The 139919-nt window shown below is 50.4% G+C and overlaps 7 protein-coding genes across 31 annotated transcripts in view; 3 read left to right on the top strand and 4 right to left on the bottom strand.

The window, feature by feature from the left end:
- Positions 1-38228, bottom strand: part of PEBP4 (phosphatidylethanolamine binding protein 4) — a 60001-nt gene extending 21773 nt beyond the window's left edge. For 3 of the 9 annotated variants that reach the window (XM_015883002.3, XM_085510466.1, XM_085510465.1), the window contains exons 1-4: positions 37308-37361; positions 32008-32144; positions 31069-31201; positions 10007-10105 (exon numbers count right to left, since the gene is read on the bottom strand). In XM_015883002.3, coding sequence (XP_015738488.3) covers positions 10007-10105; positions 31069-31201; positions 32008-32138 — 363 coding nt within the window. In that variant the 5' untranslated portion in view covers positions 32139-32144; positions 37308-37361. Of the gene's footprint in view, positions 1-10006; positions 10106-31068; positions 31202-32007; positions 32145-32452; positions 32505-35692; positions 35733-37307; positions 37362-37647 lie in introns of those variants that run through there. The other 6 variants (XM_085510463.1, XM_085510467.1, XM_085510461.1 and 3 more) reach the window with 5 other exon arrangements.
- An 85-nt stretch (positions 38229-38313) lies between these two features.
- On the top strand, positions 38314-54273 carry RHOBTB2 (Rho related BTB domain containing 2). Of its 4 annotated transcripts, none has more exons than XM_015882998.3 (11): positions 38314-38426; positions 40667-40744; positions 48155-48356; positions 49335-49438; positions 49517-49702; positions 49940-50964; positions 51502-51620; positions 51837-51987; positions 52072-52160; positions 52306-52411; positions 52495-54273. In XM_015882998.3, exons 2-11 carry the CDS (start codon positions 40686-40688, stop codon positions 52722-52724), a joined length of 2271 nt encoding a protein of 756 aa, XP_015738484.2. In that variant the 5' UTR covers positions 38314-38426; positions 40667-40685; the 3' UTR covers positions 52725-54273. The 4 variants fall into 4 exon arrangements, with proteins under 4 accessions (XP_015738484.2, XP_015738483.2, XP_015738485.2 ...); XM_015882997.3 differs by lacking the exon at positions 38314-38426 and adding an exon at positions 40416-40529; XM_015882999.3 differs by lacking the exons at positions 38314-38426; positions 40667-40744 and adding an exon at positions 41892-42009.
- On the bottom strand, positions 54206-62957 carry LOC107323583 (tumor necrosis factor receptor superfamily member 10B-like). 4 transcript variants are annotated; one of them, XM_085510457.1, is made up of 10 exons: positions 62283-62932; positions 59519-59585; positions 59285-59395; positions 58160-58274; positions 57988-58079; positions 57807-57899; positions 57125-57165; positions 56832-56963; positions 55697-55778; positions 54206-55585 (listed from the first exon to the last, which is right to left on the bottom strand). In XM_085510457.1, exons 1-10 carry the CDS (start codon positions 62328-62330, stop codon positions 55293-55295), a joined length of 1074 nt encoding a protein of 357 aa, XP_085366583.1. In that variant the 5' UTR covers positions 62331-62932; the 3' UTR covers positions 54206-55292. The 4 variants fall into 4 exon arrangements, with proteins under 4 accessions (XP_085366583.1, XP_085366582.1, XP_085366584.1 ...); XM_085510456.1 differs by having other exon boundaries at positions 57807-57902; positions 62283-62881; XM_085510458.1 differs by lacking the exon at positions 56832-56963 and having other exon boundaries at positions 57807-57902; positions 62283-62957.
- Positions 62958-67446: 4489 nt separating this feature from the next.
- CHMP7 (charged multivesicular body protein 7) lies at positions 67447-76354 on the top strand. Its single transcript, XM_015882912.3, has 10 exons — positions 67447-67787; positions 70494-70668; positions 71561-71746; positions 72132-72265; positions 72649-72697; positions 72970-73089; positions 73347-73445; positions 74143-74203; positions 74385-74558; positions 74702-76354. Exons 1-10 carry the CDS (start codon positions 67498-67500, stop codon positions 74764-74766), a joined length of 1353 nt encoding a protein of 450 aa, XP_015738398.2. The 5' UTR covers positions 67447-67497; the 3' UTR covers positions 74767-76354.
- Positions 76355-77668: 1314 nt separating this feature from the next.
- Positions 77669-87916, top strand: R3HCC1 (R3H domain and coiled-coil containing 1). 4 transcript variants are annotated; one of them, XM_085510453.1, is made up of 8 exons: positions 77669-77693; positions 79500-79639; positions 80310-80447; positions 81115-82216; positions 82593-82765; positions 83830-83900; positions 84642-84737; positions 86412-87916. In XM_085510453.1, the coding sequence occupies exons 2-8, from the start codon at positions 79545-79547 to the stop codon at positions 86561-86563; spliced, it is 1827 nt and encodes a 608-aa protein (XP_085366579.1). In that variant the 5' UTR covers positions 77669-77693; positions 79500-79544; the 3' UTR covers positions 86564-87916. The 4 variants fall into 4 exon arrangements, with proteins under 4 accessions (XP_085366579.1, XP_085366578.1, XP_015738332.2 ...); XM_085510452.1 differs by lacking the exon at positions 77669-77693 and adding an exon at positions 77736-77790; XM_015882846.2 differs by lacking the exon at positions 77669-77693 and adding an exon at positions 77736-77805.
- Positions 85058-127332, bottom strand: LOXL2 (lysyl oxidase like 2). 5 transcript variants are annotated; one of them, XR_001559310.3, is made up of 15 exons: positions 122146-122301; positions 115985-116415; positions 113891-114066; positions 105724-105935; positions 100475-100697; positions 98391-98574; positions 96150-96301; positions 95856-96023; positions 93184-93349; positions 92278-92521; positions 90473-90588; positions 89982-90118; positions 89260-89371; positions 88298-88501; positions 85058-88143 (listed from the first exon to the last, which is right to left on the bottom strand). XR_001559310.3 is itself a non-coding variant. In XM_085510447.1 (14 exons), the coding sequence occupies exons 2-14, from the start codon at positions 116334-116336 to the stop codon at positions 88422-88424; spliced, it is 2322 nt and encodes a 773-aa protein (XP_085366573.1). In that variant the 5' UTR covers positions 116337-116415; positions 127193-127332; the 3' UTR covers positions 85058-88421. The 5 variants fall into 5 exon arrangements, 4 of the variants coding, with proteins under 4 accessions (XP_085366573.1, XP_015738390.2, XP_085366575.1 ...); XM_085510447.1 differs by lacking the exon at positions 122146-122301 and adding an exon at positions 127193-127332 and having other exon boundaries at positions 85058-88501; XM_015882904.3 differs by having other exon boundaries at positions 85058-88501.
- A 7-nt stretch (positions 127333-127339) lies between these two features.
- ENTPD4 (ectonucleoside triphosphate diphosphohydrolase 4) lies at positions 127340-135996 on the bottom strand. 4 transcript variants are annotated; one of them, XR_014932351.1, is made up of 14 exons: positions 135939-135996; positions 134779-134889; positions 134306-134503; positions 133796-134001; positions 132800-132950; positions 132610-132713; positions 131995-132054; positions 131635-131765; positions 131480-131513; positions 130259-130425; positions 129727-130051; positions 129094-129179; positions 128709-128870; positions 127340-128441 (listed from the first exon to the last, which is right to left on the bottom strand). XR_014932351.1 is itself a non-coding variant. In XM_015882909.3 (13 exons), the coding sequence occupies exons 2-13, from the start codon at positions 134784-134786 to the stop codon at positions 128213-128215; spliced, it is 1851 nt and encodes a 616-aa protein (XP_015738395.2). In that variant the 5' UTR covers positions 134787-134889; positions 135939-135996; the 3' UTR covers positions 127340-128212. The 4 variants fall into 4 exon arrangements, 3 of the variants coding, with proteins under 3 accessions (XP_015738395.2, XP_015738396.2, XP_085366576.1); XM_015882909.3 differs by lacking the exon at positions 131480-131513 and having other exon boundaries at positions 131611-131765; XM_015882910.3 differs by lacking the exon at positions 131480-131513.
- Between the last annotated feature and the right edge of the window lie 3923 nt (positions 135997-139919).

The raw sequence follows: 139919 nt of genomic DNA, 5'->3' as shown, positions 1-139919 counted from the left end.
CGATAGGGGGAGGACAGGGAGGGATTTCTTTTTGGGAGATCAGGTGGGAGGCGTGCGGGGATGCCAGCTGGCGATGGGCTCTATTTCTACTGACAAGGCTTTACCCTGTAGGTGTGAGGAATTCCAATTAAATATTCAGCCTATTTGTCTGTGTGTGGGAGAGGGTTTGCTGTGCAGGAGGAAAGCCTCACATTCAGCTCCGTAGTGAACCATTAAGAGAGAAATTAGCTCAGTTCATCAAGGGAAGCCAGCGGAGGGTTTTCCTCTCTCCTACCTTGTTCCGGCTCTCGTTTGGAAGCAGAGGGGAGAAAACACGGCTGTGGTTTACAGAAGGAGGGGAAAAAAACTCCTTTTTTAGGCTGTATTTCCAGCTCGTCCCAATGAGTGATCGATGCACTGGGAGAGGGGTCGGAGGGGCAGCGTGCTCGATGGTTTTAATTGCTCTCACATTTAGCGGCCACCTCCTTAACGAGTCATTTGTAAGGCTCTAATTAATCGCCTCCAACCAAAAGCCTTTGCCTTCGGGATGATCTTTTGAAGCCAACCCTGTAAAAGTTCAGGTTTTATTGATTGAGGGCCCTTTTGGCATTCGCGCCAGGAATCGATGGGGCAGCACCTGCCCACGCGTGGTCACCTGGGGATGGGCTCAGTGCTCCCCCCAATGCTCCACATCTGGCATCGTCCCATTGGCCCCAGTGTCCCATTGGGATGATTTTGGGGCTGTTTCCAAACAAAACTCCAACCAAACATGGAAGGAACCACCAGTTCCGAACCACCAATCTCATCATTCACTGGAACCCATCGCCCTTCTGCCCGCGTGGAACCATTTTCCAACTCAGAATACCCACATTTTAAATAGATCCCAAAGAAACAAAATTAATATTAAAGCCTCCCCCCCCTCCAAAAAATAAAGGACAACTTTAGTTCACAAAGCCACAAACAATCCCCTCGTTTCCCTCATGCACAGCGCCTGCGTTCCGTGGAAGGACAAGTTCCTTGCAATGGGAACCAAGCTGTAATTTCACTCTCTGAATGACGGGCATGGCTCGTAGGAAGGATCCCAGTTGGGAGCTGCTGAGAGCTGCCTTTAATCAGCCCCAAATCCCCACTGTAAATTCCAGGTGAGAAATTAATCCCTTCTGCCAACTCCTCCCATCCCACTGTGGGAACGGCCTCCCCTATAGGGACAGTTGGTTCTTCATCTGTGTCACATCCAGAACGAGCCCATCACCTCCCTACACACTGACCCCATCTCCAGCAAGGTGTAAAGGCTCACCCCATCCTCTTTATGGGATGCTCTTTGGCTTTGCCTATGCGTGATGTGGCAGCCACCTCTATTGGCTTTGGCCATCCCCATCCCGCTCTGTGTGTTCGGACCCAAAGATTTTGTCCTCTGGGGCAGCACCTGCAGATTCAGGATCAGGTTTAGTTTTCTATCTCTCTTCATACACTTTTTTTCTCCCCCCCTCTCCCTTCCTTCCTTTCAAAACCCGAAGCCAACGACTCCATAGCAACCCCGCAGCTCCCAGGGTCTGACTGCAGCGCTTTGATCGCGCTGTCGCTTCGTTTAAGGCGATACCCCTGTAGGTGTGAGGAACTCCAATTAAGCATTCCGCTGGCTTGCCGTGTGGGGGGACAGGCTCTGCTGTGGAGGAGGGAAGCCTCGGTGACTAATCGCTCAGACACCGCGTCTGTGGCACCAGGGGAGGGCAGGCAGAGGGTTTTCCTCCACCGTGCAGCTGCCTCTGCATTCCCTTTTCGGGTCTGCGAGGCTTCCAGGCGGAAGCTGGAAGGATCCCAAAGCATCTCCAAGCATGGCCGGGATCCTCCTGCGGACGGATGCTGTTGCAAAGAGGAAGCAGATACGGGAGGTTTGGGATGGTTTTGTGTGTTGCTCCGTGGGATGTTGGGATCTTCTTATTGCAGGGAGGATTTAGGGTTCACCGTCGTGTCAGCCGTGGGGTGAGCAGCCCTGATTGAAGGGGAACTCCCCCAGGCTTGGAAGGGCATCCCCAAATTTGAATGGACATCCCTGAATGTGGATGAGCAGCCTTAAGTTTGAATGAGCAGCCCTCAGTTCTGAATTGCTACCCTGCCTTTGGATGAGCAGCCCCAAATCTGGATGAGCATCAGTAAATGCAGATGCGCTGCCCCAGATTTGACTGAGCATCCCCAAATTCTGATAAGTGAGCCTAACTTTGGATGAGTAGCTCCAAATTTGGATGAGCAGCCCCAAATCTAGATGAGCATCAATTAATGCTGATGTGCTGCCCCAGATTTGACTGGGTATCCCCAAATTCTGATAAGCAACCCTAACTTTGGATGAGCAGCTCCAAATTTGGATGAGCGGCCCCAAATTCAGGCTGGTTTCACCAAACTTGGATGAGTATCGCTAACTTTGGACGAGCATCCCCAAATTTGGATGGTGGCCCCAAATTCAGACTCATTTCCCTAAATCTCAAAAAGCATCCCTGAATTCTCACCAGTAATCCTAACTTTGAAGGGCCAGCTCTGGGTGAGCATCCCAAACGTGCACACGGAACCCTGACTTCGGGTGAGCATCCCCAAATTCAGATAAGTATCCCCAAATTCAGATGAGCAACCCTGATTTAGTATGAACAACCCTGATTTCGGATGAGCATCCCCAGGTTTGGATGAGCACCCCCAGATTCAAATGAGCACAGACAGCTTTGCCTGAGCATCCCTAAATCCCAACCATCACCACTCAAGGAAGACACGCATCGCTATACATTGACACCCAACCCCTCTCCCCAAACCCTCTCCCCCCTCCACCACTCCTTTCCATCCCCATCCACACAGGGATCCAGCCCCACAGACTCACAGCACCCCATAAACCACCCCACACCCCATTGCCCTCAGTCAGAGCATCCCCCATTGCCACCACCCCCGTTGCAGGGGGAGGCGGGGAAGGGTACGGCCGTGGGCAGCGCAGGACGTGCTGTCCCTCCCCTTCACTTCCCCATGGTGCTTTACATAACTTCTGCTGCTTAGTCACAGCTTCGCCTCTTTTTTTCCCCCTCCTTTTTTTTGCCTTTTTGGAGCGATTTTCTCCGCCGCATCATTTCGGCAGGGAAGTCCCTTCCTTTCTCTGTTCCCGTGGTAACGGCACCGATTCGCCTTCCCGGTGATTCATGGCGGGGTGCAGTAGGAGTTCCCTCCTCCATCCCCGCACTCCCACACACGGCCCCATTAATCACCACTCTGCACCATGGAGGGGGGACGGGACCGTGGGAATCCCACTGTGCACATCCCATAGATCTCCGTGTGCTTCCTATGGATCTCCATGTTCATCCTGTGTAACCTCCGTATTCTTCCCATAGATCCCCAGGTGCATCCTACAAACCTCCATGTCCACCCTACACATCTCCTATATACATCTATATCCGTTCTATGTGCATCCTATAGATCTCTATGTGCATCCCATCCATCTCCATATACCCCATCAATCTCCATAGGCATCCTATACATCTCCATGTACATCCTGCACACCTCCATATACATCCTACATGCTATCACGCACATCTTACACATCTCCATGTGCATCCTATTTATGTCTGTGTACAACATATACATCTCCATACCCACCTTTGAAATCTCCCTTATCCCATACACCTCCTTTATAGATCCTATATATCTTCATGCACATCTCATACCTCCCCATATACATCTTATACATCTCCATACACATCCTATACATCCAATGCAAAGTATGTCCTTGCACATCCCATGGGCTCCATATAAAACTTCCATACACGTTCCATCCCCTATATACATAGATATCCATCTGCAACCCATCCCCTATGTGCACAGGGTCTCCATATACATCTTATAGCCTGTATGTATATGGGGTATCTATGCCCCTTCCATCCCCTATAGACATAGATCTCCATATACAACCCACCCCCTATATACACAGGGTCTCCCTACACTTCGTTGTCTGTGGGATCTCCATAGAGGGCTCATGACTAGAAAATAAAACCACTCTGCAAACCCTCCCCGTGCCATCCTGGTATGTTTTATCTGATTTATTCCCTCCTCGTTAAGAGGAGCTAATTAACAAACAGCCGTTTGGATAAACAGCAAGTGAGAGTGTTTGCAGCCTCGGCGTTATTGGATGGTGACGAAATGATTGGCCTTGGTGAGCTGAATGAAAGAGAAGCAAGCAGGAAATCCCTAAATCCACTTCTACCTGGTGGGAAATGGGAACACACGTTGGGGTTCCCTGTCCATGGGGTTGCCCCCAAGCCATACAGCTCCAATGGGAACACCCGGCACCCCAAGGTCACCCAAAACACCCCAACCAACCCAACATCTCCACTCTGGGATCACAATGAACCATGTCCACCAGGAGCATCTGGAACACGCAGATTGATCAGGACACTAACAACCCCAGATCTCTCTGGGGCAGCTTCAGACCAACAGCCCCTGGGAGAAAAGAAAGATTCCAACCATTAAAGGAAGAGAGAAGCTGCGGGATGCAGCCCCGATGACAGAAACCTCTTTGTCGCCGTCATAATCGTCTCTCCCTCCGCGGATCCTTGGCAATATAATGATCATAATCATAGAGTGCGTGTCTGTCTGCCTGAAAGCATCGCGGTTCTGGGGCTGGGAGCTCCTAGGTAGGGCTGGGACAAGGTTAGTGGGGCTGGGAGCTGGTGTGTAGGGTTGGGAGACGATGTGTAGGGTTGGGAACTGATGTGTGGGGTGGGCAATGATGTGTAGGGTTGGGAGAAGATTCATAGGGCTGAGAGAATATTCATAGGGTTGGGAGAAGATGTGTAGGGTTGGGAGCTAATGTGTAGGTTTGGGAGCTGATGTGTAGGGTTGGGAGAAGATGTGTAGGGTTGGGAGATGATATATAGGGCTGGGAGAAGATTCATAGTGCTGAGAGCTGATGTGTAGGGCTGCCAGAAGATGTGTAGGGTTGGGAGATGATATGTTTGGCCATGAGCTGATGTTTAGGGTTGGTAGGTGATACACAGGTCTGGGAGAAGATTCATAGGGCTGGGAGCTGATGTTTAGGGTTGGGAGAAGATGTGTAGGGTTGGACACTAATACATAGGGCTGGGAGCAGAAATGTGGGGCTGGGAGCTGATGTGTGGGGCTGGGAGCAGACATGCCCCCATGTTTTCCCCCTTGTCTCAGCCCCAGAATGTTTGCAAGCCTTACAAATGCCACATCCCAGTGTCGGTGTTCCCCAGGGTGCACCAAGAGCCACCCTTTACACTTCCTCATTTTAGTGGTGGCTTAGTGGGCAGGTTGGAATTGCAATTAAGTGAGAACGTTAATTACAAGGCAGGAGGGCAGGAGCCTGAGCTGCAGCTCTGGGAGAGTCCAGCAGTTGCTCACTCAAGGATAAACCTGTTGCATGCAAGGAGGCTCTGAGCAAACACGCATCCTCGTGCAAAGAGGCATCTGTGCAAACACATCCTTGTGCAAAGGCATGCAAGTGAAAACGTGCTTGTGCAAATAGCTGAACACACAAAGGCATGTTCAAGTTCAAGCACAGGCACTTGTGCAAACCCGCATTCCCCTGCAGGCAGCCCTGCAGGCGCTGTTTTTTCCCACAGCAACGGGAAGGCAGCACTTTGCCCTAACGGTGCCCAGGAAATTACACAGATTAGAAGCTCCATTCTTTGGCACTTCAGGCCAATCATGTTCTGGTGCTGTTTTTCCATCAGCACTGAGTTGCTGCTGTCGCATTGTTCCGGCCTGGCGGACCCTCGGGCGGCATTGTGCCTTACAGTCACTCACGCTGTTGACTAAAGCCTATGTTTAAAGGTAATATAAACAGTTCAAGCTTTAAAATAAGGCGGATCTATAATTCCTATACGGACCTGCTGAAGCTGGATTTGCCACCAATGAGCCCCAAAGCCATTTTCTCCTCGATATTTGCTGACAGTGGCAGCAATTAAAGCCCATCTACCTGCAGAGCGACGATGAGCAGCAGTTGACGCTCAACTTTGCAGCTGTTGAACACCCAACCTCACCCCCAAAATGAGGGAGAAAACCCAACAGAGAAACCATCCCCTAACAGCAAACCTGCCGTGTGGGTTTCTTTTCCTTTCGTTTTTGTTGTTCTTTTCTTTTCTTAATAATTATTAATAAAGCTTTCATTAAAAGGCAGCGACGCAAACTCGCACCGGGGAACCGAATATTCCAAGTCATCAATTAAAACAGCTTTGCTTTCTGTTCTTTCCCTTTCAGTCGCTCAGTGCCAAAAAGTAGAGGAGAATGAGCCCCGGAGAGACGGAACAACACCCCAACAATTGCACCATTGCTCTGCAAGTCCCCATTGCTGCAATGGGGACCAATGGGGGAACAACGCCGAGTCCCCAATAATTGCATTGCTGCTCTGAAATTCCCCATCATGGAGACCAACGATTTTGGCTGTTTCCCCATCAATTGCATTGCTGCCCATTGAATCCCCATTGCTGCAATAGGGATCGATGGGGACAGGGATGCTGATGGTGTCGGGGTAGGGATTGGATCCTCCCTGTCCCTGCAGCTCCAAGTCCTGATGCTCTGCTTCTCCCCAAAGGAGCATTCCACTGCTGGCAGCTCCCTGGGGCAGCTTTCCCACACCCACCTCTTCCCGCAGGCAGAGCTCGCATACCCAAAACCTGATTTCGTTTATATATATATATAGACTTTTTCTTGCTAGAACCCAACCAAAAAGCATCTCCTTCCATTATTATATTTAGAACCATGGAATCATCTCATAGAATACCCTTAGGAAAGGACCCCTAGGGATCACTGACTCCCCAGTTCACCTCCATGCTGACTGCACCCCCGGCACACCCCAATCACCGCAGCCCTTTGGTTTCCCCAGCAAAACCATGGTTACATCCACGGCACTTCGGATCAGCTCAGCTCTGGCACTGCACAAAGAGAGAAGTTTCCTTCTGGGTTCTTGCACTGCTCTCCCTTTGGGTTGGGGACAGGACTGGGGACAGGGTTGGGAACCCCATTGGGGTGCAGGGATGTGAGAACCCACCGCAGCTCCTCCTCAGCTTCTTGTCATGTGAAAAAATAAAGCCCTCAAATTTTAAGGTTAATAAAGCCCTTGTTTGCTTAAGATAGCACCTGTTTCTATGGTGACACTTGCAACCCAGAACCTGTTTATCAGCGTGGTGACAAACGCAGGCGCAGGAAGAGACCGATGGTGGCATTGGGACATTCAGCACCGAGGACAGCGCATTGACCCCAATGCCGACCCTCAACCCATCCTACCAACCCAACCCAAACCATTTCCAAAGGGAGGAACCAACTCTAAGTGTTGAGCTGAGGGCTCCTATTGGCACTTTCTCAACCCATTGGCTTATGATTCAGCCCCATCCCCTGTTGGGTGCCCACTTCCACACCGCTCCGTGCCTCAGTTTCCCCACAATCCCCCCACCAGGAGGTGGGTGCGGGTATGACCGAGGCAGCGCCGAGCCCCGCTCCGCCCCATCTCAACGCAGGGTTTGGTGGCTGCCAGAACTCGTTTCCATAACGACTTTCAGCTACAAACATATTTGGATAAAAATAAAGTTCAAGCGGCGACGCTGCGGCGGAGCACAAATCTGCAGCTCCCGAGGAGGGGGATAACTCTGGAACGCTCTCCTTCCCCTGGGCAGGATTTTCTCCCTTCCTTTGCTGCATATGAAATGGGAATCCATGTTTACTGGGTGGTTTTGCCATCCGGCCCCAGCTCTGCATTGCTACCTGATGCTGCGCGGTGTACGCGGGATAATGTGATAAATTCATTTCCAATTCGCTGCATTATCCTTTGAATATTTTAATGACTCATTGAATGGAGTTTAAAAAAAAAAAGAGAGAAAGAGAGAGAGAGGAAAAAAAAAGGCGATTTCAAATGAACAATTATGCTGCATTAGAGTAAAGGCTGATTATATTTAAACACTGCTTGCACGGATAACGGGACATATCGACCTCCGCCTATAAGAGCTAATTTGGCTCTTATCTCTAAATAATTTTACACTGCAAATTACCATGAAAACCTAAAGGGCTTTAAAAACATTCATCAAAAGATATTATTCCACTTTGTAGCAACGTTTTTATTTAAATTATTTTGAATGGGAGCGAAAGCATCTCGCTGGAGCCTGACAAGTGGAGCAGCGGTGCTGCTGTTGACAATAAGGAACAGTGAATGGGACACATTGGGGATGGGGTGCTCCAACCCCAATTTTACCCTTTGGGACACCGACCCTAAGTGGGCCCTGTTGTGGTTTTATGGTTTTTTGTTGGTATTTTACATCAGAATAGGTCCCCAACCTTGGTGGTGTGTTGGGGTGTTGTAGTTTTAATGGAGCGCTGACAGATTTAGGTTTTAGGATGGTCACCCCTTGCCTACAAGATGCCTTCAAGGAGCAGTGCCCAATGGTGAGCTCATATACATAGGCGCAGAGATGCCATATGTATGTATGGGTATCCTTATATGCATCTTTATATATAAGGAGATCTATGTACCCGTTGCATAAGGATGGAGCACGCTGAATAACTGCAGTTGAGGCCAATCATAGAATCATAGAGTCACTCAGGTTGGAAAAGACCTCAAAGATAATCAAGTCCAACCTCAGCCTGACCGTAATATCCCAACTCTAACAACCCTCTGCTAAACCACATCTCCGACCACCACATCCAAAGGGTTAAATGGAGACGCAGCTTTCGGCGGTGCCAAAACCATCCCCCAAATTCACCTTTTCCTCCCTCAAATCCATTCCGCTGCTCAAACAGCTCCCTCCTCCCACCCCGCAAAGGAGATTTCCAGCCTCAGAGCTGATTCGCTCGAGGAAAACGCAGCGCCTCCCAACCATTCGTGCTGCCTGTAATCCCCCATCTCTGCTCAATAAAGTTATAAAAAAAAAGAAAACACAAGAAAGACAAGAGAACCACAATAATTAGCAATAACGAACGCCTCGGAAGGAGCCGCGTGCAGAAGGGAAAACAAGAGCTCGAGTTTTTTTTCCCCCTTGCGTTTAGTAAATATTAAAATTAATGAGAGACTTCCAAGACCCTGTTGTTAGAAATGCAGAAGGGCTTCTGTGGAGGATTATATATATATAAAATAAGGAAAAAAAAACAGAAAGAAAGGCCTCATACTCAAATCTCTGCAATCATTCCCAATGTTTTATGGTTGAGGTTTTGTTTTTGTTGTGTGTTTTTTTTTTTCTCTCCTGTATTTTTTGTTTTTTCCATCCAATTATGAAAGTATTAATATCTAATTTTAATTTGCTCAATATTCCCATTAACCATAAAGAAAAAGAAAGCAAAAAAGCCTAATTAAGGTATCTGTACAAAAAGCCCTCAGCAGTAATTTCGGAGAATAATAGCGGAGAATGACGAGATATTTCTTGTTAAATGCGCACTGCAAATTAATTGATATCTTAATTAGGCTTCAGATTATTAGTTAGATTGATTCAGAGCTGAAACGTTGCATCTTTCAGGAGATAAGAGGAGTGGAGAGCACGGATTCACCCAAATCTCTCCCATAGCAAAGATGGAAGGGTCCCCATCCATTGCCCCAATGAAAGATATGGGATTTGGCACCCAAAACTGGGGAAGATATGGGATTTTTGCACCAAAACTGCTGTTTTTTCCCCCCTTCCCTTCAAGATTTTGAACAAAATTGATGTTTTTTCCCCCATTCCTCTCCCAAAATAAGCCAAAGACTCTTGTGAAAGAGAGCAGATAGAGCTGTGGGTGAGGAGTCTGCAAGGTGCAATTATTTTTTGCAGTGTTTCATCAGGAAAGGGTAAAAAACCATAAAAATGGGGAAAGAGTGGGGTGGGGGGTGAGGGGGGAAGAAAGAAAAAAGCAGCAATATTTTAATCCCAGCCTCACTCAGTTCAGTCTCAATAAGGTCTCCCCTACCCACACATCAAGAGCCATTTGTGTTCCTCCCCTTTGGGATCTGACCCATGGATGGTGCCCCATAGGGTGCAGCTGTGGGGGTGTCACTGCCCTCCCACTTGGGGACACTCACAGGGACGTCGGTGAGCAGCCAGTGCCTCCAGAAACGGTTCCGGGGGTTGGCTCTGCTGGGAGCATCGGGGTCCACCAGCATCACCACGTACTTCTTGTTCTGCAAGAGAAGAGAGCATTGAAGCAATGGGGGGGCAGGGGGTTGTGTGAGCAAGGAGCAGCCTGCATTGCTGCTTTACACCCTTTCCCATGCATGCACGAGCAAGGAGAATGCGAGGCATGGGGAACAAGCAAGGAGGGGAACGCGAGGCAAAAGGGCTTTGAGGAAGGAGAAGGGTGTTTTGGTGCACATCCAAATAAGTGCACTCAGGATTTCCCCCCCCCCCCCCCGACCCTGTAACACAGCACAGGGCTTTCTGTTCTTCTACAATAGGATGCCTGGATATATCCTGAAAGCAATGCCCAGCTATGGGCACCCATGGGTGTCCTGGATGCTGTATAAGAGCACCCAGCTCCTTACAGTGCCACCAGCGCAGGGATTTGGGTCCCTGCAGGTTTGAAGTGACCTCTGGAGGTTTGTGGGAGGTTAAATCTGATCTGCAAGGATTTGGCACGACCTCAGGAGATGGATTATCCTGCGAGCAGACGGATCAAAGGACCTCTCCTAACCAGACCTCCAGGTGCAACCTCCAGGGGCTGAGATTTCAGGGAACCACTGCAGGATTGAGTCACAAGTTCTCATTCACGGAGCCAGAGCTCCCTATCTAAATCCCCCCCCCAGTGCCTTGGGAAAGCAGGCAGGGATTGCACAGTGGGATCACAGCACCTCTGCTCCATTCCTAAACCACGCTCTCAGTGCCCTCCAACTCACCGTGCCCCCAAAGCCAGGCACGGCTCAGCCCTCAGTGCAAACCGCAAAGCGCCACCTCCACCAAAAGAACCATTTTTAGCAGCAAAACTTGGCCTGAAACCCACCGAGCCCAAAAGCTTGCAATCCTGTACTGATGCAACCTGCCCCAGAGCAAGGTGCCGTGCCTTAATCCCAGCTCGGTTCACTGCAATCCCTTTGCAACGGGCTCACGCCAAGCTTGCAGATGTGCACCCCCCCAACCCCATAAGATAAATGGGTCACTATGGGATGGAGATGGGAACATCACAGCTGCAGCATCACCCGAAGCATGGCAGAGGAGAGGAAATATCTTCATGTCGCTGCCGAAAATGGGAAGGAGGAGGGATTGAGAGGGGGGGAGAGAGGAAAAAAAAAAGCCCAACAACCCCAAAACCCCGCTCGGCAAGTGTGAAGGAATTTGAGCTCTAACTTTAGGGAGGGTGCAGCGCTGAGCGCGGCGCTTCTGAAGCTCTCGTTTCTCCTTCGGAGCCCAGCTGGTGGGAACAGAACGTGTAGTCATGGGACTGTCATCGTGTGCTGTCCAGGTTAACATGTAGCATTTCTATTACTATTAACAGACTTTCTGCTCCTCGCTCCATCTGTTCTTCGAAATAATTGCAGTTGTACAGACCATGCCTTCGCTGCAGGCAGGCTCTGGGGAGAGGGTAGCGCTTTTATGCACAAAAAAAAAAAAAAAAAAAAAAAGAGAGAAAAAAATAAATAAAAAAAAAAAGAGGAAAAAAATAAAACAAGTGTTAAAAAATAACAGCAAACACGAGAATAGAGTGCAAGCGGAGTTAGCAGCAGGCTCGCAATTGGGTACAGATTGTGGCCTAGAAAGGTGCTGTGCACGCGGCGCAGGGCAGACCCCCACGGGGATGGGCGCTGGGTCGGTCCCAAGCACGGATCCTACTTGGTGCACCAGGGCTGTAAGGATAAAGGAGGGGTTCTTGCACTGGGGAGCAGCACCCTGTGCAGCCCCAGAGATGGGGTTTTGCTGCTGCAGCCCCACTGCGGAGCAGAGGGGTTGGTTTCCTAATCATGCAATGCTTCCCGCTATGGGCTCACGGCGCTGGGTGACACTGTGCAGCGTTGCTGCTCCGGGGGTTTTGGGGAGGTGGGAAGGAGATCTCCACCCCAAATCCTCTTTTAGAACATGCCACACTTTGCTCAGTTTTGCCAAGGCAACCGAAAACCGTTTGGGGTTCCAACAGAAGAAATAACTCCTTGCAATGCGCTTCCTATTCAACTGCCCCTCCCAGCCCTGCAGCAAGAGGCCGGCTAAAAACCCAAAGCACTGTCCCATCCCCAAACCCCAAAGCATGTCCCAAAGGGAGCAGGGAGCAGCACCGTGCATTGCTGCAGCAAAGCATGCAGCTCCCGTTGCGCATCCAATCCTCTGCCATCATCCACAGGTTGGGAAACACAGGGAGTGGGATGAGAGTGGGAGAGGGGGATTTGTGTAGCGGGATTATGGGGAACAGAGCAGGAATTAAGGATTTATCCAAAGGAGAGCATGCAGGGTGCTAAGCCACACACATGTACAGCAAGCAGTTTCCTTGGAAACGAGCACACATGGAAGCGGCACACATGCAGATCCAAGCGGGCGACGACATTTCCCCAGCAGCCAAAGTGGGGTTTTGGGGTTGGGGATGTGGGATATGATGTGAGATGCAATGGGATCCATGCTTTGCTGGCCTGGATGCAGGGAAATTTGGTCTTGAAGGGAAGAAGCCAAGCGATGAGCAAAGCCACGTTGCAACATGTGCTGCTTGGAACAAATAAAGGGTCTGCTGGGCTCAGGAGCAACCCAGTTGGGGCTGACTTTGAGCAACCTACAGCACATGGGATGTGGTCCATGGCACAGCGAGCAGCACAGAGCTCACTGCATGCAACTGAAGCGCGAGAGGGGAAATGCATCCCATGGCAGCTCACAGATGGAAAAAGAGCTGCAAGGGTGTGGGATGCAGGACGCAGGGTTGCAAGGTGTGGGATACAGAATGTGAGATGGGAGATGCAGGATGCAGGGTTGCAGGGTGTGGGATGCAGAATGCAGGGCTGCAGGGTTGCAGCGTGCAGGATGCAGGGTGTGGGATGCAGGGTGCAGGATGCAAGATGGGCAATGCAGAATATGGGCTATGAGATGGGCGATGCAGGATGTGAGATGTAAGACATGAGATGCAGGGTGTGGGATGCAAGGTGCAGGATGTGCGATACGGGATGACAGATACACGATGAAGGGTGCAGGATATGGGACGTGGGGTGCAGGGTGCGGGATGTGGAATGACGGATATAGGATACTGGGTGCAGGATGCTGCCTGCAAACCATGCAGAAGCCAAAGCTGCCGCTCCCCCTGCGTGGTGGAAGCACCACAAGCGCCAGCTGAGAGCTCAGAGTCAATCTGGGCTTTTTTCTTGGCTCGTCCCCAGTACTAAAAAGTTTCTATAACGGGCACGTAGTTAGCAATTCTGCTGCTGATGCTTCGCCAAAGAGAGATTCTAGCTCCTTCTCCCGTGGTTAACAGGGGGGGTGAGGCAGGCGAAAAAAAACCCTGTTTGCAGCCGAGTTGGGTGTTGTGGGAGCAATGTTTCGAGGTGGTTTTTTACCTTTCTAATTGAAACCAGAGCCTCGCTGCTTTCCCCGTGCAAAATAGGTCAGCAATATTAACCCTCCTCAGCAGGACTTGCCCAAGGGGACATGTGGCACAATCTCAGTGCTTGACCCAAAGCATCTCACCCCCCCCCACCTCACCCTGCACTGCCCAAGGGAACTTCATTGACTTTCTAACAGGCTTTGCCCCCCCTGCTCCCTGGGGAGCTGAGGCAGCCAAATATTTATGCAGCCCAATGTCCGGATAATAAGGGATTAATGCGGGGTCGTTCCGGTGAGCGCGTCGATTTGTAAGGCTTATTCCCCAATGGAGGCCCTTTGGGATGGTTTGGGAAATGGGTTATTTGCTCCGAAAGGAGTGCAGCTTGCTTTCCCATGCAAACATCCCGCATTCAAGGTGCAGCAGTTCAACAAACAGGGTGAGCTTCCACTGGGTGCATACTCTATAAGAACAGATTTATTTGCAGCAGAGCCAAGAGGTGCCCATGCAGGCAGTGCACACTTTTAGGAGGCAGGGGGGCATTGTGTTGTACCCCTTGTTCACAGACCCCATAGCAATGGCTTCCCCAAAACTGGGCTCCATTCACACCACCATCACCATGGGACGCAACCCCAAAGCAAGGACCCAGCAATGGGGACATTGCAAACCCCATTGCTACCACCATCACCATGGGACGCAACCCCAAAGCAAGAACCCAGCGACGGGGACATTGCAAACCCCATTGCTGCCGGGGAGATAAATCCACCACCAAAACAAGAAACACAAACTAAAGTACACTGTGCCACCCATTCCCTGCATGCTCCGTCCCCACTTCTCCCACATCTATTTATTCACATGGGAAGGCAAGATAATGAGCTCTTTGCTAACGAGCATCCCCATCTCGGAGCCGGGACGTTGGCCATTGCTCGGGACCGGCCGTGCTGGGATCACCACGCAAGGAGGAGGTGGCAGAGCACAGCTGTCCATCCCAATTACCATCACACGTGGGGACACATGGGCTGGTGGCGTTTGACATTTGCTGCACAATATTTTGATGCAAAATGGCACCTCCGTCACAAATTATTTTGCAAATCTTGGCTTGGGTCTGGGTGGGTTTTTATATGCACTCTGTGTGTGTGTGTGTGTGTGTGTGTATGGATTGTTTTGCTGGGGAGCGTTGCACAGGGGGGTGACATCTGATGAGCCAAAGGGAAGGTCCGTCGCTTCGCTGTTGCATGCATGCCATTGGGTTGGCCAAAAAAGCAAACAGCCTCATCTCGGCAGACCCCACAATAGCATTTTCCCCTTTCTCCATGCTTATTTTTGTGCAAAGGGATAGAGCTGAAGCATTGCCATCCCCATCCTCCCCCCACCCCAGCATTGAGGTCAGGGTCGCGGGTCTGGGAACCGCTGCACCCGATGCCATCAGACACCTCGGGAAGCTGAAATGACTTTAAATGCCTAAACATTTTAAAACAAACCCCGGAATAATTCAGCTCCAACTCCTCACCCTCTTTCTCTCCCTCTCCCTCCCTCTCTCCCATTTTTACGGTTTCCAGAGCTGTTTTACGCCTCATTACCTGCACACTGTGAGTGATGTCTGTCGGTCCTAGAGCTGTAAATACCTTAAATCATGCTTCATTAAGAATATCTATGGTGCTATTAAAGAGCTATAATAGACAACGAGTTAACAGATGATTAAATATGAACTCCATTTGTGTCACTCACCAGCGTGCAAGGAAGAGGCTTTAAGTTTCTAAACTCGCTCTCATTATCTGGCAAAGTGCGACTGGGGGGAGCGCACTGGGATGCTGGCACGGGCACACGAGCATCCCACGGAGGCTCTGAGATGACAGTGAGGAGAGCCCTTGGCCGGGCAAATAGAACTCGATGACAAAAGTGACAGATTGGGTTCTGGTGCTGGGAAGGCAGGAATTGGAAAAAGAAACAAAATAGAGAATGGAGGAGGATGAGGATGGGATGGGATGGGGGTGAAGTGGGATGAGATTGGGTGGTGTGGGATGGGATGGGGATGGGATGTTGGGATGAGATGGGATGAGCTGGGATGAGATAGAGTAGTATGGTGTGTAATGGGATGCGGATGAGGATGGGATGGGATGAGATGAGATGAGCTGGGATGAGATGGAGTGGTGTGGTGTGGGATGGGATGGGGATGGGGTTGGGGATGGGATGGGATAGGATGGATGAGATGGGATGGGGTGGGATATGGTGGGATGAGATATGAGATGCAAAGAACTGCTGCCTTTCCCAATAAACTAACACCACGTTGCAAAGGAAATGAATAATAATAATAAAAAGCACAAATCCAACAATAATTAATAGCATTAAAATCCCACAAGCACACAAAATACCGGGGGGAAATTAAACAACGAGCGCTGCGTTATTTTCTGGATTGAATTCTGAGTCTTCTAAATGGAAAGCGCCTGGTGCTCCGCCAGCTACTCACTTCTCATTCCCCTGCACACCTCGACCCCCAGCCCTGACCCCCACGGACCCCCACCGCCCCCGGGGCCGTGCGGGAGGATGGGGGTGCTGGGGGCCGCGGGGGCTGGTAATTGAATCTCAGCGTTTCTCTGCGACCGGGCGATTAAGCGAGCTGGAAATGCCATTTCCGAGGCGTCGCGGCACCGATGCGCCCGCAGCTCCTTATCATTTGCTGCTGTCCTCTCTGCTCCCCGCTGCCTGACCTCGCCTCGCCACCAGCCCTGGGGTCAAGGGAAGAAATTAATGCCGGAGCCCCTGGGGAGAGATGGGAGATTGCAGGAGGATGAAGGATGAGAGCAGAGCATCCAGCACAGGAGCGTCTTTGGGAATGCACTCGTGGTGTCCTGAAGCGCTGCAAGAGCCTTGAAGTGACGCGGTTTGGTGGCACGGTGGGGATGGGTTGGTGGCTGGATGTGGTGATCTTTGAGGTCTTTCCAACCTCATCAATCCTATGGGCATGGATAGGGTGGGTTGGGGTCTTGGTGGTCTTAGCTCTTTTCCATTCTGTGGCTATATGGGCACAGTGGTGGTGGACCTGATGATCTCAGTGGTCTTTTCCAACCTCAATGATCCCACGGTCCTCTGAAAACCCACCCCGGTGTTCCACCACCTCCTGCTGAGCCAACGCAATGAGCTGCTTTGGCAAAAAGGGCTTGGAAACAACTCCATGCCAGAAACAGGAGAGAAGAGCTGCTCAGCTCAGAACTTCCCTCCCTAGTAAAATATTTAATAATAAACTCACAACAGAAGCCAACTGTCTCTTGGATATGGTTTTCTTTTGGAAGTTAATAGGATTTTTATTCCAATCCAAACTCTTCCCCCCCCCCACTTAATGTATGTTTTGTCCTAATATCTCCATCTTGTCATGCCAAATCAAACACAAACCCTATGGATGCAGCCTGGCCAGGAGCGACGAGCGCCCGTGTCACAGCGCATCCATCTCCAGCACGAAGACACCAGCCCCGATCGCTTCGTTAATCAATACCCCAAAGCCTTAAATAATATTTTAAGTGATAAAAAAACGTCCGCCTTAACGTGTTAATCTCCACGCTGCCTTCTTGCTTTGAAATCCCCCCCAAAAATAATAATAATAAAAAGGGAAGCTTAAATGAATCCTATGAAAAGGAACAGTGCATCATTAACGCAGCCAGATCCGTATCGCAGCCTGCAGCAATTACCGGCCGGTGAAACACTGCAAGCTGTGAAGAGCTTTCATTACTGGGGGTGCTGCAGGTCGCTCACCTCTGTCCAATCTCATGCTAAAACAAGCGTTTTCTGCACCACGGATTCCAGCTTCATTTAAATCCGTAATTGCTTTGATTTGGGTACATATGGAGTGCGGGGACTTCATGACTGGGAAATCTATTAGGCAATAAGTTGGTGACTTTTAGGGAGAGGCAGCGTCGCTGTGTGGCCTGCATCCACCCCAAGTCAGCGGGGGGGGGGGGGGGGGGGTGCGTGGAAAAAGGCATTTTTCCAAACCTAGAACAAATAGATTCCTCCTTTTTACCCCCTTATTTCCCAGGGGCAAGGATGCTCACTCCTAAGGCAGGGTGCTCACATTGCAGTTCTCCCCTCTGCCATCCTGCAGGTGGGATGGAAGCACTTTGGGTGCAGTTTTCCCCTCTTTACATACCAGGATGCACAGGGGTTTCCCCTACCCTTGCTTCAATTCAATTTCTTATGTGTATTCCAGCAATGGGCAGATCCACCCCGCCAGCATCCCCAATCAATCAATCAGCTATTGATCAAGCTGCGGCTGATAGAGCTGTGATCAATCAAGCTGCAATTAACACCTTTGCACAATTCCTAGGGCGCATCCCAACGCTGTGCATTGCACCGAGGATGCGTTGCAGGAGCAGAAACAAAAGCCCCTGGGTTGGTACCCATCCCTGCACATCCTGCCTTCCAGGAGAGCATTAAACGATGCGATTAACATCTGTCACGTGTGCTCCACTCTCTATATCAGTCTCTCCCGGGGGAAAGAGCCGCACGTGCCGAGGAAGGGTTTGTTTTGGTGGGGTTGCATTAAGGTTCTTTTCCAAGCGCACAGTTGTGGGGGTGAGGATTCATCCTGTGTGCAAAGCACCCCGGTATAGGGATATAGGGATGGGGATGGGAGCTGCAGCCAAACCCTTATTCCTCCCTTCCCAATAGCTCTGCGTGTTTCCATCCATGCCCTCTCCACCCTGCTGCCATTGAGCAACTGCTGATGGCCAAGCATGGCCCAGCCCTATTTGAGCCCCAAAAAACAGCCCCAAATTCCAGCACAGAGCCGGTGCAGGTGTGGCGGGGCTGCTCCCATTCCTGGCAACACTCAGCATGGATTTCAACACCGGGTGGGGATGATGCAGTTGGGAAGCCAACAGCGATGCCGTAACCCGTGTTTGTAGGAGAAAGGGGGACAGAGTGAAGCAGGACAGTTCAGGGCTGATTGCATTTCAACCAGGAATGGATGCTGGAGGTGAGAGTAAAGCAGGAAAGGCAAGGAGCGCATGGAGGTGCTCCATGCTTGGCTCCCAAAACACTCCCCAATGGGATGTTGGCTCTGCAATGCAACAGCCACCAAGTTTTGGGTGTCCACCGATGTTGGGTGGGATGCAGAGTGCTACCACAAAGCCAGGACCCTTCTAATTGATTTCTCTATTTATATCCCTGGCTCTAATTGCAATACAAACACTTGGTGATGCGATTATTGTGCACACAAAGTGAAGGCAGCGGAGGGTTGGATTTCTTCATATCTTGTGGTGTGTGAAGGAAAGGGAGAAGAGCACAGATTGCAGGTGATAAAGCCCCGTTCAAGGTGGGCTTCTTTGTGGTGCTGCTTTTTTTCCCTTCAGCTCAATATACTGAAAGCAAAATCCTGCCTTAAAGCAGCTCATCTGGGGGTGAAATAATCCACTCAACATTAGATTATCAACCAGCGCGCATTTGCATTAGAATAGGACAGCGGAGCTCCCGGGATAGAGAAAGATCCACCCTGGGAGTTTGAGCTATAAAACACGCAAAATCAGCAGAAATAGGGGGTAAAAAAAAGGAAATTGGAAAAGAAAAGCAGTGCTAAGATGCAAAGCATCACAGCCCGTGTCCCCAAGAGGGGTGACACCGTCCCAGAGCCACCCAGTGGGACACAGGGCGGGCGCAGCTCCGTGCTGCTCACCTTTCCTACAGCTGTCAAAATGAAGCCATTGAGGCGCTGCAAATGTGACGGTGTCCTCAGGCTACAACGGGAGACATGGGCAAATTAATGAGGATGTGACAGAGTTTATGGGTCGGATTAGACTCCTCTCCCATGTCCGTGCTCAGCGCGAGGCTGGAAATTGATGGAGAAGAAGGAGAAGTGGATGGTGAGAGACCGTGAGGGTTTTCGGGAGTGTGTGCGCTCACCAAAGGAGCAATCCTGTCCTTGTCACAAGCCATCAGCGCGCGGCGGACAAGCACGGAGCGCTTGGTCGCTGCGGGAAGAGAGGGGATGGATCCTTGCCTCCCTGCAGAGCTGCAAGCAGCCTCGTGGCTCTCCTGCTCCATTTCCCCAGTTGGGAATAAAGGAATACAATTCCCTATGATTCTACCACTTTCTGTTCTTTTTTTCCCCATTGGGGAGCAACTCGTCTTGCTGTGGTTGGGTGGGGGGCACCATGCATGTGCTACAGCAAAGGGTTCATTCTGCTTCTTGCAAGTAGCTCAGACACTGAGCATCATCCAAGCAACACAGTAGACCACCACTTTTGGAAATACCCCAAAGCAGCCACTTCTGAAAATGCCCTTATATCAGCCCCTATATGACCCCATGGCCAATACCCCTACATCAGCCCCTGTATGAACCCATAGCCAATACCCCTACATTGGCCCCTGTATGATATGACCCCATAGCCACTACACCTTGTCCTGTATGACCACATAGCCAATACCCCTACATCAGCTCCTGTATGACCCCATAGCCAATAACCCTACATCAGCCCCTGTATGATATGACCCCATAGCCACTACCCCTTGTCCTTTATGACCCCATAGCCAATACCCCTACATCAGCTCCTGTATGACCCCATAGCCAATAACCCTACATCAGCCCCTGTATGATATGACCCCATAGCCACTACCCCTTGTCCTGTATGACCCCATAGCCAATACCCCTACATCAGCTCCTGTATGACCCCATAGTCAATAACCCTACATCAGCTCCTGTATGATCCCATAGCCAATAACCCTACATCAGCCCCTGTATGATATGACCACATAGCCAATACCCCCAAATCAGCCCCTATATGAACCCACAACCTGTTCCCAAGCAGTGCCAGGCCATCGGAGCAGCCCTTGGGATATGTGTGGCTTTGGGGAGCCCAGCAGGGGCAGAACCCCACACTCACACCAAAACTGAGCTCAAAGCAATCCCAAAGCCTCCCCTGGAGCCCAAACAGCGGCGCATTTTTGGGAGCAGCTCCAAGCTCCGCCGCTCAGGGCCCATCTCCAAATATCTCCCGACGAGTTTATTTATGGAAAAGCAAATGAGTCCAAGGCGTTTGTGGCTCAGGAATATTTCATGCCGACCGGGTGAGGGCGGATTTCTCCCTGACGTTGAGGACCCGCTTGGCATGGGAGCCCCAAACTGGTTGGACTGGCTCTTTAATTTAGCTCCTACCCGTTCTGCTTAATGAATTGGGGCTGCGCTCTGATGTGAGCAGTAGAAATGCGTTGGAGGAGGAGGAGAAGGAGAAGAGGAGATGCTCAGGGCTCCCCCGGCCACCCCCATGGCACTCTACCCGGCATCACAGACAGGGGTAGGAGCCCCACTAATAGACACCTGCCACCCAACGGGGGCATTAACGCGTCCCCCTGTCACCTCACCGGGCACGGCCGGGCCGTTACAAACAGCTTCACATCCCTGGAAGATGTCTCCGAGTCATGCACCGGGTTGGAAATGTCTCCCATTATAATTATGACTCATTCGTGACTCAGTGACATTTCTGAAATTAAAAAGCTTTCGCTCGCCCGGCCCTTTGCTGCCCCACTTGGCCGCCGTGTAAGAACAGACAACTTATTTTTTTATGCCATTTTCCCATACAAACAATCCCTGTCCCCATCACCCCCCCCTGGCTGCCAGGGGTTCCGCTTCACACCCCAGATCAGGATCTGAATCCAACGTGGGCTCCTTTGAGCTGAAGACATGGAGCTGGCGCACTTCTAATCTACAAAGGGCCAAATCCAGGGCAGGGAATGCCTCACGTCGCAACCCCCAGTGGCACAATTATCCCTCCCCATCCCTCTTCACAGCTCTGTTATTAAAGCACTAGATTTTACCGGCGGGGAGGCAGCACCAAAACCCCAACAAATCCCATAGGAAACCCAAAGCTCTGCATGAAGAGCTCAGAAACGTACTGGGATGGAAGCAGACCCGGAGCCACCCCCCTCTTTCTTCACTATTATGTCTGAGAAGCTCCGTCTCTCCTTTTTGATGATGATTTAATCGCTCGGCGTTGAGGGCTGCCTGGCTGGGATACAGCGAGCTCTGGGCAGCGCCAACAGAACCGCGGGATCTGAAACAGGGAGGAAGCATCGGTAGCGGCGGCTCTGATTGACAGTGAATGAAATGAAGCGGCCAAATTTCATTGGCGTGGTTTGAAATCCCAGGACGATGCGTCGAGCTGATGGATCCTTTCCTAAGGTTGTGCCAGAGCTGGCGTTTGCCTTTCATCTTGATTCCATGTGCTGTTTGGAGGCTGTCACTTTTCGCACGTGTCGGTGGGGTTTTAATTGCACCGTTCCCTCCTGGTGTGTCCCAGGGCTGAGATGGACGTGCAAAGCACAACAGCAGCGTGTTGCACCAGGAAATATCCCAGCATTGCTCTTCTAAACTCTGGATCTTTGCTGGAGAAACCACAGCTGCAGGGATGCAACCATCACTATAGGGGTCCCTATAGCTGCATGGGGCCCCATCACCACGTGGGGCTCCACCACTGTATGGGTCCCCTTCACCCTATGGGTTCTCGTTGCTGTATGGGTCCCCACAACCATATGGGTACCTACAATCATATGGGTCCTCATCACCATGTGGGTCTCCATCGCCATATGGGTCACCATTGCCATCCAGATGCCCATCACCGTATGGGTTACTATCATCATACAGATCCCCATCACCATATGGATTCCTATAACCATTCGGACCCACATTGCCATATGGGTCCGTATCATTATATGGGTCTCCATCACCATATGGGTTTCCATCACCATATGGGGATCACTATATGGGTGCCCATCACCATATGGGTCCCCATGGCCATAAGTGTCCCAAATGTGTCCTGAAAACAGCAGCTGGGTCCATGTAGCACAAGTTAAAGGGTGGACAGGTGAGGAGAAGCTTTTAAGAACATTAACCCCACTAAATATTATATATATAAGATACAACATTTGATGTACGATTTGGGTGAAGAAAGCCGCACTTCGCTCCACTGCCAGCACCAAAACCTCCACTTCTTTTGGGGAAAAAAATAATTTCCAGGGCAGGAATGGGGGAAGGAGAGCTTTAGAACCCAAAATAAAGGGGGGTGGAAAAAAGAAAAGAGGGAGCAGAAAATTATTATTTCAATTACAATGAAAATGTGTTTTATTAGAAGATGCGGATTCATCTTTGATACTTGATACCAAGAAAAGCAATATCCAGGACTGCAATAGCCCATCTCCGTGCTGGGAGAGTGAGTTATTAAATCAGGAGATGAATGGCTCGCGCCGCAGCTAACTGCTCCAGTTAAGAGAAAAATAGTTATAAACTTACTCTTTGCCCCAAAACGCATTCCTCCCCCTCATCCTCTCCCCCCTCACCAACACGCCTCATTTCTATGGCTTAGAAACATCCAGGAGGGAATTCTTAATGGAAGTTTCTTTTTTCTTGTTTTCCTTTAAAAAAGTGCATTTAGAGGTGCGGGTTTTGTTGGTTTTTTTTCCCAACCCACCCCAAAATTCTTCCCCCACCTTTAAGGAAACACACAGAAGGAATAAAAATAACCCAGCTGCACACAGTTCAATTGTGGGGAAGTAGGGAGGATGTAAATGAAGGTGCATTCTTATGTATAGCAGCGCATCCCTCAGCCCCGCGGCAGGGCGACGCGCTCGGCGTCTCTGTTCTGCATGAATAAATATGTATAAAAATGGAACACTTGCAAAGGACTAAAACCCGATCACTGAGATAGCATTTCTCAGAGGCTGCGAGCAAACGCCAGCCACCGGCTTTTCTTCTTTTTCACTATTTATGTAAAGAAGCATTGAAATGATAATGCGGCGTTCCCCACCCTGTGCAAGAGGATCGAGGGCCTTTCGGCAGCGGGTGTTGCAAGAAAAGTGGATTTCAACGGCCTTGGTGGCACAGATGTGGGAGGTGGCAGCGGTGGGCATGGTGGCATCCGCTGGAGCAGGTGATGTGAGATGAGGTTGTGTTGGCTTGTTGGATTTGGGGCAAAAACGGCATGAAGTGGGGGCACATTGGTGTGGTGTGGAGCCAACCAAGATCAGGACACTGGGCTTATCCCAATGAACTCAGAACGTGGTGTTGCTTGGAGCACAAGGGTCCCAACATATAGGGCTGGTGTGGATGAGTAGTGTTGGGATGGATGTGTAGGGTTGGGATGGACATGTAGGGTTGGTATAGATGTGTAGGGTTGGGATGGATGCATAGGGCTGAGATGGATGTGTAGGGTTGGGATGGATGAGTAGGGTTGGGATGGATGTGTAGGGTTGGGATGGATGAGTAGGGTTGGGATGGACATGTAGGGTTGGCAATGGACATATAAGCTAGGGATAGATGTGTAGGGGTGACAATGGACATGAAGGGTTGAGATGGATGTGTCAGGTTGGGAATGGATGCATAAGATTGGGATGGATGTGTAGCGTTGGGAATGGACATGCAGGGTTGGGATGGATGTGTAGGGTTGGGAATGGACACATAATGTTGAGACAGATGTATAGGGTTGGAATGGACATATAGGGCTAGGGTAGACATGTAGAGTTGGGAATGGACACATAAAGTTGGGACAGAAGTATAGGGTTGGGATGGACACATAGGGCTGGGATAGATATGTAGGGTTGAGAACGGACATTTAATATTGGGATGGATGTGTAGGGTTGGGAATGGACACATAGGGCTGGGATGGATGCATAGGTTTGGGACGGACACCTAGGGATGGGATGGACACACAGGACTGGGAATGGCCACACAGGGTTGGGAAAGTCCTTCCAGGGCTGATTGTCAGAGCACACACTGCAGGTTGCTTTGGGATGCTGCAACCACCCCCATCCAACCTGTGCAGACCTTGCTGCCTCAAGTCCAGCACAGCCTACCAGGAAAGCACTCTTGGCTTTGAAAACCACATGAATCACACATGCTTTAAGCCTCCTTCTGACTCGATTACCCCAAACATGCCATCACCCAAAATGTGCAATTTACACAGGTCCATCCCACGATCCCCAACCACAGCTCAGGAAGGGCAGCAGAGAGCAGGGAACGGCCACATCCCCTCCCCATAGGAATCCATCCCACCTCCCACCACCCCATGCAGCTTTCCCCTCCTTCACCCCCAGGTATGGGGGCTCTGATCCCTCTCGGCTCAGCTCTGGCTACGTTACACAACCCTGCTTGGGAGATCCTACGTGGGCAGACGTGGGCTTTCCTCTGAATTGACAACAGCTCTCGCTGCAGCTCAGCAGAACATGAGCAGCTTACATAAACAGCTTCAGAGTTACCCTGCGTGTGGGCTGCACACTGAGGAGGGGGGGAGGGAGGGGAGCAGGAAGCCGGCTTCCCCCCCCAGCCCCCCCTTTTCTTTCCCCTCTAAAACAAACCAAACCCGAACAGCTCCTTGTGGGGGAACGGCAGCGCGCGAGAGAAATGACTCAAGTGTTTTGTAACTTGTCACATTCGAAGCTGCAATTTGGAGGCAGGAAGGAACAATCCAAAATAGTCTCCCCAAACCCAGCTTGTATAACCCAGATCCTCCATCCCATCCCCTCTGTTGGGGTGAGGGGGGATATTGCTGCTGCAGATTGGAGGCTGGATACAGGAGGGTGGGCTCGGGGGATGCTGCAGGGTGGGGAGTGCAGGAAGAACCCCGGAATTGGGAAGAATTACTCATCTGTGAGGATGGTTCCTGTGCTGGCAGGGAGGCACTGGGGAAGTTGTGCAGGGGAGGATGGGGAGGAGATGCTTTGGGGATTGGGGAGGAGATGTTCCAGAGATTGGGGAGGAGATGATCCAGGGGTTGGGGAGGATGCTCTGGGATTGGGGAGGATGCTCTGGGATTGGGGAGGAGATGCTCCAAGGATTGGGGTGGAGATGCTCCAGGACTGGGGAGGGAATGCTCTGGGGAATGGGGAGGGGATGCTCCAGGGACTGGGGACGGGATGCTTCAGGGATGGGGAGGAGATGCTCAGGGTAGGGAAGGAGAAGCTCCAAAGACTGAGTAGGACGCTGATGCTCAGAGCCCCACAGGAAGGCAGCACGTCCCACCTCATGCTGGAGATGATGCTCAGGTAGTGCATCCAGAGTGGCACAGCAGCAAAGAGCACAATGAGGCATCCCGATGGCTGCACAAAGGCACCAAGAGCCTCAGGTGCCAAAACTGCACCAAGAGAAAGCACAGTGCATATGTACACATTTGTGCCCAAAGTTACCCAAAGCAGCCAGAGATCAGCCCTTGATTAAGCATCATTTCAGGCCCCTATAAATCCCATTTCCAAGGCACGAGTGTCCGCAGGAGCCTGCCTCATGCTATAAACCCTCCCACCCACCCAAAGCACCGCTAATTGCTTTTGAAAAAGCCAAGGCGGGTCCTGCGGGTGGCAGAAGGCTCAATAAAAGTGACACTGCTCCTTGGGGCTCATTGATCTGCCATTGATGGGGGTGACGTGCAGCCCCAGATGGGCTTTGGCACTCAGCTCTGTGTGTTTGGGGCTCTGCTTCCCGAGAGGCTCCTCAAAAATTAAATGGGTGGGAAGATGAAGGGAGGGGGGAGCATTGCTGCCCCTCTGCTCATGTCACCCCGCTGCCCCCGCAATGAAGGGAAAAGCAGGAGATGTTATTTGACCTGGGTTTGCCTTCTATCAAAATGCATTGCTGTTGACTTTGCCATCCCCCAAAACACTCCCACGGACCCGACGCATCCCTGTAGCTTTCAGATTAGCAAGCTGGAAAACCAAAGGTTCCCTGCAACAGCGGGGTCATGGCCATGCAACAGATGAACTCCTGACTCCTTAATACTGATAGGGATGTGCCCATCCCAAACCCCACATCCAACCTTGACACCAACCTGAAAGATCCAACACAAAGCAACACAACCAATCTCCTGGAGCTGAGCACTGATGGGTAGAAGTTTTAATCACCAAACCTTTCCATCCTCCCCCACGCACGCAAAAAAAAAAGTGTATTTTCTGGCATGTTTATTTAATAATAAAACACGACAAAATGATACGTTGAGCGGGATAAGAGCGCACAGAGTGAGGAAAGCACACGAGGAGACCAAGTGGGTTTTGTCACCAGAGCTGAAAACACACAGGCTGATCTCTGTGTGCTGTTTGGACATGGGATGTGGTGACATTTCTTCCCTTTGCAGATTGACGTGCACATGTCCCCATCACTCGAGTCGCCCAAAGAGAAGAGCGGGAGCCTTAATGACCATGGACAGGGCCAAAGGGTGCCCCTGTCACCCATCAGTATCATTTAGGACTTGGGAAGAGCCCAACTCCTATAGGGGATGCCAATCAGTGCTCCGTGCTCATATCAGCCTTCATTTCATCCAGTCCCCAACACCGTTGTCTCCTCCGTGCACCCACGCTGTGCTGTAACACCATCTGATGGAGCCGGGTCCCCAAAGCCGGACTGAGCTCAACACCATCACACAGCCCCAAAATCAGAGCAGAGCTCAGTAGGGACACACGACAGCCCCACACGTCACACCCAACCCCTACACCATCACCTCGAGCCCCCTCCTCCCTACAACCAACAGCGTAACACTGCAGTGGGAGCCTTCCCCCCTTGGAAATTTCGCAGCCAACCTGCTAATGAGTCTTTGTGAACCTTGTGCCTTCTTACCTCTAATTGTACAGCCTGCTAGGATTTGAGCTCTGTGGACAGCCTCACATTTGGTTTAGAATTATAGGCTGAGTGGCTGTTCTCTCCTATTATTGTGCTGTCAATCTTGTATTAGCACATTATAATATGGTACACTGAATGCATCTGTTCTGTATATCACAAGTCCTAATTGTCATTTGTTGAATCACTTTGTCTTATATGATTGTTAAGCAATTATTTCATCCAAAGCGGCTTAAACTTTGATTACTGTATAGTGTTTACGGGGATCAAAGTAAAACCGTCGGCTGCTTCAAACATTTTGCAGCTGAAACAGGCACAAGTGTCTGTCCTAGACACACACGGATGCCAATACATAAGCAATGAGGAACGTGGATTTGATGACCTGGAGGTTCTTGCCATCGCTATTTGTCCGGGGCCGTTAAACGTCCAGCAAACGTGTAGGTAATGAACCAGATGCAAAGCGACGTTTCTGCCAGGATCACTCATGGAGAGACACTCTCATAGCGTGGCACCAGCTGTCCCCTATGGTGGGGCCGGGCGCTGAACACCAACCCACCCATTGCCCCCATGTTGAAGAGCCCTACAAAACACAGAAGAAGCAGAGTGGCGGTTCACACTGCAGGGGCTGCATCCTAAACCCCAAATATATAGCTTGGGTCAACAGAGTGTGTGTGGAGCAATGCAGTCCTGCTTTTCCTCCAGTTTAGAGAGGCTCCCTGCTTGCTCGCAGGCTTTGTCCCATTGCAGCACAGCCCTCTGAAGTCAGGGCAATGGGATGCCCAGCCACTTTAACAGGGCATGGGAACCCAAAGCAAGGCAAGAGGGAGGGGTTGGCACCGAGGTCTTGGGTAATCCCATAATATCTGTCTGACAGCGTGGGGAAGGAATGCGAGTCCATTGTGGGTTGTGTTTTTTTTAAGTAGCCCGGACAGGATTGAGTGAAAAACGCTGGTGGCTCCTCAGTCCCAGATGGTGCCACGAGCCAGAGAGGATGCACAAACTGTCAAGAAAAATTCTGCTTAAAAACGTCTTCTTTAATGAGAGTTGAACCGAACCTGAGTGCCACCCCGACGCCCCTTGCCCAGCCAGCTGCAAATCACTGCTTGACACAACTAGAGCATGGCCCCACCGGGAGATGAAGCAGATCCTCTCCTCCCTTTGTTAAAGGCTAATGAATTTACCCATAGAAGTAATTGTCTCAAATAATGGGCTGCGGACCCTAGAGCACATATAAATCAGAGCTGTCTCCAGATGTTCACAAAAGGAGGAGGGGGACAGAAAGGGACGTGGCTGCGGCTCCGGTCCCAGAGCAGCACACAGCTCTATGCAAGTTCTGCTGTGTGTAGCTTTGAGCACGTCACGACTTCCAACTCATTCTGTTACGGAAGGGGGTTTTAAAGAATTAGATATGATAGAAGTGCACAGTTCCAAGAGGTGGAGTTCTCTTGGGTTGCAGCTTTGCCTGCAGAAAGTTTGCAGATGCACCAGGCTGATGGGACAAGCCTGGGTGGAAGAGGGTCATAGCAAAAAACTCAAGTTTCAGAAGTTCTGTTGGAGGAGAAACCATGAGAAAAAGGCTTTATTACTAAGATGGCCCAAAGAGGCGATGCTGAGAACCTTCAGCATCCAACACAGTGGATTTGTTTGACCTCAGACCAACAGGGGAATTGTTCATAGGGTTACCAAGGTTGGAAAAGACCTCCAAGATCCCAAGCTTAACCCCAACCCATCCCCATTAACAAAGTCCCTCAGTGCCACATCCCACAGCTCTCAATGCTGATCCCACCAACCTCCCTGGTCACCCCACCACCAACATCCCACCACTCTTCCATAGAAGATCTTCCCTACATCCAACCTGGGCTAACCCAGATGAGCGCTCCCAACAGTGCAGCTGTACCCAGCTCCATTCCCATCACCACTCCTCTAGAAGGATGCTGCCCTGCCCTTCCCCTCACCCAGTCCCAAATAAACCTGAGGAAGTCATCAACCACCTCAACAAGCACAGATCAGGACAAGCAGGTAAAAGGTAGCGCAGTGAAAACGCAACTTACGAGCGTCGCCGCGGGTAAATTGCTTTTTAACAAGCAGACAACTTCTATCAATAGCACCTACCGTATGTTTTTATAAAGTGCAGAAATATGTTTTTAAAAGGCCAGTAAATAAAGTTCCCATCGATTTGATCTCAAGTGTAATCTGTTTTTCTGTCTGCCACCAACAGTGGTAATAAAAGAGAATCATGTAATATGGCGTTGTGGTTAATGCGGCCATACATCACGGCCGGGACCACGCGCTCCACAGCGATCTATCATCTTCTATTGGGATTGCTTAGCTGCAGAATTTATAAACTTGCCCCCAAATTGGTGCGACGTCCAATTTTCTTTTCCAATTTATTTTTGGTTGAGCAAAGCAATATCGAGGCGGGACGACAAGTTTCCCATCTCTACAGATGTTGGGCTTTTTGGGGTGCATCGTCCCCAACACTCCCCCCCCCCAAACCAGCTTCTCAACCACAGCCAGCACTCAGTCACTGCATGGGATGGAGCAATGAGGCTGATGCTCTCTGCTTGGTTCATTGTATTAGGTGAGCACCCTCAGTGCCCACCTGCAGCTCAGAACAAGCGAACGAGCTCAGCCACCCCATTACGCCCATCCAGCGCCCATCGGGTGCTGAGCAGCACAACATGCAAAGCGAGGTTTCCCTTCCTTATAACTGAAAAGCAAACAGACAAAAAACCAAATAAATCAAGTTTTCTGGCCTTGGGAATCCCATCATTGGCACAAAAAGCAAAACCCTCCTGTGCGTGCCTTGGATTCGCTGTTATGCCTAGGTTTTGCCCATTTCTGAGTGAAGATTTTGGGGGGGAAAAGGTGAACTCTGGAGGTGCTTTGAGGGAAAGAGCATCCTCACAGCTCCACGAGCACGGAAAACGTTCAGGTGGTCAATCTGTGTGTTCTCCTATTGAAACACCAAAGCATTTCACCCAAAGCATTTCAGCACCGATGCGTGCGGGATGACACAACACCACCCAACCCCTCTCCCTAAATCAACCCCCATTAAATTAATTGCACCTCCATGGTCCAAAACACACCGAGCTGGGGCTGACGTTGGGCTGGGGGAAGGCAGAATGAAAGCAAAGCAAAGGAAGAAGCAGGGGCTGTGTCCTCAGATGACACCCGAACGCAACGCAATTGGAAGGGATTGAGCTCCAAACTCAACGCAGCACACAGGTGGTGGGTGGCTCCATGAGCAGCATCCTCTGCCAGTTCTGGGCCTTTTTTTTCCCATTTTCTTCCTTTCTTTCTTTCTTTTTTCCCCTTTTTAATCTCTTTGACCAATCAGGCATCCTTAAGTAAAAGTTACGCTCCGTTCCGTGCCATCAACTTTGGGAAGAGACTTTTCGGATGCCAACGAAGCAGATGGAAGAATTGATTCCTGCTGCTTGGAGACGCGCAGCTCCGCATCCCCTGCAGCTGTTGGAGCAGCTGCCAGGATGCCGACAGAGCGCGCTGGGACACCAACTTGGGGACGAACCTCAGCAAGAAGATGCCACCAACCCTCAGGTTACCACCCCATTGGGGTCCCCAAGCGGGTGAACCCAAGAAGATAAGCCTATATTAGCAAACAGAGTTGGGCAGAGATCTCCAATGAGGGGTGCAGAACCCAGGGGTGCCTGCCTGAATAGAGCTCAGCTTGAAGTTCAATGGTGCCATCTGCTGGCATCGCTATAATGCAACCGCTCCCCATCAACACCAGCATCGGCCCCAACTCATTGCGTTCCCTAACCCGGGTGTGTGGGAATGGAAACACCCAACCAGAGCCTTCCTTGTGTTCAAAAAGCTCGAGGATATTCATATATTTACTGCTATTTCTATGCTGCCGTCAACAAAATAGAGCGGGTTTGCCAACGCCTCAACCTCAAACCCAAACAGCAAAGCAACGGAGTGGGAATAAGCATAAAAATCATCCAGATTTCATGCAAAATGTCAATGATAAGAACCAGCAACACAACCTGAGCAGTGGTAGCATCATAAGAGAGCAATGAAGGGACCCAAATGACGCTCACCTTCTTGGCCTGTGGGTAACGGACCTGGGGGCTGCCCCATTCCCTGCTGATGCGCCAACGAGACTGATGGCAGCTGGGGATGTAGGTGCAGCCCACGTCGCCCAGCTCCGGGTAAATGACTTCTACGTTGCCTCTGGGGAGAGAAAAAGGGGGAAGGATGGGTCAGGTGGGAGCAGGTTGTGCATTAGTGGGGTCTGGTGTGGGGCAGGAGGTGTAGGGTGCAACCTGCACAGCACGCTGTGCAGCCTCCCATGCTCTAAGCACAGGGTTTGCCTCTTTTCCTCATCCCCCCCACCACCAAAGCAGCACTGAGACAGCTCTGAACGCTCACAATAGCCCAGGTTGTTCCCAGCAGCTTCCAAAGCCTTAAAATCACGACTCACATGGCTGAGGTCAAAGACAGGGAGTAAAGCCATCCCTTGTTCCCCATTGGGCTCTGAGCTGCTTCTCCTGCCCTAATATATAAGCAGAGCTGAGCTTCAGATGGGTTCGGGCCACAGACAGTGCAATAACGGGTCAGATGTCCCCAGCTTAGACTTGGAGCAATTTCCCCTTCCCACGCAGCTCAGGAACAAACTGCCTTAAGGCCCTGCCAGGAGGGGGCTCTTAAATCTGCATCCCCAAGGGCTGCCAAGCAGCATGGGCTGACCCCACAGAGGCCAGGGGTCCAAAGCAAGGCGCATCCACCTGGCTTGCACTCATCCACAACCTTCTATAGCAGTCACATCCCATCCCAGGAGCATTTTGGAGGCAGCAAAAATGAAGTTCATAACTCAGAAACCCCCAAAGGAAGGGATACACACAGCACTCCTCCCTGCCCTCCCATCTCATGCAACCAGTGATGGGAAGACAGCATTGATAGCATGGGGGGTGGAGGGGGGAAGATGGAAATGGCCCTCCCATGGGCTGGGGGAGTTGATTTGGAAGGGGACTGCTCACCTGCAGAACTTGCTGTCCTTGCCACTGAGGCTGTGGAAGGTGCAGATGTGGGAGTGTTCATCCGGCCACAGCCCCTGTGCAGCCACCCCAGGCAGGAGAGCAGCCAGCACCACAACCAGCAGCAGCCCCATATTGCCCTGAGCAAACAAAGGATGCGGTCAGACCCACCAGGACCCGGCACCACGTTGTGGTTCAGCTCAGTCCCCCATGAGCACCAATCCCACATCAATGATGCCCAATGAAGACTGAACCCACCGCCACCCCTACCTGGATGCTGCCACCACTGTGTCACAGGGAAGGGATAGAGTTCACAATGCCCCTCCTATAATGAGGCTTGGCCATGGCCCAGCCCTGAGCTTGGGGAGGGCCATGTTAGGGGATCTGTACCCCCACAGCATCCCCATGGCCCCACAGCATCCCCAAGGACCCCCAGCCCAGCACTCACCCGTGGGCACCAGGGATGGAGCAACAGCTCTGTGGTTACCGTGGAGATGGGAAGGATGCAGGGGTTGGAATTGGGGGTGGGACAGCATAGGAAGGGGGCAGCTCATCCCATAAAGACCCTCAAAGCAGCACAGAAAACAGCAGCTTATTCCAACCCTGACCCCATGATAACCATACACACATCGCCTCACCTGGCCTGGAATCCTTAAGCCCAGTGATGTGACCACAAGTGCAGCACCACTATCGTTACATAGAGATCAAAAGCACTGGGTTCAACTAATCAGAAGCAATAATGGATGGGGATGGTCTGCAGGTTTAGGGGCTGCTGGCTGCAAGAGGGAAGCAGAACAAACATCTGCTCTGCAGCTCTGTCCTGGATTGCTGCATGCACGGACATGGGGTGCAAAGGGCTTGGGTTGCAAGGAAGACTTGCAATGGCAAAGCATCAGATTTTGGTATTTCATCTGGAGAAGCATAAAGCCAGCACCATTGCAGCTCAGGGCATGAGGAGCAGTGCTGCTTTGTTGCAAACTGGTTGGTCCTGCATTGCTCTGCAGCTCAGGGCATGAGGAGCAGTGCTGCTTCATTGCAAACTGGTTGGTCCTGCATCGCTCTGCAGCTCAGGGCATAAGGAGCAGTGCTGCTTTGTTGCAAACTGGTTGGTCCTGCATTGCTCTGCAGCTCAGGGCATGAGGAGCAGTGCTGCTTTGTTGCAAACTGGTCGGTCCTGCATTGCTCTGCAGCAGTTCCATAGGGAACATTGGCACAAGTCAGTTGGGATGCAACCCGAGCAACCCAGATAGGGGCATCCATTCATCAGCCAGGGGTGCAGAGAGCCCTTCCGCGGAGCCTCAGTGCAAAGCAGCATCAGCAGAAAAGGATTTGCTGATTGCTGAGGAGCAGAGAGCTCTCCAGGGATGCTCTGCAAGAACACCCCAGGGGAGCAGCAACCTCTCGCAGCAGATAAACTCTGCTTTCTCTCCACGAAGCCATTTGCAGAGTAATTACACAGCTCCTATTTCTCCAACTCGGGAGAGCTGCAAAACCAGAACCCCCCTATGGAACAGCCCTATGTTAGCAAGCAATAAAACACACAGGGACACCGCGAAGACAGAGCAGCTCCCACGAGACCTCAGGGCCAGCAGAATGCATGCAACGCCATCGGCACGCGCCGGGCCCTGGCAGCAAGGAACCAACACGTGCCAGCAGTTTGCACCACTCAACCAACCCCTGTGAGCATCCTCCTCCGTGGGAAAGCACGCGCCGGGTCAGGCCCTGAGCACAGCAGCAGGATGTGTGCGTGGTGCACGTTGCAGCTCCTGACTCAGCAGCTTAAGGTGCCAGGAATGCTGCCCTTCCTGCTGGTGGGAAGCTGCCTGCACGCGGCTCTATGGGCTGCACCCATTGCTTGCAACCCATGGGGCTGCTTGTTCCCATGCAATTGCATTGATGGAATCCCCTTCTTGCTGAGGCTGGGTGTATGTGCAAAGGTGGTGCACCCATTGCTTGCTTGGGCCCTTGCAATTGCATTGATGGAACCCCCTTCTTGCTGAGCTGGGTGCATGTGCAAAGGTAGTGCTCCCATTGCCTGCACAACACAGGGCTGCTTGTTCCCATGCAATTGCATTGATGAACCCCCTTCTTGCTGAGGCCACATGCATGTGCAAAGGTGGTGCACCCATTGCTTGCACAACATGGGGCTGCTTGTTCCCATGCAATGGTGTTGATGGAACCCCCTTCTTGCTGAGGCTGGGTGCATGTGCAGAAGTGGTGCACACATTGCTTGCACAAAACAGGGCTGCTTGTTCCCATGCAATGGTGATGGAACCCCCTTCTTGCTGGGGCCACGTGCATGTGCAAAGGTGGTGCACCCATTGCTTGCACCCCAAGGGGCCGCTTGGGCCCTTGCAATTGCATTGATGGAACCCCCTTCTTGCTTTGCATATGCAAAGGTTTCTGTGTGGTGTGAGCAAAATCTTGCTTGTGCAATGCATGGTGCTCCTTCCATGCCCAGCAAGGCCTTGCAAAGCACCTCAATGGATGCAGCTCAGCCCTTCTGCCTCAGTTTCCCCACTCATTTAGTGCTGTCCTGGGGGCAGCTCTAGTTCCTATTGGTCAGAAGCACAGCAGAGGTGCTGCTCATGGAGCTGCATGGAGCAAAAGCTGTGGCACAACAGGGTAAATCCCCTCCATTGTGCAGGAAGATCCTTTTTCAGCCCTTTTCATGGCAAATAGAGGAAGCAAAAAGCCACATCCTGACCCCTCTGTGCACCTCAACCGTGCCTTGCACACACTGCCTTATGCCTTATCTCTACCCACAGCCAACAGCCCCACTTCCAGCCCCACTTCCAGCCCCACTTTGCTCCCACTGACCCCCCTGCAGTGCTTTATGTGCAGCACAAAGGCTCCATGTAAGGGTTGGGGGGGAGGGCTTAGGGTTTGTAATGGTAGAACAACCCCCCTGTGCAATCCCAACAGCCGAACACGCAGCTTGGTTCAATGCAGCCTTCACAGCAACCTTGATGGGATCATGGGGTGGATGCACGACGCTGCGAGGTTGCACGATGCTCTGAAGCTGCAAGCAGTTTGCTGTGCTCTGTGAGGGCACATTGCAGTGCAAACCGAGCAGCAGAGCAGCTCTGCAGCAACGCTTCTGCTTTAGCAGAGCATCACAGGAGCACAGACTGGCATCAGCCCATGGAGCTGCAGCACTGCTCCCATTGCACGGCCTCAGCTCAGCAGCACCCCTGCAGCACCCCTTGCAGCTCCAAGCCCATGCATGGCTGCTCATCCTGGCCCACTTGCACAACGCACAAGCCAGCATTGCTTTCACATTTTGCAAGCAAGATGCACGGCTTGAGGAAGGGCTCACCCACCTCTGCACCCCATCCATTGCACAAGCGTGCTCACCCCTCCTCCAGCAGCCAAAGCACCTGGTGGGGAGGATGCACCATGCACAGCTCTGTTTGCAATAGGAGGTGACCTTGGTGGCAGCAGCTTGCACACCAGCTCCCTTTGCAGCACCTGGCAGAGCCCTTGTGACTGCAGCGAGCTGCAGCTCTACCCAGCAAAGAGGGCTTCTATTTCGGGAAGAACGTTTGCATTTGACCTATATTAAGTGCATGCATTTGGCAGCCTCGTTCCCTTGCACCAGCAGCTCTGCAGCTGCACCAGCAGCGTGGATCCTCATGCAACCAGCTTGCACCACCCTTTGCACGCTCCACGTTCTGCTGCAACCCACCTGGCGCAGCAGCTCTGCGCTTCAGGCTCAGCCTTTTGCACTGGGGATGAAGGGAAAAGTGCTGCTTTAAGCAACACGCCAGCAATATATAGACATATATATTGTGCAACCCTCAGGTGTGGCTCCCACCCACACTCCATAGGGACTTTGCGTGGGCCATTGAGGTGTCATCTGTCCCCAGCTGAGTGTTTTCACCCCTCCTGGGCTCTGCACACCTTTGCAGGAAGGATGGGGGGGGGGGGGGGGAAGGAGGAGGAGGTGTGTGCCCTAATGGTGATTACAGCCCTAAAGGGATGACTGTGAACCCAAACACGAGGAGCTGAGCTGGGTGATGCTCGTGGGAAAGCCCTGAGGCTGAGGGGGGAATGGGGTGAGGAAGGAGCAGCCCTGAGTCAGCCAATGGGGGGGGGGGAGGGGAACCCTCTTAATGGCTCAGGGATGTGGGGGATGGAGGTTGCAGGGGGGGGATGGGGGGGATGAGGAGATGGGGGGGGGAGGGGAACCCTCAAATGGCTCATGGATGGGGGGCGATGGGGGGTAATGGGGGAGGGGGGGAGGGGAACCCTCCTAATGGCACAGGGATGGGGAGAATGGGGGGAATGGGGGGAATGGGGGGGACAAGGGGATGGGGGGAAGGGGAACCCTCAAATGGCTCAGGGATGGGGGGCGATGGGGTGTGATGGGGGGGGGGGGGAGGGGATGGGGAACCCTCCAAATGGCTCAGGGATGGGAGGGATGGAGATTGGGCGGGATGGAGGGGAGATGGCAGAGGGACCCTCCTAATGGCTCAGGGATGGGGGGGATGGAGATGGGGGGGGGATGGAGGGGGGATGGGAGGGGGACCCTCCTAATGGCTCAGGGATGGGGGGGGAGTGGAAGGAAGGGGATGGAGGGGAGAGGGAGGGAGGGGGGAGGCCTCTGCTCCCCATGCACAGGGCCCTGCATGGAATTTAGGGCAGCCAGGCAGGGATGGCTATAAATATCCCCATTTCAGATTCAGCAGCGTGCAGCCCTTCGGCCCCACAGCTCTGTTTGCTGCCTGTGGCCTAAAGACAAGGGAAGCACAGCCTGGATGCCGGGGTTTGAGACCATCCCCTCGTCTGTGAGAGGATCAGTTATGGGGGTCCCAACCCCCAGCAGAGCCGTGATGAACCTCTGCATCAATAGACTCAAACTGCACCAAATTGGCTCAATCTCACCTCAGACAGCTTTAACCTGGCTGCCACTGGGGTTCACGTTGGTTTGATGGGCACAGCTATGGGTCTTGCCTAGGGAAATGCTCCAGGGTGCCCCCAAAACCAGTGTTGGGGACCCACAATCCTACTGGGATCTCCCCAGCTCTTCCCATCTCCCCCCATCCCAACTGTTTGCTCCTATCTCAGCAGGCAGCTCCCAAACCCGCTGCTATCCCCACTCAAATCCACATTACTGGACCCAATGGGTGCTGCCATGAACCCACCCCAACTCCTTCCAGCACAGCAGCGGGCACCCAGTGCCATTACCCCACAGTGACCCCAACTTAGAGCTATCAGGGGACACAGAGCCCCCATGTCTGCCCCCCAACACACAAAGGAAAGCTGCTTGGTGCCCCAAACCCCCCTGTCCTCCCACCTACCGCTCCGTGTCCTGCTGTGTTTCTATTCCCAGAGCCTGGCACAGCCCCAGCCCCACTGCCCGGCCCCTTGGCAGCGCTGACCCCAGAGCTGTGCCAACACAGCACCGCATGGGGCAGCTTACAGAGGCTGGAACCCCACAGAACCAACCCCAGAACAGCTGGGCCACGAGCAAACCCTATAGATCACACATTATCCAGCCCTATGGCAGGGTTCAGTGACCCAGCAGCACTCCAGGAGTGTAACCTCCATGCTGGATCACCCCTATACCCTCCTCCTGTGCACCCCACAAACACCTACAGCCCATCGCTCCATTAGCTCCCTGCTTTCCCATTGACTCACCAGCTGGTCCCACTGACTCAGCCCTGCAGGCTGTGCTCATTTCCCTGCTCCTGTGGTTCCCATTGACTCACCAGCACTTCTCCCAAGCTCACCCTTTCCATTCCCATCCTGTCACCCTTAGGCATTTATCACATCCATGCCTTCCTTCTGCCCAGCACCATCAACAACACCAAGTGCATCCCCTCCATCACCCCCATGGGTGCAAGAGGTTGCAGGGAGAGTTTGGGGGAGCAAAGAGTTACCCTTATCTCTCACTCTGAGCACCATCTGCTGTGTTATCTTTGCAGATATTGCATGTACTTTGCAGAAGGAGCATGCACTTGGCAGAAATAACATGCATGGTGCACAACTTGCATCTACCCAATGTCTCCAATGCATTCCCCCATGCATTTCTCCATCTCTGCTCTCCACCTCCAACGTGGAAACTTAAAGATGAGGTCAAACGACCATTCAAAGCATCTGGAAATGGGAAAGTTTGCATTTTTCCCTTTGCTTTTTCCCTTTAGGAGCCGTATAAAGCACGTCTCGACGTGCATCGTGCAGCGGCGCACCCAGAGAGTGGAAAATTCCTGCCCGGGTGCTGAGCGCGGATTGTGGTCCAACAGGTTTTGTTTGAGCTCCGGCCCCTCCGGTTGTGTCAGTGCATGAAAAAAAAACCTCATCCCTGGGGCATTAGTTGGGATCACATGGGTGAGCGTATAAAAATGATCCCTATCGGGACGGGGAAACTCGCTGCTGGAAGAGCCGGGGCACAACCGCCAGCGCCCGGACACACACAGGTAACCGCTGTCTGTCTGTCTGTCCATCCATCTATCTGCTCATTTATCCATCTGTCTGCCCTCCCATCCGTCTCTCTGTCTGTCCAGCTGTCTGTCTGCCTGTCCATCCAATTTAGCTCCAATAGAGTCTTGGCCAACTCAATGGGTTTTCACCTTTCTTTAGGGACGGCGCAGTAGGGTTGGAGATGGGTGGGTGGGCTGTGCTGGGTGGGTTCGGAGTCTCCCCACTGTCCTGCATTGCTGCTGTGGGGTTCTGTGATCCCAGGAGTTTGCTCCAATGCTTTGTAGCACCTCATCCTATGGTCTCCATTTTATGGTCTCCAACTCGTGGTCTTCATTTTATGGTATCTGTCTCGTGGTCTCCATAAGATGGTCTCCAATTTATGGTCTCCATCTCGTGGTCTCTATTTTATGGTCTCCATCTCATGGTCTCCATGTTATGACCTCCATCTCATGGTCTCTATTTTATGACCTCCATCTCATGGTCTCTATTTTATGCCCTTCACCTTTTGGTGTCCATCTCAGAGTCTCCATTTTATGGTCTCCATCTTGTGGTATCCATCTCTTGGTCTCCATTTTATGGTCTCCATCTCCTGGTTTCCATTTTATGATCTCCATCTCAGGGTCTCCATTTTATGGTCTCCACCTTGTGGTGTCCATCTCAGGGTCTCCACTTTATGGCCTCCATTTTATGGTCTCCATCTCATTATCTCCATTTTATGGCCTTCACCTTTCTGTGTCCATCTCATGGTCTCCATTCTATGCCCTCCATCTCATGGTCTCCATTCTATGCCCTCCATCTCATGATCTCCATTTTATGGCCTTCACCTTTCTGTGTCCATCTCATGGTCTCCATTCTATGCCCTCCATCTCACGGTCTCCATTCTATGGTCTCCATCTCACAGTCTCCACCTCATGGTCTCCATCTCTACCAGAGGCTGTTGCTTAGGAACAGGCTCCTTCCTTTCTGATTTTCTCCTATCTGTTTTTAATGCAGAAGCGTGCGGCCCCCCCGTGCCCTTAGCCACGCTCTTGGGGGTGCATTTAGGATGTAACCAACCCGTGTTGGTGCAGCAGATTTGGGATGTGGGAACCCTTCTTGTGGGGTTTCACCCCATTGCAAGCTGCATCAACATCCCCAAATACACCTCAAGAACAGACTCCCTGAGGTTGTTCCCTGGGTTGGGGGGGGTTTGTTTGGTGATGTTATGGGTTTATTTTGCACTGTGTGAGGAGGAATGGGAAGCAGAGAAGCCACAGGACCCAAATAGAAGCTCTTAACAGCTTCTGAATGAGGCGTCAGTGGCTCTCAATGCTGGAGGGGATGGGGAGGGCTCTATAATAAACCTGTGCCTATAAATGCCCCCAAATGTGGGGCAGGGGGAGGCAGCAGGACGGGCACATCAACAACACCTCAAAGCTATGGGATGCATTATCCACACAGCAGCACTTTGACCTGTCAGACAACGCCCCACCGCTGTAGGGTGCAAATATCCTTCAGCAGGACCTTGCACGTTGCTTTGCTTTGCTTCCTGGTTGCAAAAGATGCACCCGGAGAGCACCACCAGCTGCAGGCTGGGGTGAAGGGGGAGGTTTATGGGTTGCATAAGGCTTTCCCTGGAGGGCAGCGATCCTTTTGGGTTTAAATGCTTATAAACCATGTGGTGAAGGGCTGATATCCTGCAGCACAGCGATGGGATGAGCTCCAAGCCACAGGTTATTGGTGGGGCTGGGAGATGGGATCCAGATGGGCCATTTACAGTCTGGATATGGAGAATTGATTCCTGGGAACCCTCAGCTTGGAAGGACAGAGGATGCAATTTGCAGAAAGGCTCTTTTTGCTCATTTTAAACCCTAGAAACAAGGGGTTGGAAATCCTTGTGGCATTCCCTTTGGGCAAGCAGAGCCCTGTAGCCACAAGCTGCATGATTGGGGCTGATTCCAAACAGTGATTCCAATCTGGCAACGCAGCAGCATTTCCTGCTCCCTGTGCCAAGAGCAAAGCTCAGCCTCACCCCCAGCTCTGCCCTCTTGCAATCCTCACTCACAGCTCGGCTTTGCTCCGGGTGTTGGGATGTAGGGGCAGCAGGGGAGATGCTTTAGGTGAGAGACCCCCCCTCCATCCCCACAGCACCCTTGTATCACCATGCCATGGCTTCAGGCTTTGTGCTGAGGGTGAATGGATTCCAGCGTGCTGGTGGTGAATGGATTCACTTACCCCTCCTCTCCTCCCATTGCAGGCACTGCTGAGAGCACGACATGGACCCCAAAGGGAAGGGCAGCCCCACGGTGACAATGACAGCCTTGGCACGCAGCCTGTAAGTACTGTGCCCCCCTTCCAACCCCCCCATTGCCTGCACAGCCATGCTTTGCTCTTTGCTCCCGTGCAACTTGTGCCACCCTGCTGCAGGAGGGCACAGCACAGCTGGGTGCTGCCTGCAGCAAAGGGAAATGGTTGGGACCTTTTGCAATGCGGTGCAAATAAGGGTGCAGATCTCCAGCCCTACAGAGCACATAGGGTCATAGGGGTGCTGATTTCCAGCCCCATGGGGTCATAGGGGTGATGATCCCCAGCCCTACAGAGCCCATAAGGTTGTAGGGTTGCTGATCTCCGGACCTACAATACCTACGGGGTTATGGGGGTGAGGATCTCCAGCCCTACATCTCCGTCTGTGGGGTTCCATCCGTGGGGCTCCATCTATAGGGCTCCATCCATAGGGCTCAATCCATAGGGCTCCATCCATGTGGCTCCATCCACAGGGCTCCATCTATAGGAATCCATCCATGGGGCTCCATCTGTGGGGCTCCATCTATAGGGCTCCATCCATAGGGCTCCATCCGTGGGGCTCCATCTGTAGGGCTCCATCCATAGGGCTCCATCTATAGGGCTCCATCCATAGGGCTCCATCCATAGGGCTCCATCCCTAGGGCTCCATCCATAGGGCTCCATCTGTAGGGCTCCGTCCATGGGGCTCCATCCATGTGGCTCCATCTATAGGGCTCCATCTGTGGGGCTCCATCCATAGGGCTCCATCTATAGGGCTCCATCCATAGGGCTCCATCCATGGGCCCTCCCAGCCCTGCTGGCCCCATTCAGTGCCTCTACCAGGGAGGAGGTTGGGAGCTCCTGGCTGCTTGTTTTGCCTGGAAGTCACAATTGTGCTTTTGTTTTTGCACAGGACCTTGTTGTAGGGGGGGGGTATGAAGGGGGAGTGAAGGGATGTGGGGGGGTGAGGGGGGGGTCGTTAAGGAATTTCTGACCTTAACGCCGCCAGGAACTTTTAATGTCACAATTAAGCACCTGCTCCAGCGGAGCAAATAAAGCCAAATCATGTGGCTGGTAATAGGGCTGCACGTTTCCTTCCCACCCCCCCTCCTCCCTCCTCCCCTTTTTCCCCGTGACCCACTCGAAAGGAGAAGCAAAGCAAAACACAGATCCCATTAGTAGGGACAAACCCTCAGCGGTGGCTGCATATGCCCCTAATAAAACCCCAAAGGGGACCCACCCCCCTCCCCCCTTCCCCAGATAAGAAATCCCATCTCCTTCTGCTATGGAGAGAGAGATCCCAGTGCTGCGAGTTAGGTGAGCGTGGGGTGAAGGTGGGCAGTGGGGGTTGGGTGCTGGTGATGTGACAGAGGTGCCAACCCTATGGGTGAACCCAGCCCTATATGTGACCCCAACCCTATATGTGACTCCAACCCTATATGAGACCCCAACCCTATGGGTGACCCCAACCCTATGGGTGACCCCAACCCTATATGTGACTCCAACCCTATATGAGACCCCAACCCTATATGTGACCTCACCCCTTTGTGTGAACCCAACCCTATGGGAGACCCCAACCCTATATGTGACCCCAACCCTATATGTGACCCAACCCCTATGGGTGGCCTCAACCTTATGGGTAACCCTAACCCTATGGGTGAACCCAACACTATGGGTGACCACAGCCCTATATGTGACTCCAACCCTATGAGACCCCACCCCTTTGTGTGACCCCAACCCTATATGTGACCCCAGCCCTATATGAGACCCCACCCCTTTGTGTGACCCCAACCCTATGTGTGACCCCAACCCTATGTGTGACCCCAACCCTATATGTGACCCCAACCCTATATGAGACCTCACCCCTTTGTGTGAACCCAACCCTTTGGGTGACCCCAACCCTATATGTGACCCCACCCCTTTGGGTGACCCCTCTTCCTTTGGGTGAACCCAACTCTATATGAGACCCCACCCCTATGGGTGGCCCCAACCTTATGGGTAACCCTAACCCAATGGGTGACCTCAACCCTATAGGCAACCCCAACTAAATGGGTGACCCCAACCTTATGTGACCCCAACCCTATGGGTAACCTCAACCCAATGGGTGACCCCAACCCTACGGTTGAGCCCAACCCTATATGAGACCCCAACCCTATATGTGACCCAAACACTATGGGTGACCCCAACCCAACGGGTAACCCCACCCCTATGGATGACCCAAACCCTATGGGTGTCCCCAACCCTATATGAGACCCCACCCTTTTGTGTGACCCCAACCCTATATGAGACCCCAACCCTATGTGTGACCCCAACCCTATATGAGACCCCAACCTTATATATGACCCCAACCCTATGCAACATTTCTGTTTCTGCGCCGTTCCATGCAGTAAAAAGGGGATGAAGAGGAGGAAGAGGAGGGGGCAGAGATGGGGGGATTTGAGGGGGTGAAGGCGTCGTTGTAGTGTTTTATGGGGGGGAGATGGGGCTGTGAGCCCCCCTGGTTCTGCTCCCCCCACCCTCATAGTATATGGCGACCCCCCCAGTTCTGTCCCTGCTGTGTAGTAATGGGACTGGGGGCAATGGTGGGGTCCAATGGAGGGGGGTTAGGGGCAATATGGGGCCCTTTGGGGGGGTTATTGGTAGGGGGGGTCCTATAGGAGGGGGGTTAGGGGCAGGATGAGGTGCTGTGGAGGGGGATTAAGGGCAGGATGGGGTCCTATGGAGGGTTAGGAGCCAGGCAGGACCCCATAGAGTGGAGGTTTAACCCCTATGAAGGGCTGAGGGGTGGGATAGTGGGATAGAACCAAGTGGAGGATTAGGGGGGTGGTCCTATAGGAGGGGGTTAGGGGCAGGATGAGGTGCTGTGGAGGGGGATTAAGGGCAGGATGGGGTCCTATGGAGGGGGGTTAGGGGCAATATGGGGCCCTATGGGGGGGTTATTGGTAGGGGGGTCCTATAGGAAGAGGTTTAGGGGCAGGATGAGGTGCCGTGGAGGGGGATTAAGGGCAGGATGGGGTTCTATGGAGGGTTAGGAGCCAGACTGGACCCCATAGAGTGGGGGTTTCAGACCCCTATATAGGGGTGAGGGGTGGGATAGAACCAAGTGGAGGATTGGGGGGGGGGGGGTCCTATAAGAGGAGGTTTAGGGGCAGGATGGGGTCCTATGGAAGGTTAGGAGCCAGACGGGACCCCATAGAGTGGGGGCTTAACCCCTATGAAGGGGTGAGGGGTGGGATAGAACCAAGTGGAGGATTAGGAGGGGGGTCCTATAGGAAGAGGTTTAGGGGTAGGATGAGGTGTCGTGGATGGGGATTAAGGGCAGGATGGGGTCCTATGGAGGGTTAGGAGCCAGACGGGACCCCATAGAGGGGGTGTTTCAGACCCCTATATAGGGGGTGGGATAGAACCAAGTGGAGGATTAGGGGGGGTCCTATACGAGGGGTCTGTGCAGGCATAGCATCCTATGGGGGTCACAGGGACACAGGGCTATGGGTTCACGGCTATTTGAGGAGGGGGGGGGGGGGGTGAGGGTCAGGATGGGACCCCACCCCCATTAGCCCCCCTCGGGGCTCGCTCTCAGCCAATGAGAGACCGCTGGGGGGGGTGGGGGTGGGGAGGGGGCGGTGCTTTTTAGGGCCGCTTGTTTTTGTGAATGAGAGGCGGAGCGGCCCCGACCGCAGCGCGCAGCGCAACGCCCGATCCGCGCAAAAGGGGGGGAATCCGCGCAAACGAGATCCGCGCAGCGCTGTCGTATCGCGGATGCGGAGCTCGGAGCGGCCTCTGCGCCGCCATGGGCCTTAAAACGCGCAACTCAGCACAAGAATTGCGCGCAATTTTCATCCGCGTAAATTACGCCGTCATCATCATGTCCGGGGGGGTTCAACCGGCTCCGGCCCCTGGGAGCCGCCGCTTCGTCTGTGTTGGTGTAAGTACGGACCTCCCCATCCTTCTGCTGGGGGGGGGACACACAGCCAGGGCCCTATAGCCCTATATTGCCCTATATTGCCCTATATTGCCCTATAGCCCTATTGCAGTGCCCCCCTAATCCGGTTGCTCCGAGTCCCCCCCCCCCGTTTCCCCTTTGCGATGCCCCACGCTGCTCCCTACCCCTTCGTTCCCATTGCGATGCTCTCAGTCCTCCGAACACCCCCCCCCGGCCATAAAGCAACGCTCCGGGCCCCGCTGCTCCCCCCGGCCCTATTGCAGTGTCCATCCGGATGCTTTGAGCACGCCCTGGCCCTTTTCCCCTTTGCAATTCCTTGCATCCCTATCCTGGGTGCTCTGAGCAGCCCCGGCCTTATTGCAGTGCCCCGGGCCTGCTGCTCCCCGGCCCTATTGCAGTGCTTATATGGATGTCCTGGCCCTATTGCAACGCCTCACACCCGTTTACAATAATCCCTTCTGCAATGCCCCATAACCTCTAATCCGTGTGCTCTGAGCACCCCCGGCCCTATTGCGATGCCTCAACCCTAATGCTTTGAGCCCCCCCAGCCCTATTGCAATGCCCCCAGTATCTGTGCTCCAAGCATCCCCAGCCCTATTACAATGCCTCAATCCCAATGCTCTGAGCACCCCTGGCCCTATTGCAATGCCTCAATCCCAATGCTCTGAGCACCCCCAGCCCTATTACAATGCTTCAATCCCAATGTTCTGTGCCCCCCCAGCTCTATTGCAATGCCCCCAGTGTCTGTGCTCCAAGCACCCCCAGCCCTATTGCAATGCCCCCAGTATCTGTGCTCCAAGCATCCCCAGCCCTATTACAATGCCTCAATCCCAATGCTCTGAGCACCCCCAGCCCTATTGCAATGCCCTAATCCCAATGCTCCAAGCACCCCCAGCCCTATTGCAATGCCCTAATCCCAATGCTGTAAGCACCCCCAGCCCTATTGCAATGCTTCAGTCCCAATGCTCTGAGCACCCCCAGCCCTATTGCAATGCCTCAATCCCAATGCTGTGAGCACCCCCAGCCCAATTCCAATGCCCCCACTGTCTGTGCTCCAAGCATCCCCAGCCCTATTACAATGCCTCAATCCCAATGCTGTGAGCACCCCCAGCCCTATTGCAATGCCTCAATCCTAATGCTCTGAGCCCCCCCAGCCCTATTGCAATGCCTCAATCCCAATGCTTTGAGCACCCCCAGCCCTATTGCAATGCCTCAATCCTAATGCTCTGAGCATCCCCAGCCCTATTGCAATGCCTCAATCCCAATGCTCTGAGCACTCCCATCCCTATTACAATGCCTCAACCCTAATGCTTTGAGCACCCCCAGCCCTATTGCAATGCCCCCAGTGTCTGTGCTCCAAGCACCCCCAGCCCTATTACAAAGCCCCAATCCCAATGCTCTGAGCACCCCCAGCCCTATTGCAATGCCCCAATCCTAATGCTCTGAGCACCCCCAGCCCTATTACAATGCCCTAATCTCAATGCTCTGAGCACCCCCAGCCCTATTACAATGCCCTAATCCCAATGCTCTGAGCACCCCCAGCCCCATTGCAATGCCCCCACTCTGTTTTAGGGTCTCCCCTCCCTTCGTTGGGTGGGATGGAGGATTTTTGTTGTTGCAAGGCAACGGCTCCCGGGGGTGATGGTGCAGTTGCTGTAGCAACTGCAGGTTGGGCAGCATGGAAAAAGCAGTTTGGGGTGTTGTGTTTTATAGGAGGGGGTGGATTAGGGGCCCACAGTTTTGGATATGGGGCAGATGAAGCATTGGGGATGAAGTTTGCAAGGGGCTGCTGGCTAGATTTGGGAACCCTATTAATAACTGCTGCAGAGCAACGTGAGTCCTGACAACCCATTGGGGACCTCCTGACCCTATAGGGGACCTCCTGACCCTATAGGGGACCTCCTGACCCTATAGAGCAAAGCTCTGCTTCAAGGGAACAATATGGGAACTGATCTCCAGGATCTATAGGGGCAGCAACTGCATCCTGCCCCTATTTGCCATGCCCCCAAGGGAGCATCCCAGCTCCCTACAAGCAGGAAGGAATGGGGCTGATGGTGGCAAGTTTTGCTTTGAGATCAACCCCGGGTGCGATGCTTTGGGTTCCTGCTGCATCCCTGCACAGCCAGGTGTGTGTGTGCAGGAGGGAGCTGCTCACATTGCAAAGTCCTTGCCATGCTGCTCCGCTCGGAGCTCCCCGCGTGCAAGCGCCGGTTGCCATCGTTACGGGGTATTTTTGCTCCAAGGTTTTGTGCTGGTGGTTTATTTTAGCATCTCAGGAGGGGGTGATGGATGAGGGGGGGGGGGAAGAGAATGGGGCTGATTTGCGAAGTTTGAAGAAATTGGGATTTTTTTTATCCCCCCCCCCTCACCCATCCATTTGTTTCCTCTGTGAGTATCTCCTTAATCCCAATCCTTGTGCTCCGAGCACCCCCAGCCCCATTGCAATGCCCATCCAGACACATAGAGCACCCCCAGCCCTATTGCAATGCCCATCCAGATGCATGGAGCTCCCCCAGCCCTATTGCAATGCCCATCCAGACACATAGAGCACCCCCAGCCCTATTGCAATGCCCATCCAGACACATAGAGCACCCCCAGCCCTATTGCAATGCCCATCCAGATGCATGGAGCTCCCCCAGCCCTATTGCAATGCCCCCAGTCCCAGTGATCCAGGCACCCCCTACACTATTATAATGCTCCCAATATCCTTGGCCCTATTGCAGTGCCCCCAGTCCCAGTGATCTGGGCACCCCATACACTATTACAATGCCCCCAATGCTCCTGATTTCCTTGGCCCCATTGCAGTGCTCATCCAGCACTACCTGGCCCTACTGCAGCATCCCACACCCATTCCCAATACTCCTTCCCCTATTGCAATGCCCCCACCCCCATTGCAATGCCCATCCAGATGCATGGAGCACCCCTTGGCCCCATTGCAATGCCCCACACCCGTCCCCATGCTGCAAGGAGTTAATTCTTGCAGATTTGAGCTCTGAACGCTGCTGCTGTGCACATGGGCCTGCAGGATGTGCTCGCTTTGCATTGGGCTCACAGCTCCTCGGGGGAGGTTTCACGTTGCACCTGGTGCAGGGGAAGAAATGCAACGAGCATCTTTGCTGCTCTGGGTCAGAAGCTGGAGCAAACAGGGTGGGAGATTTGGGGGGAGGTTGGTGCAAGGGGGTGTGCAGAGCCCCGTGCAATAGAAGCAATAGGGGTTGGCGGTGCTGCTGTGCGTGCTCCCATCTGGAAGCTTCGTTTGCAAATGCTGGAAAGGGAGAAAGGGGAAAGAGGAGGAAAAAAAAAAAAAAAAAAAAGCCTCATCTCACATGAACAAGCATGAGAGAGGGAGGGAGGGGAGGAGGGAGGGAGGGCATGTGTCTGACGCGCGGCACAGCAACGCACGCAGCCACGAGGATATTAAATTTTAAAGGGGACGGGCTGGGATGCGTGCAGGGAGGAAGGAGGCAGCCGTGTTTGCTGAGAGCTGGGAGCATCCTCTCGTCTCTTCTTACCCTTCAGGTCCCAATTAATGGATTCTGACATGGATTATGAGAGGCCAAACGTAGAAACTATCAAGTGCGTCGTGGTCGGGGACAACGCGGTGGGCAAGACCCGGCTCATCTGCGCCCGCGCCTGCAACGCCACGCTCACCCAGTACCAGCTCCTCGCCACCCACGTGCCCACGGTGTGGGCCATCGACCAGTACCGCGTGTGCCAGGAGGTGAGGGACCAACCCCATAGGGATGGGGTTGGGGATGGGGCTTCCTCGTGGGATTTACTTCTCCATGTCTTGAGCTTGGTGGTGGTGGTCATCTTGATGATGGGGATGGGGTTGGAGCTGCGGCTTCCTTATGGGATTTATACCTCTGTGTCCTGAGTTCGGTGGCGGTTGTCCCCTTGGTGGGATGGGTAGGAGTTGAGGGAGTGAACCCATAGGGATGGGTATGGGGCTTCCCCATGGGATTTACTTCTCTGTGTTCTGAGCTTGGTGATGGTGGTCATCTTGGTGATGGGGATGGGGTTGGAGCTGGGGCTTCCTCGTGAGATTTACACCTCTGTGTCCTGAGTTCGGTGGCTGTCATTCCCTTGCTGGGCTCATCCCCTTGGTGGGATGGTTAGGAGTTGAGGGAGTGAACCCATAGGGATGGGTATGGGGCTTCCCCATGGGATTTACTTCTCTGTGTTCTGAGCTTGGTGGTGGTGGTCATCTTGGTGATGGGGATGGGGTTGTGGATGGGGCTTCCTCATGGGATTTACTCTTCTTGTGTCCTGAGCTTGATGGTTGGCCAAGATGATGAGTCCTACCTTGGTGGGATGGTCATCCTGGTGGTGATGGTCCCTTTGCTGGTATGGGAAGGAGGTGAGGGTCCAGCCCCATGGGGATGGGGGATAGATCTGGGGTTTCCCCATGGGATTTACATCTCTGTGTCCTGAGCTTGGTGCAGTAGTCCCCTTCGTGGGATGGTTATCTTAGGGACCATTGTCACCTTGCTAGGATAGTAAGGAGGTGAGACCAACCCCATGCAGGTGGGGATGGAGTTGGAGGAGTAAATTCCACAGGGAAGACTCATGTCATCCCCTTGGTGGCAATGGTCCCCTTGGTGGCAATGGTCCCCTTGGTGGGACTGTCCCATTGGGAGGATGTGGGGGCTTTTCCTGGTGCAGAGCTCCAGGATTCACAGTGTTTTTATTGCCACAGGTGCTGGAGCGCTCGCGAGATGTGGTAGATGATGTTAGCGTGTCCTTGCGACTCTGGGACACCTTTGGAGACCACCACAAAGACCGGCGCTTTGCATATGGCAGGTAAGGAAGAGGAGAACCCCATGCTGAGGTGGGAGGTTCTATTGCCCAGATGGATCTTGACCCTTTTCCCCCTCTCAGATCCGACGTCGTGGTTTTGTGCTTCTCCATCGCCAACCCCAACTCCCTGCACCATGTGAAGACCATGTGGTACCCGGAGATCAAACACTTCTGTCCCCGTGCGCCCGTCATCCTGGTGGGCTGCCAGCTGGACCTGCGCTACGCCGACTTGGAGGCCGTCAACCGGGCACGGCGTCCCTTGGCCAGGTGGGAGACATCCATGCCCCCAAATCCCTTCTCCTTGCCGTGCATGTAGAGAGGTCGTAGAATCATAGAGTTGTTTGAGTTGGAAAGGATCTTCTAGTCTGACTCCCCTATAATGAACAGGGAAACCTGCAGCTCAGTCATCACCCATCTGGCCTGACCTTGGGCTGGGACATCTCTTCGTTATCTTTATGATATGAGGTTTCTAAATCACCTTCATTATTTTTTCTTCTTCTCCAGGCCAATCAAACCCAATGAGATACTTCCCCCGGAGAAGGGAAGGGAGGTGGCCAAAGAACTGGGGATCCCTTATTATGAGACGAGTGTGGTGGCCCAGTTTGGCATCAAGGATGTCTTTGACAACGCCATCCGTGCCGCCCTCATCTCCCGCCGTCACCTGCAGTTCTGGAAGTCCCATCTACGCAACGTGCAGCGGCCCCTCCTCCAAGCCCCCTTCCTACCCCCCAGGCCCCCTCCTCCCATCATCGTGGTGCCGGATCCCCCATCCAACAATGAGGAGCACCCGGCCCACCTCTTGGAGGACCCCCTGTGCGCAGATGTCATCCTGGTGCTGCAAGAGAAGATCAAAATCTACGCACACAAGATCTACCTCTCCACCTCCTCCTCCAAGTTTTACGACCTGTTCCTCATGGACCTGAGTGAGGAGGACCAGCAGAGCAGTGCAGGGCATGGTTTTGGGGTTGCTGTCACCGCAGCTGCTGAGAGGATGCTGCACCAAGAGGAGAGGCACCACGGACGGGATTTCCTCCTCCGGGCTGCGAGCTTTGATATCTGTGAAAGCACCGAGGAGGGCGGCTCCGGCCAGAGAAAACCGTGCCTTAGAGCCTCCACCAGTGATGGGATCCTACGGGGGAACCGCTATGAGAACGGGGAACGTGGGCTGCGACGAGGACGGGACCTCTCCTCTTGGAGCCGGGCCTTCATCAGCATCCAGGAGGAGATGGCGGAAGACCCATTGACCTACAAATCCAAGCTGATGGTGGTGGTGAAAATGGATGCTTCCATCCAACCGGGTCCTTTCCGGGCCGTGCTGAAGTATTTGTACACGGGGGAGCTGGATGAGAAGGAGCGGGATCTCATGCACATCGCTCACATCGCGGAGCTGCTGGAGGTGTTTGACCTCCGCATGATGGTGGCCAACATCCTCAACAATGAGGCGTTCATGAACCAGGAGATCACCAAAGCCTTCCACGTCCGGAGGACGAACCGGGTGAAGGAATGCCTGGCCAAGGGGACTTTCTCGGGTACGACCCCGTCCCCTTCTCTCTTGCCCATATTAGTACTCTGAGATGCCGTGTGCTCTTCCTTCCTTGGGATTTTGGATGTGCTCACACACAACCTTTGTGTTTCTGGGTTTTTCACCTCCAAGTGCCATCCCAGGCCTGAAAGCACCACGTTCTTCCTCTAGCTGGATTGGTTTCACGTGGACACACCAAATGGGGCTGTGGGAGCCCAGGGTAGAGCAGAGCAAGGGACGCTTGTCCTTGGGAGGAACAGGGAGGAGGATGGGGACATGCTTTGCAGTGTGTGGGTGAGGCTTTTCTCCCCAAGTTGCCCTTTGCTTTCCAACACGTCACTGTTCACCTTGGTAAAGCCCTGAGGCAGGGCTGTGTGTGGATGACGTAGCCTTTCCCTGAGCTCCTTGGAGGATGCTGGAAAACAAACACGTCCTTAGGGCAAAGTACAAGGCCATACGTTTATCCTGTCCCCTTCCCTTTGGTGTCTTGTGGTGGGGATGGCTGAGCCTTGTGTGACGGGGCCATTCCTCTGTTCATTTGCAGATGTCACCTTCGTGCTGGATGACGGTGCTATCAGTGCCCACAAGCCCCTGCTCATCTCCAGCTGCGACTGGATGGCCGCCATGTTCGGTGGTCCCTTCGTGGAGAGCTCTACTAACGAGGTGAGGATGCGCTCAGGGAGGGTTTGGGACAGACATGGGGTGATGATTGGAATCATAGAAAGATTAAGGTTGGAAGAGACCTCTATGATCATCAGGTCCAACCATTAACCCATCCCCACCGTGCCCATAGAATCATAGAGCCATAAAGGTTGGAAAAGGCCTCCAAGCTCAAGTCCAACTGTTGACCCATCACCACTGTGGGTGTTACTCTTGTAGGTGGCACTTCCTTACACCAGCAAGAGCTGCATGCGGGCCGTGCTGGAGTATCTTTACACTGGGCAGTTCAGCTCCAGCCCTGACCTCGATGACATGAAGCTCATCATCTTGGCCAACCGCCTCTGCCTGCCCCACCTGGTGGCTCTTACCGGTGAGTTGGTGTCTCCAAAGCTTAATGGCAGCTCTGTGTCCACCCCATCCCAACTACCCCCTTAAGTCCTTCTGTGTCCCACAGAGCAGTACACCGTCACCGGGCTGATGGAAGCTGCACAGATGATGGTGGACATCGATGGGGACGTGCTCGTGTTCCTGGAGCTGGCACAGGTAGGTGGGGCCTTGGGATGAGTGAGGTGGGGGTGACACCGCCATGGCACAGAGGACAGCAGGATCTGGCCCTTGATGGGGATTGGGGGCCTTGGGATGGATGAGGTCCCCACGGTGGCTCTGACACGTGCTCCATCTCCTGCAGTTCCACTGTGCCTACCAGCTCGCCGACTGGTGCCTCCACCACATCTGCACCAACTACAACAACGTCTGCCGCAAGTTTCCCCGCGACATGAAGGCCATGTCGGGAGGTGAGCGCTATGGGGGTCGGTGTGGGGCTGTTGGGGGGCATTGGGGGCACCTGGCACTGTGCTCACCCCTGATATCCCCACAGAGAACCAGGAGTACTTTGAGAAGCACCGCTGGCCGCCGGTGTGGTACCTGAAAGAGGAGGACCATTACCAGCGGGCGAAGAAGGAGCGGGAGAAGGAAGACTACCTCCACCTCAAACGGCAGCCCAAGAGGCGGTGGCTCTTCTGGAACTCCCCTTCCTCCTCTCCTTCGTCGTCGGCAGCCACAGCCTCCTCTTCTTCTTCTTCCTCCTCCTCCTCAGCTGTGGTTTGAGAGCCCATCCTTGCTGTGGCTCCAGGAGGTGAGGAGGAGGAAGGCCACCCAGCGCCGGATGGGTGCCACCAATGGGTGCCCCGAGGAGATGGAGGGAGTGCATCCCCACAACGAGGGCTCTGCTGTCCCCATGCCAGCGCCGGGACTGGCACAAAGCAGCAGCAGAAGAGGTGACAGGAGCACGAGGGCTGTCTGGTTTTGTTTTCATTCATTCTTTCTTTCCAACATAAAACGCATGAGGATGGAGAAGAGAAGCATCCCGCTTCCACCTACAGGAGCTGCAGGGTATAGGGTTGGGCTTTGCAGGATGCCATCCTGCTACCCCTTGGACTTGCAGTAGGGTGAGGAGGGAGCCTGGTCCCCAAAGGACCAAGGAGAGGATCCTACTTGGCTGCAAGAGCCACGCACCGCGGCTCCATCCACTTCCATGGAGGGCTGTCCCCACTTTGGGGAGCTGCTGGGGGGAAAAGGAGCCCCTCTCCTCCACCTCTCCCCCATGGAAAGTTTGGGCCTGAGCAATGCAAGAGCCCAGAGTGCACACGTTTCACCAAAAAAAAAGAAATTTAAAGCAAAAAAACCCACCCAAATAGATATAGAGATATAAGACCACCAAAAGAAAGCCAAAAGAAACCACCAACCCCCACCTCCCCCAGCACTCAACCCCCACGCTCCCAGCTTGGGAGCTGAGCCTGGAAGGCTCCGTTGTAATAAATGCTATTTGAAAAGCCCAGCGTAGTCCCTGTGTGTTTGGGAGGAGTGGAGAAGCACCGCAAACCCAAATCCATTGGGAGTTGATGCACCTGGGTGATGCTTCGTGTCACCGCTTGTTTTGGATGCGGGAGCAAAAGGAGCAGGTGCAGCGGGTGCAATGCTTTGCAGCAGGTAGGATGAGGTTTTGTTCCCTTTGGAAAGCATTTCCAACATGCATGTCCTGCAGGAGCTACACCCTGCTGGGTTTGCATGCAGAGCAAAGCACCGGGCTGCTGTATCCTATCCCTGTGCTGGCAGCTCCTGCTTTGGGTGCTTGCAATGAGAAATGCCCTGCATGTGATCCAGCAGGATGGCTGGGGGGCAGCCTCTGTTTTATTTGCAAGCACAGCATGGATTTGCAATGCAGCTCCAGCAGCACATGGCCTCTGTTTCGAGCTTGCAACCTCCTGCTTCTACAGGCAACTAAAGAGCATGGGACCTGGAGCAAAAGCAGCGCAAGTTTGCAGCTGAGGACCTGCAGCAGCATCGCTGGTGGGGATGCAGAGCTCTACCCATGGCGTGCAAAGCTAAAATGGAGCAATGTCAACGTGATGGCAAAGCAAAGGGGGAAAAGGGGCGAGGAATCGGGAGGATTGATGTTGTTTTTAAGTTTATTCTTCATAAAGCCAAAACACAAAAGAATCCTGGATAAAAACTAACTGGCTGGGCCAGAGCTCTGTATAAAAACCACACCGTCACGCAGAGTTAAAAAAAGGAGAAAAAAAAACGGCTATTTTTATATTATATTTTAAGTTAACGTATGTACGCGTTTACAAACAATAAATACATAAATACAAAAGTCCCGCTGGTATTTGGCACAGGGGTGGAAAGGACGGAATGGGTTGCAGAGGGGGCTGTCCACAACCCTGTGCCTGCACAGGGGGAGCTCCTGGTGTTGGGCTGCAGCCCCCATTGCCCAGCCAAGGGGTGCATTAAGGCTGCAGCACCTCATCCCTGAGCTGTGTGTTATCCCTGGAGGTGGAGGTGCAACCCAGCCAGCTGGGTGCTCCCATAGCTCTGGTAATGGGAACGAACCCAACCAGGCTCTACAACCTTATATCAGCAGCCTCGGTGCCAATGGATCAAGCCCACATCTCTTTACAGTCATAGAATCATGGGCTTGGGTTGGAAGGGACCTTGAGGATCATCCAGTTCCAACCCCACTGCTATATAGTCTTGTGTCTACTCCTAAGGGCAAGCAGAACTAGCTACGAATGCAACTCTAAACAGACTGCAGAGGGAAACCCAAGAGCCCCAGAGATGCTCACCCACCAAGCATGCAGTATAAGCACGACGGTTGACTTAGAGATGTTCTACAAGCAAAAATAACACTAAAAATATACATTAAAAAAAACATTAAAAAATGGATCCAGTTAGAAACAGCGAGTGCCTGCACCGAGCTGAGGTCTGTATAAAAATCAGTGCTTGCAAATGAGATGATCTCAAAGGCAGCTTGGAAGAGCTGTTGGCTCGTTGCATTGGCCAAGTGAAATCAAGGCACTCGCTTGGCTTCCATAAGGCAGCACCAATGCTGAGTGTGGCAGAGAAGACCCCAAATGCTTCCCAATGGGATCAACTCCTCCAGGCTCAGCTGAACTGTGCGACGGCTCCGGGTGAAAGGAGCCAGGATAAAATACTATCACCGAGGTCAAGGGAAGGGTTCTCAGAGCAATTCACATAGAATCATAGAATTACCCAGGTTGGAAAAGACCTTGAAGATCATCGGGTCCAACCGTAGCCTATCCAGAACCCTAACTCTAAAATCCCTACACTAAATCATCTTCAATTCCATATGGGGAGACATAGGGCTGGCTGTTCTCAGCTCACTTCATACTGGAAATAACCCTCCTTAATGAGTTCGGAGGCAATTCTGACCGCCACACCATTAAGGCCAATGCGAGGTAGGGTCTCCAGCAGTGTATTCACAGAGGCTTTGTCGCCTTGTTTGTTGAGCCACGTGTTGAGCATCTGATAGAAGGGCTCCCGTGAGCCTCTGTCGTGCTGCTCTGCCAAATAAAGGTCGTTTTCCAGCAGATCGAGGGCTCGGCCGAATCTCTTCCATTCTGGGAAGGGCACCACGTTAACAAAGGTGTCGAAAGAGCGACGCAAAACTGGAACGAGAAGGGAGAAGCTAAAGGAAAGCAGATATCTGGGCTGGAAAAGCTTCCTCAGAGCCCTTGGGTTCAGCCCATCCCTGCCCACCAGAGCATCCCAACACTTACGGGTTATGGGGTCCTCTCCTGGCACTGGAACCAGCTTCTTCTGGGTTTCTACGCAGGGAACTGAGATTCTTGGTGCCATGTGCTGAAAAAGGAACGTGTTACAGCACCCAGAGAGCTCTGGCATGAGCACTATCCCCCCCCACCCTGCTAGGAATAGGGTTAGGGAACATCTCTGGGTACTGCTGGGGCAGGAGATTGCCACATAGTCCCAGGACACCCCTCAATGGGGGGCTCCTAACACTGGGATGGGGGGTTCCTAACACTAGGATGGGGGGCTCCTAACACTAGGATGGGGGGCTCCTAACACTGGGATGAGGGGCTCCTAACACTGGGACGGGGGGTTCCTAACACTGGGATGGGGGGTTCCTAACACTGGGATGGGGGGTTCCTAACACTGGGATGGGGGACTCCTAACACTAGGATGGGGGGCTCCTAACACTGGGATGGGGGGCTCCTAACACTGGGATGAGGGGCTCCTAACACTGGGATGGGGGGCTCCTAACACTGGGATGGGGGGTTCCTAACACTGGGATGGGGGGCTCCTAACACTGGGATGGGGGGCTCCTAACACTGGGATGGGGGGTTCCTAACACTGGGATGGGGGGTTCCTAAGACTGGGATGGGGGGCTCCTAAGACTGGGATGGGGGGCTCCTAACACTGGGATGAGGGGCTCCTAACACTGGGATCGGGGGTTCCTAACACTGGGATGGGGGGCTCCTAACACTGAGATGGGGGGCTCCTAACACTGGGATGGGGGGTTCCTAACACTGGGATGGGGGGCTCCTAACACTAGGATGGGGGGGGTTCCTAACAATGGGATCACAAGAGCTCATGGGTGCTGGGCAGGGAGAGGTTTGCTCAGTACTGAGTGTAGAACAAAGGAGATGATGGGCACAGAACATCTCCGTGCCCATCTCTATATCCATCTTCCACCTCTGTGCCCATCTCCATCTCTGTGCCCATCTCCACCTCAGTGCCCATCTCCACCTCTGTGCCCATCTCCACCTCCGTGCCCCATCTCCATGAAGACACCTTGGTTCAGCCCTGGAAGCCTTGGAATTAAATCAGCTCAAGGCAGAGGAAAGCAGCAGAGCTCAGCCATGCAAAGAGGAGCAGAGGGGCACAGTGCCATACCTCCAGCTCCACACCACGGGGAACCTCTGAGCCCTCAATTGGGGCGAGCAGCTGCTGCTGCTGCTGCTGCTTCTGGTAGATCTGCTCATTGCAACTGTTGTCCTGAATCCCCAACTGCTGCAACAGTCTGTTCTGCTGGGAGAGAAATGCAGAACAGCCAAGCTGGAGCCCCCCATCCTCACAGTGGGGGCTTCAGGAAACCCCCATCCCCCTCCCCTCTCCCCCCACCACAGCCTTCCCATGAGCTGCAAGCAAAGCATGGAGCAAGCAAAGCAAAGCCCAGCACAACTCACCACCACAACACCGGGCTTCCTGCTCAGCTCCCCACCATCCCCTGGAAGATAAAAGCAATGCTGTCACCCTTCTATCCCCATGGGATGTCCCCCCTTCCTGCCCACACCCTATAGGGTGAGGACCCCATGTCTATGGCCCATGATCCCCCTTCATATAGGGTGAGGACCCCATGTCTATGGCCCATGATCCCTCTTCATATAGGGTGAGGATCCCATGTCTATGGCCCATGATCCCTCTTCATATAGGGTGAGGACCCCATGTCTATGGCCCATGATCCCCTTTCATATAGGGTGAGGACCCCATGTCTATGGCCCATGATCCCCCTTCATGTAGGGTGAGGACCCCATGTCTATGGCCCATGATCCCCCTTCATATAGGGTGAGGACCCCATGTCTATGGCCCATGATCTCCCTTCATATAGGGTGAGGACCCCATGTCTATGGCCCATGATCCCCCTTCATATAGGGTGAGGACCCCATGTCTATGGCCCATGATCCCCCTTCATATAGGGTGAGGATCCCATGTCTATGGCCCATGATCCCCCTTCATATAGGATTAGGACCCCATGTTAATGGCCCATGGTCCCCCTTCATATAGGGTGAGGACCCCATGTCTATGGCCCATGATCCCCCTTCATATAGGGTGAGGACCCCATGTCTATGGCCCATGATCCCCCTTCACCTGCACTGTGGTGTCTGCGGCAGCATCTCCATGCTAAGAACACCAGCAGGATCCCCAGGACCACAGCAAACAGCACGGTGATGAAAATGATGACTGCTAAAGCAAACAACATGGGGGTGTAAGGAGCTGCTGCCTCAACAACAGCCCCCAGACCCCATCCCTCACCCCATCCCAATCTTACAGGAGGAGCTGGAGGAGTCATCCAAGGGAGGACCGCACTGCAGGTCACTCTGTTGTGTGCACGGAGCGATCCTCACTTGTCCTTTGGGGCACCTACAATGGGGGATATTGGGCACGTTGAGCACCTGGGGATCCCCCATAGGAACCCAAGAGCTTCCCAGCTCCCAACTCACCGGGTCTGGCACTTCTGGCATATCTCACAGGGGTGGTCGGGTAAACAGAAGGTGCCATTCTTACAAGCACATTGCCTGTTCCTGGTGGCGATGCAGGGACTCACCTCCACCTGGTCTGTGGGCAAGAAGCAACACAGCTCTGCTTGGGCTCTCCCATCTACTCCCCATTGAGGCCAACAACCCACAAGGGTAGCCCAGCTTGCTCCCCAGGATGGAGTTTTACTTTGCCCACACCCCAAAGCAATGATTGCATTAAAGCTCCCACAGCAGCTTGCAAGCACCGCCATGCACCCAGACCCTCCCAATCCTTGCTGGAGGATTCACAGCCCAGCTTTGTACAAGGGACGCTGTGCTGCATGGAGATGCAGATCTGGATGGGATGGGATGGATGATATGGTATGGTATGGTATGGTATGGTATGGTATGGTATGGTATGGTATGGTATGGTATGGTATGGTATGGTATGGTATGGTATGGTATGGGATGGTATGGGATGGGATGGGATGGGATGGGATGGGATGGGATGGGATGGGATGGGATGGGATGGGATGGGATGGGATGGGATGGGATGGGATGGGATGGGATGGGATGATGTTGGGTTGGGATATGGGGTTGGATGGGATGGGATGGGAGAATGGGTGGGATGGGGATGGGATGGTATGGGATGGGATGGGATGGTATGGGATGGGATGGTATGGGATGGGATGGGATGGGATGGGATGGGATGGGATGGGATGGGATGATGTTGGGTTGGGATATGGGGTTGGATGGGATGGGATGGAGAATGGGTGGGATGGGGATGGGATGGGATGGGATGGGATGGGATGGGATGGGATGGGATGGGGGTGGGGATGAAATAGGATGAAATGGGATGAGATGATGATGGGATGGGATGGAGATAGAATGGGATGGATGGAATAGAACAGGGATAGGATGGGATGGGGATGGGATGGGATGGGATGGGATGGGATGGGATGGGATGGGATGGGATGGGATGGGATCCACTGTGTCAGGTCAGGATGCAGCCAGCTCCCTCCAATCCAAGCACACCCAGCACCAGCTGCTCCTTAGGATGGATATCCTCCCTTACACAGCTTTGATAGCAACCCACACACCAGCTCATACCTTCCCTACACGTCCGGCAGCTCAGGCACTTAGGGAAGTCATTTGGATACTCAGTGAATTCATCTTTCTTACAGGGGAGGCACCCGATGGAGACATTTGCAAGATAGGTGCCTGCAAGAAGGGGTGACATGGAAACAAATACAAGTTAATGCACCACATTGGAGGCAACGTCTTTGCAGCAAGAGCTGATTCTGCTGCCATTGAGTTGCATGGAGTGACTTGTGGCTGCCTTACCCATAGGACACTTCTTGCTCTCCAGGAGCGTCCTCTTGACTGGCACAGCAGATCCCAAATGAACCTTCTGTTAAAAACATGGGAGAAAAATGGGTTAGAAACACCCCAAATCCTTGATGCAAAGGAGAAGCATCGCACCGGGACAGCCTGCAGCTGCTGGACACGATGATACCTGCTTTCCTTCCCCTATTTCTGAGCACGTGAAGCAACAGAGCAGAAGAAAACAGCACAGTGCTGTGCAGGGATATTAAAGAGCAGCAAGGGAGGTGGTGGGGAGGAAGGCTGAGCTGCTCCATTTCCACACTATTGAGGCCTCAGGACAGAGCATAGAGACATGTAAGGCAATGGCAGCCAGGCAGAGGCACCGTAACCACATTGTGCCCTTCCTTAGAGCACATATTTCTTCTATGAGTCAGAAATGCTGAACCAGTACCTCCAAGGCACTGCAGGAGCAGATATTGGCCCCCCCTTCTTCCTCTTCCCACAAGGAAGGGTGTGGGCAACCGAGCACAGGGACTGAGACAGCAAACAACAGCACATGGAGGGGACACGTCCTAAAGGAGCCCTGGGTTCACCATCAGTATTACTGTAAGGAAGCATTGCTAGAGTTATGGGGCAGGAAGGGAGAAGAGAAATAAGAGCACCTCACGTCCAGGTCACACCGCCTGTCTGAGCTGTTTGGGTCTTTAATAAGGATAAAAAGCCTTTTTATTCTGTCTAACATAAACACTTTGCCTTCCATCAGCTTGAAGGGCTTCACCAAATAGAGACGTGGAAGCTTTGGTGGATGTAAGAGCTCATTGCCTGACCTCACAGGGGGGGAAATAAAGCTCCTTCTCCATTCAAACCCTGCTAAGTTGATCTCACCACCAACACAACCCCGGCTGCCGTTGGGAAGGGCCCCTCGGGTGTGGGATTTCATCACTATCACAAAGCAGAACTGGGTATGATAAGGTTACCGGCCATCCCAGCCTGTACAACAGCCCTGCAAAGCAACCGGGGCCAGAACCACCCCCCAATGTGCATGAAACACCCTCAGCACTGTGCTAGGAATCCAATATCCTCATCCACTCCAAGCCACAGCAGCAAAACTCTGTGATTTTTCCTTCTTTTCTGTCTTTTTTTCACCCAAAGGAGGAACAGGAGCACAGCAGCATGGATCCCATATAGAATCCTGCAGCATCCTCATGGCATTAATACAGCACCAAAGCTCCACTTTGGGTAGAGAGACTGTGAGCCCTGAACCATTTCTAGCCACACTAAAGGGGTTTTCCTTTGACGTAGTTGGAATTTGAGCTCTGGCAGCTCCGGGGCCATTGCTCCTCATGTGCTGGTGGCCCAGGTCCAGGCATGATGCAAAGGAGACCAAAGGAAGGAACCGTGACGCTGTATCGGACGACAGTCATGTGCAACACAGAGGTAAACAGAGAAATAAAGGCCTGGTCTCAATGTCTCCATAGGTTCTGGCATCAGCCAGGCTTTAAGATACAGGAAAATATCACCTCAGTCCCTAAATCCCTATAAGCTGAAGGTGGAAGGAATGGGGTGAGAAGCTGATGGTCTTTTAGGGTTGGATGGTGGGCATCCCATTGGGGTCTGAGTGTCTTTGTGATGGCACAAATCACAACCCAGCTCCCAGCCCAGCCTCGGGGATGCATTTCTATGGAGCCAGGTGAGGCTGTAGGTATATACGGGCACCACCCATCCATGCAGGAATACAACCCACGCGTGGTGGAGTTTTGGCCCCGATTGCTGCCTGCACTGAGGTCTGGACACTCATTATATGGGGTGATGGGATCCATTCCCACCCTCCAGGCCCCATTGCTGCCGAATGTTCCCGATGGTCACAGTGATGTCACACGGACAACAAAAAGTGGGGAATTCCCTCCCAGCCTGGCAGCCATTGCAATCCATCCCCCATAGCTGTCCCTCAGCCCTATAGCGCACATGGCCACAGCCCCATAGGGCTGATAACCCCATCCCAACCCCCTCTGTGCCCCACAGCCTCAGCTCCACACACCCCTGCCCCTAAAACCCACTGCTCCCACCCCATGTACCAGCTGAGTCTCCATAGCCCCAGCATTCCCTACACCCCCCAGGTCAGCTAAGCGGCCCTATATCCTCACCACCCCCTGTATGGGGGCCAGGTGAACCCCCAAAGTCCCTGGGACCATGGAAGCCCTGCAGAGCCCCTAAAGCAGGGGAACCCCCCATAGCTCCATAGCTCCTTTGGTAGCCCCTTTATCCAGGGAGACCCTCTATGCCCTCAGACCCCCCCACAGAGTCTGGGTGATCCCATACTTCTGGTCTCCCCCCTGTCCATAAGTCAGAGCCCCTCTACACCCTCAGACCCCCCCCCCACAGCGTCTGGGTGATCCCATACTTCTGGTCTCCCCCCCATCCAGAAATCCGCCCTAAAAGAGAACTCCAACCCCCTGCACTCCCCCATCACCCCCAGCTCCATTCATCCCATACACCCCCATTCCATTATCTCCCACCTATTCCAACCCACTCCCCATGCCCCCCCTAAAACACCCCCCCGCTCACCCAACCTCGCTTTACCCCCCACCCCATTACTTCCCATACAAAAACCCATCCCCTATTCCCACCGCTCCAAATAGTGCGGCAAGTCCGGGCATGTCGCGATAACATCGGGAAGCACCATCGGGAATCCCAAGACCCCAAAACATGCCCTGGGTGTCCCTATTTACCCCCCAGACCCCCCTATTTCCCACCCCCCAACCCTCCATCCCCATCCACGCACCGCGAACAGCAGCATCAGGACGGAGCAGAACCGGAGCGCCGTTATCATCGTGCATTAAAGCGGAGCGAGCTGCTCCCCGAGCTGATAGATCCCGGATTCGGATTGAGTTTCGGAACCTTGGTTTTCGGGTCAAAATGAAAGAGGGTCAGAACTCGAAGTGAATTCCACGAGCTTCGTTGAGGAGTGATGTGTAATGCAATGCGGGCAGGTGAGGAGCTTGATAGGGAGGTGACGTAGGAGAGGAGGAGGAGGAGGAAGAAGAAGAGGAGGAGGAGGAAAAGGGTTGGACGAGACCGAGAAACAGCGGCAAGTTTTGCCTCGAAATCACTTAAAAGAGGGAAATATGAACCTGGCTCATACAGAGAGAAAAACGGAACGATCCCAATAAGCCGGAAAATGGGGAATTCCGGCTCGTTTTAGGGAGAATCAAGTGAAATGGGGGGGAGGAAAAACAGCCCAACGCTAAAAAATAAAGAGGAAAACCGAAAAGCTTCGGGTTTGCTGCTGTGTCACAACGAGACCCGGCGAGGTAGGGGGGTGTGGATGGGGTGGTTGATAAACTACCCCAAAAACAAGGCAAAGAAACGCAGCCTCTCGTTAATCTTTCTCTAACCTTGAACTTTGGGTTAATAGAACTCACACCGAGAGCCGGCTCGCAAGAATTCCGGCTTCTGGGCTCTCCTCCCCCCCCCACCTAGAGATGACTCACCCGGGTTGAGTTAAATAACCCTTCAATAGCCGATCCTTTTTAAGCATTGCCCAGGGAGGATAAAGATTAAGTGAGAGCTGAGGCTCAGGGCAGCAATAAAGCACTTAGTGCAGCTCGTTGGGAGCTTGGGATGGAGGGGAAGGCAGCGATGCAATGGGGTAGTGATGCTCTGTAGGAGCAATGGGGCCAGCAGGGATCCCAGCTTGGGGATAGCTGGGAGCATCCCTTCAATATTGCAATGAATTCCCATTCTCAGCATCACTTGCTTCATATAGTGCTGCAAATAACAACTGTTCTCTGTGCCAGCACTCAGGACCCAAACTCAACATTGCAGCCTCAAACCTCTTTATCTATAAACTAGGAGCTTTCCATGCCACCAAGCACAAAAGTGGTTTAACACAGGTCTGAACAAAGGCAAGAATTTCCAGCCAGACGTGCAGAACGTTGCCATATAAGGCTGATTTGCACCAAACTCTGGCATGGGAGCATTTATCACCCCAGGACAGGCTGCTCAGTGGTGCTTATCGCCTGCAGCCCGGCTCCCTGCAAACACAGGGAGGCTGCAGAGCAGCAGCATTGGGTGTGAGTTCAGTGCAATGCAATGGGGCACCCCACCAGATCCCCAGCCTTGCACGGCTCTGCTGCAGGTTGTAAAGGAGAAAACGAGTGCAGGAATGTGGGAGCACAGCAGGGAGCAAAGAGGGAATGAATGACTCACAGACGATGCCTGTCATAAAGGGCTGCACGGGACGCTCGCTCTCATCAGCCCCTCCTACCCTGACTAATGAACTTTGGTTTGATAATGTGAGATATGGGCAGCTCTTCCCTCCCCTCTCCTCCTTTCCCATCTCTTCTCCTTCCCCCCCCATCCCTCCTCTCTTCTCCTTCACTCCCATCCCTTCTTCTCCCCTCCCATCCCTTCTCTTCCCCTCCCATCCCTTCTCCTCCCCTTCCATCCCTTCTCCTTCCCCCCCATACCTCCTCTCTTCTCCTTCCCTCCCATCTCTTCTCCATTCCTCCCATCCCTTCTCTTCCCCTCCTCTCCCTTCTTCTCCTTTCCCATCCCTTCTCCTTCCCCCCCCCATCCCTCCTCTCTTCTCCTCCTTTCCCATCCCTTCTCCTTCCCTCCCATCCCTTCTCTTCCCCTCCCATCCCTTCTCCATCCCTCCCATCCTTTCTCCTTCCCCCCATCCCTCCTCTCTTCTCCTTCACTCCCGTCCCTTCTCCTTCCCCCCCATCCCTCCTCTCTTCTCCTTCCCTCCCATCCCTTCTCTTCCCCTCTTCTCCCTTCTTCTCCCCTCCCATCCCTTCTCTTCCCCTCCCATCCCTCCTCTCTTCTCCTTCCCTCCCATCCCTTCTCTTCCCCTCCTCTCCCTTCTTCTCCCCTTCCATCCCTTCTCCTCTCCCCCTCTCCCTTCTTCTCCCCTTCCATCCCTTCTCCTCTCCTCCTCTCCCCTCTTCTCCTCCCCTTCCATCCCTTCTCCTTCCCCCCCATCCCTCCTCTCTTCTCCTTCACTCCCATCCCTTCTCCATCCCTCTCATCCCTTCTCTTTCCCTCTTCTCCCTTCTTCTCTCATCCCATCCTTTCTCCTCCCCTCCCATCCCTTCTCTTCCCCTCTCATCCCTTCTGTTCCCCTCCCATCCCTTCTCCTTCCCTCCCATCCCTTCTCTTCCCCTCCTCTCCCTTCTTCTCCCCTCCCATCCCTTCTCCTTCCCCCCCATCCCTCCTCTCTTCTCCTTCACTCCCATCCCTTCTCTTCCCCTTATCTCCCTTCTTCTCCCATCCCATCCCTTCTCTTCCCCTCCCATCCCTTCTTCTCCCTTCCATCTCTTCTCCTCTCTCCCTCTCCCCTCTTCTCCTCCCCTTCCATCCCTTCTCCTTCCCCCCCCATCCCTCCTCTCTTCTCCTTCCCTCCCATCTCTTCTCCATCCCTCCCATCCCTTCTCTTCCCCTCTTCTCCCTTTTTCTCACCTCCCATCCCTTCTCCGTCCCTCCCATCCCTTCTCTTCCCCTCCCATCCCTTCTCCCCTCCCATCCCCTCCTCTCTTCCCATCCCATCCTGGGTTGATTCAAAGCCGTATCACAGAACCAAACCTTGGGAAACCATCCCATCATTTCCGAACTTCCCCATCTGGATAAACCCAGATTAGGCTCATTAACACCAGCTTCCTCTTTAGAAGTGGAATGAGGGACTCGTGGGCAGCCAGGCTGTGAACTCCATGAGAACAGAGCTTGGTTTCCCTATGGGCAAGCTGCCGAGCTCCAGGTTCCCCATTCCCTTCTGCACAGCAGGATGCTCTGACTGCTGAACTCAGACCAAGCCCTGCTTTCCCCATCCCTCCTCTCTTCCCTCCCCTTGAATAAGAAGACATTAAAAGGGCTTTGGGATGACCAGCATTGCATACAACTGAGCCCATTCCCGTGGGGTTATAAAACCCAGAGCAGCCTGCAGCCCCCAAACCCCATAAACATGAGACCCTGCAAAGGGACCAAGCTGCTGTTGTTCCACCTCTTGGTGCCAACTCAAGCCAAATTAGCCCCTGATATCTTGAATCTTACCCCTAAAAACCCACACACACATACATTCTCTTATCAAATATAACACTTGGTGCTGTTATCCCACAGGATACGGGATTTCTTATGCAGGACAAGCACCATCGAGTGGTAATAACCCATAGGTAACCATGTGATGATGCCTCACTCCAACATCCAAAGGTTCAAGGCTGATTTTAACCCAGGTGTTTAAACACAGCCCTGTGCGGTCCCTGTGATGAGGATTCATGGTCAGACCTCGTGGTTCAGCTTCCTGGTGTTTGCTTTGCTTTGTAGCCTCCCCTTAGTGCAGGATGGCTTTGGTTCCTGAATGGCTTCAGTTCCTGCCTATGAATGGCTTCACTTATAAGGTGGTTATAAGGTGGTGTTATAAGGGCAGTGCTGTAATGACTAATATGAAATCTCAGCTCGGCTGAAAGGAGATAAAAATAAGCCCTGCTGAGTCACCTGCTGATTTAAAGCACAGATAGAGCATTTAAAGCACTGATCAGAGCATGTTTATGGGACCTGTTGGATCCAATAGAGCCAAAGGGGCCACAGTGAGCCCTCCAAAGGGGCCAGCAATGGCTTTCAATCGATGCCATTGGATCCAATAGAGCCTAAGGGGCCACAGTGAGCCCTCCAATGCAATCAATGGCTTTCAATCGATGCCATTGGATCCAATAGAGCCAAAGGGACACAGTGTGCCCTCCAATGCAAGCAATGGCTTTCAATCGATGCCATTGGATCCAATGGAGCCAAAGGGGCCACAGTGAGCCCTCCAAAGGGGCCAGCAATGGCTTTCAATGGATGCCATTGGATCCAATAGAGCCAAAGGGGCCACAGTGAGCCCTCCAAAGGGGCCAGCAATGGCTTTCAGTGGATGCCATTGGATCCAATGGAGCCAGAAGGGGCTCAGTGAGCCCTCCAAAGGGGTCAGCAATGGCTTTCAATCAATGACATTGGATCCAACAGAGCCAAAGGGGCCACAGTGAGCCCTCCAAAGGGGTCAGCAATGGCTTTCAATGGATGCCATTGGATCCAATAGAGCCAAAGGGGCACAGTGAGCCCTCCAATGCAAGCAATGGCTTTCAATCGATGCCATTGGATCCAATAGAGCCAAAGGGACACAGTGAGCCCTCCAAAGGGGTCAGCAATGGCTTTCAATCAATGACATTGGATCCAATAGAGCCAAAGGGGTCACAGTGAGCCCTCCAAAGGGGTCAGCAATGGCTTTCAATGGATGCCATTGGATCCAATGGAGCCAAAGGGGCCACAGTGATCTCTCCAAAGGGGCCAGCAATGGCTTTCAATGGATGCCATTGGATCCAATAGAGCCAAAGGGGCACAGTGAGCCTTCCAATGCAAGCAATAGCTTTCAATCAATGCCATTGGATCCAATAGAGCCAAAGGGGGCACAGTGAGCCCTCCAAAGGGGCCAGCAATGGCTTTCAATGGATGCCATTTGAATGGGGTTGGGGCACAAGAAGCCATAAAGCAGAACAGAGCACACAACGAGGTCCATTGGCTGAGAATGAGCCTTAATGCTCAACCACAGCCATAGACCTTAAGGGAAGACTGCAAAAATCCAGTGAAACACACTGAAATACAACACGAATCCGCCTTTTCTCACCCTATCGCTATTTATTGGGATCCTATCTGCTCTCTCAGAGCACCCCAAACCCATAAGGGTGTGATAAACCTAAATGTTATCAAATAAAACTCATTCATTCACCCACCCCTCAATCCAACCACCCACGCCACCCACTATATCCAAAATGGCGGACAGGCTCACAGCGCATGCGCAGGGCTGTACCACTGCGGGCTATGCTGGGGGGGAGAGGGGGAGATGGAGCGGACCATGGAGATGGAGCGCGGGGGGGGGGAGCGGCGCGCATGCGCATTGCCGGTGTCCGGCAGCCAGGCGGGTCCCGGCCGGGTGTAGGCCGCGGCCAAGCCGGGGGCTCGCGTAGATGTGCAGCCCGGGTAGGGCCCCCCCTGGGCCGGCCCCGGTTGGGGACCTGCCCCCTGAGTGGGAAACGGACGACGAACGGATGGCTTTTCTCTTTTCGGCTTTTAAACAGAGCCGGGAAGTGAATAGTACGGAGTGGGATAGTAAAATGGCTTTTTGGGTCGGGTTGGTGTTGGCTCGGGGTCGGCGTCGTGGTGTGGTACGGACGTGTCTGAGGGAGCTGCAGAATGGATTCGAGAGGAGGGGCAGCGTGCCGCTAGGCCTCGGTACCGTGCTAAGGGAGCTGCTCAGGTAATGGGGGTATGGGGGAAGGGGGGGGGGAACAGTGGGGGTAGGGGGGGATGGGATGGGGAGGGGGTTTGGGGTGAGGTTGGGGTGGTAGGAGTGAGGGGGGGGCAGTAATGTGGGGCTGGGGTTGCAGTGTGATGGGGGGATGGGGATGGGGATGGGGATAGCCTGGACAGGGGGTTAGGGGGGGTGGGGGGGTGGGGAGGGGGTTTGGGTTGAGGTTGGGGGGGTAGGAGGGAGGGGGGGGCAGTAATGTGGGGCTGGGGTTGCAGTGTGATGGTGGCAAGGCAATGGGGCTGGGGATGGTGATGGTAGCAAGGCAATGGGGATGGTGATAGCCTGGACAGGGGGGATGGGAAGGATGGGGGGGGGGGTAGGGGGAGATGGGGGTGGGGAGGGGGTTTGGGGTGAGGTTGGGGGGGTAGGAGTGAGGGGGTGCAGTGATGTGGGGCTGGGGCTGGTGTTGGTGATGGTGGGGGGGGATGGGGATGGGGATGTTAGTAAGGTAATGGGGATGGTGATGGTGGTAAGGTAATGGGGATGGGGATGAGAGTGGGGATAGGAGCGACAGCAGTGACCTTAGGAGTGAAGAAGTGGGCAGCAGCCTTGATAGGAGGGATGGGAAGGATGGGGAGGGGGGAGCGGAGGTTGGGGAGGGGGTTTGGGTAGAGGTTGGGGGGGTAGAAGTGAGGGGAATGTAGTGATGTGGGTCTGGGGTTGTGGTGTGATGGTGGCAAAGTGATGGGGATGGTGATAGCCTGGACAGGGGGGATGGGAAGGATGGGGAGGGGGGAGCTGTGGTTGGGGAGGGGGTTTGGGTTGAGGCTGGGGGGGTAGGAGTGAGGGGGGTGCAGTGATGTGGGTCTGAGGTTGCAGTGTGATGATGGCAAGGCAATGGGGATGGTGATGGGCATGGTGGCAAAGCAGTGGGGCTGGGGATGGTGATGGTGGGGGGGATGGGGATGGGGAGGGTGATGGTAGCAAGGCAATGAGGATGGTGATGTTGGTAAGGTGATGGGGATGGGGATGAGAGTGGGGATGGGAGCGAGAGCAGTGGCCTTAGGAGTGAAGAAGTGGGCAGCAGCGTGGACAGGGGGGATGGGAAGGATGGGGAAGGGGTTTGGGTTGAGGTTGGGGGAGTAGGAGTGAGGGGGGTGTAGTGATGTGGGTCTGGGGTTGCAGTGTGATGGTGGCAAGGCAGTGGGGCTGGGGCTGGGGCTGGTGGCAAGGTAATGGGGATGGGGATGGTGATGGCAAGGCAGTGGGGATGGTGATGGTGGTAAGGTAATCGGGATGGTGATGAGAGTGGGGGTGGGAGTGAGAGCAGTGGCCTTAGGAGTGAAGAAGTGAGCTTGGAGTGGAGTGTGGGAAGACCCTGTGCCTGGAATAATCCCCCTTTTGTCCATTATTGAGCTGCTGGGAGTGTTGGGGTGAGCATGGGGTCTATATAAGGGAGAGGATGCAGCTGGGGACTGCATAGGAAGGGAGTGCATGGGAAAGGAGCTTGAGGCATGGAACAGGTTGCCCAAGGAGGCTGTGGGTGCCCTGGAGGTATTTAAGGCCAGGCAGGTTTTGGTTCTAGGTAACCTGGTTTGATGCTTGGCAACCCTGCACACAGCAGGGGTGGGGGGTTGGAATGTGATGAGCATTGTGGTCCTATGCAACCCAGGCCGTTCTATGGTTCTAAGTGGGGTACACAGACAGAGAGGGGCTTGGGGTGGAACGCAGGGCACGGCCAAGGGGCTGCTTCCAGAGGGTAAAAGGGGGCTGTACAAGGGACCCCTTGTTGTATAGGTGTATATGGGGAGCTTTGTGTATGCAGGGTAGGAGAGCTGTATTGTGCCAGGCAGCAAAGCTTGAGAGGATGTCAGCTGTACCCATGGCAGGGGGAGAGCATAAGGTTGGGGAGGGGGTTTGGGTTGAGGCTGGAGAGACAGTGGGTGCAGGGGGACCTAAGGGTGCTGCCTGTGGAGGGGGTGGTTGTGCTAACCAAGCATGGGGGGTTATGTAAGAGAATTAAGAGGTTTTGTGCCATGGAGAGTAGGGGAGAGAGCACAGAAAGGTCACAAGGGAATGTAGGGCTGTGTAGGAGGGAGCTGTGTATGAGATAAAGCAGCACATGAGGAGCTTGGGGTTCCCCAAAGGACGTCCCTTGTGGCTGGTAGGGGTTGTGGGAGGGCAGCCCCAAGGGAGAACTCTTAGATGCAGGAAGGAGCTGGGTGGTAAATGGGGTTACGCTCTATCTGATGGCTGCTGTGATGAGCTCTGATGGTGTCAGGGGTTTTATGGGCACATGGGGGTGTTTTGCACTCTTGTGCTTGCAGTGAAGTGTTTTGGCTTGTGAAACTCTGATAACCTGAAACGATTCAAGGACAGCAGCGCTTAACTTGTCTCAGATACAGAGAGTTCCTTATTTTCTGTGTTGCACTTTAATGCACAAGTGAAGCAGACGTGAGATTTGCAGCCGAACTTCCTCATCTATTTCTCTGTTCAGCACCTCGATGGTTTCAATAACAAAACACAGAAAACGAGCCTAGAAGAAGCTGCTTTCTTTTGTGTCCAGTGAAAGCTGGGTGCAGTGTATCCCTTTATGTACTTCCATATACATTATTAACACCTTTAATTGCCAGTTCTCCATGCCTGCACCCATCCTTGCTGCTGGTGGAAGAGCTGACTGTATTCCTTTCTTCCTTCATGGCTTGTATTTAGACGTGGCAAGATGCAGAGGGAGTCAGACTTCATGGCCAGCGTGGACAGCAGTTGGATCTCATGGGGTGTGGGAGTCTTCATCCTGAAGCCCTTGAAGTGGACTCTCTCCAGTGTGTTGGGTGACAGCAAAGTACCCGAGGAGGAGGAAGTTCTGATTTATGTGGAGCAGCTTCAGGTGAGTGTTGAAAAGAGAAAAGAAATGAGCAGTTTTAGGTGTCAGCAAGGAAGGTTTGGGGGTTGAAAAAGGGTCGTTTTGGGGCTTTCCTACACCTGAGGAGTATAGGATCGTATCTATGGATGTCCATCTAAACTAATGTGGTGCCTAACACTAAGAAATGAGAGGGCAGGCTTGCTGTCTTGCCCAGGAAGATGAGTGTGCTGTGAGACCCCAGGTTTGAGTTGGTGCAAATGCATTGTACAATAGGAATTGGCATTATATATTGAGTAGTGATGTGATGGCAGTCAGGACCCTGAGACCCTTTCCCTTGATGGCTGTTAATATGAGCACTGCTGCAGCATGCAGATGGGCTCTGGATGGCTGGGGCTAGAAGAAATGCAAGAGCTCAATGGATGTGTGCCTTTCTTTGTGGTTATTCTGCTAATTCAGTGCCTTATTGATGTGTATTGCATCCTCCTTTCAGAGGGCGTATGAGTGGAAGGGGAAACATCAAAAGGTGTCTGAACATCACACGCTTCGTGCAGAGCTCAGCAGTTGATGGGAGGAGTTGTTTATGTAGTTCCTCACTTTGAATGGGGAAGGCTTTCCCCTTGTTTACACAGGAAGGTGACTCAATGAGTACAGCTCTTTACTGCGTGGTGTCAAGAGAAGTTCATTTGGGGTTTAAACTCTTGGGGAGGAGAAATGTAGAAGCCCCCACCTTGTATTGGAACAGCTGCTTGTATTGGAACAGTATCTTAGTTGTTTATGCCTCATTTTCAGACCAGCCTGACCCCAACCATGCCCAACTTTTTACCTTCAATGTGTGGGAGGAAGTAGGTGAGACTTGGCTTGGTGAGCTTAAAAAACAGCTGACAGGAAACTGAACACTGTCCTGTTTTCCTTCCAGGAGAAAGCAGAGGAAGTTTATCGCCTGTATCAGAACTCTGTGCTTTCATCTCACCCCGTCGTTGCCCTGTCAGAGCTGCGTTCCCTCTGTGCCAGTGTTTGTCCAGATGAAAGAACGTTCTACTTATTGCTGCTCCAGCTGCAAAAGGAAAAGAAGGTCACGATCCTGGAACAGAATGGAGAGAAGGTACAGGGTCAAGGTGACTGCTATGGGGAGGTGTAATCCCTGCCTTGTGTTTCATATGGCTGGAAGGGGCTTTGTTGGCCAAAGGTTTAGCAGCAGCACAGAGCAGCTCTGCTATGTGTGGTGCTGGGCACTGGGGCTCTGGAGTGAAGAACATAGAAGCAGGATGCTGCTGGGACAGCTTTACGTGATCCTTAAGGCAGGATCCTATTTAATTTAATATCAAATTACACCATGACTGGCATGGCTCCTGAACTCTGCTACAAGGCTCTAATAAAACCATGGGTGTAAAAGCATCTTTTCTTTCTGTCAGAGTGAAAATATACCCAGTTCAGGCACAAATGATGGAGATAAATGAACCCAACGTGTGCTGCTTCTTTTCCTTTAGATAGTGAAGTTTGCCAGAGGGCTCCACGCCAAAGTCTCCCCAATGAATGATGTGGACATCGGGGTCTATCAGTTGATGCAGAGCGAGCAGCTGCTGTCACAGAAGGTGGAGTCCCTTTCCCAGGAAGCAGAGAAGTAATTTGGGGATGGGTGGTGGGAAGAACTTCCATGTACAGCTATTACGTAGTTAAGAACAAAGCTGCCTTCTTGTTCTTTCCTATGTAGCACACGTAATATCTTAAGTAACCTGGTAGGGCAGGTTTTCTAGTCTTGTTTCTTGTCCTTGTGAAAACTGTATGCAGTGAGTGGATGTCAGAAGCTTTGCAATGATATGAAGCACTTCCAAGGGCTACTTGTGATAAGCTTGAGGGCTGCTGTATCTGAAATATTTGAGTACTTGTGTTAGAGCAAGGTAATGAAAGCGGCTGCTAATTCTAAACTTTACTTATTAAAACCCACACAAACTACTGCTGGCTTGCAAAGGAATAATCTCTTTTTCTCTTATTCCATCTGTACAGGTGTAAAGATGATGCCCGGATTGCTTGTAGAGCTGGGAAAAAGCAACTGGTAAGTACTTAAGTTAAATGCCTTGGAACTGGTTTGTTACTATGGATAATGACCAGGTTTGGTGAGGATTGTCTCAGAGTGTTTCTGAGGCCAGAGGTCTCCCTTTAAGGTGAAGACCTGGCTTTGTCTGACTGCAGTGATGTGGTGAAGAGAATGGGAACATCTAACTCTTAAAGCCAGTATTTGCATGTGAGCCTCATTGTGCAGGGATGATCGTTGTGTTTCCTTTGAGTGCTTTGTGATCCAGGTCTGTTTATATCCAATATCTGCAGGCACTGAGATGTCTCAAATCCAAACGAAGGACAGAAAGGCGCATCAAGGAGCTTCACTCCAAGCTGGATGCAGTGCAGGGGATCTTGGATCGTATCTACGCTTCCCAGACTGACCAGATGGTAGTGTGTTCTTTTTGCCTTCCCAACCACTCTTTGTGCTGCTTTACCTTTTCTTTTGAGTGCAATTGAGCTGGTGAGGCTTCATCCTCTGCTTTAGGAAACAGCTGTGATAGCAGAGTATTGCTCTGAGTGAAATCCTTCTGGCTCTTATTTTCTTGCATACACATTTTACTATGAGTGTCCTCCTTGAGCAGCAAGTCTTGAGAGGTGTAGACACTGTTTGCTTTTAGTTAACATTGTGTTTCTCTTTCTTCCAGGTATTTAATGCCTATCAGGCTGGTGTGGGAGCTCTGAAGCTCTCTATGAAGGATGTTACTGTGGAGAGGGCAGAGAACCTGGTAGATCAGATTCAAGAGGTACTGAAATAGGAACGCGTATAAATAAGCACTCAATGCATAATAAGCAGATTTGCCCAGTAAATATGAAGCATCTGGTGCTGCCTTGTGTGTCATCAGAACGAATGGAGTTAGTCTTGATCTTTTCAGAGCTATTCCAATAACATTCTGTGTTTGGTTGTATGTAATTGCATTTAAAGCTGCAGCACAACCTCTTGTTGGCTCCTTGGTTAGCAGCATTGTGCAAGCAAGCAGCCCTGCTGGAAATGAGAAGGGCTTATTCTGAATGAATGGCAACGAAGGGAGCAATCTGCATAAGCTGATGTAGAAAACAAAGGAGGATTATTTCTTCATCTCCGTGTAGTAACTTCAGCTGCTGAGCTGGAAGGCTGTAAAAGTCTCCTAGCTGAACTGTTTTCATCCATAACTCCTTTTGTTAGCATAAGCAGCAAGCTTACATTGAGGCTTATATGAAATAGCTACAACGGAAGGGCTATCTTTGCTTTTCAGGTTTACTTTCTATTGTAGCACTTACTAAATCAATCTTACTATTTCTACTACTGAAAAGCCGGGTGTGTTGAGCTTCTCTTTTGCATGAGTACCTGCAGCTTTTAGGTCATCTACTGCTTTATTTATTGGTTGCTATTTCTACTTCTGGCACAGCTGGGTTACAATAAGAATGACTTCTATCCAAACTATCTTCTTTTTTACCCCCTAGCTTTGTGATACTCAAGATGAAGTAGCCCAGACTCTGGCTGGAGCAGGGGTCAATGGTTTAGGTAAGTAATGGAGCTCTCAGCTTCTGCTTTGTGTCCTTGCTGTGCTATGGCTCACCAGGAGATCCTTATTATGAGTAATAAAGGTGGTGGTGGGGAGTAATGATAATTCCATTCCACTTCAGTCCATCTGTGAAGGTGATACTTAATTCTTCTAGAAGCTGAATGTTTTTTTCATTGGCAGAGATGGACTCTGAAGAGCTGGAGAAGGAACTGGACAGCCTCCTTCAGGACTCTGCTAAGGATCCCGTCCACCTTCACCCTGTGCCCCAAAAGGAACCTGATTCTGGATTTGCAGGAGCCATTTCGGATGCTGAGCTCGAAGCTGAGTTGGAAAAGCTCGATGTTTGTGATAGAGGTATGGACGGCAGCAGGCTGTGCTAATTCCCCATTATAGGATCAGATACAGGGTCAGGATTTCGGGTGCTGTTGTTACTTTTGATCATCTAATCCTTCATCCCGATGGAAACTGACGATGTTCTGTTGCAATTTTCTTTATAGATGTGGCACGAAAGAAATCATCTGCTTCCTCTGAACCCCAAACAGCTCTGGGACTGAATCTCTAAAGACCCGACCGCATCCTGTTGCTGCAGTTCGACAAGTTGTCTTAAGGCTCCATATCTAATGACTTAAACATTGGGACAGAGGGATATCGCTCCTCTCTTCTTCATGAAATCACTTTCCTAAGCAACAGGATCTCTTGCCATGACAATCCAACTCTGGAACCAGCCCCAGCTGCCGTTTGTCATCTCTGTGCCAACATCTGCACTCGTCTGAATTGACTTACTGCCATCTTTAAGTCACCTTTAACATCCAGGAACTCAATTCACTTAGCTCTGCCCAAGTAGAGATAAACTCTCTCTACCCATAACAGTGCTTGTTGTTTTCTTTGGTTTACTTTTCCTTTGCTGTGGCTCTCGTTCAGAACTTAAGTTGCAGCAGCATTGCAGTTGCTCAACGTTTGGCTGTGTGGTTGTTTAGAACACTTGGCACAATTAATTACTTAATTAAGTCCTTGACATAAATTACCTGCAACCAGCTTTGACCACCCTGTCCCTCCCCTCTGTGTTCTGCACGGTTGTGGACAACTAGTCACTGTAACCATTATAGGAGGCGTTGCTGCTGCACTAGAGGGCAGCAATTGCAAGCACAAGGCAAAAAGAATCCCTCTTTATTTAAAGACACTAAGGCCTTAAAAGGGAGACCTGCAAAATAATGTGAAGTGAAGGAGTTTGCTGGTGCTGAGCTCAGTCTCAAAGCCTTGCAGTCGCTGTGATGCAACTTGCTGCTTTCTCTTACTTGAAATCTGAGCTGGCTGCTGCCTTTCTGTCTTCCTTGTTGGCGAGGCAGCAGCAGAATGAGCTGCTTCCAGCTTTCCTATGGGGGTGAATTGGGGGTGGGAGGGGGGGGGGAAAAGATGCATCATCATCTCGTTTCGAGTGGACAGTTTAACAGTCTTAACTGCTTTGTGGTCTTGGTGTTGCAATTCCACACGATGACGGGTTACCAGAAAGCCCTCAAATAAAACCCTGTCTGTGCTTCCAATGCACGGCAAGTGTAAATGGTTTATTTTGGAGGTTTGGAAGTGAAAAATCATGGCTTTTTTTTTGTTGTTGTTGTGGTTTTTTGTTTGTTTTTGCAGGTCACTTTTTTCATATGCTATGTATGCACTTGGAAAAGCAGAAAGCCTGGGTACTGCACGCCAATAAATGAATTCCTTCAGGAGGAGAAGAGAAGGAACGTGGGCTTTCTGCATGCTCTGTGCATGGCAGGGGAGCCCAGTGCTCTGTGTTGAGCTATATTCCTCTCTGCACCTCTCCCTGACTTGGAATGTATTGAAGTATTAGCAGTGTCTGTTTCTAGGCTCTCTCCTGAGCTGTTTGAGCCACTCACTTGGGTGAGCAGCAACCTATTGCCAAAGCAGCTTCAGCCCCAAAGGGCTGGGAGAGAAACCCTGAGCATCACCAAGTGCTGCTTTGGCTCTGGTGATGCTCATCACTCCTGCTGTGCAATGCAGACCCTGCTGGAGCCTGCAATCAACCAGCAGCGTGCCCAGGCTGCATTGAATTGAAGCTCTGTATTCCTTTTGTAAGCCAACGGGAGGAAAAATAACCACTGTTTTCTGCCTATATGTAATAAAGGGGAGAGGAAGAACCCGGAGTCCCTCGTGCTTCTGTTTCTCTTTGCAGCTTATTGCCATGTTAGGATTGTTCTGGCTGACCTGGAACTGCAGAGATGTGCTGAAAGCAAGGATGCAAATCAAAAGCCAAATGGAGTTTGAATTAATGCCTTCCCATCTACGTCTCAAAGCAGTCTAACAAACAGCAGGTATGTGGATTTGGTGCTTGCTTTCCTTTACCTAAAGGCAATGACTGAATGGAACACCAACCCAGCCCTCCTTCCTGCTAAGGTAAGTGAAACAAGCTTTGTATTCACCAAGCCAAGCGTGTTTCCTGCAGCCAGAGGTCAGAGCTGAGCAGGCGTGATGGTCCTTAGGGAGTATTTTGGTGTGTGGGGGGGTAAAGGAAGGAGTTTCTTAGTGCTGTTCTCACTGTGTGTTGCCCACAGCATCTAAGTTTGCCCCCAAACTGCAACCTCATGCTCGAGGGCACAAGGGGCATCTGCATGCATCCTTGTATGGCATAATGCACCTCCAGGGAGCACCCTGCGGTCATAGAACCCTTAGAGTTAGAAGGGTTAAGGCCATCAGATCCCATTGCAAAGAGACTTCAGGCTCCAGCAGGGCCTGATCCAGCCTTGTCCCTGTGGTGGTGGGGCTGTTAGATGGGATCTTTCCATATAACAGTGTTAGGAAGGGAACAGCGTTAGCACCATATAGGAGCACAGAGCCTTGGTGCCATCTAGCTGCTCTCCCTTGCATAGGCACAAGCCCAGTGGAACTTATTAAAGGCTTAATTAGCAGCTTCATTAAACAGACTGTCACAAAGTAAATGCTGGGACACAGAGCAGCTTTCAGCTGTCGCAATGTGAGTGCACTGCTTGGTTTTGGACTGAGCTGCGTTTATGAGGGCGGAAGGATGCTCTCGTTTGCATTTATTCTTGTGCAGCTGGGATGGTGCAGAGCCTGAACCACTGGGTTAATTAAAGGGTTAATTAAATCAAAGCCGAGCTGATGCTCTATAAACTGGGAGCTGTTTCCTTCTGAAGTGCTTATGGCAAAGGCAGAGCAATGCTGCCGGTGTGGTAAGGGAGTTAATGCTGAGCTGCTTGATGGCTTCGTCATTCAATCTACAAGGGCTTTCGCTGCCCTTCTGTGGCTTAGCTGGTTTCCAGCACTGCATTTCTCTAAAGCAGGTCCCCATTTATGCAACTTGAGATGTTCTGATTCTATAACAGAGTGCTGTGTGGTCAGGCAGCTCAGGGTAGGAGCTACAACCTCTCCCCCCCCCCCCCAATTAGGGGTGGTACAACCCCTGCCCCCCCCCCGCCCGTCCCCGCCGTTTCCGCACACGTGGCCGCCGCTTCCTGCGGGGTGAAGGGGGGGGATCGAAGTCGGGGGGGGAAGGGAAGAGACAGAGGGGAGGGGGCGGTGCCCGGCGGAAGGGGTCGGGACGGGAGCAGGAGCTGAGGTGGGGGCGGCTGCGGTGAGAGATCGGAGGGTCCGGAGGTATTGGGGGGGTTGGGGGGGTGATTGGGGTATGTGGAGGAATAGGGTTGCTTAGAAGGGGAATGGGGGGGGGGGTCAGGTTGTAGGGTTGCTTAGAAGGGGAATGGGTGGGGGGGGGGATCAGGTTATAGGGGTGCCTAGAAGGGGAATGGGGGGGAGGGTCAGGTTGTAGGGGTGCTTAGAAGGGGAATGGGGTGGGGGGGGGAATGTGTCTGGTTGTAGGGGTGCCTAGAAGGGGAATGGGGGGGGGTGTCAGGTTATAGGGGTGTCTAGAAGGGGAATGGGGGGGGGTCAGGTTGTAGGGGTGCCTAGAAGGGGAATGGGGGGGGGTGTCAGGTTATAGGGGTGTCTAGAAGGGGAATGGGGGGGGGGGGGTCAGGTTGTAGGGGCGCCCAGAAGGGGAAGGGGGGGGGGGGGGGGCAGGTTATAGGGCTGCCCAGAAGGGGAATGGGGGGGGGGGTTCAGGTTGTAGGGGTTCCTAGAAGGGGAATGGGGTGTGTGGGGGGGTCAGGTTATAGGGGTGCCCAAAAGGAGAATAGGAGGGGTCAGGTTGTAGGAGTGCCTAGAAGGGGAATGATGGGGGGGAGGGGGGGGAGTTCAGGTTATACGGGTGCTTAGAAGGGGAATGGGGTGGGGAGGGGGGATCAGGTTATAGGGGTGCCTAAAAGGGGAATGGGGGGGAGGGTCAGGTTGTAGGGATGCCTAGAAGGGAAATGGGGGGGGGTGTTCAGGTTATAGGGGTGCCTAGAAGGGAATGGGGGGGGGGTCAGGTTGTAGGGGTGCTTAGAAGGGGAATGGGGGAGGGGGGAGGGGGGCTTCGGTTATAGGGGTGCCCAAAAGGAGAATAGGGGGGGTCAGGTCGTAGGGGTGCCTAGAAGGGGAAATGGGGGGGGGGGTCAGGTTATAGGGGTGCCCAGAGAAGGGGAATGGGGAGGGGTTAAGGTTATAGTGGTGCTTAGAAGGGGAATGGGGGGGGGGGGGTCAGGTTATAGGGGTGCCCAAAAGGAGAATAGGAGGGGTCAGGTTGTAGGAGTGCCTAGAAGGGGAATGATGGGGGGGGGGGAGGAGTTCAGGTTATACGGGTGCTTAGAAGGGGAATGGGGTGGGGGGGGGGGATCAGGTTATAGGGGTGCCTAAAAGGGGAATGGGGGGGAGGGTCAGGTTGTAGGGGTGCTTAGAAGGGGAATGGGGGAGGGGGGCTTCGGTTATAGGGGTGCCCAAAAGGAGAATAGGGGGGGTCAGGTTGTAGGGGTGCCTAGAAGGGGAATGATGTTGGGGGGGGGGGGTTCAGGTTATAGGGGTGCTTAGAAGGGGAATGGGGTGGGGGGGGGATCAGGTTATAGGGGTGCCTAAAAGGGGAATGGGGGTGGGGGGGTGCCTGGTTGTAGGGGTTCCTAGAAGGGGAATGGGGAGGGGTTCAGGTTATAGGGGTGCTTAGAAGGGGAATTGGGGGGGGGGGGGGGTCAGGTTATAGGGGTGCCTAGAAGGGGAATTGCGGGCGGGTGCTTACAGGGAAGGGTTGGGATGCAGCAGCTTGCTCATGTTATGGAGGTGCAGCGGGGCTTGCAGAGGCTTTGGGTGCACGGGGTTGGGTTTCAGCAGCGTGACTGTGGGGCTGCAGCAGGTTTGCAGGGGGTTCATGCAGCCTCACGTCTCCCTGTGTATCCCCAGGTCACCTCCTGCCCCCCCTCCGGTCTCACCCTGGCTCTTCGCCCCATGGACGGCGTTTTCCTCTCTCCCAACGAGGATGAGTTTGTGGGGAGGATCGCTGAGGAGCTGGAGCAGTTCATGCTGCAGGGGCAGCATCACAGGTAGGGGCAGCATCTGGCACCGAGATGTCAGGGCTCTGCTCTGTATCGGCCCTATGGGGTTTGCATTGGCCCTATGGGGTTTGCATTGGCCCTATGGGGTTTGCATTGGTCCTATGGGGTTTGCATCGGCCCTATGGGGTTTGCATGGTGTGGTTGGGTACATTGGCAGCTGCAGAGCTGGGCATTGTGCTGCCATGCTCCCATCCTTCCCAGATGTGTTTGCTGCATCGTTTGGCTTTGTCCAAGCTTTGAGTTGGGTCTCATTCCTGATCCAGCTCTCAAATGACCCCATATGGGGCTTCAGCGTAGTGCAGAGATCCCTCCAGCCAGCAGTGACCTTCAGCATGTGTTTGATTGCTTCTTATGCCAGAAGTGGGAATAAACCATAACAGAAAACCCATTTGAGTGCTGTGCCATCCAGCACAGGGTTTGTTCACCCATTCATATTTGAACTGCTGCTTTCTGAGTCTGGAATGGGAAGAAGAGGCTGCAGCTTCATGGGGGTGAGGGTAGAAATGAGAGTCTTTGCTGTGGATGGAGCAGAGCTTTGGGCTCCTTAATACCAGGAAGGCTTTAGGGCACAGACTTAAAGCCCTGTGAGTGCTGTGGGGAATGAGAGCTGATAAATACTTGCTTCATCCTTCTCCTTTTCCTTCCTCTGCCTTCTCAGGGTGCTCCTGTTCCCCCCTCTGTCCAGCCGCCTCCGTTACTTGATCCATAGGACCGTGGAGAACGTGGATTTGCTGAGCAGCTTTTCGGTTGGGGAAGGATGGAGGAGGAGGACGGTCATCTGCCACTCAGCCGTGAGGTGGATGGGATGGATTGAAGGGCTTTGGGGTTGTTGTTGTTCCACCTTTGAATCATGGCCTCTGTTATAGCACGAAGGGGACAGGGAGCATAGGATGGCTTGGGTTAGAAGGGACCTCAATGATCACAAAGCTCCACCACAAGCAGGGTCACCAACATCCACATTTAATATCAGCCCAGGTTGCCCATCCAACATGGCCTTGAACACCTCCAGGGATGGATGGAGCATCCACAGCCTCTCTGGGCAGCATCTCCCCGCTCTCATAGTAAACTACCTGTTAGACTTATGAATTGCAATACTTACTGCCCTAAGGAGGTCTGTGAATACATACAGCATCACTAATGATGGGGGAAAAAAAAGCATTATGCTTTTGTATAAAGAGCTGAGGGAATAATTGTGTCCTTTGGTTGGGTAAGTTGCCACGTGGGGTGTTTCTATTCCTCATTCTAAGGTTGGAGTGTTAATGCACCTCTTAATAGACTGTAGGTGCCCTAATATAGGAGAACACAGAAGATGCCAGCAGAACTCAGGCGTGAGATCGTGCTGACCTATTAAACTTAATGGAAATCAAAGCCTCAGTGCTGTGGCCAACACAGCCCCTGCATTTCCCTCTATGCTGCTCAGGTTGTGCTTCTCCTGCTCACACCTCTCTGTTTTCTACCCCCAGGATTCCCAATGAGACCAATGAACAAAAACCCGCTGCCTCCGCACCGCGACCACCCCGACCCACACAGCCATGGGGCCGTGGTGCACGGGGGGCCCGGCTGCGACACGGTGGGGATGGACATGGGGACACATCCCGAGCTTGTGTGGGATCAGGCAGGATCAGGAGGCCGCCCCGAAGGAAGCCTGATAAAGCCATATACGTCCCCAAAGCGATGAGGAAGAAAGCAGAATGGGGGCAGCAGGAATTGGGTGCTGATGGGGCACGAGAAGGGGAGATGTGCCCTAAAGCTGCACCTGATGGGGAGGCTGAAGGTGGCCCCGAACCCAGCACAGCCATCAGTGGTGTCTGTTTGGTGCTTGATGAGCAGCATGAGGCTGGGGAGGAGTCGGGAAGAAGCAATGATGGCACAGATAGTGACCGTCCTCCATGCTGCACTGATATTAGTGAGAGCAGCAGCAGTTCCTCTTGGCAGCACAGTCAGGATAAGGACTGTTCAGATTCCATCTCTTCCGTATCCAATGAAAACCCAACTGAGCCAGAAGAACAGAACAAGAGCTGTGATGACAATGTTGGACTGGAGGGCAGCAAGACTCCATGCCAGGACCAAAAGAACCACGATGCTGACATAGTGGGGTACAGCAAGAACTCCCACCCATTGGGTGTGCATTGCGCTGATGCCCCATTAGTGCTGGAAAACCAAGAGAGGAGCTGTGCCATGAGCCTGGAGAGCAGTGGGAACATCTCAGTGCAAGGTGAGGACGTGATAAACCCAGTGTTGGAGCTGGGTGAGGGTCCTTCTGGACCAGAAAGTGAAGATCAGGAGAGCGGTGCCCAAGAAGAGCCCACCCAACACCCATTGGAAGCACAGGGTGAGGTTGTGTCTGAGCCCATTGGTGGTGCTGGTCCATTGGATCCCAATGAGCAGGAGGAGAACAGGGCAGACATGCCCATGGCCAAGGATGGGGCCAGGGAGCCCACGGGCTTGGCTGATGCACTACAACATGAGCTGCGGTTGCCTAAAGGGGACCAAGAGGAGAATGTGGCCACCCAGAGCCGGGAGCTCGCCTTCGAGGATGACTGCACTGCTGAGCTCCTGCAGGAGGTAATGTGTGCTATGGGTGCTGCCATTGGGTTACTTTGGGGTTAAGAGGGTATTCAGAGCTTGTCCCCCCCATGGGGACATTGGTGCCAGGCTCTGTAGGTGTTTGCTTGCCCTGTTGGACCCTTCATGTGGGTTGGAGGGACCAAGGTGGGACCCTGCAGGATGGCTATTGGCCATGAAGTCCCATCTGATGGGTGCCCAGCATGAGCTCTCAGTCCATTACCTGCAGCGTGTTGCCCATAGTTGGGTGTTACATTGCAGTGCTCAGCACTGGGAGCACCTGTAGGGACATTACCTTGGTGGTTCCCCCACCATCCTTTTGCTCTATGAGTCTTTGCTGTGTTTTTTAACTCATTTCCTTCACTACCGTTGCCAGATTGTGGGTCATCTCACCGTGAAGGACATCAGCGTCGAGAGGATCACGTTGGATTATTCCAGCTATGGTGACACTCAGGTCCACGAGGCAGATTTTGGGCACGTAACCGAAATCTACGACTTCTCCCCATCACTGAAAACCGAGCACCTGATGGAGGTCTTCTCTGATTTCCAGTGAGTGCATAAAGAGAGCAGTATTCATTGCTGAGTGCACTGCAGGCTGTGATGCTGCTGTGCTGGGTTTTACCCTCCCCTCCCTGCTCTTGCTCCTTATTCTTTGTGCTTTGAAGGATGTTTCCTTGCACTTTGTGACTCTAAGTGTCCTTTAAGGCTCTGTTGAGCACAATCTTGCCTACCTGCAGGGTTATCTGTGCTGCTCTGGCTTCATTGGGAGCCTCTGCTTGATCCATAGGAGCCTCTTTGCTCTCTGGTGCCTGTGTTGGGGCTGCACACTTAACTAAGTGCTTACAAAAAGAAAGGGCCCAATCCTGCTGCAGGAGATGCTGTAAATATAGGGAGCAGACAGCATTGCACTGGAGGGGTCACATTGGATTAGCAGTGGGATCAAAGCAAGGTTCTGCCCCATAGGGTGGTCATTGGGTTCATACAGCCCTTCGCAGGGGCTGCATTCATTGGCAGTGCTCATCCCCTGTGCTGCAGAGCATCGTTTGCATTCTAAACGAGCTGCTGCCTGTTGTCAGTGTTTCCTCTAATCCATTTTCCCTTCCGTTTGCTGTGAGAGTGGAATTGACAGATCTAATTTGAGCTCTCGATCGGGTTTTTATTCCTCCTGCTGCAGGGGAACTCTTTGATCTCCCTGCTCCCCCTCAGCTTGTATTTTCCACTGATGCTTTATCCAATATAGATTTCTGCTTTGGTCTCTTCATCCAAAGCTTTGCTAAACTGCAGTTCTGCTTCTCATTGCAAGTGGCTGAGCACTCAGGTAGCATCCACAGGGCACTGTGTGCATGGCAGTATTGCAAAGGCAGCCCATATTGCAAAGGCAGCCCATGTAATAGAGGCTGCTTGTTGGCCATGAGCTTCTTTAGGGGCAAACGAGTCCTTTGGGGGGGATCACAGACTGAATGGATTGAATTCTGATCCATTCCCCTCTTGTTGAATGGGTGCAGAGCTTGGATGGAGACACTTGGCGACTCGACATGGCTGCAGGCTTTACATGCGTGGCTTTTTCTTCCTATTAACCAATATTCTTTTATTGTTTCTTTTTCCCATTGTAGTGAGAGTGGCTTCAAAATCCAATGGGTGGACGACACACATGCCCTGGGGATCTTCTCCAGCCTGTCTGCAGGTGGGGATCTGTGGGGCTGTTGGTGCTGGGCACGAGTTTTGCTTCCCCACACTTTGCTTCTTTGCACATCAGACTGGTGTATCTGTAAGGCGTGTAGTGTGGTAGCTCTGCTTTGCAAGATGAATGGGTTTTTAATTGGCTTGGGTAATTACCAGGGCAACTGTTGGATAAGGGAGCTGTTGTATTGCTGGAAATGGCTTTCTGACTTCAGTTTTTGATGTGGAATCACAGATTGGTTTGAGTTGGGAAGGGGCCATTGTGAAATGGCTTGAGTTGGACCTGTAAAGGCCATTTGGTCTAACTCCCCTGCAATGAACAGGGACACCTATAGCTCTTAAGTGCTCAGAGCCATGCCCTGCATGACCTTGTGGGACAGGGCATCCACCATCCCTAATGGCAGCGCTGTATAGAATAGAATCATTAAGATCACAAGATCATTGAGCTGGCTGTCATCCCCTCCCCACCATGGGTCCATAGAATCATTAAGGTTGGAAAAGACCTCTACCATCCCCAAGTCCAACCACCAACTACACTCTATACATGGGATTTGTCCCTAATTATGTTTCCATAGAGCTCTATCTGCCCAAGGAATGGGTGATGTAGGGTGGAGTTGAGCCCTGAGATGAATTGGCCTTCAGCAGCTCATGGGTTGTGCAATGCTGTGGCACCATGGGTTGGGTTTTGTGTGATGAAAGCCACCACCATTCCCCTATTGCTGACTTTGTCCTCTGTTCTTTGAAGCATCTCAAGCCCTGGGACGGCGTTACCCTTCATTGAAGATCCGACCACTGATCCATGCAACAAAGCAGTCTAAAACTAAGGCACTTCAGCGACCAAGTAAGATATATACACACATACATATATATATAAGTTGCTATTCCTTGTTCTGTGTCCTAGTTGGTCAGTCTCACAGTGACACTTCAAATGGGGAATTTCATATTGGATACCAGTATTCCTTTTTTTAACAGCTTTATTAGCTATGGCAGCATTGGCACCCAACCTGTTACATCTTCCTATGCCAGCAATGCTGCTTGTTGCTCTGACAGCTGAAATAGCCTCAAGTGGGGGCTCAAATGACTGACATATTCACATTCATCTGCTCAACAAAGTTCTGCCCTATTACTCTGCCCAATTAAAGACAAACCCCAGAGCAGTCATTTCATGGTTGGCGTAATTTTATTCAGTATCAGGTGAAGAGGAAATGGTTAAGCTTAGCCATTAACATTGGTTTATTTAGTCGATTGCCTTTTAAAATCATACTGTAATCAGGTATGCTTGCCACAGTAAAGAAATGCCATGAATCTTAGAGCAGAGAGACCAATGAAGGTAGAGCTGTAGTCACTGCATTGACACAGATGCCAGCATGAATGATTCAGAAGGGACACTGTCACAGTTAGAAGTTCCTGAGCTCAATTAAACGTGAAGGAAGTGGTTTAGATTCGCACTTCTCACCTGTTCTCATTCAGATTCTCCATCATCTCTACCCCGCTGGCAACGAGTGGGAATCAGGTTTATAAGCTCCAACCTTGCACTCGCTTCAAGTGCCATTTATTTCCAAGCGCGGGTTTGGATCTCAATTAGCTGACAGTGTCTCTTTATTTATCTTTAATTATTCTCTTACCAGCTTTATAAAGAAAGGTTGGCAGTTCCTTTATCCAAGCTGTGATGCTCTGAGCCTGCCCCTTTTTCCTTTAAGCTGCTGCTAGGCTGCCTTTAAGGAATAACACTTGTGAAAAAGCAAGCAAAGCCCACGTGGCTAACTAACTGGATAATGATTTGCAAACAGTTGCTGATAAATGATCAGATAGCAGCCAAATCCACATTAGGTTGGATTTGGTTCTGGTGTGTTGCTTTATTGAGGATATGGGCCAGGAACTGGAGCTCCCTGCTCCCTCCTGGCCTGATTTTTTTCCTTAAGCAGCTGATAGATTTAGCAGTTAAAACGAAACCAAACCAGATATTGTTTTTCCATTGGTGCTTTTTTTGAGGATTGAAGCTGTGGGTTTTAGTGAGTTGATACTGAAATGAAACCCCTCTCTGTGTGGCTCTGGGGGGGTTGGATTGTGTGCCTTCATTTTGTTCTCAGGGAAGGGACTGGAGCTGCAAAGTCTTCCTGAAAGCCAATGGGGAACGCTGCACAATCATGGAACCATTGACATGCTTTAGGATCAAGGTTGGTTTAAGTCAACCAACACAGCCCCATAGAGTCATTGAGGTTGGAAGAGACCAATAAGACCATCATATCCAACCATCATGGACCAGTGGAGGACCAGAGCTTCTTCATATCCAAATACTGTTGCACAGGAACTATTGAACTAGAGGAAAGCCTTTCCAAAAGAACCAACAACTTGCTCTGTAGGGGTGGGATGATTTGCTCATAGTAATGCTCATCCCAAAAGAAGTCAGAAAATAAATGCTTGCTCTTGTGTATCCTACAGTTAAGCCATAAGACTGTTCCTGACCACCCTCCAGCTTAACCATTTTCACTCTTTTTCACTCTTTTTCACCCAGAACTCCTTCAGCTTGCCAAAGAGAGACCCCAGACTGACACGGTGGTGGCAAGGAGGTTGGTGACCCGAGCTTTGGGGCTGAAGCACCAACAACAGTGCGGCTCCAGCTCTGAAGGGCTCCTGCCAGAAGGTTTGGACCAGGAGGAGGAATGAACCATCTCCACTGAAAAAAAAAAAGCCATGTGTAGATGAGCATGGCTGTGCTATTAAACTGCATGCAGAACAGTGAGTTGCCATGGGGACGTTCTCTTTGCTTTCTGAATCCAGAAGGGAAAAGGTTGAAGGAGAGGTTGAGCTCCAGAGCCCTGCAGTTTGCTCTTCGTGCTGGAGAACACCATGCCCTGCTCCGTTCCAAACCATCTCTGTACTCTGCAGTGCATCAGGAAGTGTTACTTGGTATTAAAGCCCACTAGGAGTTATTGGGAGTGCACCAGGGTGAGGGAAGGGCATCTCAATTGGTCAGAGCATCTGTGGGAGTCAGAAACTGTTCACTGTGTACTCTGTTGTCATATTGTTAAAATATCCCCTATTAGTGGTAGGCATTGAGGTTCAGGGTTTAAAAGAAGCCTGCCTGTGTTGCTCTGTTAGATAGCAAAGTTATTTGTTCGTTAGGAGAAGCTAAACCAGAACTCCACAGTAGCTCAGCTTGCACAGAGCCCAGTGGCAGAGGATGCTCCATGAGACACCTTGAGTTGCAGCAGCAGCAATAGAGCATCCCCCAGACTCTGCTTTAGCTGCACTGTCCTGCATCTTGAGAACAAAATGGAGTTTTCCAATTTCCAGTAGGCTGAAAAACCTCTCCTCTGTGTGTCACCATCTTGGAATACTCCAATAGACCTCAGGAAGAACCATTAAGCCTCACAACATCCCTGTGAGGTAGGTTTGTGGGTTGAACCCTGTGGATTGAGATGGTTAATTGGCATTACTCCATTAGCTTTATCTGCCTATAGAAGCCTTCTGTATAAAGAGGGAGAAGGAGACTTCAGTACCAGGAATTGGGAACGAGGCCCTGAACTGTCTAGAAATACAAAGTAGGATTTCTTCTTCTATTTTTTTCTGGGTGAAACATTTTATTCAAGTAGCTGTGTTGGAGAACCTGTAGCAATGTATGTCCTCAAACAAACAGAGGAGCACGCTTAGCACCATTGTGAACTAAGTGTAAGAAAGAAATCCTCAATGCCAGCTTAAGCAGTCAGAGCATCCCCAGCGATGCAAGCCACGATGTTACCTCTGTAAGGTACAGGGATATGATGCCTTAACTAAACTCATCCTTTAAAAGACAGAGTGAATATCCAGCTTAGAAGGGAACGTGTAGATGGACGTAGGGGCTGCTGGGTGAATTGCTTACTTTGCAGTTCATCATCATGAGGTCTGCCATGGTTTCTGCAGGGTGGTGGAGGAGTTCTGCATTCGCTGCTCCATTGGAGAGATGGTTCTGGGTGTTGGTTGTTGAATGCAAGAGTTTGGCTGCACTATTAAACGATGCTTTAGACTGTTCTGCTCAGAGAGAACGCTTTGGTTTTGTTTCCTTTCCTGTGTTTCTTTGTTAAAATGGAACAACATCAGCGGTGCTGAGGATAAGCATCATCACAAATGGAAGAGTACGAGTCAATGGTGCTTCAGTTTGAGCTTAAAATGAATGGTAAAGACCCACACTGAGGTTGTTGATACCCAACCAAAGGCAAACTGTGCTCACTGGCAGCCCGGAGCTGTGTGCACACATAGAGATGGTCCTGCAAAGTGGAGGGAGAAGTCCTGGTGGGGGGTGGGTTGGAGCCCAGTAGAGTTTGAAAGCCTGCTCCCAACACCCTCAGCAGCGGGGATGGGAGATACAAGAGGTCCAAGCATTTACACTGGGAAGGAAGGCAGCTTCGGAAAATAATTTACCTTGCTAATTCAGAGTTTGATTGGTTGCTTGATTTGTTTTTTTTCTCTTGGCGCAGTGGTTGGGGAAGTGATGGAAGCGGGCAGCCTCGCTTCATTAAATAGTGGGATGGGAGGCGGTGCTGCTCTATCGGGTGGACACTTTGTTATTTGTGAGTCCAATGAAGTGATCAAACTTCTGTTCCGTTTCGTCGCTGAAGGAGCCGCCTGGTGAGCACAGATAATACGCGGGGTTAGGAAAGTAGTAGGCAAGAGAAGAAGTCAACGTGTTGCTCAACTGGCGCATTGCAAGATGCTACATGAGCAGAGCAAGGTGCTACAACGTACAGGGGCTCAAAGCAAGTGCTAGAAGAGCAAGGTAGCTCACAGCTAATTAATTTAAGCATTCATTAAGCCTTGCCATGGAATGCAAGACTCTTGCCATAAGAGTCTTGGGTCTAATCTATGTGTTTGGGAGACTTGGCTACAGGCTGTCCTCAGTTTCTTGCTAACCTCTGTTGACTATCAGGACTGTGAAATAGTCTCCTCCTTGAGGATGAGGGTAAGTGGGTGCTCTATTAAACAGGGCTGTGTCCTCACTTCTTGCTAGCTCAGAGACAAAAGCTAAACACATTAAGTATTTCCAAGCTCAGCTGGAGAGCTCATCCAACACTTCTTTGCCCAACTGGAGTGGGTTTGGCTTTTCAAACTGGGTCACAAGCTGCAATACGAGAGGAGTGTTGTCTTCAGAAAAGCAACAAACTAATAAAAAAAAGATCAGTAAAATAACCCATTCCTTGAGGAGCTTCAGCCAACCATGGAAACTGGCTTTGCCGTGGGCTTGATTTGGAAGCTGACGGGCAGTTGCTGTGTTGAGTTACTTCCCACGTTAAAAATGGTTCAGCTCAGCCTGCAACTTCATTGTGTTTTTAAGTGGTTCTGATGGTTCTTAAGGCAAATTGAAGTGAACTCTGCTGTTTTCTCACCTGTGTGGCAGTTGTACATCCAGATGCGCTGCCCGTCGTATCGACTCCGGCATTTCATCACGTTGTTGGAATAATCAGATTCAGCCACTTCGTAGTTGGGGTTGATGACGACCTTAGGAGTGGTGGAGAGACACAGGATAGAGTTAATTGGAATGGATGAGTTAACCTGAATGGATGTGAGGGTCGTCAGCTGGAGGCAGGATCAGGTTTGAGAGAGAATCAGCTTTTTCATTGCAGCATAATCATGGACTGGACAATCTTAATGGTCTTTTCTAACTATTGATTTTATGACTGTAACTCACGTGGGAAGCAGAGGCTCCTTAATTAAAGCCAGATCAAGATCACACCAAAATACACCCCCAAACACCTCTCCATGTCACACCATAGCAGCAAAGACAAAAATAATGCCTCATCCTTTCACTCCTCTGCAGCTCTGGGCTGTTTTTAGAACCAAAGTATTCCCCCCCACCTCCTTCCACTTGCACTAAGCAGACTGCAGGCACAGAACTCATACAAACACCCCAAGAATAGCACAAGCAAAGCAAGCATTGCTTACAAACAACCTCAGAGCTCCATTCAAGACAAGCATACATTGCATTCCATGTCACCTATCTGTGTTCCTGGCATTAACTGCACATGGATCATGGAGGGCTACCCAATATGGGTTGCACGTGGGTTACTTCAGACTGCCATCCCTACTGGATAAACCCATTTTCTCATACCTGGAAGAGATAATCTCCTGGTGGGACGTCAGTAATGTCGATCCATTGGCAGTCGATGTCGTGTCGGTACACATCCCAGCAGCCAACAGTGATCCCTTGTTCACCAAAGTTGGCACACTCGTATTGCTTTTGCACATCTGAAAGGGTTTAAAGCACCAGTGTTGGGTTCTCAGACTGTGTTGTTTAAGGGCGGGTTGTTCTCTAGCTCTCATGGGTAGCAATAAGCTACAGGCATGCAAGTTTGGATGAGGCACTTCAACACCACTTTGCTTAATGCCTTGTATTGAAATGGAGGTACCAGTAACATACATGGGAGGAGCTGCCACCTCTCCTGTGTCATTACCCAAAGGCAAGTTAAGGGATTTCTTGCTTTATGAGAACAAGAACATACATGCTTTGTAAGTAAATAAGAAGCTGAGGTCTGGCAACCTCAACACACAGGATCTATAGGGTTTATCTTGTACCATAAAGAATAAGGGAACAAGGCACACCTGCTTCACATTCAGTGTCTTCCAGACAGAAGCTGGCTTTGTGTCCTTCAGCCACCTTGGTCCCATTGAGGTTCAGTAAATCATAGTGGGTGAAGACCTCCATGCTGTGGTAATGCCTGCAAGACATGGAAAATTCATTAAGGAAAGCAGCTCTTTAATTACTGCCCCTTAGGGGGACCAAAACAATGCAAGTGCTTGGGACCAAAAGGAGCAGAACAAGAGAAACCACAGCCAGGAAACCTCCCCCTGGGCACCATCCTATGCAGCACCATGTGCTGGCTCCCAGCCCTGGGCTGGTTCACATATCAGGTGCTGAAGCTGTTCCAGGTAGAGCCTTCATAGGATCACACACTGCTTTGCAATGGCAGCAGCAGCCAGGTTATCATTTCTAGTGCGCCATGTCAACCCATAATTAGCAAGGTTAGGTCCGTAATGAGGATAAATCAGACCCCCTGAAGGGTTTGGGTGATGCTGACCTGTTCCTTCCATTTGTTCTATGCCACAATGCTGGTACAGCAAAGCACTGAACCTGCATTGAGGTCAATGGGAGGAAGCAGGGTGCTGCATGGGGTCAAGGCTGGGAGCACTAGCCTGGCCACACTGATGGAACACACTCCATATGATCCCAGTCTTGGCACAGGGAGAAAACCCACAGCACTTGTTGGGAACAGGAGGTCCTGAGATGCACCATAACCCATCTGTGTGGCTCAGGAGGGAGGCAATGCTCACATAACTCAATGCCAGCCCAAATTCAGCAGTGCTGAGCACAAGGGCACAGCTCATCTCCTTCCCAGCTGTAAAAATAACTGTGGCTCAAAGCTTCCAACCCATAGTATTGCAGCACACATTCCTGCAGGAAAAGGGGGCAAGGCTGGAAGGGGAAGAAATGTTTCCTCTAGAGATTAGGTTTCTTTCTACCTCCTTTCCTCCAAAACCAGCAAAACCCAAACCCACCACACGCCAAAAGTCAATCCCTTCTCACTACCTGCTATGGTCCTTCCCATTTTTGTTCCGCTCCCACATCAAAAGGCTCCTGAACAGAAGCTCTCAGTGATGGGGGTGAGGCAACAGGGAGAGAAGGGACGTATCCAAGCTGTTGACTTGTGAGCTGTCTCCTTTGGCAGCCTCTGATAGAAGTTTGAGGTCTCCAGTCTGACTCACTCTCTGAAATATGTCTGAATCACTCAAAGAGGTGTTTACATTCTGCTGTTTACAGACTGGAAAGATTGAAGAGGAATTGAGTTCATCCTCCTCCGTATAAACAGAATCCAGTTTTCAGCACACAGATGGCTCTTGGCCTCTCCCCAATCTCACCTCAACTTATTCAGTCTCCCAATGTCTCCTTTACCCACCCCATGATGTGCTCAGCTCCTTGCAGAACCCACACATTCCCTATTCCAGGGCCAGAACAGAAGCAGAGCTATACATCCATTTGGGTTTCCTCCTCCTGAAACTGCCACCTCCTGTTTCTTTTGGGCTCTCTGCTGCTGAGGTTTTAGCAGCATGCATCACAAAAGCAACCTGGCTGCAAGGTATGTGCCCCATCTGATGCTCTGCAGCACTGATGCAGTGCTACCTCCGTCCTGCTTTGCTCATACAGAAGAGTGCAAAATGTGAGGGTTCATTGCACTACACAGGCAGAAATCTTACAGCAGTGGCATAAGAGCTGTGCACTCAGTTTCTCAGCTCCCACATTAGAGGAAAACCAACCTTATCCCAAACCATCGCTGCAAATGAAAGCAGAACCGCAGCATCTGCTTGTTTCCCACTCCCCATGGTTGGCCAATGGACCCGACAGCACTCACCGATGGCAGTCGTGCCAGACCCAAGCATGACGACCATTTTTGGGGCGGAAATCTGACTGCCCGTTGTTGTGGATCTGGGAAGAGAAACGCAGCAGGCGACGGTACCCGGAGGTGACGGAGGTGTTGATGGCTGAGCTGGCCAAGCAGTTCTCCTCCTGTGCACACTGCAGCATGAACATGGGACGGTCCTCCAGGTAGGCGGTCTGCTCCACCAGCTCGGCGTTGAGCACCAGGTCAGGGGCAGCTGATGGGAAGGAGGTGAGAAATAAGCTGACGGGTTCCTAAAGCATGCCACAGTTTGCTAGAGATGGGCCCAGCCCTTTCCTTGGTCAGCCCCTGTTGTTGGGGAAGGTCCTTTTTGTCTATGTATCTCAAATACAACAAAATGAACTGATGGCCAGGTTAGGGTGGTGAGGCACTGATATGGAGCCCAGAGAGCTTGTGGGTGTCCTGGAGGTGCTCAAAGTCAGGCTGGATGGGGCTCTGGGCAACATGATCCATTGGGAGGCAGCCAACCCATTTCAGGAGGTGGCAATGGATGGGCTTTAAGGACCCTTCCAACCCAACCATTCAATGAGTCTATCATTTTTAAGGACCCTTCCACCCCAACCCATCCTATGGTTCTATGATCTTTAAGGACCTTTCCACCCCAACCCATCCTATGGTTCTATGATGTTTAAGGACCTTCCCACCCCAACCCATCCTCTGGTTCTATGATGTTTAAGGACCTTCCCACCCCAACCCATCCTATGGTTCTATGATCCCTAGGGACCCTTCCACCCCAACCCACCCCCTATGGTTCTATGATCTTTAAGGAACCTTCCACCCCACCCAACTATTCTATGATTCTATCACCTTTCAGGACCTTTCCAACCCAACCCAATCTGTGGTTTCATAACAACTCACTCTCTGAGCAGGACACTCCAGCACCAAAGCGACCTCCTCCTCTAGGACAAGAGATGTCAGCTCCATCATGACGACAGTGGGCCAGAGACATCTCCGTCCCTGAGCACTTGACCCCACTCATGACCACGCTGTCAGCGCTGACATCTCCATGCCAGTACCAGGTTTCCTGAGCAGAGGGATAGGAAAAAGCATTTACACTCCATTTCATGGGCTGCTGGGGGGGATATTTGTGTCTGCTTGCGAATAACTTGTCTTCTCCCTCCAGGAACACCAGTGCACGAGCTTGCATCAGGGGCTAATTTATTTGGTGCCCTCTTTTAAAGGATTGGGGTTTCTGATGGAGCTGTTGGCATGTGTCAATGGAGAGGAATGGAGGCAGGATGATCAGCATCTCTCACCTTTTCAAAACCTTTTGTAGCCCAAATGAAACCGTAATGGCAAAGCTTGGGCAAAGGGAAAGGGCAGAAAGAAGAATTCTGGTCCTTGCATTAGCGTCCAAACTGGAAACGTTTCTAGGAAAAGAGAACCCATCTGCACCAGTGCTTCCATTGCAACAGGCTGTTTGTTAACCCTGTTAGCAACGCTCTGCACACAGGGCTGCCCTGTTCCACACAGTGTAGCTTTATGCTCACAGAGCTGGTGCAGCCGGGATACGCATAAGAGCCTTTTCTGTTCTAAATACCGACAGTCTCAGCTAAAGGAAAAAATGTCTTGTTTCTCGCTGGACATTCAGGGCTGTGTCAACAGAGCTGGAAAGGCCAGCATTGAAGGGACGTGGCTATCCACAGCTCTTGTGCTCTGCTTGGCAGCTGTGCAAGCAGTCAGCTGGAGGAACCAGCTTACAGCAAAGCTCCAGCCTCCTCCCTCCTAAGGCATCAGACCCTAAATTCCCTCTCTGGCCACGAGCAACACTTAAAACCAGTGGCAATTTGCCTGCTCAGGAGCCTGGTATGTCCTCCTGGCATCCTGGCCTGGTACAAGCTCAGTGCATGGGACACAGCACCCAAATGCCCCAGGAGGAGATGCTCTGTGCTGCTTTTTGCTCCTGTGCCCAAGTTCTGGATTTCTGGCATCTTTATGGGGTAAAATAGTTTTCCTTCCATCACAGAAAGCACACTTGAATTTTATTTACTCAGTGACAGCGTGAGCCACATTTTCCCCCAAACCTCTATTCTCATGGGCCACATTAGAAGAGAACAGCTCTGGCAGGGGTCTGCTTTCCCATAGAGAAGCCAGTTCCTTTGGGAGCCCCAAAACCCATTGGGAGCTCCCCAAATCCATCCCAACACCAGGAGCTGCAATAAAGGCCCAGAGGTTCTATATTTCCTTGCAAAATCTGCCTGCTCTCGTGATCCTTGAGGGGTGCATCAATTCAGGAGCGTGTCTTGCACCAGGCCTGTGTCCTTTATTGGGGTGGGAAGCTTCTGTTCCCTTGCACGCAGCCCCATTTCTATGGCTGCTGCTTGCTTTCCTCCAGCCAGCACAGCATGATGCTGCTCCCTGCGCCAAGGAGCTTTGCTGGGAAAGAACACTTCATTCCTCTGTGGTTGTCCCAAACTTATTAGCTGGTGGCTTTTATCCCTTCTAAGTGCTGTTCTTGGTCATGCGTGAGGAGGAAGGCTTAAGGGCATTTGTCATCAGAGAAGCAAAAGCTACCAACAACCCATGCACGCTCGCGTGCATCCGCACCACGTGCTGCACTGAGAAGTAGCTACAGGAGCAAAATGCAATTGTTTTCTAGTGATTTGACACCAGGAGAAAATAGGATTCAGCTTAAATCCCAGTCTGACCCAGGGAGGAACAAAGATCAGGTTGGATATTAGGGAAAATTTCTTCTCTGAAAGAGTGGTGATGCATTGGCACATGCTGCCCGGGGAGGTGGTGAGGTCAGCATCCCTAGAGGTGTCCAAGAACTATGGAGACGTGGCACTGGGGGACACGATCAGTTTGGGATTGGACTTAGGGATCTTGGAAGTCTTTACCATCCTTAATGATTCCATTTCAGGATGTGGTGGTGAAGGGTCAATAATTGGACTTGGTTATCATAGAGGTCTTCTCCAACATTAATGATTCTATGGGCATGATGGGGATGGGTTAGAGTTGGTAATCATAGAAGTCTTCTCCAACCTTAATGATTTTATGGGCATGATGGGGATGGGTTAGAGTTGGTAATCATAGAAGTCTTCTCCAATCTTAATGATTCTATGGGCATTATGGGGATGGGTTAGAGTTAGTAATCATAGAAGTCTTCTCCAACCTTAATGATTTTATGGGCATGATGGGGATGGGTTAGAGTTGGTAATCATAGAAGTCTTCTCCAATCTTAATGATTCTATGGGCATGATGGGGATGGGTTAGAGTTGGTAATCATAGAAGTCTTCTCCAACCTTAATGATTCTATGGGCATTATGGGGATGGGTTAGAGTTGGTAATCATAGAAGTCTTCTCCAACCTTAATGATTCTATGGGCATTATGGGGATGGGTTAGAGTTGGTAATCATAGAGGTCTTCTCCAACCTTAACGATTCTATGAGTAGGCATGGTGGGGATGGGTTGACATTTGGACCTGATGATCTTAAAGACCTTTAAAAGCCTTTCCCAACCATAACGACTCTTATTCTACCCAACCTCACCCATGCCACCGCAAGGAATACAAGCTCATGGGGACCCACCTGGAATGCATGGCTGGCAAAGCCCAGCCCCAGCTGCCTGCACACCACCATGGCCTCCACTGTGCTCCATCCCTGGCTGCAGACTGTGCCCCAACGCAGCGTGCCATTCCGTTCTGCCAGCACCTCCACCCGACCCTCATATGGGTTGCGACCACCAACCAGGCGCAGCTGTAGGGCATAAAAAGGACACCCTCCCATCAGTAAACGTCACTGCAAACAGAGGTGGCAAGGATCACAGGTTGGTTTTGAGGCTAAAAACCTCAAGGATTTCAGCTTCTGGGCTTTTTCTCTCACCTGGTTCTGGAAACCCATGGCGGGAACGTTGCATCTCACAGCAGCATCTTCCTCGTGGTTACAGCCCTGCGACTCCATGTTGAACTTGCAGTCTGTGAGGGATTTCTCAAATCCCGTACAGTCGATTTCGTTTAGATGGATTGGACCCATGCCTTTGGGAGAGGGGAGAAAATAGGGTCATACGTTCTGCCCTGTGCTACTGGGAAGTGGAGAACAACCCAATAACCATTTAATATCATGCAGACCTCTAGCACTGAAAACATGGTGGTCCTGGAAAAAAAAATCCCAGTGATTTCTTGTAAGAAATAGAAGAAAAAGAGCTGCAAGATTATCATTATTAACGTTACTGTTTTACATTCTTTCCAGTAGTCTCCAGGAGCCACAAGCTGCAGAAAAAGGCCAAGTTTCCGTTGTTATATAATTTACAAACTTCAGCTGGAGGAATTTGCAAATTATGACCTTTTTGGCTGGGTTTGTGTGACAGGAATCTGTTTTTGGACAAAACCTGACATTGAAATGCAACATAGACACATTCACCGGGATGGCAAAATGGAGCAACACAGGGATGCGCAAGAGGTTGGTGAAACGCTTTGGGGTAAAGCAACTGTGACAGCAGTGGTAGCAAGACAGGAAGGAAGTCATTGACTTTTATTACTGAAGAAAATGGTTCCAAGGCACTGGGAATAAAAATCAGAGAGGAATCATTGGTTCCATCCTTGTGAAGCGACAGTGCACGACTTTCCCTTCCAAAGAGACCCATGAGAAGGTAATAATCCTATAGAGCTCTTTATGTCCTGAGCCCAAATCTATTTGGAAAGAAGTTTTTGGGGGGAATTCATCATAAAACAGAGCCCATGTAAACCAGTTCCCATAATCGCTGATGGACACACATGGACAAGAAAGGAATATCTATGTGTCAGTGATGGCCACCATCACCCGCTTCCAATAGAGGGAGCTAACCAAAACCCCATACAGGGTAACAGCTTAATGATGTGCCTGGTGAACCCCTTACCTCCATAGACTGCAGCACAAGGACTGGGAAAATACAACAAGAGCTCTCCAGCATATTTCTGCAGATGTGTGGTGTGTGCACATCTGGTTTTATGTTGCTTTCATTAAAATCCAGTTAGTGGTCTGCAGCTGGAAGCAGCAACATTGCTCTGCAAGCAGTTCTGTAGGAGGAGTGGTGCTGACCAGAATTGGAGGCTGATGCACCAAGAATGCAGCACACATCCAGCCTCATATTCTACCCTGACAAAGTCATACCAAAGAAATGACAAAGCTGAAGGGCAGGGCCACAGCTCTGCATTTCCCCCATACCATCACCTTTAGCAGAATAGGATTGGGGCTGTACACCCAACAAACACAATCACCCACTGCTTGGGCTTGTACCCTGTGTTCTCCTAAGGACATTGCAGTGGACAACACATTCAGATCACTGGACCAAGCACCTCACTTTCAGAACTAAATCCCTATGTCTTAATTGGGATTGCTATACACCAACTACCCACTGTCCCCAATCAGCCCATCCCTGTGTGTTCCACCTTGCACATCCCAACGCAACATTGTTGGGTTTTTGTTTGTTTGCTTTGCAAATCCAACAGATAAATCCCATTTTAAAGCTTTCCTTGTCTTGCACTTTCCTTTATCCGAGCCATGCTGGTCCAAAGAAACACCACCTGCTCCCTGTGTCTCACTATGAAGGGTTGTGTTTGGTGTCACTAGGGTTTACATGATGCCAACCAGCAGTTGGTTTGAGAGGGCAAATGTTAAGCTTTGAGTTGCCATTTACCAGAGTTTGGGATTCGAACCAACTCCCAGCTACAGGAAATCCAAACCCAAGCTGGCTCAGAGTTGTGCAAACAGCCCTCCTATTTTTAGCGGTCTAAATTAAGGTTCTGGACTTAAATTGGAGTGTGTCTGAGGTCTATGTCCAAGACCCATTTTTGCCAGGAACCTTCTAGTAATGCGCATCTGGAGAACTTGTAAAGAGAATTTGAGTGCAACGGATGCGATAACGAAGAAGTAATTACTGGAACAGCTGCTTGAGGGGAAGGTTAAACTCATCGGCACCAGAATTCTTTCAAGGAATCTCTAATGCTTCTCTAAGGCACAGCCTCAGGAGACTTATAAAGAGCAGAGAAGGCACCCAAAGCAAACATCATCACTGCTCTGGATCACGACAGGGTTCTCAGAGGAGGATGGGACACAGGAGGGTCCTCAGAGCTCCCCTGCCCTTACCTTGCCCCAGCCTTGCCCCTGTTATTGCCTCCTTGGCGCTGCCGAAGCCCAGCTCCCTGCACACCACGCTGGCAGACACCAGATTCCAGTTGTCATCACACACCGTGCCCCATTCCCCATTCTTCAGCACTTCCACTCGGCCCTCGCCGGTGTTGGCTCCTCCTTTCAGCCTCACCAGAGGTTGCTGGAAGACATGGATGGAAGAGAAACTTCAGCTCTCCTTGTATGCGCTAAAGAACCCCAAAGCAGACCTCAAATATGAAGCAATTAAGCATCTCAGTTGAAGGTAAATATTTGTATTATGAGATAAATCATAGAATCAGTAAGGTTGGAAAAAAAACACTGAGATTATCAAGTTAAACCATCATCCCATCACCCCTATGGCCATAGAATCGTGGAATCATTCAGGTTGGAAAACACCTCTAAGATCACCAAGTCCAACCATCACCCCATTCCCACCATACCCTTAGAATCATAGAACCTTTGAAGTCAGAAAAGACCACTGAGATCATCAAGTCCAATCAATGCCAACCATCAACCCATTACCACCCATGAGATGAAGTGGTGGTCATCTGCCTAAGATGAAATTAGTTGCATTAATTAGTTAACAGCCAGTTGTTTGCCTCTTCCCTACCAAGCAAACAGCCCTTTGCAAGTCTAAGTCTTAGAATAACTCTTGTTTCTGGAAATGCTGGCAATGTGGATCAAATACACCTGAGAGCACGTTGTTGCAGCTTAGAATAGATGCCCTTGGGGATCTACCAGCCTTGATACCCGGTGCCCACTGAAGTAGTCAGTAAACTTATCTATAAATCTAGAAATGCTTGATTGTGCCGAATAATTTAATGATTTTAGGAAGTTTGAGAGACAACATCAATGAAAGACTAAGTTAATGTCTTCTCTGAGCGGTCTGACCTGGTGGTTGGCAACCCTGCCCATGGCGGGTGGTTGGAGCTCGACCTTTAAGGTCTCCATCAACTTAAGCCATCCTCTACGTTATGATTCTATGACGCTTAACCCCCATTCAAGGATCAACAACCCTTTGGGGTCCTTTTGGGACCCTTTTTGGGGTCAACAAGAACTCTGCATCAGTCTCACAATCCCCCCCTCCCAATGGGATGGAGGTGTTCTGCCCCAGTGCCAAGCAGAGCAGCCCTCCACCTGCTGTGGCACCCAAGAGATGTTGGTGTGAGCTGTATGGGAACAGCACGTGAAGTCTGCAGAGCCTGAGAGCATTGAAACCATCACTTTTAAAGCTGGAAGAATAAACAGTTCTCCAAGGCTTGGGGTCACACAAAGGATATCCAAAGCCAACACAAAGGCTTAAGGAATTACTTGGCAGCATGCGTGGCTCAGAAGATTAGTAATGATTTACAAGACCTTTAACCCCCTTGACCCAAATCCTTATGGCTTCTACTACAGTGGGATTTTAGGGTGCTGTCTGAGGTCTTCTAAGCACCAAGTGAAAACCCACTCCTACAGCCACAGTGGTACAACCTGCATTCTCCAGCCTTATCATCGAGATCCACAATGCAAAAATACCAACCCAGTATTAAGGCCCTGCAGCTCTGTGATCACCCCCTAAAGGTGCACATACCTTACAGACAGAGGATTTCCTTTGGCATCAACCTAAACCACGTTTGTTATTCTTTCCCGTTCAATCGCCCCACTGACAATGAGAGCAGATGACTCTGGGCTTGTTTTCTAGCAGCCTTTTGCATAGCTGAGGATTTTTATGCTATGCTCAGCCTACTTTGCTAGACTAAACAAACACAGCTCTACCGACCTCTCCTGCAGGTTTTTCCCTCACTTCTTTGCAGAAAACATGAGAGTAGTGGAAACACAACCTGGCTCCCATTGGATCTCTACAGGAGACGGAGCTCAGCAGCATTTAATTGACTGCAAAACAGCAAAGCCCAGCAGCAACGGGCACGCGTTCAATTGGCTGGAGCAGCAAAACAGCTCCAACAGAAACGTGACAAATTTATTTGCTTACTACTTCAGCTGCCCTTCCAAGCCTGGCACAGCATCCTTAAGAGGACGGCACAGTGCAGAGCTCTCCTGCCTTTTTCCTTCCTGCTCACCTCTTGCCTGAATGCTTTTCGGAAGCCACTGTGGCTGCTGGGGGCAAAGGCACGGCCAGGGACACAGCTGGCCACTGCAGGCATCCCGTTGTCACACGTTGCATTCTTCTCCGTGTCCACGTTGAGGTGGTTGCCCAGTTTGCAGCTGGAGATGTGAGCCTCGTTCCCAGTGCAGTCCATGGAGTAAGCCCAGTAATGCTGCTTCCTCCTGCTGGCAAACATTCTGAAAGAAACCAAAGGGGAAAGAAATATAAGGGCCAGAATCCAGAGGAGCTGCACTGATGGTGATATGTTTGGGAAAGGAATGCCTTGTAATTAAATGGATGGAGCATGGATGGAGGGCTGCTCCATTCACACTCATAATGACCCCCCTGTTATGTTGTCACTCAAGAATCCATAGGTCTATTAACTCAAAAGTTAATAGCTTTAATAAAGAAATTAATAAATGCTCACACTTCTCCCCCAAAAAACCCTTCCCAGAATGAGCAGCTCCCTTTGCTGGACATCCCCTATCAGCTGCAGAGTGCTCCAGCTGTTAACAACTGTGAGCCTGAAAGCAATATGTGAGAGTGAGAGCAATCTCCTTGCTGACATGTTTGCAGCAGAGGAGCTTGGCAGCAGCTCCTGCTTCTTGCTCCCAAACTGGAGCTGCTCCAGGGACTGCTAAGGGGAAGCAAAGGGAAAGGGGCACGTGTGATAACCGGGAAAAGAAAGCATCCCTGATTCATCTAGCTGCAATCAGACAACAGTATCAGGGCTAAAAGAGTCAGCAAAGTGGAAATATGGGTCAGGGCTCTGCTGAAAGGGAAATGTGAGAAGCTGAAAGAGCAGAGATGCTGGGAGCCAACGCCTCGCTGGGATCTGACGTGGCTCTGCTGGATCCCTGTGCTGCTCCTTGCTCTGGGATTAGCTGCAACCAAAGGCAGAGCACAGTGCAAGGAGAGACAACAGCAGTGCTGATCAGTGGGTGGGGGGGGGCTTGATCAGGATCTGGTAAAGAAACCAAGGAGCATTTTCTTCTTTGGTTGCTTGAAACCAAACTGGAGGTCACCAGGTTATCCCAGGTGATGCTCTTCTGTGGTTCCATGTGAACTACTTTATGCCACTGTGGATCTTCTTTCCTTCCACTCATAAAGCTCTGCTGATGAGCCCAGCAGCTGTCCAGGCTCAGAGCCACCAGCTTATCCTGCCTGGAGCCCCATTTCTCTGTGCTAGAGGCCATGTACAGGCAGGCTGGAGACAGAGAAGAAATTGCACTATGAGATGGGGAGACCACAGAGCCCCAGGGCAGACATTAGGGTTATAGGCAGATGTTACACACTGGAGAACATCTGTAAGAGCCTCAAGCAGTGACTTTACTCCTCTGGTTCTACACCATTCTGTGCAATGGAAGTGAGAACCAGGAGGAGTGTTCTCACCAAGGGACCCCTCCCAACATACACACACACACATGCAGAGAGCTCTGAACTCTGAAGCAGACAAGAAACACTGGCCTGTCTTAGAGAAGTAACTACGGGGATGCCTTAGAATAGCAAACAATGACCTCATCCTGGAAACTTTATGAGGCATGAACATCTGGTTGGTGTTAGCAGCCCCTGGTAAGAGCTGGGGAGAAAGAGCCAGAAAAGCCCCACCTCACTTCCTCAGAATGGATATGTGAAAAAAAGCAGAATGCAGATGATCTCTACGAACAGAAACTCGGGGCATTCTTGCTATTTTAGCACTGAAAGGGTGCAGCCCACCTCTCGCTGGCCTTTGTGCAAGCCAAATGCAACACTGCTCGGATCAGAGGGGTGAGCGAGCAGTCGTGCTGAGTTCAGCCAATTCGAGGTCACGCTGGAACCCAAAGGACGTCAGAAGAGATGGATCTTCACTGTGTAAGCTTGAAAAAAAAGCCATAGGTTAAGCCTGAGGGCTGTGGGAAGCATCACAGGGTATGGCTGTGTAAGAACGTGTCAGAAAGGACAAGGAGAGCAGAGAGCAAATCACACACCCATGGCAGCTGGAGAATTCCTCTTTGAGGGCCTGACCCCCAACACCTTGACCTGAAGCCCTTAGGACCGTGGCTTTGCTAGGGAGAATCCAAACGATGGGGATTTCTGCTGCAAGCCCCACACGAGTGATCAGATATATAACACAGACTGGTTAAACTGGGAGATGCCACTCAGATGCTGAACAAAGCATCTTGGAACTGCTGAGATCTTCCATCCACTCTTTTGGTTACTCATGGACCAATTGTTCATCTTCTTTGGCCACCCTATGGGCAAACCATCCACCCTCTTGACCACCCGTGGGCAAGCCATCCACCCTTTGGTGACCCATGGGCAAACCAAACTCTTTTGGCCTCCTATGGGCAAACCATCCACCCTCTTGACCACCTGTGGGCAAAACCATCCACCCTTTGGCCACCTATGGGCAAACCATCCACCCTTTGGTGACCCATGGGCAAACCAAACTCTTTTGGCCTCCTATGGGCAAACCATCTACCCTATTGACCACCCGTGGGCAAACCATCCACCCTTTTGGCCAATCATGGGCAAACCATCCAACCTTTGGTGACCCATGGGCAAACCATCCACTCTTTTGGCCTCCTATGGGCAAAACCATCCACCCTTTGGTGACCCACGGACAAACTATCCACTCTTTTGGCCTCCTATGGGCAAAACAACCACCCTATTGACCACCTATGGGCAAAACCATCCACCCTTTGGTGACCCATGGGCAAACCAAACTCTTTTGGCCTCCTATGGGCAAACCATCCACCCTCTTGACCACCCATGGGCAAACCATCCACCCTATTGGCCAATCATGGGCAAACCATCCAACCTTTGGTGACCCATGGGCAAACCATCCACCCTATTGACCACCTATGGGCAAAACCATCCACCCTTTGGCCACCTATGGGCAAACCATCCACCCTTTGGCCACCTATGGGCAAACCATCCACCCTTTTGGCCAATCATGGGCAAACCATCCACCCTTTGGTGAGCCATGGGCAAAACATCCACCCTATTGACCACCTATGGGCAAACCCATCCACCCTTTGGCCACCTATGGGCAAACCATCCCCTCTTTTGGCCTCCTACAGGCAAACCATCCACCCTATTGACCACCTATTGGCAAACCATCCACCCTTTGGTGACCCATGGACAAACCACCCACTCTTTTGGCCTCCTATGGGCAAAACCATCCACCCTTTGGTGACCCATGGACAAACCATCCACTCTTTTGGCCTCCTATGGGAAAACCATCCACCCTATTGACCACATCATCCACTCCTTGACTGCTGTTGGAGAACATCAGGAAGGCATCAGGTCCATTCCTCTGCCTTAGACATCTCAGCTCACAAGCTCACACAGTCCCTGTCAGCAGGATGCATTCAGCGCTGCTCAGAGCAGGGCATGGAGGAGGAGTTAACAAACAGCTCTTATATAAAACCGCTTTGAAGCGCAAAATAAGAACATGGAAACAGCATTGAAGATTTGTTTCGTTTCCGAACATAAATCGCTCTGTCAACTGCAAAGCCTGAGTTACATTCAGGAATAAAACCCTGGCATGGTGACAGCAATGAACTAACTTGTTTTCTTCCAAGCAAGATCCATCTGCACATCATTTCACCTCCCACCATTGCACAGTGGTTGAGCTGAGGACCGACGAGCTCAGCTCATCAATGCATGTGGTTTAAGTCTTCATTAAAACAAAGCATAAGATGTTGTTTTGGTAGCAGAGATGCACAAGCCTGATGGGTTAGTGTGGTATATTCATAACTCCAGCTCCAACAAATGGGATTTGAAATGGGAAATGGAATGGTGGCCTCAGCTTTTCCATCTCTGCATGTGCTATATTGCAAGAGACAGGACAATTACCACGCATCCTTTTATTTAAGGCAGATGGCTCCGGCTGTTAAATTCAATGGTTTTCTTGGAAATGCCGTAACTGAGGAGCAGGAAAATCATCTGCTTTGTTTTACTAGAAGTGTTCCGTCCCTCCTGTTCTGGTGCAGGGAATGGGAATCTCAGGTCTGAGTTTGCTGCACTGATAGGAGCAAGCTTTCCTCTGTATATCAACTGCCTGCTAGCAATTATCAGCTCACTGCTTGGCTTCCTGGGATGCTCAAAAGCAGAGCCCCATATGGGTTATTCACTTTACATTCTTTCTACTGCTGCATGGCTTTACGCTCTTCCAACCCAAAGACCTCTGCCATTGATCACGGTCTTTCTAATGAAGTAAATGAGACACGGCCAGCCAGTTCCAGGGGGAGCTTTCAGAAATAGCAATGCAGAGGCCAAAAAGAACAGGAAAACCACAGCTCCTGCCTGGAGAGTTCCCCCCCCCCCCCCTTCACCGGCTGACACTTTCCCACTCCTGGGTCACGAAGCAGAGGGAAAAAGGAGGCAGAATTGAGCTTAAACTATTTTGCATCTGCTCCGGGGTGTTATTCCTAGGGAACAGCGTAGGAAGAGCTACGTCTGTGATGAAGGGTGGTAACAAAAAGCATTGACAACAACAAAAGACCAAAGCTCCCCAGCTTTCGGGATGGAGGAACACAGCCTGAACTGCTCAGCCTGCGGCTCTTAAGGACACAATGTTCTCCCTGGGGAATCACCATTTCCTCCCCTCGTTTTAAAGCAATGGAGAAATACGAAATAAATGCATGTATATATGAAATGGGCTGCCCTAAATTGGAGAGCAGCTTCTTAATGGTAAGCATGTCATTGGAGGGGCAAGATCAGGACTGAGGAACACAGTATGGGCAATACACTCTTCTTTATTCCAAGGTTCTTTAAACAGAGCCTTCAGCACCAGACCTGATGTTCCAGCTTTCCAAAGAGAGATGGGAAGCTCTTAGCTTAGTTCACAACCAATGGGTCTAACTGGGTTTGCTCGTGCCCACCCAACCCCTGCACACAACACAGGACCTGAAGCCATTGCTATTGGAAGAACTGACCGCCCCATAGGTGCCAACAAAGAGATGCACTGGGATACCCAGTGAGATACAAAGAGATACTCACATCTCCTATTGCAGGATCTACCAGTTACTAAGAGTAATACCTCATCATCTCTTGGTTGAGGAGCAAACCACCCCCCTGCCCACCCAAGGAAATGCCTGACGTCCCAAATATTTACATAGAAGCAAAACCTGATCTGAAGGAATGAAGCAGTCGGAGCTTTTTCTACCTCAAGCTCCCCAATGCCATTCAACAAGGCCCCAAGTGTTCATAGAAACGCATGCAGAGCTCAGCTCTTACTTGTAGACCTTGGTGTTGTATTTCCTCTCGCTCGGAAACCCAAACATGCCACAGACGACTCGGGAATTCTTCATAGTCCAATGCTTGTCACAGATCTGCTTCCAGGTCCCTTCCTCTTTCACCTCCACGTAACCCTCCGTGACGGGCACCCGCTTGCGATAGGTGGCGAGGATGGGTCGGATCCTGATGTCCTCCACCTGAATGTTCATGTTCTGTGAGTGGAAAAGAAAGAGGAATGATGCTGGCTTGCAAGGAACCTGCTGGGGTGATGGGGCTGGTAGGGGGAGCCATCTTTGTTTTTGGAGGCATTCAAGATGTGAAGACGTGGCACTGAGGGACGTGGTTAGTGGTCATGGTGGGGGTGGGCTGGGGTTGGATTTGGGGATCTTAGTGGTCTTTTTCCAGCCTTGATGGTTCTATGGGCAGGGTGGGTTGGGGTTGGACTTTGGGATCTTGGAGGTCTTTTCCAACCTTAATGATTCTACAGTTCTACTCCATGAAGCCCCGGCACAGGCTGCTCAGGGAGGCGGTGGATGCCCCATCCCTGCATAGACCCAAGGTCAGGCTGACAGGGCTCTGAGCACCTCACTGAGCTGTGGTTGTCCCTGCTCATTGCAGGGGGGTCAGACCAGATGATTTTTAAGGGCCCCTTCCAATTCAGTCCAACAGTGAAGCAAACAAACCTTTCTATCTTGTACATTTCCTTCCTCCATCCTTCAAGGGAATATGCATACACACACATACATATCTGAATGAATGGCTATGTAATAAACCCCCTCTGTTACTTAAATTCATTGAGAGTGCTGGTTTCAGAAGCAGTGACCTCACTACATGTATAGGATTTGGCCACTTCTAGAGTGAGCTGAGCTCACTTTGATGGGGCTGGTTACTGGCAGGGGACCGAGCTGGGGGCCCTTTTGGGCACCCACCCCCATGTTGTTGGCACAGATACCCCCATTTCTGCAAGCTGAGCTCCTCCTGCAGCAAACGAGTCAGGGAGGTCGAATGGATTTTGCATTTGGAGCCTACGTGAGGATGCTGCAGAAACCACACAGGGACCTGAGCCCAAAGCAAAAGCCGACTGGAAAATATTTGCTGTGGCAAGCAATTACAAAGGAGCTACTGAAAACTTTATAGCTTGCTTCCAGGAGAGCTTTTTCTTGCCGAAAATGTACGAAGCCACGTGGTTCTGCTCAGGGTTACATCAGACCTGAGGAATCCTGCCCTCCCCTCCATCACTTGGAAAAGGAGAAGGCCCAAAGCTTTAAAGAGATACAGCCTCTGAGAGTGGCACGCAGGTATTTGGGGCAGGGAGAGCACAGCAGGGCTGAGGAAGCTCTGAGACGTGGCACATCCATCGCCCAGCACTGATGGGAATCACAGCCTCGGGCAAATTGAAACCAACTGCAGGGAGAGGCTGAGCCTTACTCCCAACCTTAGTCAAGCCTTTATATACATATATTATTGCCTGCATTTACTACTCAACTGATATCTCCTTTTTACCTCCAGCTGCAGGAATTCACACCTGCACAACTGGAGCATCCATGGGACACCCCCCAGGTGACTCTGCACAACTATTTGTCCCCAAAAGGATGAACACAATGGGTTGACAGCTCAGCCTTCAGTCTTTAAAGCTCCTACAGCCCTTGAGAAGAAAGCAAACGACACAACAACATCCAAATCTCGCTGCATCTGAGGCATTCAGGTGCTCAAAGGGTCCCAACGCAGGAACCCAACATCTGGAAAGCACATACAAAGGGAACTGAAATGTTTAGAACAAAGCATGGTATCACCTCCAGGAATGAGGCACTGAGATGCACACGTGTCTTGCAAAGAAGCTGCACGGTGACACTACTCCATTTGCTTAATGCAAAGCAATGTTCCAGATGTGAAACATCTGCCTGGTGCTTCGGCAGCAGAATCGTTACCCTGTGTTGCACTCATTAGTCATCATTAAGACATCACTGCTCACAGCTGCAAAAGAAGCCTTCACCAAGATGAATGCTCCCTTATTGCAGGGGGTGACAGAGCTGAAAAGCCTCTGAGATAAATACAGCACTCATAAGATGGGAGAAAGGAAAAGATTCTCAGCCTCTTTCTGCAGGTTGAGCAATGAGATGCAGAGGGATCCAAGTGCTTCTGATCCTAAGGCAGGAATTGCATCCAAGCTGCAGCAAAACCTCCAGCACCGAGGGCCCCTTTCTGCTCACAGCCAGTTCTGAGCACAGAACTTGTGGTACAGCAAGTTGGACTTAATGGTCCCTATGGGTCCGTTCTAACATGGGACATACTGTGACTCTGTGAGCTCAAGGCTTTGCTCTGGGTCTGAACAAACAGCAAAACATCCATGGGAAGAACTCAGTGTGCTGCTGATCTTGGATTTATATTGGAAGAATAAAGAATGATGGATCAAAGTAAGCACTCCTTCCTACTGCTGCATACTAAGAGCTTCCTCCCAATGGCTCTTTACAGGCCTGATTGGTTTCCTCTCTATGCACTGGGAGTATTCAGTAATGCAAGCACAGGCAGGTTGTATTTCATCCCCAACACCAATGCATACAGCAGAGGGACTGATGGTGAAAACAGACACTGCATCCAAATCGGAACAAACAACATTTAATAGCTGGAACAGATGCTTTCAGTCAGCTCTGTGCATCCATTCCATGCACACGGAGACAAGGACCTGCAACAAGAGCTGCCTCCAAAAGGCAAAACTGCTTTTGGGTTCTTTTCCCTTCCTTCTGCTCCTCTCTGTTATGAAACCCATCAATTTCAGCTTCAGAGAACTGGGGGTCACAAGAAGAAATGGGGTTGGTTGTGAGCTTTTGCAAAGGGATTTCTGGCTCAGAATGCTTTTGCATGAGCTCCAGCTGCTTTGGTTTCATCTCTCTGAACCAAATGCATCCCCTGATTGCAAAAACCCACACTGCTTTCACAACACTTCCTTCCACCTTTTGCCATCTCTTCCTATGGGGAAGGACCCCTCCCAGGCTCAGTGATGCCTTTCTCCCAGCAGCAGCCTTAAGGATGCCCAGCAATGGTTACACACAATTATGTGTGTGATTTAAGCAAAGCAATGAGCCTGAGCACTGCTTCTGCCCCTGGATAGTCCATATTCGTTGACCTCCTGCTTTCACAAAGCTCTTTCTTCACATACATGGGAACGAGAGGAATCTGTTTGGACTTAAACATCTGGAGCTGTGCCTCTGAGTCACCGCTGAGCTCCCAGCTATTAAATAAACACAGTGAGGGAGATGCAGCAAGGCTGAATGGGCTGTACAGGGCAGGCAGCAGCCTTGGGAGCATTGCACTGCACTGGGCCATGAGCACTTTTTGTTCTGAGGCTTGCACAGAGCAAAAGGGTGAGAGATGAGAGTGCAATGCAAGATTAGGAGCAAACACAGTGCAGATCATCAATGACAAAGCTGATGTATTTGCTGACCTGCACACAACGCAAAGCAGGCTAAGGAAGGCTAACAAAGGGCAGCAGAAGTGAGGGCTGGATGGCAAGCACCAGAAACCCCTATACACACACTAACATTAACAGTAGTGAAGAAACAGAGGCTTAGAGAGGTAAACATTTACATGAAGGGGGAAAGAGCTTAAAACCTGTTGACACAAACAGGTAAACAAACATTGGGTTTTCAAACAACGAGGACGGGGCTGGTCTCAGGCAGTGGGAACAGATCCTTGTAACACAGAGAGCATCCATTAATTGCATGGTGATATAACAGAAGAGTTCCATTTGAGCCAGGCCATAAGTAGCGTCATAAAACAGTAGGATCATTAAGATTGGAAATGAACATTAAGGTCATTGAGTCCAACCCCAACCCACCCCACCATGGTCATAAAGGTTGGAATAGACCCCAAGATCACCAAGTCCAACCTAATCTATACCCACCATGGTCATAAAGGTTGGAAAAGACCCCTAAGATCACCAAGTCCAACCCCAAACAATCTCACAATGCTCATAAAGGTTGGAAAAGACCTCCAGGATTCACCAAGTCCAATGCAAACCCATCTCACTATGGTTATAAAGGTTGGAAAAGACCCCTAAGATCACCAAGTCCAACCCAATCCATACCCACCATGGTCATAAAGGTTGGAAAAGACCCCCAGGATTCACCAAGTCCAATCCCAACCCATCTCACTATGGTCATAAAGGTTGGAAAAGACTCCCAGGATTCACCAAGTCCAACGCCAACCCATCTCACTATGGTCATAAAGGTTGGAAAAGACCCCTAAGATCACCAAGTCCAACCCCAACCCACCCCACCATGGTCATAAAGGTTGGAAAAGACCCCTAAGATCACCAAGACCAACCCAATCCATACCCACCATGGTTATAAAGGTTGGAAAAGACCTCTGAGATCACCAAGTCCAACCCCAACCCACCCCACTATGGTCATAAAGGTTAGAAAAGACCCCTAAGATCACGAACCATGTCCTCATCTCCAGCCTTGCACTTAGAAGCAGCACACAGAGGCATTCTATACACCTTCACCCCCGGAGCCCAACTGATCTGGTTACAAACCCCAGACAATATAACTCAACCCATTTCCAACCTGGCACAACTGGATCCTTTGAGCCACCGGGCTTTGAAGTGAGATTTTTCTGCACACAGAAAGGAAAAGAAGGACAGGAATAGCAGCACAGCCTGGTGTGCTCTACCAGCCCTTGTCTGCCCACTGTCTGCTCCCAGGTACCACATCTATTTGGGAACACCGTGGCTGCAGCTATTCGATATATTTAGAGCACGTCCTATTTGCAGCCCTGGATGTGTGTGCATAGAGAGGAAGGGGACGGACAACAAATATTTTGCTAAGGATGTTTTGGGGGATGGCTTAAAACAAATAATAATATGCATTTATTAAAAGGAACATACTCAAGGCAGAGCTGGTTGCTGTGGTCTCTGCAGTGCTGTCACAGGTGGGTTTGTGTGTGTTTGGACAACGTGCTGCTCTCATCCTGCTCCCAACACAAGGGATATCTCAGTTCCCAGCTCCTTTGTGGGGCTTTCAGGTGTGTCATCCCTAAGAGCATCCCCTGCCCCATCTACACAGCAGCCATAGAGCTGGACCTGGAGACGCTGTTATGAACAAAGCAGGTGCTGTGCTCTGCCCCTCCTGTTGTATTCCCAATAACTCCCAAATGTGAACACAAGCACGCAAACCTGGGAGCTTTTACTCCAAGAAATACAAGCTTAAGTCAACTCCCCATGTTATTCCAACCATAATTGGCCCACGTTGTGTTGGATGAGCTGATGCCTGCATGGAAGAGCACAGGTCCTCCTGTCCCTACGGCTGTACAGCCTTTACACTCACAGTAAAGCAAGGCTAAGCCACAAGCCTTGCCCTCACCATAAATGAGAAGCTGTCTGCATACTTAGTCTATGTATTTTAAAGAGGAGGGGGAAAAGCAGCTCTGAAATGCATCGTGTCATTGCACCAGCTTGCATGGAGCAAGCACTACCAAGGTGGACAATGCATCCACCACCCTTCAAGAAATGGAGGGCTAAATGAAATGAACAAGGCTAAAAGCCTCAGCATCTGCTGAAAGCATCAAGCACAAAGAATGGGACTTCGCCCTTCAGCAAGAAGCTGATGGATTGATTGCAGAGCTGCCCTAAGCTCGGTCCTTATAAACCTCCTCCTGCCCATCTGCTGCCTCTGTGCCTCAGATCTCCCATCAATGCATTGAACCCAGGGAGCAGAAATGGAAAGGCTCAGGAACAGGAAGAGGTGTGATGTAACCCTCCAAGCATGAGTTGTGATGGGAAAAGATCCGGCTGAGCATACATAGACATTATATATATATATATATATATATATATATATATATATATATATATATATATATATATATATATATTTAAGCCAAGTGGCTTCTGGTGATGGAAAGTTTCATCCTATACCACTTATCTACAGCATTTCCAAACTGGGGAATGAAGGCATGAATAACGTCCAATAAAAATAAGCTCTGCTCGAGGGCTCTCGTGTTGCTTTTAAGAGTGTGCAAAAACCGGATTTTAGGAAGTGGGGCCAGATTTGAGCAAACATCAGTTTTTGCACAGCCCCTCCGAGCTGGAGCTGAGTCAGAATGAAGTCAGACGTTGCCTTATAGCTGCTGGCTTCCCCCGTTAAACCTTGGCAGCCCCACAGAAAGTAGCACTGAAGGGCTTGAAGTCAATTCCCATATGATTTGATTCCAATCTAATGGGGAAGCATCCATTGGGCAAACATAGGGACCCAGCAGCTCCCAGGACGATGACGTTTCCCCCATTGAATGCAAGCTATGGCATGCAGAATTCCCAGGCATGTTGGAGAAGCTTTCAAGCTTGCGTTCACATCAGCCTTTTGACCTCGCTGTTTAGTGGTTTGTGACCCTATGAGTAACCCTTCTCATCGTCTCTGACTCCCAGCTATGCCACAGCAGCTGCTAATGAGATAAAGCAAACACAGAGAGGGAAAGCTGGAAGGGGGGGGTGGAAAACCTGAAGCATTTGACAGCTAGGTGTGAGTGAGATGTGCCTCCACAAAGGCATCTGAAAAATTCATAGCACATCACCTTTAGCCTTAATCCTGCAGCATTAAAACCAGCAGTATAAAGAACCCTTCAGCTCCCTGTGACTTCAGAGGGACATGAGAAAACTCTCTACTCACTCCATTGCCTTTGGTTACCAGTGCTCCTCACCCACAGCTGGGAACGCAATTCACCCACTTATTATAGTGGTGAACACCTTCACCCATGCCCAACTCCTAGGTCGTGGAGAATACAACTCAGCCAAACCTATTTCCCCTATGGCTTCAGCCCCATGAACTGCTCCGATCTCATGACTCATCCTCTTTATCTTACATGAAGCTCAACACCCACGCAAGCATCAGCACAACCAGTTCTCGGTCACCCCAATGTGTTCTACTCATTAACCAACCTCCAGTGCTTAGCTAATGGAAAAGCAGAGCCCTCCCCAGCCTTTATGATGAATACACAAAGCATCTCAGTCTGATGCGACCTCCGTCTAGACTAAAGCATCCTTTCTTCCAGGCCTCTCTTTGGAGGGTTCACTGTGGCTTTAGGAAAGCAGACATCTGCCAAAGCCATCACTGATGTTCTATGAGCTCGCCTCGTTCCCTAAGCAACTGCTTGGGGCCATTGGGATCCCTTTGGAAGGCCTTCCATCCCCTCCATAGCCAAGCGAAGCCAGGTCAAAGCAAGCAGAATTTCAGAGCCTTCCATCCATCAGTGACTACAAAGCAATGCTAGAATAATTTTGCTTCGCATGGCAAATAGAGCCAAGATTCAGCCACATATATCACACTGTGGTTTATGTGATGTACCCTGGATTCCCTCTCTGCTTAAAACAAGGTTTGACTCTGGTTTGTGGAGTTCTTCTGATACGTTTTGCACACTGAAACAAGGGAGAAGTTGGTTGAGTCACCACAAATATTTTCCAACCTGAACATTCGAAAGAGCAAACGTGTTTTTTTTCCCCCTCTGATGAACTCAGCTCAGCTTCTTTCCAGCCCAGCATTCCCCCTTAGTTATTCCCCCACAGAGCCTTGCATTGCAGAACTCTAACAATGCTGGTTGAGCAGTGATTCAGGCATTTTACTCCTGTCGTTTCCCCTGGAGATCCAACCACAGCCAAAATCCAGTGCCTTTAAGTGACCAGCCTACGTTTTCCTCTGCTCATGTTCATTTCATCACGTCTAGCTCTAACCTCCCATTCCCAGAACTATTTCCATAGAATTATCACAGTCACATCATTTCTTAGCTCACCGGACCAAAAACCCTCTCACACTGGAAACCCATCCCTCCCATATCATAAACCCAACCCAACCCCAATGCTTGTAAGCCCTATTTGCTCCAAACCCTACCCCAGTGCTACACTAATGACCTCCAGTTTGCTCCCAATACCCAAAGGGAGCCACAAGGGGAAAGAAAACTTAACAACTCAGTGCTATGGACCAACAAAGCCACATAAGGAGAAGCTTATGGGTACAGCAAGCATTCTGCTCACCTATTTTTTCCCATAGAAACACAGTAAAAAGAAGCACTGTCGAGTGTTTGCTCTCACCATAGGGTGCAGCTCTGATAACCTACAACACATAGAAGACACCTCCAAAGATGACTTGACCACCATCCTGGTATTTTAAAGCCTATTTACCTCTATTTGGTTGAGCAATGAGTTGTCAAACTTGAAGCCAGGGATTCTCTTCTCACTGCAGACCACTCCCACGTCCTCAGTGTGTTTGCAATCCGTCACTCCCCATCCATTGGAGGTGCAGGCTGCCAGCGTGGTCTCCTTGCCATTGCAGTGGACGTTGTCCATCCAAATTTTCCCTAAAGGGGAAATAAAACAGAGATGAGACTCAGAAAGATGTAGATTTCGATTGCACTCATCAGGGCTTTGGCTGATTGGACTCTGCCCTCTAATCACACCAAATCACCTTCTGTATTTAAGGCTTCTCTTCACATTCTTTCTCATCAAACCCTCATTAAATCTCTCCTATGAGAGCTGCTCCAAGCTTTGATTAAATGCCCTAACAATTTAAAGGCAAATTCTTGCAAAAGATTTAACAAAACACTGTTGATTGAAGCCTCCTGTTATTCATGAGCTCCTTGAAAGCCAATGACCCAATCTACTTACAGTTACTCTTTTCTCCCCAGCAAAAAGCACTTGCACATCCATGTGCACACATCTATATTGTATTAAAACTAATTAAGTCCTTCAGAGCTGACTGATACATGGACAAAAATCTATAGGTTCCACTCCAAGAACTTGAGGTCATATTTCCCAAACAAAGAACCAACAGCACCTTCAAGACTCCCCTTTAGCAACTATTCACAATCCCTTTGGAAACGTGATGGGAATGTATTACTCCCCTATGATTTATCCCCTAAGCTCCAAGGAGCAACGACCAACTATACCCATATTTTAGGGTCCACAAAGCTTTTGCTTGTCTGAAGGATATATCCTTCATGTAAAAGGGATTGCTCAACCTTCAGAGCCACGAGGAGATTTTGTAAGAGCAGCCAGAGCTGTTTCCCTTGGCTTTCCCATCTTTGTTCCAGCAGCCATAACACTCAGTTGGTTCAACACCAGCCAGCTGATGGATCTGCCACAGCCCCCTTCATACACCCCAAACATTAAGTCCATTGAGTCCTTCCTGACCTAGGAAGGCACAGTTCCCTTTACACAGGCTCTCTGCACCAGGATTTACCCCCTGAATCAGATGGCAATGATTTTCTGGCTTGTTTTCCAACATTATGGACTCTTTTTCTCTCTCTCTCTCAGAAATCTCCTCCATCCCAAAAGCCAAAATCCACATCTTGGGACAACATTCCAGGTTTCATGTTTCACTCAAGTCAACGTTAAGGCTTAATAGGCAATTTTATAGGTGCGAGCACTAACGAGCAGTGCTAAGTAACAGACATACAGCATGTTTATCCCTGCTGGAGTGGAAATAATCTGTCTGTGGGTTACATCAACAGTGTGCCAGGCCTTAATGTTTGGAGGAAGAAACTCTCCGCCGGCCAGTATTTAACTAACAGCATAGTAAAAGACCATTAAACAAAGCTGTTGAGTTGCATACTCTCAGAGAGCTACTCTACCTCAAGCATTGCTATTTTGAGGGTTTATTACTGTCTATAAAAAGGAAAGATCCAACTTTCCAAGTTGTAATTGCCTGCACAACCTTCACGTGCTATTTCAGGGATCACAATAGAAGCGATGTGCAGCTTGGGTTGGGGGTGAATAGCTCTTCCTCACCACGACCAGCTTGGAGAATCCCAAAACACAGTCTTATATAGGACACAAAGCATACCCATCCCTTTGGGGTTTTACAGGCTACTCTGTGTTGCAGAACCATGTATGCTTCTGTGGAGGGGATAACAAGAGGAAACAGAACTGCACAGCATCACAGAGGTCTATTTAGACCTTATTTAATTATCTATTTAGACCCCAAATAGTTCATGGAGAAAAGGAGAACAGGAGGAAGGAGCATTTAGAGGTCCTGTTTGACTCACTGCACGGCAATGGAAGCATGAAGAGGGAGATAACTACCTGCAAGTTGCATCTGTAGTTGCAGATTCCCTTTTCAATAGGCTGGAGATCTTCCTACCTTTATCCCTTGCTAGAGCTCATACATCAAGACCAGCTCCTTCAGCTCTTTGGTCCTACATCCTCAAATCTGACCATCGAGTCAAGAATTATTAGGGTTGGAGAGGCAGCTAAGCATGATGCCGTAGCTCAACTTACCTTCTCCTTTCCCATATTTTGAGCTTGGTAGCCAGGACACTGCCTCCACGTAGCCCAACTCCCTACAAATCACATGTGCAGCGTGGATGGAGAAGTCATCATCGCACACCGTGCCCCACTCGCCGCTGTAGAACACCTCAACTCGGCCTTCGTTGTGTTTCCTCTTCTGCCCTGCGAGCCGTAGTTGGATTTTAGGAACATCCGCTGGCCTCTGGGGGGGCTGATAGACTTGTGGGGGTGGCTCAGGGTAACCAGGGAGGTAGGGCCAGTGTTCATACTGGGCAAGGCTCAGGGAGACGAAGAACAGCATGATGAAACAGTGGTTATGGTTAAAGCCCAGGAATCCTTCCATTTTCAGTGCTCACAGTTCTCAGAGCCAAAGTGTTGGTCTGCAGCTGTTGGTCAGTGCAGGTAGGTGCTGCACGGCTGTCCTGGAATGAAAAGAAAGGGTGAGTAAGGCTTGGTAAGGACATGGACTTCATTCCCCTTGCTTCAGAAGGGGGTAAACCTATGGAAGATACTATACCCAATGACTTGACTCATGAGGTGGCAGAAGAAAATGAGAAGAAAGCTATGAAAACCACTTGCAAAAGCCAGATTTGCTTTGGCTGGAGAATATTTTTTTCCAGGGCAACATTCTACGGGTCAAAAATGGAAGCAAATAGGATTTTCCTATCCCTCTGCAAATCCAGTTGTTCAGTATTTGCAGCACGGAGCTACATGGTTTAGTAGGGATGGCAATGTGATCTCAGAGCTCTTCTCCAACCTTAATGATTCAGCATAGCACAAGACACTCAACTAGGATGGAAATGAACATTTCCTCCCCCAATATTCCCCTTAACAAAAAGAGCTCAATCCATCACTTAAACAATGGAATAACTAAAAGGGCAATGAAACATAATACAGTGTGGTCAGAAGCGATGTATTTCTATTGAAGTCCATCTTCCTAATACGATGATAGAAGGCTTATTTCTGCCACTGCACATCATTTCCTCTGCAGAAAAGAATAGCAATCTCATTTGGCCTTGCCTAATGCTAACGATCCCCAGGGTTTGCTTGCTAAATCAAGTCTGGGGTTCCCTCGTCCCACAGCATAGCAAACCAGCCATTGAAAGTATGAACCAGCAACTTCTGGCTCATCAGAGGAATTTATCCAGATCCTATGAACAGTTTAAAGCCTGGTCATTTTCTGCCCACTTCACATGTTATTTCCCAGCACGCAGAGTGGTCGATGAGCACACGTGGGGGCTGATGGTTGAATAGTTTCCAAATGAAGCAATGCCACAACGCAGTGGGGAAAAAGCTCCCCAGCCTTTAAAGCTCTGTTATTTCCTGGCAAATACCAAAGATTGGGCTCAAAAAAACCAGATGTGATGTAAAACCCTCCCAGTGGTTTTACTGGGGCTCAGCTATACCCAAAAAGGGACCAACACGACACACTAAGCAGCCTGTGAATCTAGAAAGATGCATCAGAAATCCCAAGGAGTGAGCCTGAAATTCAGGATGCTGTTAAATCTCAGTCTACTACCCAACCTCAGCCAGGGCTCTGCCTCAGTTTCCCCCTGCATTCCATAGGGCTGGTAGCAATGAGCACCCTCTGATGTGCTGGGGATGGAAGATGCTCCATAAGAGCCACACGCATGAAATAAAAGACTTAAATAAAGGGGTTGCATTGGGCTTTGGGTAGAAGAGTGAAAAAAGCAAAGGATGGGGGACTACAATGGAGGAAAGGGGGGAATATGGGACAAATATTACTTAGACAGTAACCATTGGGTTTTGAGGAGCCAGATGCTCTCACAGTGGCCTCCCCAGACCGAGATTTGTATGATTTCAAAGAAATTCTGGCACGCAGACAAGGTATTTTTCCAATTTCTGCAGGTCAGGAGGTGAGGTTGAAAGGAATGGAAGCAAACTCTGCCCCTGTGTCAGACAGAGAGGAAGGAAACACAATGCTTTCACAAGGCTGCTCTCCTCCGGCAGGAAACAAAGTGGATTTCCCAAAGCAAGTGCAGTCTGCAGAGCAGGAGACGTGTTCTGCAAAACTAAAAGGCTCTTCTGAGCCGATGCACATCAGTGCTGTCAGGCATTAATACCCACCAGCATGGATTTCAAAGGGAAACCTCTCACAATGTGTGTCATGGATGCAGGATGGGCTCCAGCCCAGAGGATAAACACGTGGGCAGAGCAGTTGTTGCGAACAGGAAAACGATTTCCAAGTAACCCCCTTAGATCATAGCACTGAGAAATAACATATGTTAGTTATAAGTAAAAATACCAAAGGGGGGAGACAACAAGCCCAATGGTCTTTGGGCAATCTGGTTTTCAGCTCTCATCTTTAAACATCTGTTTTGCCCTTACTGTGTTTTAACGCCGCTGTTGTTTCTTGCTACTGAGTAAATAGGATTTAAACAGCCTCAGCAAACGCGAAACAAAAGCTGAGTTGGGTTAAAACCTCCATCTCAGTTCCTGGAGAGGGAGATTTCAACCCAACATTAAGTGTCATTATGGCTTTCTCTTGGCAAACGAACATCATCTGTGATCATTGGCCTTGTGGTCAAGTCCTGGAGGAAGCTCTCGAGAGATAAAGGCACACTGCCATAATTAATTAAGAGGAGATGCCCAATTCCCACCTTTTGGGAATAGCTCCAGCTCACAGGGCTGCATCCAATTCAAACCAAAGCTCCTGGGTCATTTCAGTGGAGGATTGCAGCCAAAAGACACAATGGTTTGGGGGAAACCATTTGGAGGCAGGATGTAATGGTTACCAGCTGAGCTCCCTGAAGCGTTAATTAATAACACAGAGCCCTGGAAGATACCAGGGCCCTATAAGAAGTCACTGCATTGGGAGATCTCACAGTCAATGGGCACGGACTTCCAGGTTTTAATGGGTACCAACAGGCTTTAATGGGTTCCAACAGGCTTTAATGGGTACCAACATTACAAATATAGATCATAGCAAATTTTGCAGGTGCAATGCTTGCATTTGGCAAAACCTCATCAGGTCATCACCCTGGGAGCACTAAAAGCCAACTGCAGGATAATTTGCTTTTGTTTCCCAAACCTTAAAGGCTTTCAGAGCCGTGCAAAGCTACAAAACCCCTGTTTACTGCAGCACTTAAGAAAATCTAGGGAGGATGGAGAGGTCTCCTGTTCCATATTGGAAAGAAAAGGTATTTTAACAACTCTGTATGTGTGCAATCCTGAACATTCCAAGGGGAATGACTTAGGGGCACACAGCTCATGCATCGCCCCATCTCCATTGGGATCTTTTGAGGCAGAGCCCAGAAAAAACAGCCTGAAATCTGCCTTCTAATCTCACTGAATCTGTGCATCTCAGAGGAATTCTCCCTAAGAGCAGAACAGCAGCATTTGCACACACAGTCCAAGAGACAACACTGCAGTGTGTACTAGCAACCACAGCCTGCTTCCCTTCAGGTCATGTTACCATCCTAAATAGCTGCACATTCAAACATTAAGTGACAAATCTTTCCCATTGCTTGCATCGCCCCAGCACTCTCACACCTTGCAAACCCAGAGCTCTTGTTCATTGAAGGGCTGAAGCCACGATGTCAGGAAGAGCAGAATCCTGCTGAAATACCAGAGAGCTGCACACATTGAGATCCCTAAGAACAAACCCAGGGTTGGGTTTGCAGGATGTCTGCTTTGTGCTGGCTATTTCCTTTGCTTTAGGGTTCATTCCTCCCCTCACATCCTCTACCAGCCCTCCAGACTCATTAATGACATAATCCTAGAAGTATCTCACTTGGTTTCCCCATTCAGAAGAATCCAAGACTGAGCATTAATAACTTATTGAATAAAGAAGCCAGGAAAATACTCCGGGTCTCCTGGCTCCTGTACATCAGGCCATGACATCGTGATGGAGACTCCTTAAGTTGTAATTTAAGGCTTCAGGGCATGCTCCTGCAAGCTGCTGACTCAGCCCTTTGCAAAGCTCTGGTCTGAGGTCTTGAACTGATGGACACACACAGAAGCGTGCAGCAATCTCATTTCAAACTCACATTGAGCTTTTGCTTTGAGAATTCACCAGGTGAAACTAATAGGCCGTTCATCTCCGCACATCAAAGCCCATCCGAGCAGCTAGAATCCCTTTTTCATCTCACCGAATCAACAGAACAATAGACCAGCTCTGACAGGTCCAGCTTCCCCTCTTCCCTCCTGATCCAGCAACAAAAGGGAAGTCTCGAGTGGTTGATTTGGGACCGCAGAGCCAGCAATGCTCTGATTCATATGACATGGAGCTTCCATTGAGAAGAAAGGATGATTACACCCTGATCACAGCTCTGAGACATGGCCAGGAGCACTGCACGCTGATATCCGGCCATCTGAAATGCTGCTCCCTGCATTTCCAATTCCATACATCATTCTCCAGTCACACATCCCATTGCAAGCATGGTGATAGGGCAGTAATGGGATCTCCCATTGGGGAAGCAGTCATCCAGCCAATGGGTAAACCACATTGGCCTCTCCAGTCCCATTAAAGCGAATGGAAACGTCACCACTCGCTTTGATAAGACCTGAGATGTATTATCACTTTGTTCCAAGGGACAGATTGACTGGGATGGCCAGAAAATCATCTTTCCATCTTTCAGGAGTTAACAGTGGACACTTTTAACTCCTAGGGACCCCCAACCATCATTCAGGCTGACTTCACTGTAACTCACCCTAAAGCAAAGCAAAACAACATATAGAGATACTGATGTACCCTGTGAAGATGGGTTGGTCTCCTTGTGGATGCCAAGGGTTTAATGGGTCCACTCACTGCATCTGCCATCTCTGACAAAGGACATCTTTGTGCTTCTAAGCAGCACCAATGGCATTAGGAAACAGATCAGGAGGAGAAAGGATGAAAGGTTAGAGAAGGAATTAGTGGTACAGGATAGTAAAGTCAATGATGTTTGGGGTCAACCTATTGAACAAGCTAGAGAACATCAGTGAGCACTTGGAGGTCCCTGCTTCACTTACAAAAGGACAGAACTGGAAGTAGAATACATCCCTGCTCTATTAGAAGAGACCAGACCAAGACATTGTCCTCCACTGTACCACCACCACCCCCCCTTCAATCCTTACACAAAGGCAAATATGAGGTTTCCCTCTGCATTACAGCAGCTCATCTAATGCTTCATTTCATGTCTTCTAACTGCACTCTGCTTCCAACCCAAGAAATTCAACCCCTGCGGGTGGTTCAATGCAGAAACCAGAAAGCAGCAACCCCTACAGCAGATTATTTGCAGCCCTTGTTCAGTGCCAGCCTGAAAGCAGCTCAATGCCACAGTTATGAGCTGATTAGAGATGCTAACCAGGTTTCCTACTATTGTTCCCAGGCAGATAAAGTGGGGTCTTCCTGCACAACGTGCTGCCTTATACTGGGTTTTAAACCTCTCTCCCCCTCCCACAATAACATCTTCCTAATCTAAAGGACAACAATTCACCTAAAAGAAAGCAGAATCATTCCAGAAACAGCCCCAAGTTTCTCTGCTTCAGCTTTCCAGGTGGATATCACTGCAGACCTTGAAACCTGGTGATAAAACAACCTAACTAATGGAAACCGCCAGTAGGCAGCTTTGCAAACGGCTGTAGATCCCAAGCATGACCACAGCAAAGTTACTTATCTATGGATCTATCCGTTCTGCGCCTTGTGCCAATGGGAAACATCTGCACCAAAGATGCTTTTTCCACTGAAAGCACAGCATTCAAAGAGGAGAATTCAAACTGCTTGTAGCTGGCAACGTTTACACGGCGCCCATGGCATGCACTGCAGCTTTCTGCTTTAAATCAAGCAGATTGTAATAACCTCAGAGAATACGCGCTGCCTCGACTTGCAGGCAGCCTGCAACATGTCTTTTTTTTTGCTCTCCTGCGTGCAAGCAAAGGGGAGAATAACTTGCTCACAACATCTTTGCACAGTGACGCTGCTGCGCCCTGTGTCATCCCTCCCTAATCAAGGAGAGAGGAACGAGTGGAATCATATGCCTTATTGCCAGCTCGTTAAGGCAAAACGCTGCACCACAGTGATGGGAGAGAAGGAAAACAAAGAGGAAAGAGAAGAGGAGAAGTCGAACTTTCAGCACGAGAGGGTTAGGAAAGGTTTAACTCATCAACTCCTTCCTCCCCAGAGAGGACGGGTGAGAGCACTGCGTTACCTTGGGGTTAGTGGTAGGTTGTGCTGGGGGTGACCTCGGTGTTGAAGTTCTCCTTTTAGGGTTGAGCTGTCCGAGTGGTCCCCCTCCGTGCTGGGAAATATCCCGCAGCCAGAGGAATACGCTGCAAGGAGCTGCTCCTTCCTGGCAAATTTCACTGGAGTTCACCAAGCAAACCCCTCCCAAGACCCAACCCCTTCAGCCTCGGCTCATAGCGGGTGATATCATGGGTTGTCCTGTAATCTGAGCACAAGCTTTGCAAACAGGAGGGAAACAGGGGGGGGGAAATCCAGGCAGGACTGCAGGGAAGGAGGTGGGATAGGAATCCGAATAGCACATCCTTTACAACCGACCAGATCCGTGCCAAGAGTTACCCCAAACCCCTCAGCATCCTGATACTAAAGGTGATTCTCCACTCATAAGCAAAATCAAGCATTCTTCCAATTGTAAAAACAACAAGAAAAGCAGTGCTTTGCAAATCCATTCCATAGAGAACACCTTGAAATGATGTTTTCTGACCCAAGTGTGTTCTGAAACGTCAGCGTTTCCCAACAAATGGAAATGTATTTTCTTCCCCAGCTTCGGCCACGTATATTTGAACCCGGGTGTTTAATGGGATTTCCAAACAAGTCAGCAGAAAGTTGATAGGCACAAAGGTATTCACAAAAGCCAACTTGAGGAGAAACGTCCCCATTCAGTTCAGTGCATCCATAGATGAAATATAACATTTTTAAAGGACTTTCTAGAGTACCATTTTTAGTGCTTTATCCCCATCTTTGGGTATGTTTCCAATGATTTAACACCAAACTCTACAAGGACACATCTGCCATCAGACTTACCCCTTCTCCCAGGTTTCCCCATTGCTTTTAAACACCATCTATCCTTCCTGATCAGATCATAGCCCCATTTCTCATCCTAATCTGCATTAGCCCTCGCTCCCAGCTGCTTAGGCACTGATGTGCAGGGCTCCCCACTCTATGATGCCACCATGTATTGGAAAAGGATATCTCAGCAAGTTGGGCACCAGCATTGAAGGAACCTGCAATGTGCTGGGAAGAGAAAGGAATCATACTGTAGGTTACCCCAGTTGGAAGGGACCCATAAGGGTCATTGAGACCAACTCAGATGTTGGACTGGAAGCGCATTGCAGCAATATGGAATTTAAGCATAGGCATCATGAACTAAACCAACAACACTGGAGAAACTCAACCATGCTTTCAGGGGGATCCCTCTTGCTCCCTATTCTGTCAACTCTTTGTTGAATGGATTGGTCCATAACTGAGAATCATAGCATGGCTTGGATCGGAAAGGACCTCAAAGACACAATGCAATACACAAATGGCCCCATTACTTACTGGCAAGGCAGAATCTGAGATGAAAATCACCACAACACGGGCAAGGAGATGCCAACCACGTCCCCATTAGCTGGCAGGGCAGCCCTCCAATGTCAATCACACTGTTAAATAAATGTTATGAGGTTGGATTTGATGATCCCCAAAGGTCCGGTGCAACTCTTCTATAATTCTATGACTATAAAGAGGATAATTGATTTCTAGGTACAACTCATGGAGAATATTAAGACATCAAAGTAGGAAACCACTCAGAGCTTTGCTCTTCTTCCCAAGGAAGCCAACAGCAGCTGTCAATGGGAGTGATCCACAGTGCCTTGATTTTCCTGTAGCAAAAATGATGCAAATTGCCATTAGAGCACCAGCTGATGGGTCAAAACCCAACGAAACCAGGAGCAAAATGCTTCATAGCAGAAGCAGCACCAAACAGAACTGCTTCAGACCAGCAGGAAGCTGAAAGCAATTGGGCCAGAGGAAGGAATGTGTGAACGTCTGCTGATTGGGGTATGGAGAAACATGACAGCCTGCAGGAGGAATGCTCTCTGGATGCCCGGGTCGGGTAAGGATACAAGCAGCAAATGCCATGCAGGCTTCCAGCTGATGGAAGTGCTTGTGGGTTGCATAAAGGGAAGCATTGGGCAGGAATTCAGCAAAGCTCTTGAGCTGGATTCAGGGAAATCTGCTGCCCCCTTCATTCTGTAGAAGGTTAAGACTAGAAGGAGAGCACCCAGCACAGAGCTAACAAATAAAATAGGAAGCCTTTCAAATCACAGTCTACAGGGGTAAATGCTGCTTAGGCTGGGTTTGCATCATCTGATAAACAGGAGATGAAGGAAACCACACTTAAACTTTTCCAGGTTGGAAGGGACATGCAAGGATCAGCAACTCCAAATCCTGGCTCTTTTCAAGTGAAGAACCTCTTCCTAATACCCAAACACAATGAATTTCAGGGCCACATCCTCAGCCTTTCCTTCTGTATCTGCTTGCATTGCACAGCTTGCCATAAGGACAAATCAAGGTTGGATTTGACCAAGTAGTCACAGTCATGGTCCGTGCTTCCAAAAAAATTAGGTATGCACTATTAGGTTCTATAATCTCCTCTAATCGTTAGTTCTTTTTACAAGGGAAGGCTCATTACCTCCACAAGCCTCATGCTTTTACCCTGTAGACTCTCTGGAGCCATTGGTCCAAATCTCACTCAGGTCAACTCAACCTCCTAAACATACAGAGCGATATCTAGTACCCTGCAAGGTGTTAACAACACGTGGCAGCTCTCACACCCACTGGCCCTACTGGAATATTGCTGCCATGTGTAATCATAGAGGCAAAGCTTTGCTTTTGCACTCACTAGATGGGTAATAAACACCAGCAACTGTAGAGGAAAGACTTTGCAGCTCACAGTGAGGAAAAAAACAGTGAATTCTATGGAATATTTAACCCCTACTGGACTTCCTATGATGGCCACACAAAACACAACAATTATATTCGTGCAGCAAGCAGAGGAGCTCAGAAATGAAGCTATGGCTCAATGCTTACATGACAGCTGCTGTTGCCATATAGTTGGAACAACAGAGCATCACATCGTATTTCTTTCCTTCGCCTTTCAAGGAAGGTTGGGAAGAAAGATCAATTAATGCTGCAATTCCCAACTGGAATGCAAGGTACTGGTTTTCCAAGGCCAAGGAAGACCCAAGCACAAGGCACTTTACAAGCACTTTTCATTCTCCTAATTGATCCTAATCGCTTTTGAGCACTGATTCAAGGATTCAGCTGCTGAAATCCAGCTTTCCCCCAAGCAAAATCCTTCCCTGTATGTTGTAGGTTCTTGATGACTCTGTGCTGCTCAGCCATCCAGGAGGAGATGAGTAGAGGAGAGCGTAGAGTTCTGCCACTATAAGAACATAAAACAAGCATGAGAAGCTGAATCAAAGCAGTGACAGAGTGGCAGGAAAGCAGCAAGAGCTGATCCCCCACGTGCAGAAAACAACTTCCAAAGCATAAACACAGCAAGGTGGGATGTCATCTTACCCTGAGGGATGGCAGAGGTCCTCGAGCTTACCACCCCTTCCCACTAGATGGTAAGAGTCCCCCTTCTAACAGCAAAGCATGCACTTCTGTGCATGGAGATCAAGGGCCAAAGAAGGGTCTGCTGGCCCCAAGGAGCCCTGAGCTGGCACAACTCCTCTGCCATCCTCCTGCTGAAGGATTCATTTAGTTGTGGCTGAGAATGTTACACCTAGAAGAAAACGAGGAGGGAAGAGGAACTGAAATGAATAGAATGAGGCTGTTAAGAGAGCAAAAATGACAAAGATGCTCAAGAATGTGATATACTGATCTCCACTACCCCTGTGTAAATGCAGCAGCTCCCTCCTCATCCTTAAAAAGCATTCTAAAGATCTTCAAACTCAGGCTAGAAAGTCATTATCATCCTCCCATTCTTAAAAGAGAGAGTGACCTAAAAAACAGCTCTAAGGACCCAGTCCCCTGAATGCTACACACATAGAAGCTAATGCACAGGGAAAGGGACACAGCAAAGCCCTCACGAGGCTCATTTTGAGCTTTCAATGAGCTTCATGCGTTATTTGGTAGCAACAATGGCAGAAACAATGGGAGAAGAACAAGGTGCCCGTGATCAAGTCACTGCTGTTGAATGTCCCCTTTGCAAAGTGCTGCAGAGGTGCAGAAAACCCTTTTGTTTCCACATTGGAGGAGCTGCAGGCCTCTTCTCCTCCTCACCCCAGGCTCTCCATCTCTCTTTCACGGACATGCTTTTGTATCTAAAACACTTCTTCCATTAGGGGCCACCTTTGGCCCTGTTTGGACATATTCCATACATGAAAAAACACACAGCAACAAGATGATGAGAGATGCATTTAAAAGGCTGCAAAGCCCAAACCTGCAGCATCACGCTCCTGCCCATTCCAGGTCACTGGGGAAGGTCAAAGAGCAGCACCCCTTGTACTTCTCTGCATTCTTACCAGCCCTAAATGCACCTGGAGAAAGGACGAGGTGAATGGGAGAAGCAGGAGAAAGAAAACAAAGCATGTTAATGCAGAAACAGACACAAACAGATAAACACGACCGTTGTGGTATGGAAACCTGAGCCTAGGAAAAGGTATTGAGTGAAAACAGGTATTTCTAAAGGCTCTTAAAGGAATCATGTTTCCTCTCGTGCTTGTTGTTTAATGTAGTCTCTTTGGAGCAAGCTTGGCCAGGAGCAGGATAGGAAAAAGAAGGAGGAATCCTTCCCAAGTAGTTTGGAGCTGCAAAAATAAAGTGGTTTTGGTCAATCTGCACCTCCTCCCTTGTGCTTGCTGGGCTTTAAGCCCTGTAACAATTAAAAGCACCCCCCACATCTGCCTGGATATCACCATATCACACTCTGATACTTCCTCTCCACTTCAACATTAACCCTTTAACGCTGACCCTTGTCCAAATGGAGGCTGCATTATCTGAGCGTGCAATTAGAAGCTCTGTGCTCAGTTGGAGGCATCTCAGAAACAGGAAGCACAGGCCCCGTAACAAGCAGCAGTATCAATTTACTGATAAGAATTATCAGCCTACAAGTGCCAAAGAGTTTATACCACAGTTCCAGATGTCAGAAGTGAGAGGTGCAGTTCCAACCTATAGTTTCTGCAGGCACCAAAAGGAAACGATAACACAACTCAAAGCATTAAGAGGCTTAGAGGAAGAAACTGCACCTTAAAGGGTAACAAAATGGAATCAACATCCCCAGCACTGAATACAGCATCTTGTCCTTCTGCACCTGCTAAAAGAGAAGACAAATATTACCAGCTGGTGAGGACAGAAGTGATTTACACTGAATAAAATACCCACACACCAAGAGGTCGTATAAATCCCACTTTTAATCATGGACAAATTTACTTTCAAGTAAAATTAACAGCTTTAAATAAAATATAAATTAACAATTCAGAGGACTTAAAAACCAAAATAAGAGACATTGTGCAGGTCTAATCTAGCAGAAACGAAAGCTTAGGCATGTTCCAGTTCTTTCCATCATACTGGAGTTTCAGGGCAGTCTCTGGATGACTACAAAAGAGAAAGAAAGGATTAAAAAGTGGTGACTTGTGCCACTATGCAGATACAGCTTCCAAGATAAAAGGGGAGACCACCGTATATAAAACAGCTGTAGAGCAGCTTATGGAAGCACAGAATTGAGTGCAAGAGGTTTTTCCTACTCCATCACAGTACTTATTATAGAATATAACATTGGAAAAGCTGATCTAAGAGATTGTTTTCTTGCTGCTTTTGAAAACCCTGCACTTCCTTTCCATTGACTGAGGAGACTCAGCATTGAGAAACCCAGCAATACGAGTCCTGGAATCTGGAAAAGCAAATAAAACTCATTCATCCCAACTAACAGAATTTCACAGTCTCACCCACTGGATGAGAATTCACACTCTCTCTTTTACCATACGTAGCTTAAGCTGCTGCTACATGCTTACTGACAGGCTTTCCTCGCCCCATTACACACCAAAGTGCATTAATTAAAAAAATAAGGAATTTTTGGCAGATATTATTTCATGAGACTAAAACAAACCGAATTCACTTCCCTGTATTTCCATAACCAAGCCTGAATCCCACACTGCGGGCAATCTGCTTCCTCAATGACTCAAAGGGAGAAAAGAAAAAGAGAAAACCCTGAGGCAAAAATGGCTTTTTGTGTAGGAAGTCCAAGAGTCGCTCTCCATCACAGCCTCTCATAAGGCTGCAGAGATCTTCTGCGGTGGGAGGCCCTCCTCCATCCAGAGGGAAGGAGACGAGCTGTTCCGTAGCATTCGCCTGTGGATCCGCCTGAGCCTCAGCAGGTAAAGCAGGATGGAGAGCAGCACAATCAGAAAACAGACAAAAAACAAGTAGTGATTGTAAACAAAGGAGAAGCTCCTCCAGTGGGAGTGACTTCCACGGAAGTTTTCTTGCTGGATGTCTCTGCAAGAAAGCAAGGAGATAACATAAGTCACAAATCAAGCCTTGCTTCCATACCAAAGCAAACAGAGCCCATTATAGTAAGATGGGCTTTATCAAGACACTACTAGCCAAGCTACTTCAAACACATCCTTAGGCTGTGCATGTGTGCTGGAAGCAGCACCTTGCCTCCCTCTAACTGGAGAAAAACCCCTCATTTCCACCCCAAAACTGCCCAGATGTTGCAGAAAAGCAGCCTTAAAGGTAAACCAACCTTAAAGGTAAACCAACCTTAAAGGTAAAAACCGTGTTCGGTACAGAATGGCTCCCAGTGTCCATTGCACCTCCTTGTCATACACCTGCAGAGCTGTTTTCAAATTGCTGTAGCTTGCAGGAAAAGAGAAGCCACTGTGAAATACTTCGTATACCCAGGCAGACTTGAAACACTGGTACCTATAAAGAAAAAAGGGCATATCATCAGGCATTCAATTCCTCAGAGTCCAAAAGGGTTGAGGAGCATGTTCAGACATAAGAATAGCAGTAACTCTTATGGCTGATGCAATATTTAAGGTTATATTCACACTTCTAATGATTTCACTAAATGGACCATTTGGATGTGACCTCTCTCCTGGCAACTCTGCATGAATAGATTTGCTGTACAAACACAAATACTTACTTCAGTCTGTGGAGATCAGCATGTGATGCATAAAGACCACGGTCAAAACGTTCCCGTAGGACAGACCACTTAGTGGCACAATAATCCTTGAAGAAAAGACAAGGAAAAAAAAGACTTTAACACGCTTCTGCATTGAAGAAACACCATGAGGTGAGATGCTCTGTAAATAACAAAGCTGCAAACAGCATCCATTGCACTGCTACTAAGTCTGACCACACATTTCACTGCATTCTGTGTGCAGACATTTTGATCTTTACTTGGTATTCATAATTAAACTAATGATCTTAATTATGTTCTTCAGTTGTACGTCTGAAGATGAAATCTATTCTTATAGCTCTGCCAAAAAAAGGTCATTATATTCCTAATAAATTCATTCTAAGAGATACCCAAGGTGTGGAACTCTCCAATACCAATCCTTTTCTGTGTCCTGTTTCCTCTAGAGTGTATTTTATTACTATGCTTTAAAGCAGGATCTTAAAAGAACACCCAGTGAGGAAAAGAGATGATAGGTTACTACAGGACAAAAAGACTGGGATCCTTGAAGAGTTCTGCTGCAAGATTTTCAGCATAAAGTGCTTTTGTAGAGCAGCTGTTTCAAACTACAAAGAGAGCTTCCCCTGGAGAACACTTTACCTTTGCAGCTTTGATAAATTTAGCAGCATTGTAATCCCCTCCCATGCGCAACACGTCCTCAGTACTGTAATAGAACTCGGAGAAACCATAGAATTCACTGTTCTGAAAGTGCACAGCAGGCTGGTAGACACCATTAAGGGAGGTCTGAGTTTCATTGGTCTTATTCATGAAGGGCTGGATAAGCTCACGGCACAGATTGAAGTCTCCTGTTCCCCTTAAATACATTATCTGTCCATTCTGATGGATCTCATCCTGAGCATCTACAGGCAGGCAGGGGTCGAGGTATGGGGAATCTGAAGTCATGCCAGTCTGTCTGCCCAGCAGCCTGATTAAGGAAAGCAACAGCATAACATCAGAAATGCCAAGTTCTTGAGGTATGCAAGCATCAAAATAAGATACCCTTATTTAAAGAAACTCCAACATTGCACATGGCACACTGTACAAACTAAGTTCTACATCTACATCCCTTGACTAAACACAGCTTCTGTAACCCCTGACTTAAACGTAACCCCAAGCAATTAAAGCCACTTACCCATTTTTGAGCACTGTACTGGAAAACACACTGTTCTCATATCTCTGACGTGCTGCATTCCCTCCAAAGCCAAGGAACGTTGCAACGTAGACTCTATACACATGCTCAGTTTGATGAGCATCACAGCCCAGGTTGAATTCTGCAAGCAAGTTTTTGGCAACTTCCTCCTGCCAGAACACAAGCAATAAGGTTAAATAAGAACAACATGAACCAGAACTTGAAGACGAGGACTTTGAAACAGCAAATGCCTTTGACAACTGTAAATGTTGCATCTATTTGCTTTTCACAAGTCTATATTGCTTTCTGTTTGTTAGAGCAAAGCACTTTGCATTGGATGCCGTTGGCACTCAAGGAAATGCACAAACCAGGAGCTGCTATGAATGACACTGATGTGATTTTCCTTCTGGGAAAAGATGAGAAGCAGCAGTCAGACTTTAAGCAGCACTGTCAGCTGTTGCCCATTCTCTGTTTAGGAACCTAGAGAGGTTTCACACCAGAACATCTGCTTTGCATTGCTCTGCATTCAGATAAAGCCACACAACCATCACCATCAGTTGCCTGCAACTCCTCCCATCCCCAATTCACCTTTGGTTGTGGCAGTTTGTTCTCAACCTGAATGCTTATACTTCTGTTTAGCTATACACACATATAGACCTGTAATTTCACAGGAAGAGTGTAAATATACATATATACCTCATTACAGCAGTGCACTGAGAGGCAAACCACACAGCTTTAACACTATTCTGACTTCAGGTGTGATGTTAATGGGAGGTTACCCAATCCTAAAGCTTCAGGCACTACTCTAGAACTCAGTGGAATGCAATTAGAGCAAAGTAAATTCCCTTTAAGCCTTCTAATAAAGAGATCTGCATCCTATAACAGATTAACTGTGATGAAGATGTAGGCGATATTTCAACAAACTGAACTGTTATCCCCATATCCTGTTAAGTCAATTTCTATCAGTCCAACTTAGGAAGGAAAAAGAAACCCAAACATCTTACAAAGGATCTTGGCAAAATAACTATAAACATTCTGGCTTTAAACTATAAAAGAGCCTCTTGGTATCACAGATTTAAAAGTTATACAAGCGTATGCACACACACAGACAAAGAAAGCAGACCCACTTAAAAGTTAGTGATAATTGAAATCAACTTTTTGAATGAAGAAATACAAATGGAATGCTTAGCTGATGGAGGACTCATATTTGCCATCTCCTCTTGCCTTTGGCTTGGATGTGATGGAATGAAGAACAAGACTCAAAACAAAGAAATCAAGGAGGGGGGAACAAAAAGAAAAGGAATATGCATTAAAATAAACCAAGATGAAAAGAAGAAAGTTGCACAGATAATAACCTGCTGCGAAGAGGCAAAGCTTACAGTTTTAGGGACTTCGTATGCTATCTGAGTCGACACTCCACCCATGTCAAGAATACCCACTGTCCTCTTACGGAAGATAGCTTCTTTGTTTTCACTGCCTGGGATGTGCACCTCCACAACTGCTTCATCCTCTGGATAAAACAACCAAAAGCCATTGGGAAATACAGTTGGAATGAGCAGAATGTTTCTGTTTAACCTCTTTTTTATGTAGCAATGCAGATCACCAAACTTTCACATACATATTAATCAAGCACCAGCATCTACATGTGCACTATTAACTCACAACTCCACTAGAAATCAACAGTGATGGCACAACAACAGGCTTTAATCCTTCCCAAAATCCCATTCCTGGCCACTTACCATCATCTGTATGCTCAAATCTTCCAAGAACGAAGTTGATACCAATCCATGCATACACTCCTACACAAATAAAGAAACAATGGGATGTTTCAGGAATATTCTGAATTAATACAACATATTATATCATATATTTTATATAACACTTCAGCATTAAACATTCCCAACACATTACTCTGTATCTTCTTTTCCAAGTCAAGATCCAATGCATTAACAGCTCCATGTGTAGATTTCAGAGCAAAGCAAGGCACGTTAGCACCTAGAAATCTATTTTCTGCCTCCAGCAAACTGAGTACAACAAAACATTGCTCCTCTACAACCATTTCTACCCTTATACAGCTCTTCATGTACAAATGCTGTGTCTTATCCTCAACCTTTCCCCTCATAAAGCCAGAAAATGGACTCAAATCACTGCTAACCACAGATGAGTTATTGTCACTGCTCATTAGGAAACGTCAAGACAAGGCAGGAGATTGCAGCAGATGATTATCTCCACACCCCACCTGTTGCTAATGAGGAATTATATCTCACAACCCAACCAGCATTTCAGAAGGCATTAAATAAATTAAAGCAGTTCCCAGTTTGTAGCACAAAATCGTTATTCCAAAGCAAACCTACCTTCCTGCTTCCCTGAAATAACTTCTGCATGCGAGTCTGAAAACAGAAAGTCAAAATGCACTGGGATATCAGTGACCAAATCTTCAAGTATTGCCTTCTGCTGGCTGCAAGATAACAGATCAGGCAGTTAAAATCAGGCAGAGACACCAGGCTTGCTAATCTGTATGCAAAAATGAAGAGAGACAATGACCTTTCGGGTAGAATCCGCATTCCTGCAGTGCACAGAATATAAAGAGGAGTCTCTTTGTGCTTTGCACGGGGCACATGTTCAGCAGCAAAGCGTAGAAGTGGGAAAATGTAATCACTGACCTTCTCGGGTGTGTTAGCAAACTCTGAGATACCTGGCAAAACAGAGAAACGTGAAAGTGAAGCAATTCAAGCTATGGGATATCCTGTTAGACAATAGGAATAACCAACCCAAGGCCAGGAATTCGACTAAGGAAATAAGCAATGAATAACTAAAGTTAATACTTAGAGGATAATTAATTCTTAAGCAAAAATCCATAGTAGATGTATTGCTGTATCACTACAATGTGATGTAGAGGACAGTAATAATAGTGGGGAGACACAAGTCCTAGGCTGCAGCAAATGAGGACAAGCCCAAATGTAGCAGCCATGGATGCAGAAACAAAGGAAGAAAAGCTACTGACCTTTAGGAGGCTTCAGGTAGGCAGGGATCTCCAGAGATGCCCTCACATCCACTGCCAACCCTTAAATGAAGGCTGGGAAGGGGTGGATCCTTGCTCCAACCCCTCTGGTCACCCAGGTGCATTGCATTGCATGCAGCTGAGCTCCCCTGGGTTGGCCCTGCCTTCCCACCAGGTGCTCCATCACCACTTCAAGCCATAACTCAGCATTTCTGCTATAATCACCTACTTAAATAATAGGTTCAAGTAACCTCATAGAAAGCAGATTATTTATTCACTAAATAAACAGAACCGAGTTAACTGACAACTGAACCAGCAACTGTCTTAGCACACACAGAAATCTCTCCTTCCTGCCCATTGGTGTCACATTCCAAGCTCTAACAATGAGCAAAACCCAAAGAAATCTGGAGTACCACCACACCAACAGCTCCTACATGTCTTTTCCCCAGATACTTTAAGTGCTGGTTTAAGGAAAAGGCCAAGTTTGGATACACAGCTATCTAGAAAAATCACTTCTCAAAAACCATTTAATACAGTACCTGGTTTGATTTTCATAACCACTGGTTTTCTGTTTTTGTCCCTCATCTGTTTTATATCCAGCAGGTCGTGTGGGTTACCGTTGTGTCTTGGCCAACAATACACAAAGATCCGAGAGCCACTGCTACCACAGTCCACAACAATCCCATAGTTCAGATTGGGGTTGTTTGTATCTGTAGCTTCAGTGTCTGTTACCCGAGCAAGATACCTAGAAGCAAACTCAGCATTAACACCTTGCAATCAAACTCCTTGTGTGGGTATCGACAGACTCAAAACAGTTCCTATCACAAGAAGCAGAGTTATCAGTATTACACTGTCACTCAAGTGCTGCCCATAAAAGCTGAATTACCAATAACCTGAAAGCAACTCCAATAAGGAAAGCTTCAAAAACAAAGCATGAAACCCACTCACATTTCCCCCCATTCATTTATTTTATTCACACATTGTATCAATTCATCCTTCACATCAAAACTACCTTTCTTTCCTCCCATCAGAGCCTTTATATCTCTCACCTGTGAAATCTCTTGTCCCTGGATGCACGGCCATACTTATTACGGATGACTACCAGCGAGTAGTAAAGCAAAGAGACAGCAGCAGCAAGGATTCCAATCACCACAATCTGCCGCAAAGTCGTGTTGAAAATACGTGGACATCCTATTGGAGAGATGCTGAAGTGCCAAGAGGCGGGAAGCAAACAAGAAACGCCGATCCTAAAATACAAAGAGGATTCTGTGAGGCTGTGATCTGCTTTAAAGATGGTCTTTATCACCAAAAAGAAGCATGGTGAACTCTGAAATGAGACAAGGATGAACATACAAACTTCAATTGCTTCGTTCTAGCTATGTTCACACACACTCCGCTCACACTGATAAGTAATCAAGACCACATTTCCACCTTTGCATTGCAAACTAGACATGAGCTGCTGAGACACTCAGCCTTGCCCTCAAACAACATCACTATCTGACAGCTCCTATGGGATTCTTACCTTCCCATTTTGGGAGGACCAGCAGATGGGAAGCAGTCGGTGCTCCAGAATCAGCCAGTCACATCCAACCGACAAGGAACAACCATTCTCAAAGCCATTGTTCTTCCCCTCCTGAATTCAAGAACAGTAAGAGATCATTAATAATCCAGACAGCATTACAAGAAGCAGCACCAGGTTGAACAAACAGATGCTTCCCCACCATTGTATTGCATTGACAAAGCCATGTGCAGAGCATAGAGTGCAGGTCTGAGCTCCCCACACATCTACACACACCAGAGCACACACAGGGCCACAAAGAAGCATCTCTAACAGCAGCAGGGCTGAAAGCTGAGCAAGAGAAGAGACGACAGCCCTCAGCAACAGATACAAACATAACAGGAGGAGATAAAGGAGGAGGTGGACGTTTCAGGGCTGCACACAAACGTGCTTGGAGTGGGCAGCAGGCAGGTATAGGCCTCAAAGGTATAGGTCCCATAGGTATAGACCCCACAGGTACAGACCCCACGGGTACAGGCCCCGCAGGTACAGGCACCATAGAAGTACAGGACCCACAGGTATAGGCCCCATAGGTATAGGCCTCACAGGTACAGGCCCCATAGGTATAGGCCAGGCAGATATAGGCCCCACAGGTACAGGCCCCACAGGTATAGACCCCACTGGTATAGACCCCATAGGTACAGGCCTCATAGGTATAAGCCCCACAGGTACAGGCCCTACAAGTATAGACCCCATAGGTATAGACCCTGCAGGCACAGGCTCTACAGGTACAGGCCTCATAGGTATAAGCCCCATTGGTACAGGCCCCACAGATATAGACCCCACAGGTACAGGCCCCATAGGTATAGGCCAGGCACATATAGGCCCCACAGGTATAGGCCCTATAGGTATAAGCCCCACAGGTATAGGCCCCACAGCTACAGGCCCTACATGTATAGGCCCCACAGCTACAGGCCCCATAGGTATAGGCCCCACAAGTACAGGCCTCACAGCCTGCAGCCCCCCACAGCTCCACCGGCGAGCAGGCCCAAGGCCCGGCCCACTCCCTCCCTCCACACCCGCTCCCCCCAGTATCCGAAGCCCCTCCCCAAACACAGCATCATCTCCCCCACCCTCACCTGCCCCATTTTCACCCTCACAACCCGGCCTGGCCCACCCCTCACCTCCGACCGCTCCGCCACCCCGCCGCATAGCAACCGGCCAGCGCGTCGCTTCCGGGTGCGCAGCCGGATGTGACGTAATCACACGTCACAAAACGTGGCGCCGCTAATAGAAAGGGAGGGTTGCATGGGGATTCCCCCGGGAGGGGGGGGCGTGGCTACACGAAGGGGGCGTGGCTAAATGCGTTGTGGGCGTGGCTAATTGCTTTGTGTGTGGCTAAATGAGTTTGTGGGCGTGGCTAAATGCGTTGTGGGCGTGGCTAAATGCTTTTGTGGGCGTGGTTAACGACGAGCGTTGCTAATGCTATGGGGGCGTGGCTAATTGATTTGTGGGCGTGCCCAAATGCTTTCGAGGGCGTGGCTACACGAAGGGGGCGCGGCTAATTGATTTTGTGGGCGTGGCTAATTGCTTGGGGGCGTGGCTAAGTGCTTTGTGGGCGTGGCTAATTGCGTTTTGTGTATGGCTAAAAGAGTTGTGGGCGTGGCTAATTGCTTTTTGTGGGCGTGGCTAATTGGTTTTGGGGCGTGGATAATTGCTTTGTGGGCGTGGCTAACTGCGATTGTGATTGCTAATACTATGGGGGCGTTGCTAATTGCTTTGAGGGCGTGGCCAATAACTTTATGGGCGTGGCTAAATGCTTGGGGGCGTGGCTAAATGCTTTGGGGGCGTGGCTAAGCGCAGGGTGGGCTCCAATTCAAGGCATAGGATTGATTATTAATTAATTAATTGTAATTAAATGGCAGATTGGCTGTAGGTGTGCAAATAAAACACGGAGACCTGCAGATTTGCACGGGGGAAGCGTGTAATTGCGTGTCAGCTGCAATGCGTGTCGATATTTGTAATGCAAATTATAAGGCTGGTATGGATAGTGAAATAATCCGAGGTTTTCCTTATTGCATTCTGCTGCTTTTGGGGTTTTCTTGTTATCACCCACCCTAAAGCTTTGTTAAAGAGGTGGGAAATTGCCCCCCAAAGTGCATTAGGATGAAAGCAGAGCGGTGCTGAGCTCTGCCACCGAGAGGCAGTAGTGTATCCATAGCGCTGCAGACATTGGATGCACCAATAGCAGCCCCGGGTTGAGCTTTGCACAGCAGGTTTTGCACATTGGATCGTGCACGCTGGCTTCTTCCAGGTTTTGCACGCAGCTTTTTGCACGGTGGTTTCCCGTGCTGGGTTTTTGCACATCACTTTTGTGTGCTGGGTTTTGCATGCTGGGATTGGACGTTTGCAAACCAGACTTTGCACACCAGGTTTATACGCTGAGTTTTTGCACGCCACATTTTGCACACAAGGGTTTGGCACATCAGTTTTGTGCACCATCTTTTACCTTCCAATAACCAAAGTGAGGTTGGGGTTCTGCTTTCCATCCGGGCTCACCGTGCTTTGCCACTTTGCAAACCCACTCAGTGGGTTCATCCTCATTAGCTGCAGTGCTGTAATTAACTGATCAATGCAAAGTCCTTCTGTCCGCCTCTTGCGTGCAGATACGCTGCATCACAGCTGCAGCAACACGTCGCACTGGGTGCAATGAGCCTCGGGAGCAATGCAGCCATGCTGTGAGTGAACAGCTCTGCAGGGCTACCAGATATTGGACTTCATTAGAAAGACTGAAGCATTGCATCCTTTCTGCATGGTCTACACCCTTGTTAGCTGATGAAAACACACAGAGCTGCTGATGCAAGTGGGTTGCCAGAGCCTACAAGCAGCACAAAATGGAGGCCCAGGAGGAATGCTGCATTGCTTTGTGCCTGCTAATTACTTCCAGATGTATGGGCTCTGCAGCAGCGGAGGGAAATCATAACAGTTTGTAGCCATATTTTGTGGCATTCCTTTGTGCCCGGAGCACGTAACATAACATAGACCTGGGGTGGCAATGCTGCAGGGCTGAGCTTGCAATGGAACGTTGCAATGTCAAATGGAGGAGTTGGAGGGGCTGCAGCCCACCAGGTGCATCCCTATCTGGTGGCAGCACAGCACACACCCTGCCCACACCCATCCCAATATCATCCTACAGCAGCAGCAGCACCAGGGCTGGCAGATATGGGGCTGCTGATCAGCTCCGAGCAGAATTCAGAGCTCCTTTAGCCTTCATTATGGGAGATTTTTTGGTTGCTAAAACTCCCTATTTCAATACATAAAGAAGTAAAATCCCAACCCAGCCGGCTCTTCATTTGCGTGCCCGTTTGCAGAGCTCCCATCTCATCCTTTGCAGCTGAACATGAAGCGTTGCACATCCCAGTGGCAAAGCCAAGCCAATGCAATGCCACCAGCAAACAGCAGAGCAATGCACAATGCCAGCAACCCCCTTTTTCTCCCTGCCACTAGAAAACCCTATAAAGCATGGCACAGGGCTGAGCCTTTCCCATTGTTACCCCAGGGCTCCAAACCAGAAAGTCGAGTTGGTAAAAAAAAGATTGAGTGCAGGAAGTAAAGCAAAAAAAAAAGCCTCAATTATACCCAAGGACCTGCCTCTCCCCGCTGAATTAATCCACTGAACGACGTAAATTAGGTCAGATTATGGGAGCGCTGAAATAAAACCCACAGGCCAAATTCCTCACATCCACACCTCCCAGGCTGCAGAAACGTGGCTCTGCCCATGCAGAGATCGGTGCCCGGCTTGCATTGTTTTCCATTGCTCACCTCCCCAAAGCAACAAACCCACGGCACTGATGCTTGAATAAATGGGTCAGCCCAATGCAGAGACAAAACAATCCACTTTGCTTCACTTGGTCATAGAGATAACAAATAACAGGAGTGCATTGTGCTCGGAGGGCGAGCGTGGCACAGAAAGTTCAGGTTTGAAGCAGCACAAAACGTGCACTTTTGACCCATTTCTTTTTAAACCTAAAGGCAAATCAAGGGAGCAAACCCAAACCCACAGAGGTTGCTGCAGACTCAATCCTCTTTATAGGCTTTGCATCTATTTAGGAGGAGCAGAAGTGGGAATTATGGGCTGATGGCAATGCATCCATGATGGGGAACTGACGATTCCTGTTGCACGCAGGATGAGGAATGGCAATGCCTGTACAAAATGCCATGGGGGGTTTCTTGGTGTTGGACATGAAGCTTAAGCTGGTTGCATTGCAAATAAGACCGCAAATGAGGTAGATTTGTTTGGATCCATTCGGTTTGCACTGCACTGCTGCAAGGTGCTTTTTCCTTGCTGCAATTAGAAGGCCAATTACCTGCTGTTCATCCCCCCAATTAATACAGCGTCCTGCAATGTGCTGCTATAGGGCAACTCCCTGCACCAGGCCTTTCTGCCCACCCTTCAGACAGCACCGAACCTATAGTGGAAACTGAGAAAACACCCCCAAAAAATTAATGATAATATATATATGTATATGTGTGTGCGTGTGTATCTCTGGAGCTGGTAGATAAGCCCCAATTTCAGGTTCTCAGAAGGTGCCCGCCCACAAATAGGACACTCCTGCCTTATCTGCATGGGTCCATCTGTTCTGTTCTGAAGCTCCAGCCCCGATAAGCACCCCAATGATCTGGGGAGGGTCCTGCACTGAGCTGGGAGCAGTGAGGAGCATGTTACACCGGGAGGAGAATCCATTTCCCACTGAATTCTGTTGCATTGCTGTGGCAGGGTGTAGGGGCTCCATAGTGGAGGTCAGCAGGAAGAACTCAGGCCATATGGGTCTGAATCACCCTGAGCGTGTGATGCAATGCGAGCGCAGATTGCAGCTGTGCATCCTGCAGTGACCCACTGGCATGTGGGTGAGCAAACCTGCAGCCAACCCACCCCTCTGCTCCATTAAAGCTGATGGGATCTGGGGCCAAAAGCCACACTGCATGAGGCTGAGCTGTTTTAAAGGGAGGATGGTCTGTATGTACAGCGAGTTGAGCTCATGCTGTTGATGGATGGTTCCTATGTGCTATGCCAGTGTGGAAACAATGTTAGAGAGTGGGAATGATTCCAACTCATCTGAACAACGGGGGGGGGGAAAAAATCCCTGTGCATCATCACGCTGGCA

This window comes from Coturnix japonica, chromosome 10, assembly GCF_054131305.1.
Source record: "Coturnix japonica strain WE chromosome 10, WE-NBRP24, whole genome shotgun sequence".
Classification (NCBI taxonomy): Eukaryota; Metazoa; Chordata; class Aves; order Galliformes; family Phasianidae; genus Coturnix; species Coturnix japonica.
Note: the sequence above shows the minus strand (reverse complement) of the source record. Positions and strands in the feature narration are given on the sequence as shown.

Bases quoted from the DNA above. Each gene is read 5' to 3' on its own strand.
- RHOBTB2 (XM_015882998.3), top strand. From the start codon at position 40,686: ATGGACCCCAAAGGGAAGGGCAGCCCCACGGTGACAATGACAGCCTTG. The intron at 49,439-49,516 runs GTAAGGAAGAGG...TCCCCCTCTCAG, and splicing joins CGGCGCTTTGCATATGGCAG to ATCCGACGTCGTGGTTTTGT. The intron at 50,965-51,501 runs GTACGACCCCGT...GTTCATTTGCAG, and splicing joins GGCCAAGGGGACTTTCTCGG to ATGTCACCTTCGTGCTGGAT.
- LOC107323583 (XM_085510456.1), bottom strand. From the start codon at position 62,330: ATGATAACGGCGCTCCGGTTCTGCTCCGTCCTGATGCTGCTGTTCGCG. The intron at 59,396-59,518 runs GTAAGGCAGCCA...CCCTTCTTGCAG, and splicing joins GAGCAAGAAGTGTCCTATGG to GCACCTATCTTGCAAATGTC. The intron at 58,080-58,159 runs GTGAGTTGGGAG...CCCCCATTGTAG, and splicing joins TGCCAGAAGTGCCAGACCCG to GTGCCCCAAAGGACAAGTGA.
- CHMP7 (XM_015882912.3), top strand. From the start codon at position 67,498: ATGTGCAGCCCGGGTAGGGCCCCCCCTGGGCCGGCCCCGGTTGGGGAC. The intron at 72,698-72,969 runs GTAAGTACTTAA...CAATATCTGCAG, and splicing joins GAGCTGGGAAAAAGCAACTG to GCACTGAGATGTCTCAAATC. The intron at 74,559-74,701 runs GTATGGACGGCA...TTTTCTTTATAG, and splicing joins GCTCGATGTTTGTGATAGAG to ATGTGGCACGAAAGAAATCA.
- R3HCC1 (XM_085510453.1), top strand. From the start codon at position 79,545: ATGGACGGCGTTTTCCTCTCTCCCAACGAGGATGAGTTTGTGGGGAGG. The intron at 82,766-83,829 runs GTGAGTGCATAA...TTCCCATTGTAG, and splicing joins GAGGTCTTCTCTGATTTCCA to TGAGAGTGGCTTCAAAATCC. The intron at 83,901-84,641 runs GTGGGGATCTGT...TGTTCTTTGAAG, and splicing joins CTTCTCCAGCCTGTCTGCAG to CATCTCAAGCCCTGGGACGG.
- LOXL2 (XM_085510447.1), bottom strand. From the start codon at position 116,336: ATGGAAGGATTCCTGGGCTTTAACCATAACCACTGTTTCATCATGCTG. The intron at 93,350-95,855 runs GTGGGTCCCCAT...CCCTCTGCTCAG, and splicing joins TTGCCAGCCATGCATTCCAG to GAAACCTGGTACTGGCATGG. The intron at 88,502-89,259 runs GTGAGAAAACAG...TGTGCTCACCAG, and splicing joins GATGTACAACTGCCACACAG to GCGGCTCCTTCAGCGACGAA.
- ENTPD4 (XM_015882909.3), bottom strand. The intron at 132,055-132,609 runs GTAGGTTTGCTT...TTATTTGTGTAG, and splicing joins TATTTCAGGGAAGCAGGAAG to GAGTGTATGCATGGATTGGT. The intron at 130,426-131,610 runs GTTATTATCTGT...GTGTTCTGGCAG, and splicing joins GCTTTGCCTCTTCGCAGCAG to GAGGAAGTTGCCAAAAACTT.